The following is a 143846-nucleotide window of genomic DNA, read 5'->3' as shown; positions in this document are numbered from 1 at the left end:
TATACTTCAAGAAATATATTTACATCTGTGTTTTTTAACTGCTTATAAAGATAGGGTGTCCTGCATCATGCCAAAATATTAACAAACTATTTTTGGGAGTGTGTGAGGGTACAAAATAGAAAAAAAACTAAGGTGTTGCCTTCTCCCACCTATCTTTCATCTCGCAAGGTAAAATGGTTATTTTTCAATCTATGTCATTCACCTCCATGGCCCTCACATGCTCCTTACATTTGCACAGTAGTGAGACAAGGATGCCATGGGACCCGGTGCTAGCGATGCTGTTGAAGTAGTAAAATATAGCATTTATCATGCTTCAATGGGCCACTCAAGGCTCTGTTGAAACTTCACCTGCTGTGCTAATGGCAGTTACTCCTCAAATTCTGCATCCAGTAGTACAAATAAATCTTCTAATATATGTGCTATTGCTCCAGCAATATAACAAATCATTAAGTAAGGGAAACCCAACTAGCTACCTACCCGTATTCAGAGTAGGATATCATACTATTTCATTGTTAATAAAAAATGACTCTATATCATAGTGAACAAATAACATTCCAATCAGCGTAAATGTCATTGAAAGAAACTAGAATTGAACTGGCTAAGATCTTCATTTACATTGAGCAAATGCTACAAAACTGAACATTGAACATGAATATTTTCATCATTTCTCTATTCTATTGCAGTGCCCTTTTTTAATAGCATTGCTTAAACGGGACTATTTATTTTGTTCCTACAGTGGGTAGCTTTATGTAGAAACACTGTGATATGCTTACTTTGATGTTGTAGTCTGCCTTGCGCAGACCCAGAGAAGCCCTGTTTGCATAGGAGCATACAAAACAAGACAAATTATAGGAAAATATATTTTACAGACTGGCAAAATAAAATCTTATACAGTCACACAACAAAACAAAAGCAGTCAAAAGGTTTGGCTTAATAAACTTGCAATAGTTTGTGAGTTCCTTGTGATGTCATTCAAGGTTTTGATCGGGTCATCTCTAGTGCAGAGAGTTAAACACTTGGACCCTCATTACAACCCTGGCGGTCAAAGACCGCCAGGGCTGTTTCGTCGGATATACCGCCAACAGGCTGGCAGTGCAATCCATGGAATTACGACCGCGGCGGAAGCGCTGCGGTCGCACTGCCGGGACCGTCGGTTTACCGCCACGTTGGTCCAGCGGTTGTAATCCTCCAGCAGCGCTGCCCAGGAGATTATGAGTCCCCCTTCTGCCAGCCTGCTCATGGCGGTAGGAACCACCATGAAAAGGCTGGCGAAAGGGTAGTTGCGGGGCCCCCTGCCACGGCCCCATGGAGCTTTTCACTGTCTGCATAGCAGACAGTGAAAAGCACGACGGGTGCAACTGCACCTGTCGCACCCCCGCACCGCCGCAACACTGCTGGCTCCATTTGGAGCCGGCTCCCATGTTGCGGCTGACATCTCCGCTGGGCCGGCGGGTGGAAACTCGGTTTCTGCCCACCGGCCCAGCGGGGATGTTGAAATGGCCACCGCGGAAGTGCGGCCGCATTGACGCCGCGCGGCTGTTACAACATGGCGGGCAGCGGTTGCCGCATGCCAAAGTTGTAATGAGGGCCTTGTTCTTTTTGCAACAGTTTAATTTTTTCTTTGTATTAATTCGGCTCATTACATGGAATTGTCTTTGGCGCAACCATTTATTGATTTATGTATTTGTTTTATGAAGTATTTGATTGTGACAACTACTTCTGAGTACTCTTGGCAGAGTAGATGGCTGTTAGTGAGTTAAACCAGAACCAGTTCCTCTTTCGGAAGATTCCATGTCTGAAGGTATTGGTTGCTCGACAGTGTGCCTATGTTAGAGTGCTCATCTTATTGAAAAAAGATGCTTAAAATATGTCTCTTTCTAATTCCATTCACTACCACTCCTTTCTGGGCGTGTGCCACCATGCCGGTGTTGAAGCTATTTCTCTGCTTCTCAAGGACTATTGGAAATCTTCGGAAACTTGAAGTTCCCCCATCTCATCTGAGCCCTTTGAGGTTAGGTCTTTGAAGCAGAATTAGGAGAAAGCAGGTACTGAAAGTTAACAATTTAACAACATTCAAGGTTGTTCAATGGGAGTCAATAATGAGAGTTTGATCATATTTCAATTTCCAATAAAGCATGAAACACATTCCATACTATCTAATCTCTATTCTAAACTAATTTTCAGGATAGAAAACATTAGTAGAACTCATAAAGATCTTCTTCCTCGGATGTGAAAACATTTAGTGCCAGATTCACAAAGGTAAAGTTGGACCAAAAGTCTAACTTTATATCTGAAGTCCAAATTTACACCTGAAGTTTAAGTTTAGACCTGAGAACTAATTTTGGACAAAAAGTCTAACTTTACTACTTTTTGGTTTTCACAAAGGTCAGTTACTCCTAGGAATTTTAATACTAGTAACGCAAAGCCATGTTTAAATGAAATGCTTAACTGAAGCATACAAAACACTCTCATGTAGGTTAATTATATAATATTTTTAAATGAATAAAACACTCCAGCACTGTGCTCAGTAGATCACTGTCCTGTAGTGTGGTCACTCGCAGAAAACACCTTTTTCTCACACAGATGAACTCGGATACCAGTGATCTATTCAGCCTTCTCCTCCAAACATCAGAAGTTCATATTCAGATATGGACACTTGTGTGACAGGATTAAAGCCTAAGTAAAGTACAGGCCGTTAACCCTTGTATCTGAAAACTACAATTGCACTCTTTACATTTGCAGTGGGTGGATGTGGCAAGGGGGAAAAGCTGGGAGGCAAACCACAGAGCTAACTTCTCATCATACATGTGGCGTTCCTGGCAGTTTAAATTCCTTTTCTTCAACACAGTAGGGTAATATCTTTGCACAAAGGTCGGGACATCTAAGATAGTCTATCTAGATAAGGTACTCTAATGGGGCCTTTGGTTCTTTGTATTCTGGAGAGTGATCCTAGACTGCTTGGACAGCATTTTCTACAGTTCAAGGTTCAGTTCCCTAAGAGGCTTATTAAATGAGCTCAAATGGTACAGAAACCTACCTATTTTATGTCTGAGCTACAACAAGTGGGAACTAGAGGAACAGAAGGGACCTGCTCTGTATCTCACTCACATCCACAATATTCATCCATTCTCCTTCCCCCCTCTAATGCACCTTATTTTTGTACTGTTATGGCTTTTATACTCTTCATCCTCTTAACCTCATGTTGCCCTTTCACCTTTCCATAGCACTCTTATTTTCATTATCTACTATTTTTCTCACTCTGCACCCCTTCTTTGTCCCTTCTTGTTGTTGCTTTGATGTCTCCTTACTTTCCAACATTCCAAAAACAAAATTGTCACCATTATAAGGTCTATGAGACTGCCACAAACTATTCTAATGAGATTACTTCCCCGTATGAGTTAAGAGTGGCAGAGCAGTTTAAAAGGAACTTCACTTGTCTAGCAAGTGGATGTGTTGTGGGGGTTTTCACTGTTGCCAGTTCATATCTGTCTTTCCCTTCATAGCACCTTCATTGTTTTTTGCATTCCTCCAGATTTCCTTTGCTTCAGGATTCCTCTCAGATTCACTGTGCCACTAATGTGCCATTCCACTCCATTTGAATCTTCTGATAGAACTTACCATTGCCATTACAGTTCCTTTGAAACAATAATTGAGTCTCTACCTGGAGAATGCATACTCAGGCATGGACCTCCTGGGGCTTTGCCTTCCTTGCTCCCAGAAGAGTGAGTGGTATGAATAAATGTGTAGGATTGAGTAAGTCTGCTAAGATTTAGTGTCCTGACTTAGGTTTAATAATCAATATTTATGGAATAGTGCTACACAAATAAATAATTCAGTGTTACTCCCTTTCCTAACCCTATTCACCAGGTTTTCAGAAATTGATTTCTCTCGGTGTGCAGGTTTAAGAAGCTACTGAAAGTCAAAGAGACTCTCTGCTTGCATTCCTGACAAAGGTGGACATAACAGGCAGCGTTTTCTCCCTGTCTTCCTGTTCATCTTGTGTGTGGTGAGTGCCGATAACCTTCGCGAGACCAACACAGTGAGCTTAAATGTTGGCCAAAGCATTAACCTTCAAGTACAAAAGCAACCTCTTCAGGTATACCTTAGGAAGCTGAAACCTGCTTAAATTAGAACTGACTTCACTAGGTGCTGAAAAGGCATTTGGCACAGTACACTGGCCCTTCCTTGAGCTAATGTGAAGGAAGCTGGCGTTCGGCCCTCACAACAGGGATGGGTGGCATTGTTGTATTGGGCTGCCACTCCTGCATTGAGAGTGAACTGGGGACTATCACCTGAGTTTCTAATTGAAAACGGAATTTGACAGGGGTGCTCCGTGTTACCCTCTCCTGTTCATGCTTACAATAGTATTTCTGCCATGTATAATGCAAGACCACGCTGGGGTGAGGGGGTTCAGCCACAAGCGAGGAGGGCAAAACTTTGCTCTATGAGGACAACATCTTCCTCTATATCACCAAAACCTGGATGACAATCCCCACCATTTTCTGGATCATTCAGGAATACACTGAAAAGATTAACTACCAGTTAAACTAGGAGAAGTTTGGGCTTTATCAGCCTCACAGGCCAGTGGACCTGACTATGTTCCTATAGCAACTGGTAGTGGCACAGGAGGGTTACAAATACCTAGGAACATGTATGACACCCCATGAAGAGCCTTGTCTGAATAAGAACCTTGTGCTAAACTTCCAGGAGGATGGCAAGTGGTGGCGTGGACTACCGCTTACCTTCCTGGGCAAGCTGCCATCTTCAAAATGATCATGCCCTGCAAGCTGCTTAGTTAGTTACTTGGTGGCACACTTAATAAAAATTAACAACTTGATCTTCTACCCCAAGGATCACTCAACCTTTAGATTGGAAAGTGCAAGGCTTCAGACATGATTGCACTTGCACTATCTTTTGTGTGAAAGGGACCCAGAAGTTTCTGCTGACAACCCAGATGGCACTGGCAGCTTGTGGAAAACCAACTAAGTGTATCCGCATAACTCATAAAATTACTAAGGAAACACCCCTATGGATGGGGGCATGGCTGTGTGACATGAGCAAACTGCGAGGGGTTGGGGTATGGCACACCATTTGAATCTTTAAGGTGGGTAATCTGCTGTAGAATGGAGACAACATATCCTTCTCCTTCCTTCAGTGAGAATACCAAGTAAATCCTAATCAATTCTTGCAATATGCTCAGTTATGACACACTGGGTGGGTAGAGGGATTGGGAGAGTTGAAGATATCAGAGTACGCTCCCTTAGAAGGATGGTTGCTCTTGGATGAACTGGGTAAGGGGGCAATTTCACTCACATACAAGACACTAAACAAACACGCTGGACACACTGGGTAGGTTGAGAGAGAGATGGGGAAAGGGTCATAGGAGTGATGGAGGACAGAGATTGGGAGACAACGTTGAAGCACACAAGGGAAGTGGCAATAAAAGCTAGACTAAGGTAGATACAGTTGAACATCATGCACAAATTCTACTATGACTGGCACAGACTACTTGGCATGGTAACAGGGGCCTCCCCATTGTTGGTATGGTGCAATAGGGTATTGGGACCTTTCTACATATGCTGTGGAGTTGTCCGCTTGTGCAAACATAGTAGGGCACGATAATATGGAAACTCAGTGCCATTATGGAGGTCACCGCCCCACTGTACCTGCAACATGTTCTCCTGGGCATTGCCAACAATGTTGATGCCCCATGGGACAATTTCATATTCAGTGATCTGGGCTTGGTAGGAGACAAGAAAGATGTGGCCAGCTGTGGGGGACACTGGAATCCCCAACCTTACAAGAGGTGAGGTGGGGATGGACAAGGTCATGGCTGCAGAGAAAGTCACCTACAAAAGCACGGATTGCCCCTATAAAGTCTACAAAGAATGGGGCAGCTGGATAAAATACCATGCCCTGGGGGTCATTGGGGGAGGGGGTGGGAGCAGAATCTCCACTGATACTGGAAACTACCTAATGCCACGTGAAACTTTGGGGATGATGATGAACATACTTGTAAGTTTAAAAAGGTCTCATGGGATGCTTTATGCTCTGCATATCACTGTAATGACACTGCAGTTAGCTCCCTTCAAGTGTGTAATGTTACAAGTGAATGTTGGCACCACTGTTAAATATTTATTCCAAAAGAAAAATATATATTTAAAAATAGCAGAATTAATGATATAAAAAAATCATTCTTGGATTGATATAGTGATAACCCAATACTTTGGCCCTCATTACAACATTGGCGGTAAAAGCCGCTTACCGCCATGCAGAAGACCGCCAACACACCGCCGCGGCTGCGGAATTCCACCACAGCTATTATGACCCACATTTCGGAATCCGCCAAAATTCAGACACCCACACAAGTCCGCCACACCCAAGGTCAGTGATAAACTGGCAAAAACAAAACCTCCACCGTCACGCCAACAGAAATACGCCCACACTATCACGACACACGAATCCACGTGGCGGTCTTTCAAGCGCCGTATTCCATTGGCGGTACACACCGCCGTGCTCAAAATACACACACTCTTACAAAACACAGCCACATTGGACAATTCAAAATACACACACCTGATACACATACACACACCACTCCTACACACACAATACTATATAAAACACACACCCACATCACACACAAACCCCTACTACCAAAAATTGAGAACGAAGCACAGAGAGAGACACCACCAGCAAGTACAACAGCATCCACAGGCACATAACACCATCAACCACACAACTTCCATGCACCTCACACAACACACCACAACATATCACCACACTTATCACCACACACACCACCCCACACATCACCCACACCACCCCATGGCACGGCAAAGACACCCCAGGTTCTAGGAGGAGGAGCTCAGGGTCATGGTGGAGGAAATCGTCCGGGTAGAGCCACAGCTATTTGGATCACAGGTTCAGCACACCTCAATTGCAAGGAAGATGGAGCTATGGCGAAGAATAGTCGACAGGGTCAACGCAGTGGGACAACACCCAAGAAATCGGGAGGACATCAGGAAAAGGTGGAATGACCTACGGGGGAAGGTGTGTTCCGTGGTCTCAAGACACCACCTGGCGGTTCAGCAGACTGGCAACGGACCCCCACCTCCTCCCCCACAACTAACAACATGGGAGGAGCAGGTCTTTTGCCATTCTGCATCCTGAGGACCTCGCAGGACTTGGTGGAGGAATGGACTCTGGTAAATCAAATCTTAACTTTTACATCCCCCACCCTACCTGCACGCTATCACATACCCCCACCCTCGCCCTCACCCCTATCACTCCAACTCCTCACAAATGTACCAATATCACAAACCACCCATCCCAACACCAAGCCCTGCATGCAACAACAAAGCATGGACACCCATCACTAAAGCATGCCCACTGCACATACCCATACATCCCCCTAAACCATCATCACACAAGGTCCCACACAGGAATGCTAGCACTGGGGTACACGGTCACCCACCCATTGCACACCCTGACACACACAGATGCAATAATCATGCCTTTACACCCCTGCAGGACCACTATCCAACGTCACCAGACAGGAGGGTCCAGACATGTCCACTCCACCCACAGAAGAGGCCCACAGTGATGACAGTAGCTCTGTCCAACTGGATCTAGATGACCAGCCCGGACCATCGTGGACCTCTGGACAGTCGGTTCCCCTCACACAGGCACAGGCCACCACAGACCTTCCCCCGTCTGGAAACACCAGCACAGCACCCACCCAGCGGTCCCATACCTCCTTCCCCAGGACACGTCAATCAGCTGTGTGTCCACCACTACAGGGAACCCAGGATAACCCACCACCCCAACAACAACAGGGACCTGGGGGCAGTGGCAGTGGGCACACGGTCCAGGGGACGGAGGCACAGGAACACAGGGGAACTGGGAGGGCTGCTGTGCGACAGGGGGTGGACAGGCCAAGGGAACCCACTCTCCACGAGGCCCTCTCCTCCATAATAGGAGCATACCACCACTCCCAGGAGACGATGGCAACGGTACTGGCTAAGTTTCAGGAGACCCAGCGCATGCAGGAGGAACAGTATATGGGCTTCAGGGAGGAACTCAGAACCATCAGCTCCGCCCTGGGCACCATCGTAGGGGTGCTGAAGGAACTACTTAACACCAGGAGGGACACTGTGGCACTCCAAGGGGCTCCTGACACTAGCATGGACGATGAACTGCCCACCACCTCCGTCGGCGCTAGTGGACAGGACGCCCCGCCACAGGACCACCACACCAGCACCCCACCCCCTGCAGACAGAGAACCACCCCGCAAACGGTCCCTGAGATCCAGGAACAAGACAGAGCACGATGCCAAGACCCCCACCAAGAAATGAGACCACCCTGATTGTCATCCCACTGTCCCACTTTGTCACCCTGTCCATAATTAAACTGCCCCAGCTCCACTTCCAATGCCCATATGGGCAATGCACCTGTGAGACTAATAGACTGGACTCTGCCGTGGACACTCCTCCGCCATCACCCCTCACCATTTAACTTCCCCCTTCAATATTTTGCTTTAAATAAACACACCTAAAGCACAAAATGATCTGGAGTCTGTCTGTGATTTCGAAATAGTGTATTTGTAATTACAGTGACAAAATGTTCTTGAAATAGTAATGTCAACATACCTATGTCACACAGCTCTAGTCCATGAGGAATCTAAGCAGATGACACACGTTGGGACCCACATCTGTGAAACCGTGAGGGAAAGTGACAACTCAGTGACCATACACTGGGTGAAAACGACAGACAGTAGAGAGGTAGTAGTTGAAAAGTACATGTAGTAGCCAGGAATGTATTCTCACCTGTGTTTCACTGGAAATATTGCAGGATCACTGAGTCCCTGTTCTGCATGTCTTCTTCCTCTGCTTCATCCTCATCACTGTCCACAGGCTCCACAGCTGCCACAACACCGCCATCTGGACCATCCTCCTGCAGAAAAGGTATCTGTCGTCGCAAAGCCAAGTTGTGAAGCATACAGCAGGCCACGATGATCTGGCACACCTTCTTTTGTGAGTAGAATAGGGATCCACCTGTCAAATGCAGGCACCTGAACCTGGCCTTCAGGAGGCCGAAGGTCCGCTCGATCACCCTCCTAGTTCGCCCATGGGCCTCATTGTAGCGTTCCTCTGCCCTGGTCCTGGGATTCCTCACTGGGGCCAGTAGCCATTACAGGTTGGGGTAACCAGAGTCACCTGCAAATGGCGAGGGACAACTGTTAGACACACACTAACCTGTAGGGATAACCCCAGACAACCATTCCCACTGTCTTGCTTCCAGGGGCTCACCTAATAGCCACACACGGTGCCTCTGGAGTTGACCCATCACATAAGGGATGCTGCTATTCCGCAGGATGTAGGCGTCATGCACTGAGCCAGGGAACATGGCATTCACATGGGAGATGTACTGGTCTGCCAAACATACCATCTGTACATTCATGGAATGATAACTCTTCCGGTTTCTGTACACCTGTTCAATCCTGTGGGGGGGACCAAAGTCACATGGGTCCCATCAATGGCACCTAGGATGTTGGGGATATGTCCCAGGGCATAAAAGTCAACTTTCACTGTAGGCAAATCCTCCACCTGAGGGAAAACGATGTAGCTCCGCATGTGTTTCAGCAGGGCAGACAACACTCTGGACAATACGTTGGAAAACATAGGCTGGGACATCCCTGATGCCATGGCCACAGTTGTTTGAAAAGACCCACTTGCAAGGAAATGGAGCACTGATAGAACCTGTGTTAGACTTTTCATCCTTGGCGTGGTCTCCCTTAACTTTTTGCCTCTGTTCCCCAGGTTGTTGATGTGTGCTGGACTCTGATTTTACTGTTTTTTACCACTGCTAACCAGTGCTAAAGTGCAAGTGCTCCTTTACAAAATGTGTATGTGAATGGTTTATCCATGATTGGCATATTTGATTTATTAGTAAGTCCCTAGTACAGTGCACTAAAGGTGCCCAGGGCCTGTAAATCAAATGCTACTAGTGGGCCTGCAGCACTGGTTGTGCCACCCACATAAGTAGCTCTGTAATCATGTCTCAGACCTGCCACTGCAGTGTCTCTGTGTGCAGTTTTAACTGTAAATTCGACTTGGCAAGTGTACGCACTTGCCAGGCCTAAACCTTCCCTTTTCTTACATGTATGACACCCCTAAGGTAGGCCCTAGGTAGCCCCAAGGGCAGGGTGCAGTGTATGGTTAAGGTAGGACATATAATGATGTGTTTTATATGTCCTGACAGTGACATATTGCTAAATTCGTTTTTCACTGTTGCAAGGCCTGTCCCTCTCATAGGTTAACATGGGGGCTATCTTTAAATCTGATTAAAGTGTAGATTCCCTTTGGGAGCGGATGGACATGTGGAGTTTGGGGTCTCCAAGCTCACAATTTAAAAATACATCTTTTAGTAAAGTTGATTTTAAGATTGTGCGCTTGAAAATGCCACTTTTAGAAAGTGAGCATTTTCTTGCTTATACCATTTCTGTGACTCTGCCTGTTTGTGGATTCCCTGTCTGGGTCAGTTTGACAGTTGGACTGGTTGCACCTCACACTAGACAGTGACACAAAGGGAGCTGGGGTGTAGCCTGCATATCCTGATGAGCCATCTGTGCTGGGAGGGAGGGGAGGAGTGGTCACTCGCACCTGAAAGGGCTGTGCCTGCCCTCACACAATGCAGTCTCCAACCCCCTGGAGAGTGTCTGGGACCTGGCCTGGGCAAGGCAGGATTTCACATTCCAAAGAGACTTTACTTTGAAGTAGGCCTACTTCAAAGGAGAAACTGGGTATAAGAAGGGCACCCAAAACCATAGACTTTAGAAACACTTCTGGAACCAAGAGGAACCTCTGCCTGGAGAAGGGCTGAATAGCTGAGGAAGAAGAGCTGCTCTGCCTGTGACTGTGCTTTGTGGAGCTATCCTGCAGTTGCTGCTTCTGCCAGCGTAAGAGGGCAAAGACTGGAATTTGTGTGCCTTCCATCTTGAGAAGAAATCTCCAAGGGCTTGATCTAGAGCTTGCCTCCTGTTGTTTGAAGTCTCAGGGACAGCAAAGACTTCTCTCTGCCAGCACCTGGAGTCTCTGGAGAAACTCCTGCTCTGACAATTGGTGCCCTATCCAGTCCCTGGGCCCTTGAAAGGAAAGCTGGTGGAAATCCAAGGAAATCGACTTCGGACGACTCTGGACCGACGCCGCTGCTGAATCCGGGGACGCCGCCTGCACCCGACGCCGTGACCTTCGCTAGAACGCGGCGCTCTTCGCAGACCAGATGCCGCTGCAGCCCCACTGAAGTCCGTGACTCCTTGGAAGTCGCCGCACCACGTCGTGACCGACGCCGCTCGAAGTGCGTGGATTCAACGTTTCGCACAGACGCCGAGATCCCCGACTTCGCGCATCGGCTTGTTTTCACTCTTCACCAAAGGTACTGTACTTGTGGGTCTACGCGACTCCGTGTCCGGCGCCGCTGGTGTCGGCTTGTTGGGAACGACTCCGTCACGACGCCGTGTTAACACCTCATCGAAGCATTTTTGTTTCTAAGCGCTATTTTTGAGTTTAATCTTTAAAAATTCATAACTTGACTTGTGTATGTCGGATTTTTGTCGTTTTGGTCTTGTTCTGTTTAGATAAATATTTCCTATTTTTCCAAACTGGTGTTGTGTCATTTTGTAGTGTTTCCATTGAATTACTGTGTGTGTTTGTACAAATACTTTACACCTAGCACTCTGAAGTTAAGCCTACTGCTCTGCCAAGCTAACAAGGGGGTAAGCAGGGGTTAGCTGAGGGTGATTCTCTTTTACCCTGACTAGAGTGAGGGTCCTTGCTTGAACAGGGGGTAACCTGACTGTCAACAAAAGACCCCATTTCTAACAACCTTCACTTGAGGGGGATTCCTGTGGGATGGCGGATTGTTGACATCAGGTCTGGCTCCAACTGGGTACACAGTTCCTGGATTGTGGCACGGTCAAACCGGTAGGTGATTATCAAATGTCTTTCCTCCATTGTCGACAGGTCCACCATGTCCCAGCGGACGGTGCCTATGAAGGACAACAGCGACCACAGAGTCAAACAACTCAGAGGTACGTACCCACAGTTTACCCAGAACACTAATCATACACAATAGGTGGCCTGTATGTGTGTTGAGACTAGGCCTAGGTATGTGTGACGCAGTTGGAAATTAGGCCATGTGGGCCCCTGAAATGGCGGCTGCCTGACCTCTAAAGTGGGACAATGGGATGTGAGGTAACTGCGCTGGCGTTGTACTTCGTCGCGGTAGGCGGACGAAGACCGCGGCGCAATGCTGCATTGGTTAACATTGGACCCTATTGGTCCCAGGAGCCAATGACGATGTACGCCGCCGGTGATGGTACGCACCGCCGCGGACGTGACCGCCGCAGACATGACCGCCATTTTCTATCTGTTCAATCACTTGCTACCTGATCTTCGACAGGAGAGGACCTACACTGCAAGTGCTGCTGTGACCTCGGTCTGGAAGAGACAATGGCTCGGGTGTCTGGGGAAAGGGCCCCTGCCTTCACATCGGAGGAGTTGGAGAAGCTCGTTGATGGGGTCCTCCCCCAGTACACGCTACTCTACGGTCCTCCAGACAAACAGGTATGTACACAGGGAGCATGTCGTATGGGCTATGCCTGTATGGAGAGGGCTGGATGTAAGAAGGAAGGGGGCAGAGTTCTGCGTGCATGAAAGACGGTGGGTGCATGTGCCACATGGCAAGGGTAGGGATGGGGGCCAATCACTTTGACGGTGCAGTTGGTAATGACTTCTCTTCTTCCCCTGTACATTTCATGTAGGTCAGCGCCCACCAGAAGAAAGATATTTGGCGTGCCATCGCCAAGGACGTCCGGACCCTGGGGTCTACCACAGATGGAGCACCCACTGCCGGAAACGATGGGAGGACATTCGCCGCTGGAACAAGAAGATGGCGGAGGCTCAGCTGGGGATGGCCTCCCAACGTGGGTGGGGTGCCCGTTGAACCATGACCCCCCTGATGTGCAAGATCCTGGCGGTGGCCTACCCGGAGTTGGATGGGCGCTTGAGGGCATCACAGCAGACACAAGGGGGTGAGTACACTCTCATTCAGCTGACTTTGCACGCAGTGGAGTTGTCTGGGTGGGGGAGGAGGGCTGTGGGTTTCCCTAGGCCAGGGCGAGTTCCGTAGGCTAGGCCCATCCGTAAGGCATGGCCCTGTGGCCCCCCACCCCACCTCTGTAGAGTCCCAAGTACAGCTATTCATGCCCCTGTGTCATCTGTGTGTGCATATGTCGTCCATAGCCTTGTAGGCCATTTCCCAGGAATTGCACTGTGGAGCCCAAGAGTGCGGCGTAGTGCAGGGGGCTTCTGTGTCTGTCTTGTCCGCCAACGGTAGTGGTAATCCATGCACTCAACATGTCTTTATTCTGTTTCGCCCCCCCCCCCCCTTTTTGTTGTTTCCCTGTTCTTATGTGCATTAGCATCATCAGGCGGAGGAGCAGTGGCACCGGAGCACGAGGGAGCTGCATCCCACATGGTCATGGAGGGCCACACTACGGACTCTGAATTCACCAGTGGGACGGAGGGCGAGGGGAGCTTCACGGCGGGGACAGGAGCTGACACCAGCGAGACGGACTCGTCCTCTGATGGGAGCTCCCTTGTGGTGGGGGCAACATCTGTGCCCCCCACATCTACAGGTACAGCTGCCACCCCCCCTACCAGCACCGCCCTCCCAGCAGCCCCTCAGCCTTCGCCCCGTGCCCGCTCACCCAGGAGGGTGGGCATCACCTTCGCCCCAGGCACCTCAGGCCCTGCCCCAGTCACCCCTGCTGCCCTCAGTGAGGAGGCCATTGACCTCCTCAGGTCCCTCACTGTTGGGCAGTCTACCATTTTGAATGCCATCCAGGGTGTAGAAAGGCAGTTGCAACAAACTAATGCATTCCTGGAGGGCATTCATTCTGGTCAGGGGGCCCTTCACCGAGCCTTTCAAACTCTGGCCTCAGCACTGATGGCAGCCATTGTCCCTGTGTCTAGCCTCCCCCCTCCAACTTCCTCCACCCAGACCCAATCCCCTGTACCTCTGCCTATCCCAAGCACACCATCAGACCAGCCTGCACACACCTCAACACACAAGGGAAGCTCAGGCAAACATAAGCACCACACATCCCACAGGCACTCACGCAAGCATCACACACATGCAGACACACCAACATCCACTGCCTCCACTGTGTCCCCCTCCTCGTCATCTCCCTCCTCCCTCCTAGTCTTGTCTACACACACACTTGCATGCACTTCCTCTACAGCCACTACGTCCCTCACCAGCACACCCACCACCACACCCCGCTCACGTGCAGTCACCACCCCACTACCATTTACACATCCCCTGTGTCCTCTCCCAGTGTGTCTGTGACACCCCCTCCCAAGATACACAAACGCAGGCACACACCCACCCAACAGCCATCCACCCCACAACAGCCTCCAGCGCATGCACCTTCACCCAAAGTCACCAAACGTACACCTCCTACAACCACCACCTCTTCCTCCACTCCCAAACCCCCTCCAGCTACCCGTCCCAGTGTGTCCCAAAAACTTTTCCTATCCAGCCTTGACCTTTTTCCCACACCTCCCCCACCCCGTCCATCTCATAGGTCCCGAAATAGCACCTCAGCCACAACATCTCCGGGACCAGTGGTGCCTGTAGTCACAGGTATGTGGAGTGCACCGGCCATCAGGACAGCCAGTGTGGCACGGAGCCACAGCACAGCCAGTCCCCCCCCCTGTGAAGCATCAGCAGTTGGCCAGTGCCCGGCAGGAGAGGAGGAAGACTCCAGCCACCCAAGCCGCTCCCAGGGGTCCCGGTGAGAGTGTGGACTCAGCTGTGACACCTCCCAAGGTGGGGAAGGGCCACAAGAAACCCGGCATGTCTGGGAAGAGCAGCACGGCGGAGAAGACCGCCATCATCCCCGCTGCCCAGGAGCGCCCCGCCAGCCCCATCCCTGCTGCCCAGGAGAGCCCTACCAGCCCCATTCCAGCTGCCCAGGAGGGCCCCGCCAGCCCCATTCCAGCTGCCCAGGAGGGCCCCGCCAGCCCCAGCCCAGCTGCCCAGGAGGGCCCTGCCAGCCCCAGCCCAGCTGGGCCATGAAGGACCGCCAGTCCCAGCCCAGCTGGGCCATGAAGGACCGCCAGCCCCAGCCCAGCTGGGCCATGAAGGACCGCCAACTCAAGCACCGCTGAACAGGGCACCGCCAACTCAAGCACCGCTGAACAGGGCAAGCACCGCTGAACAGGACACCGCCAAATCAAGCACCACTGAACAGGGCACCGCCAAATCAAGCACCGCTGAACAGGGCACCGCCAAATCAAGCACCGCTGAACAGGGCACCGCCAAATCAAGCACAGCTGAACAGGGCAAGCACCGCTGAACAGGGCACCGCCAAATCAAGCACCGCTGAACAGGGCACCGCCAAATCAAGCACCGCTAGCCCATGAGCGGCAGGGGCACTGATGCAACTGGGACCGTCACGGGGTGAGTGATGCACTCTGGGCACCAGTCCCCCTCCAGAACCAGTGGAGACATGCATCCACTACCTCTGTCCTTCACAGGATGAAGCACTCTGGGCACCAGTCCCCCTCCAGAACCAGTGGAGACATGCATCCACTACCTCTGTCCTTCACAGGATGAAGCACTCTGGGCACCAGTCCCCCTCCAGAACAGGATGAAGCACTTTGGGCACCATTCCCCCTCCAGAACCAGTGGAAACATGCATCCACTACCTCTGTCCTTCACAGGATGAAGCACTATGGGCACCAGTCCCCCTCCAGAACCAGTGGAGACAGTTATCAACTTGAGAGACTGTGGCTTTACACTCCCAAGGATGGAACAGTGGGCAAACCACCCACTGTAGAGACTTGAGAGACTGTGGCTTTACACTCCCCAGGATGCAGCAGTGGGCAACCCACCCACTGTATGGACTTGAGAGACTGTGGCTTTGCACTCCCCAGGATGCAGCAGTGGGCAACCCACCCACTGTATGGACTTGAGAGACTGTGGCTTTGCACTCCCCAGGATGCAGCAGTGGGCAACCCACCCACTGTATGGACTTGAGAGACTGTGGCTTTGCACTCCCCAGGATGCAGCAGTGGGCAAACCACCCACTGTAGAGACTTGAGAGACTGTGGCTTTGCACTCCCTAGGATTGAACAGTGGGCATTGAGCCCCCTCGTGGATCTGGCGTCGTGCACTCATCCGGCTGAGGTGCCCCCCCTTCCCTTCCCCCTGAGGTGCCCGTTGTTTTTCTTTCTGATGCCCCTGCAGTGTTCTCTCTGTTTTGATCTAGTATCGAGTGTGGGCCTTGCCCATGCATTTTGGGCCCAGTGGTCCACGGACTATAAATGGTGCAATACCTGGACTACTATTCTTGGTGTATATTTTGTTAATAGTGTAAATATCTATATTTTTGCATACTGCATTTTTATATATTACAATGGTTACACTCATTTCCTTTTGTCTTTGCATTCTTCAAGGGGGGTTGGGGGTTGTAACTATAATGTATAGATATGTATTAGTGTGTGTGTTGTAGTGGGTGAGGGTGGGGGTGTTGCGTCTTGCGTGTCCCTGTTTTTTGCCTCCACCTCCCCTGTGTCGTAGGTGCAGTACTCACCGTGGTCTTCGCCGCCGGCGTTCGTGCTCCTGGTAGAGGAGCAGGAAGACTATCGCAGGTAGGATTTGGAGTTCCGGTTCCATGGTGTCCTCGTTCCTCGTGGAGTGTGATGAGGTGAGTGTTTTCCCTTCGAAATTCCTGTTTCCGCCGTGTTTTTATCCGCGGTAAATCCGCCCCGGAAAAGGTGGCGGATTGGCCTGTCATAATAGTGTGGGCGGTACATTGTCTCCCGCCTGTCTGTTGGCGGTGACCGCCGCGCTGTTTGTTTGTACCGCCGTGGCGGTCTGAGTGTTAAAGTGGCTGTCTTTGTTGGCAGTTTCCGCCACGGTCGTAATTGCTCATTTTTTCCGCCGGCCTCTTGGCGGTCTTACCGCCGCTTTAACACCGTCCGCCAGGGTTGTAATGACCACCTTTGTCATCATTGTTGGTTATGTCTCTATTCAGCTCCTTTCAGGCATTCGTCATGGTTGATCATGCTGGAAGAAAACAGCACATAGAAATTGTTTTTTTTTCAGAATGAATGCAAAAAGCAAATAATTTGACTTGCTGGTTGTTATAGTGCACATTGTGCTCTTCGTGTTGCTTAAAAAAACTGTGGAGAAAGCTGAATATTAAAGATCACAAAAGAGGAAGGAAGTGAGCGGTGAGGATGGAACAAAGAGATGAGGGCATTACTTAATTTGTGAAAGAAAGAGTGCAGATGCCTAATGCTCTGCTCAGAAGCAGGCAACCAGTGCAATTTAACATCAGTATGCTGACAACCAAGGTTGGTAGTCTTCCCTGTCTCTTCTCTTGCCCCTGCTTTCCCCCCTTTGTGATGGTTTTGTTGTCTTTTTCCTATGTCTTTGCTATCTGTGCGTTTTCCCTGTTTTCACTCAGTAAATATTTGATGCAGGAAATACGTGCTGGTCACCAAACACCAAGGACAAAACCAGTCCTGGGTTACTTGTGTTCCATTTCAGAGAGGATCTGGGTTGGCAGTTCAGGCTGGACTGTTCCATTGGAGCAGGGTCAAGACTGATAAGCATATAGCTGGATCCAATCTGTGGTGGCATGGTCTGCAAAATAATGATGGTTTGGGATACAGACCCAAGTGATTACCAGTAGCTTATATTAATCCAAGCATCCCACCCATCATGTTTTGCATACTTTACTATGTTGATCTAAGTGGAATGTGTATGCCCTGATGTGGGTCCTGTGCACACTGTTTTACTGAAACCAAGCAATACCTGGCTGATGAGCGCACTACAAGGACAAAACTAGTCCTGGGTTGCTTGTTTTCTGGTTCAGCGAGGACCTGCTTTGGCAGTTTGGGATGGACGGTTCGATTAGAGCAAGAGCAAGGCTGATTAGCATTTAGCTGGGCTCAAACTGAGTTGGCATTTTGTGCAAAACAACCATGGTTTGAGATGTGGGTCAAGTGATTACTAGAAGTTTAAATTAATTCAAGCATTCCATCCATCATTTCTTGTACAATTTAGTAGGTCACCAAACACCAGCAACCATCGGCTAAAATTAAGCACTGGAAGAGGGACAGTTGGAGAGAAAAGGTATGAGGAAAGAAGGTATATCGTATTATGTGATGTTAGTTAGGCATCTCCCAATATTATAGACCAACTCTGAATTAAGTTTCACACTTTTCAGGTTTTCCACTTTTAAGAACTGAATGGAGGGAGACACCCCATTCTCCTTGTAATTGTTGCAATGTACAATTAGGAAAGGTAGGGGTACAAGGCAATGTGCATTCAAGGTCTACCAGGAATGTACCTGAAATTGAAATGGAAGTTAATAATTGTTCCCCCCCCCAATGTCTGCCTGCCAAGAGATGATTCAGTTAGTACAGTGCACCATGTGAAGAATAGATAGAAGCCAAAATAAAAACACTTCCCCATTCCATATGAAGCTTCCTTAGAACAACAGCCATATTTCCTCCAGCATAGAATACATCTGACACTAGTGCAGGCTCATGGCGCTCCTGTTTTAGCTCTCAGGTTATAAGCACAAGCAGTAGCTTTTTAAATATGTCTGAAGCCTGCCATTGCAACCTTTGTGCACAGTTTTGAACTGCCATTTCGACCAGCAAAAGAAACATTTTTCTTGGCCCAAATGTTCCTTTTAATACATATAATCCACCCCGAGGGTAGGCTCTGAACAGCCCAGAGGGCAGGGGGCAGTGTATTTAAAACGTTGAATATTTACTACTGTTAAGATCTACAGGTCCTGAAAGTGAACACCTCTTAAATTCATTTTTCACTACTGCAAGGTCTACCTTTACCATAGGATAACAATGGGTTACCTTATTACTTTTAATAAGTGATAACTTTAAATTGGGAGCAGATAACAGGTTGAGGTTGGTGTCTATAGAATTGTAATTAAAAGCCCTCTCTAATGATAAAATGTGATTTTCAATCACAATTTTGAAAATGTCAGCTCCCACCAATCAAAAGAAAACAGCTACCTCCCGAGGGTGGGCACCTCTGGAGGTAGCAGGAGTGTCTCTGGGGGTGGAGGTCCCCAGGGCCATAAATGGCTCTAAGAGTGGGGCCATGCATCCCAACTCCATCTTTTAAATTTGGCCCCATGGAAATGGTTGCTGGGGCTAGCAACAGACCTCCCACATGATTTTACTTGAGCCCTGAGGAGGTGGTGGTTCTCAGGACACAGAGAGGGCTTCATGCCCCCCTATACATTGTATGGATCGCACTGGGGAGGAGGCAGTCCTGGTGGTGCGGGTGGCCACATGTCCCCCACTTACATACTACTTCATTGCCCTGGGAAGGGGGTGGTCCCAGGGCCCGGGTCCCCATTGGGTCCCCTACATTTTCTTATTTGAGCCCATTGGAGGTTGTTGTCTCCGTGGCATGAGGGGTGGGGCTGTGCAAGCCCTCCAGCATTCATCTAACAACTTTTGACCCGATGAGGTGGTGGTCCCTGGGGCACAGATGGGCTGAGAGGGCCCACACACATACACAATTTGCAGTGCCCCGGGGAGCTTCCCTGGGGCTGTGGAGGGCTTTGTGGGCCACCTGGATTTAATTACAATTAAGTATATTTGCCCCGTGGAGGTGGTGGTCCATGCGGCTGCAGGAGGACATGCAGGCAGCCTTCATTCAGTTAACAACATTTGCCCCAGGGAGGTGGTTGTCCCCAGACCTGCAGGTGGGCTGAGTGGGCCCACCCACATACATAATGTGCAGTGCCCCTGGGAGGTGGTGGTCCCAGGGACTTTGATAAGTCCTAGGAGGGGGGCCCCTGCACCCCCCTCCTATCTTTTAGCAATGCAACTCGGACCTGGTCCCCTTGAGGGCATAATGAAAAGCAAGAGTGAGAGACAGTGCTTGCTTTATTTTATTTTTGTTATTACAGATGCCCAGCAATTTTTGCTGTGATTGAAAAAAAACATTGCTTTTAAGTCTTGGGGTGGGTCCCTGGGGGTCCCCTGCACCAGTGCGAAGGGCTCAGGGTATCCCTAGCCTGGCACCTTTTTTTTTAACCTTTCTTTTTTAGACTCAGCTGAAGCTGAGCTTCAAAACAGGAGCTAGATCTTAGCGCACAGATTATGCTTTTTGTAATTTGGTGTAAATCTGTTTGGTAGTTTTGGAGATATCAAGGGTAAAAAAATATAGATATCTAGGGACACAGACACTCTGCAAATCCAACTGTCCCCATGCTGATATCTGATTCGCTGTCACCACTTCAACAAGGAAGTGTTGGTAGCCATCTTGCGACTTGGATTCAGTCAATCCCCACACAAAAAAAGTAAAAGAAAAAAAAAAGGCCTAGATTCACTCTGACAATTTAGCTCTGGTGCTGGTATCCCAAAGGGACTCCCCAGTGCCTAAAAAACGTTTTTATTGTTTGAATTTTCAGTAGGATCCGTGGATCCGTTAATATTTTTTTTTTAAACACAAGCGTGGGTTCCACGTGTATTTTATTGAAGCCCCCAAGTGGGACAGGTTGTGGGGGCATTTAAATTTTGAATGGGGAGGCTGACCGTCCTTCTTGCAGCTCCTGGGACTGCCACCTCCCCGGGGCACTATTGCGAATTAAATGCAGCGGTGCCGCATGCCCCCCTGTAGGCCCTAGTGACCGCCACCTCCCTGGGGCACATCTTTTAAATCCTATGAGGGAGACCATCCGCCCCCCCCTCAGCCCCAGGGACTGCCACCTCCCTGAGGCACATATTTTAAATAGAATGTAGGGGTGCGCCCGCCCCCTCCCACATCCCCAGGGATTACGACCTCCACGGTGAACAACTTCTATTGATATGTGGCAGGTCATGTGGCCCCTCCACAGCCCCAGGGATCACCAGCTCTCTGGAGTCAACTTAACATCGAAAGCGGTGGGACCACCTTGCCCCCACACAGTTCCCAGTGTCCATCACCTCCCCAGGGCACATCTTTTAAATCCTATGCGGGGGCCTCCTGCCCCCCTCGCAGCCCCGGGGACCATCACCTCCCTGAAGCACATCTTTTAAATCTAATGGGGGGCAACGAGCCCCCTCACAGCCCGAGGGACTGCTATCTCCATGGGGCATATCATTTAAAAGGAATGAAGGTGGGCCATCTGGCTCCCCACAGACCTGGGGACCACTACCTCCTTGTGGTACATCTTTTAAATCCTTTGCAGGGGGCCATCCAGCCCCCCTGCAGCTGCAGGGACTGCCACCTCTCCGGGGCTAAATTAAAAAAAGTTAGGGGGTTCATTGTGTGGGCTACTTATGTTGGAGGTGGGCCCCCCGCGAGGAACCAGAGATGGCCCTGGGAACCACCACCCCCCAGGGCTGGCTCCTGCTATGTCAAGGGGTACCCATCCCCTGGGACATATCTGTTTGCTCTGACTTAGAGAGAGTTAACATCTCCCGCCAAGTCAGAGCAAACACAGTCAAACAGCTCTCCCTTGCTGCGAGTGGAGGTTTCCTCTATTTTCTTGCCCAAGGAGATGCATGGAGGAAAACAGAGAAAACATTTCTCTCAAGGAGAGGGAGCTGCTGAGGCAATGCAGGTCCACAGGAGGTGGAGAGCAGGCTGACACCGCAGAGGCACCCAGGTCACATGGCCGGTCCCTGGGGATGGAGTTCCCAAAGAAATTAAATATTTGGCCGGACCCTGGGGGATGGGGTCCCCGGGACCAAGTTCGGCTTGGGAAGAGGGGTCCACGTGGCACACTGCCCCACAAAAAGTAATTAAGGCCCATATTTATACTTTTTTAGCGCCACATTTGTGCCGCGTTTTGACGCAAAAATGGCGCAAACTTACAAAATACAATTGTATTTAGCAAGTTTGTGCCATTTTTGCATCAAAAAATGACGCAAATGCAGTGCTAAAAAAGTATAAATATGGGCCTAAATGTTTAGTACAGGCCCCGGGAGATAGGGTTCCCAAGGCTGATCTTGTTTGGATTAACGGTTGGATTATAGGTAGGAAATAGAATTAAACAAAACGTAGAAATTCATTTAAAAGGCAGAAGGTTACAAGGACGCTACAGTTAGGCTTACATTTTACACGTACAAAACCATACAAATTCACCTTTTATAGCTAAAGTTATTTTAATTAACTATAACTCGCGCCCTCGTCATGCACTGATCATTACCTAAATATTACAGAAATCATGACATTTTTTAAAACATCATTGATAATATCAATGTAACATTTGTTGTAAATTTATTCATTAAAAAATGTGCATGCCTGGGGTGCGAGTTATAGTTACCTTAGAGTGCGAGTTATGTTACTTGAAATAACTCTAACTCTAGAAATTTAGCAGTTATGGTTAACTCAAGTAACTAAAACTCATGCCCTAAGGTAACCAGGTAATTAGAATTCATGCCCCTGCCATGCACAGTTTTCTCATCAATAATTTTATTGCAAATGTTGCAGTGATAATATCAATGATGCCATTGAAGGTGTCATCAATGTTATAATATGTGGAGTAATTAGCTGTGCATGGCAAAGGCACAAGGTGTAGTTACCTTGAGGTTGTGGAGCTGGGTTATTACAGCCCCTAGGGTCAAACCTCATCATGCACAGCTGAAGACCATGCAAGGTGTGGGGTTGGAAAGTTATAGCAGGTTGGTTGCAAGGCCCTGCAGCTAACCCCCACTGTGCACAGCCGAAGTCCGTGCAATTGCTTTGGTTGGCTTAAAGCATAGTAATTAAAATTACTTTACATTAAAAAACATAGAAATTCACAGAAAAAAATAAAGGTTACAGAGACGTTATAGTTAGGAAATAGAATTGAAAAAAACCCTAGAAATTCACTTAAAAAAAGAAAGGTTACAGGCATGTTATGGTTCTGTATTTTGTTATTTCAAGTAACTATAACTTGTGGACTAAGGTAACTTCTGCCCTTGCCATGCACTGCTAACTGAACCCAGATATTACAGCACAAATGCCAACTTTTATAACATCCAATAAAAAAATTCTTGAAACATTAGTAGTGAAATTATTGAAGAAATAACTGTGCATGGTGGGAGCAAGAGTTATAACTACCTTACTTGAAACAACTATAACTGCTGAATTTCTAAGGTTTTGTGCAAGTAAATTCAGTACCTAACTATAACGTCCCTGTAACCTTTGTTTTTTTAAGTATATATATATTTTTTTTTTCAAAACTAATAGGACAGTTGGTTCAGCTGCTGTCTTGAAAGTTTCAGATCCGTCAAGTGGGGGCTAAGACAGAGAGACACTCTCAAACCTTCTCACACACCCAGACAGACACTTTCACAGTAACTCAGCCCACCCAGACACACACTTTCACCTCACTCACACACCTAAACACACTCTCAAACCCACTCACCCACCCAGACACTCTCACCCACTCACATACCCAGACAGATACCCTCATCCCCACCCACACACCTAGACACATATTCTCACACACACTCACACACCCAGACATTATCAAACCTACTCACACACCCAGACATTCTTACACCCACTCAAACACCCAGGCACTCTCACCCCCACTCACACACTCAGACAGAAATGCAAACCTGTGAGAACAACCAGGCAAACACTCTCATAACCACTGTCTCCCCCAGACACAGACTCTAACACTCACTCATACACCCAGGCAGACACTCTCACAGTCACTCACACACCCAGGCTGACACTCTCATGGCCACTGTGAGATCCAGACACACGCACTCAATCCCACTCAGACACCCAGACAGAAACTTTCACACCCACTTACACACCTGGACAAACAATCTCACATCAACTTACACACTCGGACAGACACTTTCACACCCACTTAAACACCCAGACAGACACTGTCAACCTCATTCACACACCGAGACAGACACTCTCACAACCACTTTCTCACCCAGGCACAGACTCCAACATCGACTCACTCACCCAGGCAAACACTTGCACAGCCACTCTGATACCCATACAGACATTAACACACCCAGCCACTCTCACACCCACCCACAAAACCAGATACTCTCACACCCACTCACACACCCAGACAGATAGACACACATTCTGACACCCATACAGACACTTACACATCCAGACACTCTCACACCTACACACACACACCTAGACATTCTCATACCCATACACACACACAACCAGATAGACACTCTCACACCCACTGTGAGGCCCAGACACACACTCTCAGATCACTCAGACACCCAGACAGGCACATTCACACCTATCTACACACCTGGACAGACAGTCTCACATCAACTTGCACACTCAGACACTCTCACACCCTCTTTAGGACCCAGAAAGACCATGTCAATCCCAATCACACACCCAGATAGACACGCTCACACCCACTCAAACATCCAGACAGACCCTGTCACCCCACTCATACAACCAGACACTCTCACATCCACTCACACACCCAGGCATACACTCTCACACTCACTCACACATCCAGATAGACCCTCTCTCAACCACTCACACACACAGTTAGACACTTTCACACTCACTGTGAGACCCAGACACACAGTCTCAAACCCACTCAGACAACCAGACAGACACGTTCACACCCACTTACACACCTTGATAGACACTCTCACATCAACTTACACACTCAGACAGATACTCTCACACCCAGAAAATCACCCAGATAGACACTATCAACCCTATTCACACATCCAGACACTCTCACATCCACTCTCTCACCTAGACAAAGACTATAACACCCACTCACTCACCCAGGCAGACACACCCATTCACATCCCCAGACAGACATTCTGACACCCATTCACACACCAAGTCAAACACTCTCACACACACTCCAAGACAGAAACTCTCAAACCTGTTCACATACCAACAGACACTCTCACAGTGACTCGAACACCCAGACAGACCCTCTCACCCCACTCACACACCCAGGCAAACACTCAAACCTACTCACACACCCAAACAGACACTCTCACACACCCAGACAGACAATCTTACACTCGCTCACACACTCAGACAGATACTCTTAAACCCACTCATACACCTAGATAGACACTCACACATCTACTCTGACACCCATACAAACACTCTCACACCCACTTATACACCCGGACAGACACACTCAGTCCCACTCTCATACCCAGACACTCTCACCCCCACTCACACACCTAGACAGACAGTCACACACCTACTCACCCACCCAGACAGACATTTTCACACCTACTCACACACCTACACAGACACTCTCACACCCACTCACACACCCCAGACAGACACTCTCACAACTACCCACTCACTCAGACACAGATTCTATCACCCACCTGCACACCCAGAGAGTCTGATATACACTGATAGACCCAGATAGACACTCTCACATCCACTCTCAGACACTGTCACACCCAGTCACACACCCAGACAGACAGTATAACATCAAGTGATCCACCCAGACAGATACTTTTCAGTCACTCACATAAAAATGTTAGACAACCACTGGGAGATACTTTTGTGTTGCTGGTGTGTATTGAATGAAGGATTTTGCTTTGTGAATCCACGATCAATCAGCAAATACGATTGCGATTTGAAGAAATTTGAATTGCAAAATAAAATAAAATGTCTATAAAAAAAGGATTGGCTCTGAAGAGAGCCTTTGTGTTTGTGATGTGCAGATGAGAAATGCATAAGAAGCAGGATGCAGTCTTCCAAGTTCTGCAGGAACACCCTGTTGCCTTTCTCTGTGAGGTGAACTCAATCATTTCTATAAATGCCATCCATATCAAAGCATAAATTATTGTAGTATATAGAGTCCATGAATGCAGAAACAATTTTATTAACATGTTTCTTGGATTTGTCTGTTTATGAAGAGAATTGAGTTGACCACTTCGCTTCTGTCTTTGGTAAAATGTTAGAAAAACAAATGCAGTGTGTTGGAAAAGTGCCATTAATTTTCCAAATGAATTTTTCATTTTCCCCGGTCGTTGCCACCACAGTGCACAATCATGAGGCCTGGATGTTGGCAAACCATAATGCTTTCAACAAAAGGCAGCAATTGATTCCACTTTAACACTCTCTGGCCAACTCAAGTAATATCCACATTAGATAAATCCAGGCCCCTGGCAATGCCACTCTTTCTAGCACTCTCTCTGGCCCAAAACACCAAGGGTTTGATTTAAATTTCGGTAGGTGGGTTGCTCCATCACAACAGTGGTGGATCTCTAGTATGCTAAAATAAAATCACATTATTTCCTATGGGATTTAGATTTCAGCAGATGGGATACCCATTACTGTTGTGACGGAGTAACCCTTCTGCCAAAATCTAAATCAGGTTCAAAGCTATGAACCCTAATCCATACTCTTAACATTTTAGAGGGAATCTGGAGTACTACACAGGAAAAGGCTGTAGTCGAATTGGGCAGATATGAAATGAAATGCAGTTAAAATGCAATTAAAATGGAGGCTACTAGTTAAAATTTAGAAGAACGCAGGTGATTGATTGTCGTCAATATGCTGGTATCTAAAAGTAGGTAGTCATGTTGTGATTCTAGTAAGTAGATGTCTGGCTTTCTGAGAAATTACAAAAAAGTATTGATGTTTGGGATATGTTTATAATTCCAAACACTCAACCACACCTGCCACAGTTATTTTACTAGTTAGCATGCTGATCCCAGAAAGTGTTATGAACTTGTGACCCTACTTCTAGCAGATAATGTTTCAAAGTACATTGCCATAGTAAGAGAGCAACAGGAGCATGGGGGAAGGGAATAAAAATGATCTCAGAAAGTGTTGTGAACTTGTGACCTACTGCTAGCAGAGAATGTTTCAAAGTAGGTTACTATAGAAACAGAGCTACTGGACCATGGGGGGAAGGGAATAAAAAAGACTAGACTGTGAATTTGTGGTCACAGTTCTAGTATAATAAACATTCAATATGGAGTGCGTGGGAAAAATAAAGGGCCTGATTTAGATATTGGTGGTTGGACCACCAACCCGTGTCAGCGGTGGACCTGAGAAGACTGTCAAGTCAATGGTCTTCATCCGCAAGAAGTTTGGCGGCGGTGGGGCTCAATAGACTTTGTACAATGACAGGGACTATGGAAGAGAGGTAAGTCACACACACACACACACTGTCCCTTAGTTATAGGTGTACCCCCACACTACACTCTACACAACACACCACATTCACACACAACCCATTGCCATTCTAACACAACACAACCTGTATGTGCACAAAACACAAAGGGCCTGATTACAACTTTGGAGGACGGTGTTAATCCGTCCCAAATGTGACGGATATACCATCTACCGTATTACGAGTCCTTTATATCCTATGGAACTCGTAATACGGTAGGTGGTATATCCGTCTCATTTGGGACGGATTAACACCGTCCTCCAGAGTTGTAATCAGGCCCAAAGTGGCATACATCTATGCCACAACACACACTATTGACACCGCACCCAAATACATACACAGCTACACAAACACACTCACACACATGCACAACTTTACACATTTTGACAGTATCCACCATCACAGTCACCTAAATGTGCCACATGGCAAAACAACATACACAACAACATCAGTCTCACATGCAAGTGACATACATACAGACACAACCATATCACATACTTTAACTCCCTCCCCTTCACCCAGCCAATCGCATTGCATACACACATACACGCACTGACTCACACACACAACTCGCAGCACAACATGACAAGTGCAGGTCCCCTGGCAATGTGCACTCATAGACCCAGATGAGAGGTGTGAATGTATCATCATTGTGGTGCCAGCATTCCATTTGTGAATAAATACTGGCACCGTAATGACAGTTGTATGTGTTGTGTACCAGTGTATCCCCACCTGTGACTGACCCATTTGTGTCCCAAACATATGCCTGTCACAGTGATTTAAAAAATAACTGACAGATATATATCTGCAGTATTTCTGACCTCCTGTGCAGTACCCCTTCAGCGTACCCTGGCAATGCAGCATCCATACCTCCGAGTCCGGCGACAGTGGGGTCATGTTTTCGCCATGGGTTGGTTGCAGCAGTGACAGCAGGTGCTGTCCAGTCGTGTCCAGTCAGAGCGGGGTTGGAATGGGGGAAACAATTTTAGTTTTCACACATTGTTCTCCCCAATTCCCTCTCTCAGACATGGAGGTCAGACTGCCACTTTTTTCTTGGTGGTACAAATCTGCATGACAGAAAGAGGGTCTGGGTTCCTGCGGCACCCCTTTTATTTCTTCTGCCATTGATGTGGGTGGGATTTCTTGGCAGAGGCAGCTATTCCAGTGCGGGCTTTCACCTATGGTCCACCATCATCGAAATACAGTGGGTGAACCGTTACGGCGGAGGGTGGGTTTCCAGTCAAAAAGTCGATGGCAGGGCCCTTACCACCAAGATCTAAATTAGGCCCTTTGTCTTTTTTACCAAATGGATTATAAATGACATTGTTTATGAACAGATTATGAAAAGGATTTTCTGACTCCCGCATTGTAGGAGGCTGGCCTAGCTTATAGTGGGTACCTTGTGGTACTTACACTTTGTGCTAGGTCCAGTTATCCCTTAATAGTAGATTAGAGGTGTTCTAGCATCTTAGGCTGATAGAGGTAGCTATAGCAGAGCAGCTTAGGCTGAACTAGGAGACATGCAAAGCTCATACTATACCACTTATATCACTTAGCACTATATCATAAGAAAACACAATACTCAGAGTTACTAAAAATAAAGGTACTTTATTTTAGTGACGATGTGCCAAAAGTATCTCAGAGGATATACTCCCTTAGGAGGTAAGTAATGTACACAAAATATACACACACAAACCAAATCAGGTAAGTAAACAGTTAGAAAAGTAGTGCAAACACTGTAGAACACAATAGAATGCAATAGGGAAGAATAGGCCTAGGGGCAACACAAACCATATACTCCAAAAGTGGAATGCGAACCACGAATGGACCCCAGGCCTAGTGTACTGTGTAGAGGGTCGCTGGGAGTGTAAGAAAACACTAAGGGTGTCCAAGATACCCCACCCCAAGACCCTGAAAAGTAGGAGTAAAGTTACACCACTACCCCAGAAAGACAGTAAAGTCGAGATAGGGGATTCAGCAAGGACAACAACTGACTGCAAAGCACTGAAGACGGATTCCTGGACCTGAGGACCTGTAAAGGAAGGGGACCAAGTCCAAGAGTCACACAAGTGTCCAGTGGGGGCAGGAGCCCACTAATCCCCGGATGAAGGTGCAAAAGTGCTGCCTCCGGGTGGAAGAAGCCGAAGATTCTGCAACAACGGAAGGTGCCAGGAACTTCTCCTTTGGTCAGAAGATGTCCCACGGCGTGCTGGAGGATGCAGAGTTGTTTCCACGCAGAAAAACCGCAAACAAGGATTACTGTCTGGCGTGGGAAGGCAAGGACTTACCTCCACCAAATTTGGACAGAAGGGCCACTGGACTGTCGAAGACACTTGGACCCAGCTCCTGTGTTCCAGGGACCACGCTCGTCAGGGTGAGAGGGGACCCAGAGGACCGGTGATGCAGAAGTTTGGTGCCTGCGTTGGCAGTGGGATGATTTCGTTGACCCACAGGAGATTTCTTCTTGGCTTCCAGTGCAGGGTTAAGGCAGACAGCCCTCAGAGCATGCACCACCAGGAGACAGTCGAGAAAGCCAGCAGGATGAGGCGCTACAATGTTGCTGGTAGTCTTCTTGCTACTTTGTTGCGGTTATGCAGGCGTCCTGGAGCAGTCAGCGGTCGATCCTTGGGAGAAGTCGAAGAGGGAAGTGCAGAGGAACTCTGGTGAGCTCTTGCATTCGTTATCTGGTGAGATGCCCACAGGAGAGACGCTAAATAGCCCACATAGGAGGATTGGCTACAGAGAAAGGTAAGCACCTATCAGGAGGGGTCTCTGCCGTCACCTGCTGGCACTGGCTACTCAGAGCTGTCCATTGTGCCCTCACACCTCTGTATCCAAGATGGCAGAGGTCTGGGACACACTGGAGGAGCTCTGGGCACCTGGCCTGGGAGGTTCTGGTCAGGGGAGTGGTCACTCCCCTTTCCTTTGTCCAGTTTCGCGCAAGAGCAGGGCTGGGGGATTCCTGGACCGGTGTAGACTGGCTATGCAAGGAGGGCACCACCTGTGCCCTCCAAAGCATTTCCCGAGGCCAGGAGAGGCTACTCCTCCCAGGCCCTTCACACCTATTTCCAAAAGGAGAGGGTGTAACACCCTCTCTCAGAGGAAATCCTTTATTCTGCCTTCCTGGGACTGGGCTGCACAGGCCCCAGGGGGGCAGAAACCTGTCTGAGGGTTGGCAGCAGCGGTAGCTGTTGTGAAAACCCCGGAAAGCTAGTTTGGAAGTACCGGGGCTCTATGCTGGAGACCCGGGGATGCATGGAATTGTCCCCCCAATACCAGAATGATATTGGGGTGACAATTCCATGATCCTAGACATGCTACATGGCCATGTTCAGAGTTACCATTATGACACTACATATAGGTGTTGACCTATATGTAGTGCACACGTGTAATGGTGTCCCCACACTCACAAAGTCCGGGGAATTTGCCCTGAACAATGTGGGGGCACCTTGGCTAGTGGTTTACCTTCCCCATGTGAGGGTTAGACATATATGTGACTTATAAGTTACTTAGGTGCAGTGAAAAATGGCTGTGAAATAACGTGGACGTAATTTCACCCAAGCTGCAGTGGCAGTGCTGTGTAAGAATTGTCTGAGCTCCCTATGGGTGGCGAAAGAAATGCTACAGCCCATAGGGATCTCCTGGAACCCCAATACTCTGGGTACATAGGTACCATACACTAGGGAATTATAAGGGTGTTCCAGTGTGCCAATGAGAATTGGTAAAATTAGTCACTAGCCTGCAGTGACAATTTTAAAAGCAGAGAGAGCATAAACACTGAGGTTCTGATTAGCAGAGCCTTAGTGATGCAGTTAGGCACCACACAGGGAACACATACAGGGCATACTTTATGAGCACTGGGGTCCTGGCTAGCAGGATCCCAGTGACACAGGCAAAAACAAACATACATACAGTAAAAATGGGGGTAACATGCCAGGAAAGATGGTACTTTTCTACACGCATGGCTCTATGGATCTCCTTCAAAGTGACACGGGGTCACGCTGAGTGCTATGGATGACCACGAATCTGGCCAAAACCCCTACCAAATTGGGCTTTCTTTATAGAAGTGTTAGAAAGGGAAAAGTATAGTTCCTATTCATAAGTGGTATAACATAACTTAAGTATGAAAGGGAGGTTGTGTTGGTTTTATGATTGAGTAATTTTATGATTGAGTAACCTTGAAAGCAGAGTTGAAAAGGTTGATGTTAATGGTTGCCTTGTATAAGAGTGGTGTACCAGTCTTCTGCTTGAGTTTTCACATTTTCAGTGAGAAGAAATTCTAACTAAACTGAGTGTGAGAAAGTAGCCTCTTTCTAGCATGGTTACCCCCACGTTTGACCTGTTTGTGAGTGTATGTCAGTGTGTTTTTATTGTGTCACTGGGATCCTGCTAGCCAGGACCCCAGTGCTTATAGTGAAAACCCTATATGTCAGTGTGTTTTGCCTGTCTCACTGGGATCCTGCTAGCCAAGACCCCAGTGTTCATAGTTTGTGGCCTAATGTGTTTGTTGTCGGTAGTGCTTGACTGTGTCACTGAGGCTCTGCTAACCAGAACCTCAGTGCTTATGCTCTCTCTGCTTTTAAATGTGTCACTATAGGCTAGTGACTTCAATTACCAATTTCAATTGGCACACTGGACCCCCCTTATAAGTCCCTAGTATATGGTACCTAGGTACCCAGGGCATTCGGGTTCCAGGAGACCCTTATGGGCTGGAGCACTTCTTTTGCCACCCATAAGGCGCACAGACAAACCCTTTAACAGGCCTGCCATTGCAGCCTGCGTGAAATAGTGCACACACTATTTCACAGCCATTTTCACTGCACTTAAGTAACTAGCAAAGGTGCCCCCACATAGCTCAGGGCCAATTCCTGGGACTTTGTGAGTGTGGGGACGACATTACACGAATGCTCTACTTATAGGTCAATACCTATATGTAGCTTCACAATGGTAACTCCGAATATGGCCATGTAAGGTGTCTAAGATCACGGAATTGTCCCCCATTCCAAATATGGTATTGGGGAGCCAACTCCATGCATCCTGGGGGCTCCACCATGGACCCCCATTACGGCCAAACCAGCTCTCTGAGGCTTGCAATGCAGCTACAGCTGCTGCCACCTCACAGACAGGGTTCTGCCCACCTGGGGTCTAAGCAGCTCTGTCCCATTAAGGCAGAACAAAGCATTTCCTTTGGGAGGAGGGTATTACACCCTCTCCCTTTGGAAATAGGTGTAACAGGCTGGGGAGGGGTAGCCTCCCCCAGCCTCTGGAAATGCTTTGAAGGGCACAGATGGTGCCCTCCTTGCATAAGCCAGTCTACACAGGTTCAGGGACCCCCAGTCCCTGCTCTGGCGTGAAACTGGATAAAGGAAAGAGGAGTGACCACTCCCCTGTCCATCACCACCCCAGGGGCGGTGCCCAGAGCTCCTCCAGTGTGACCCAGACATCAGCCATCTTGTTTTCTGAGGTGTGGGGACACTCTGGAGGCCTCTGAGTGGCCAGTGCCAGCGGGTGATGTCAGAGACCCCTCCTGGTAGGTCTATTCCTGATAAGGTAGCAAATCCCCTCTCAGGGCTATTTAGGGTCTCTCCTGTGGGTTTCTCTTCAGATTCTGCTTGCAAATTTCCATCAGGAATCCTCTGCAACTACTACTTCATACTTCGACCGCTAGACTGCTCCAGGAACCACTGTAACATCAACATTGTATCCAGAAGGGCTACTTTTCCTCTGCAACTTCAGCTCCAGCCAGCAACTGCAACAGTTTCCATGGTGTGCATGCTCTGGGGACTCCCTGTCTTCACCCTGCACCAGAAGGACCAAAGAAATCTCCAGTGGAGTGACAGAGTCACTCCCCTACTCATGCAGGCACCTTCTAAGTCAAAGACCGGTTCTCTTGGACTCCTCTCCTGGCAACGAGCATGCTCCTTGGCACACAGGTGGTAGACCCTTTTGATAAAGACTGTCCTGAGGTCCTGCTGTCCCAATTTGGAGGAGGTAAGACCTTCTTCTTCAACTCCTGAGGCCTCCGTGCACTCTTTGCAAAATTCCTTTGTGCACATTCTAGCCCAGGTCCCCAGCACTCTATCCTGTGATGCTCAACTCACTGAGTTGTTCTCCGGGGGCTTGGGACCTTCCTTAGTAGTGCTGCACCAACTGCAATTTGCACCTCTTTTGTCCCCGTATCCTGGGACTCCTGGGGTGCTTTCTGGTGTTCTGAGAGCTCTCTAAAGTTCTGAGAGCCCCCTCGTCCTCCTCACACACAGTTGGGGCCCCCAGGTCCCTCCTGGATCCAGATAGCGCCATTTTGATGCAACAAGCAACTTTGCCGGAACCAAGGCTTGTTGGATGAATCCAGTGCCAAAACTCGCCTGCATCCAACTTCTCTTCGTCGGACATCCAGTGCATCATGCTGTAACCCGCTGACATCTTCCTTGGGTGCATTTCTGCAGTCTTCTTCCAACCAGGGACTCTTATTTTGCACCCTTTTCTGGGTTGGTAGGGGCTCCTGTCCTTCCTGGAACTTCTTACGACTTCTGGACTTGGTCTCTTTCCTTTGCAGGTCTTCAGATCCAGGAATCTACCATTTGTTGTTTTCAGACTTGGTTGGTTCTTGCAATACCTCTAATCATGACTTGTAGTGTGTCCTAAGGAAACTTGCAGTACTTTACTCTTGCTTTTCTGGGCTCTGGGGTGGGGTAATTTACTTACCTTTACTGTATTCTTACTCTTCTAGCAATTCTCTACACACTACACTTGTCTAGGGGGAATTCGTCATTCGCATTCCACTTTCTTAGTATATGGTTTTTGTTGCCCCCTAGACCTATTTTCTCCCTTTGCATTCTATAGGATTTCCTATTGTTTGCACTATCCTATGTCTAATTACTTACTTTATTTTGGTGTCTAGTGTACATATTGTTATAATACTTACCTCCAGAAGGAGTATTAACTCTAAGATATTTTTGGCCTTGTGTCACCCAAATACCCTACCTTTATTTTTGGTAACACTGAGTATTGTCTTTACTTGTGTATAAGTACTGTGAAACTATAAGTGGTATTGCAGGAGCTTTGAATGTCTCCTAGTTCAGCCTAAGCTGCTCTGCTATAGCTACCTCTATCGGCCTAAGCTGCTAGAACACTACTACATTTCACTAATAAGGGATAACTGGACCTGGTGTAAGTACCCACTACAAACCAGGCCAGCCTCCTACACTGAGACACAAAGATACCGACCAACAAAAACATTTAACAGGTATGTGAATTAAAGTAAAGCTTAAGTAAGAATAGGTTAGAAAAGCTATGAGTGTATCTAAGGTGGATGAAAGTGGGTAGCATGCTCTCAAACAGTAAAAGGGAATATACATTGAGAGTATGTGATATAAATAAGGACAAATGCAGTCATCAGTATAGGAGAAACAACATTTTGTAAAGATTAACAATAGCCAAGCATACATTAATATACACACTAGCACAGCTACTCCAATACTTAAGCATGCAATAACTCTCCCAGGCTAACCATCATTTATATGCTAATACACCAAAGTATACACTCATGCATATTCTGAGATTCCAAAACACGTACAATGAGACACCCTGCTAGACTATGATGCATTTGCTGACAGACTGAGGCACACATCAATCTATACATTAACACACCTAGGCCCACCGTAATGCATACACTGACACACACAGTGATGCATACTCTAACACACCCAGGTACAAAGTGGTGTATATACTGACACACCCAGGCACACATTGATGAACACACTAACACACCCAGGTACACACTGATTCATACACTATATATGCTGGTACACACTGATGCATACACTGACATACTCAGGTAGACACTAATGGATTTCCTCACAAACCCAGCTATATAATGCATGCACTGACACACCCAGGATACACTGGCAGACTCCAATAAAGGGAGTTGCACACACTGATGTATACACAGACACACTCACATAAACACAAATACAGCCATGGTCACAAAGGCATACTACGCTACAGCAACTAAGAAATCCACTAACATATCAATGCAAGTAGTGACAGAAAGAAGCAAACACTGATGCAGATGTTTATGCACACACTGATACAGCCATTGACACAACAAAAAGCACATGAAGACACATCCTGACACACCCAGCAAACACTAGTGCAGTCAGTGACACACCCATTTACAATATGTAATTATAATACTATTTTCTGCAGAAATATATATATTCTTAAAGTGATTTGCAGAAATCCACATGTATTTGAAAAATAAACATCACAGTGCCTGATGAGAGACAAAGAAGAAAGAAACAGGAGAAACAGTACTACCTAATTCAAACTGAGAGTAAAAAGACAGATAAGGTGGAGAATATGGACAATAAAAAGAGCAGCTGGTAAGAACTCTAAGGAGTTTCTGAAAAAAAAGTATGCCAAAAAATGAAAAATGAAATAAATTTGTCCTCAAAGTTTGAAATCAACCGATAAACTACAAGGAGTACATGGTATTAAAAGTAGGAAAGGTAATGAGAAAACAGGGACTTTGACTTGGAAACAGAAACAGTTGAAGGAGATAATAGTAAAAATGTTTTGAACTAGAATACTACTGATTTTTCTAAAGAAGATGAAGTGTAAGAGGAGAAGTGTTGTACTCAAGCAAAAGCAACTTATTGAGACTATAGTTGACAAAGCATTTGCTGTGGAGAGGAAACTGTTTATCTTATTATTCAACAAAATGAAAACACTATACAGAACAGTATTGTGTATGAAAACAAAAACTTTAACAAAAAGGCTTTTAACCCCTTCTGTGCCCAGGACGTAATGGTTACGTCCTGAGGCACAGTGCTGATGTGCCCAGGACGTAACCATTACGTCCTGTGCACAGAGCCCAGAGGTCACTGATTAGTCACCGGGTCTCCCCCATCGCGCTGGAAGAAGAGCTTCCAGCGCGATTGAAAGAGAAATGCTTTTGCATTTCTCTTTCAATCCCATGGGGGAGGCCCCAAGAGGCTTCAAAGGGAAGGAAATGTATTTTCCTTCCCTTTGAAGTCTCTCACAGGGTTTCAAAAGCCGGATTGCTTGCAATCCGGCTTTTGAAACCCCACTAGACACCAGGGATTTTTTTTTTTTCAATGAAACTGTCAAAAGGGAGTGACCCCTTGGGCAAGGGTCGCTCCCAGGGGGGGCATTTTTTTAGGAAGGCCTTTTCTGCCCCCCCTGGGGGCAGATCGGCCTAATAATATGCCGATCTGCCCCCAGGGGGGGCAGAAACCTCTAGGCACCAGGGATCATTTCTTTTATTTTTTATTTTTGTTATGTTTTTTTTTTTTTTAGGTGGGGAGCGACCCCTTAGGCAAGGGTCGCTCCCCTAGGGGGCAAATTATATTTAGGCCATTTCTGCCCCCCTTGGGGGCAGATTGGCCTATTTTGATGAGGCCAATCTGCCCCCAAGGGGGGCAGAAACCATTAGACACCAGGGAGTTTTTTTTTTTGCTTGAATTTCACGCAAGGGGAGCGACCCCTTAGGCAAGGGTCACTCCCTGGGGGGGGGATTATTTTAGGCCATTTCTGCCCCCCTGGGGGGTAGATCAGCCTATTTTGATTCGGCTGATCTGCCCCCAAGGGGGGCAGAAACCACTAGGCACCAGGGATTTTTTTGTTTTTTTTTGTTTTACAGATGGGGAGCGACCCCTTGGACAAGGGTCGCTCCTCTGGAGGGGCAAAATGTATTTAGGCCATTTCTGCCCGCTTTGGGGGCAGATCGGGCGATTTTAGGTACCAGGGATCTTTTTTTTGCGCCGTCACGCAAGGGGCGCGACCTTGTAGGCAAGGGTCGCTCCCCGGGGGGGGGGGGTAGGGGGGGGCAAAATTATTTTAGGCCATCTGCAGATCGGCCTATTGGTATTAAGCCGATCTACCCCCAGGGGGGGCAGAAACCTCTAGGCGCCAGGGCAAATTTTTTTATTTATTATTATTTTTTTTTTTAGAGATGGGGAGCGACCCAGGGGGAGGACTCCGTAGGCAAGGGTCGTTCCGAGGGGGGGCAAATTTATTTTAGGCCATTTCTGCCCCCACAGGGGGGGCAGAAACCTCTAGGCGCCAGGGCAATTATTTTTTTTTGTTTGTTTGTTTTTTTAGAGATGGGGAGCGACCCATCAGACAAGGGTCGCTCCCCTGGGGGGCAAACTGTATTCAGAGCATTTCTGCCCCCCTTGGGGGCAGATGGGTCGATTTTAGGTCAATCTGCCCCCAAGGGGGCAGAAACCACTAGGCACCGGGGATTTGTTTTTTGGCGCCAATGTCACGCAGGGGGAGCGACCCCGCAGGCAAGGGTCGCTCCTGGTGGGGGGGTGGGGGTTGGGGATGCAAATTTATTTTAGGCCATTTCTGCCCCCCCTGGGGGCAGATCGGCCTATTATGAGGCCGATCTGCCACCAGGGGGGGGGCAGAAACCTCTAGGCGCCAGGGCAAATTTTTTTTGTGTGTTTTTTTTTTTGTATGTTTGTTTTTTTAGAGATGGGGAGCAACCCACCAGGCAAGGGTCGCTCCCCTGGGGGCAAACTGTATTTAGACCATTTCTGCCCCCCTTGGGGGCAGATTGGTCGATTTTAGGTCAATCTGCCCCAAGGGGGCAGAAACCAATAGGCACCAGGGATTTGTTTTTTGGCGCCAATGTCATGCAGGGGGAGCGACCCCGTAGGCAAGGGTCGCTCCCGGGGGGGGTGGAGGTTCGGGGGGCAAATTTATTTTAGGCCATTTCTGCCCCCCTGGGGGAAGATCGGCCTATTATTAGGCCGATCTGCCCCCAGGGGGGGCAGAAACCTGTAGGCGCCAGGGCAAATTTTTTGTTTTTGTTTTTTTAGAGATGGGGAGCGACCCATCAGACAAGGGTCGCTCCCCTGGGGGGCAAACTGTATTTAGAGCATTTCTGCCCCTCTTGGGGGCAGATTGGTCGATTTTAGGTCAATCTGCCCCCAAGGGGGCAGAAACCACTAGGCACCGGGGATTTGTTTTTTGGCGCCAATGTCACGCAGGGGGAGCGACCCTGTAGACAAGGGTCGCTCCGAGGGGGGAGGGTGGGGGTTGGGGGGCAAATTTATTTTAGGCCATTTCTGCCCCCCCTGGGGGCAGAAACCTCTTGTTACCAGGGCAAATTTTTTTTTTGTGTTTTTTTTTTTGGTTTGTTTGTTTTTTTGAGATGGGGAGCGACCCATCAGACAAGGGTCGCTCCCCTGGGGGGCAAACTGTATTTAGAGCATTTCTGCCGCCCTTGGGGCAGATTGGTCGATTTTAGGTCAATCTGCCCCCAAGGGGGCAGAAACCACTAGGCACCGGGGATTTGTTTTTTGGCGCCAATGTCACGCAGGGGGAGCGACCCCGTAGGCAAGGGTCGCTCCGGGGGGGGGGAATTTATTTTAGGCCATTTCTGCCCCCAGGGGGGGCAGAAACCTGTAGGCGACAGGGCAATTTTTTTTTGTGTGTTTTTTTTGTTTTGTTTGTTTGATTTTTTAGAGATGGGGAGCGACCCATCAGACAAGGGTCGCTCCCTTGGGGGGCAAACTGTATTTAGACCATTTCTGCCCCCTTGGGGGAAGATTGGTCGATTTTAGGTCAATCTGCCCCCAAGGGGGCAGAAACCACTAGGCACCGGGGATTTGTTTTTTGGCGCCAATGTCACCCAGGGGGAGCGACCCCGTAGGCAAGGGTCGCTCCGAGGGGGGGGTGGGGGTTGGGGGGGCAAATTTATTTTAGGCCATTTCTGCCCCTACTAGGGGCAGATCGGCCTATTATTAGGCCGATCTGCCCCCAGGGGGGGCAGAAACCTCTTGTTGCCAGGGCAACATTTTTTTTGTGTTTTTTTTTTTTCTTTGTTTGTTTTTTTAGAGATGGGGAGCGACCCATCAGACAAGGGTCGCTCCCCTGGGGGGGCAAACTGTATTTAGAGCATTTCTGCCCCCTTGGGGGCAGATTGGTCGATTTTAGGTCAATCTGCCCCCAAGGGGGCAGAAACCACTAGGCACCGGGGATTTGTTTTTTGGCGCCAATGTCACGCAGGGGGAGCGCCCCCGTAGGCAAGGGTCGTTCCGAGGGGGGGGGATGGAGGTTGGGGGGGTACATTTATTTTAGGCCATTTCTGCCCCCCCCGGGGGCAGATCGGCCTATTATTAGGCCGATCTGCCCCCAGGGGGGGCAGAAACCTGTAGGCGCAAGGGCACATTTTTTTTTGTGTGTGTTTTTTTTTGTTTGTTTGTTTTTTTAGAGATGGGGAGCGACCCATCAGACAAGGGTCGCTCCCCTGGGGGGCAAACTGTATTTAGACCATTTCTGCCCCCCTTGGGGGCAGATTGGTCGATTTTAGGGCAATCTGCCCCCAAAGGGGCAGAAACCACTAGGCACCGGGGATTTGTTGTTTGCACCAATGTCACGCAGGGGGAGCTACCCCGTAGGCAAGGGTCGCTCCTGGTGGGGGGAGTGGGGGTTGGGGATGCAAATTTATTTTAGGCCTTTTCTGCCCCCCCTGGGGGCCGATCGGCCTATTATTAGGCCGATCTGCCACCAAGGGGGGGGGCAGAAACCTCTAGGCGCCAGGGCAAATTTTTTTTGTGTGTTTTTTCTTTTAGAGATGGGGAGTGACCCATCAGGCAAGGGTCGCTCCCCTGGGGGGCAAACTGTATTTAGACCATTTCTGCCGCCCTTGGGGGCAGATTGGTCGATTTTAGGTCAATCTGCCCCAAGGGGGCAGAAACCACTAGGCACCGGGGATTTGTTTTTTGGCACCAATGTCACGCAGGGGGAGCGACCCCGTAGGCAAGGGTCGCTCCTGGGAAGGGGGGGGTTTTCGGGGGGTCAAATTTATTTTAGGGCATTTCCCCCCCCCCCCCGGGCCGGCTGAGCTAGAGGTCAAAATCCACAGGTAGGCACTTTGCAAAACACACCTCTGTTTTCTGTGAAAAAATATGTTGTGTCCACGTTGTGTTTTGGGCCATTTCCTTTCGTGGGCGCTAGGCCTACCCACACAAGTGAGGTACCATTTTTATGGAGAGACTTAGGGGAACGCTGGGTGGAAGGAAATTTGTGGCTCCTCTCAGATTCCAGAACTTTCTGTCTCCGAAATGAGAGGAAAAAGTGTTTTTGGGCCAAATTTTGATGTTTGCAAAGGATTCTGGGTAACAGAACCTGGTCAGAGCCCCGCAAATCACCCCATCTTGGATTCCCCTAGGTCTCTAGTTTTTAAAAATGCGCTGGTTTGCTAGGTTTCCAAAGGTGCCGGCTGAGCTAGAGGCCAAAATCCACAGGTAGGCACTGTTTTCCATGAAAAAATTAGATGTGTCCACGTTGTGTTTTGGGCCGTTTTCTGTCGCGAGCGCTAGGCCTACCCACACAAGTGAGGTATCATTTTTATCGGGAGACGTGGGGGAACGCTGGGTGGAAGGAAATTTGTGGCTCCTCTCAGATTCCAGAACTTTCTGCCACAGAAATGTGAGGAACATGTGTTTTTTTAGCCAAATTCTGAGGTTTGCAAAGGATTCTGGGTAACAGAACCTGGTCCGAGCCACACAAGTCACCCCATCTTGGATTCCCCTAGGTCTCTAGTTTTCAGAAATGCACAGGTTTGGTAGGTTTCCCTAGGTGGCGGCTGAGCTACAGGCCAAAATCTACAGGTAGGCACTTTGTAAAAAACACCTCTGTTTTCCTTCAAAAATGTGGCTGTGTCCACGTTGCGCTTTGGGGCGTTTCCTGTCGCGGGCGCTAGGCCTACCCACACAAGTGAGGTATCATTTTTATCGGGAGGCATGGGGGAACGCTGGGTGGAAGGAAATTTGTGTCTCCTCTCAGATTCCAGAACTTTCTGCCACAGAAATGTAAGGAACATGTGTTTTTTTAGCCAAATTTTGAGGTTTGCAAAGGATTCTGGGTAACAGAACCTGGTCCGAGCCACACAAGTCACCCCATCTTGGATTCCCCTAGGTCTCTAGTTTTCAGAAATGCACAGGTTTGGTAGGTTTCCCTAGGTGGCGGCTGAGCTACAGGCCAAAATCTACAGGTAGGCACTTTCCAAAAAACACCTCTGTTTTCCTTCACAAATTTGGCTGTGTCCACGTTGCGCTTTGGGGCGTTTCCTGTCGCGGGCGCTAGGCCTACCCACACAAGTGAGGTATCATTTTTATCGGGAGACGTGGGGGAACGCTGGGTGGAAGGAAATTTGTGGCTCCTCTCAGATTCCAGAACTTTCTGCCACAGAAATGTGAGGAACATGTGTTTTTTTAGCCAAATTTTGAGGTTTGCAAAGGATTCTGAGTAACAGAACCTGGTCCGAGCCACACAAGTCACCCCATCTTGGATTCCCCTAGGTCTCTAGTTTTCAGAAATGCACAGGTTTGGTAGGTTTCCCTAGGTGGCGGCTGAGCTACAGGCCAAAATCTACAGGTAGGCACTTTGCAAAAAACACCTCTGTTTTCCTTCAAAAATTTGGCTGTGTCCACGTTGCGCTTTGGGGCGTTTCCTGTCGCGGGCGCTAGGCCTACCCACACAAGTGAGGTATCATTTTTATCGGGAGACGTGGGGGAACGCTGGGTGGAAGGAAATTTGTGGCTCCTCTCAGATTCCAGAACTTTCTGCCTCAGAAATGTAAGGAACATGTGTTTTTTTAGCCAAATTTTGAGGTTTGCAAAGGATTCTGGGTAACAGAACCTGGTCCGAGCCACACAAGTCACCCCATCTTGGATTCCCCTAGGTCTCTAGTTTTCAGAAATGCACAGGTTTGGTAGGTTTCCCTAGGTGGCGGCTGAGCTACAGGCCAAAATCTACAGGTAGGCACTTTGCAAAAAACACCTCTGTTTTCCTTCAAAAATTTGGCTGTGTCCACGTTGCGCTTTGGGGCGTTTCCTGTCGCGGGAGCTAGGCCTACCCACACAAGTGAGGTATCATTTTTATCGGGAGACGTGGGGGAACGCTGGGTGGAAGGAAATTTGTGGCTCCTCTCAGATTCCAGAACTTTCTGCCACAGAAATGTAAGGAACATGTGTTTTTTTAGCCAACCTTTGAGGTTTGCAAAGGATTCTGGGTAACAGAACCTGGTCCGAGCCACACAAGTCACCCCATCTTGGATTCCCCTAGGTCTCTAGTTTTCAGAAATGCACAGGTTTGGTAGGTTTCCCTAGGTGGCGGCTGAGCTACAGGCCAAAATCTACAGGTAGGCACTTTGCAAAAAACACCTCTGTTTTCCTTCACAAATTTGGCTGTGTCCACGTTGCGCTTTGGGGCGTTTCCTGTCGCGGGCGCAAGGCCTACCCACACAAGTGAGGTATAATTTTTATCGGGAGACGTGGGGGAACGCTGGGTGGAAGGAAATTTGTGGCTCCTCTCAGATTCCAGAACTTTCTGCCACAGAAATGTAAGGAACATGTGTTTTTTTAGCCAACCTTTGAGGTTTGCAAAGGATTCTGGGTAACAGAACCTGGTCCGAGCCACACAAGTCACCCCATCTTGGATTCCCCTAGGTCTCTAGTTTTCAGAAATGCACAGGTTTGGTAGGTTTCCCTAGGTGGCGGCTGAGCTACAGGCCAAAATCTACAGGTAGGCACTTTGCAAAAAACACCTCTGTTTTCCTTCACAAATTTGGCTGTGTCCACGTTGCGCTTTGGGGCGTTTCCTGTCGCGGGCGCAAGGCCTACCCACACAAGTGAGGTATAATTTTTATCGGGAGACGTGGGGGAACGCTGGGTGGAAGGAAATTTGTGGCTCCTCTCAGATTCCAGAACTTTCTGCCACAGAAATGTAAGGAACATGTGTTTTTTTAGCCAAATTTTGAGGTTTGCAAAGGATTCTGGGTAACAGAACCTGGTCCGAGCCACACAAGTCACCCCATCTTGGATTCCCCTAGGTCTCTAGTTTTCAGAAATGCACAGGTTTGGTAGGTTTCCCTAGGTGGCGGCTGAGCTACAGGCCAAAATCTACAGGTAGGCACTTTGCAAAAAACACCTCTGTTTTCCTTCAAAAATTTGGCTGTGTCCACGTTGCGCTTTGGGGCGTTTCCTGTCGCGGGCGCTAGGCCTACCCACACAAGTGAGGTATCATTTTTAACGGGAGACGTGGGGGAACGCTGGGTGTCAGGAAATGTGTGGCTCCTCTCAGATTCCAGAACTTTCTGCCACAGAAATGTGAGGAACATGTGTTTTTTTAGCCAAATTTTGAGGTTTGCAAAGGATTCTGGGTAACAGAACCTGGTCCGAGCCACACAAGTCACCCCATCTTGGATTCCCCTAGGTCTCTAGTTTTCAGAAATGCACAGGTTTGGTAGGTTTCCCTAGGTGGCGGCTGAGCTACAGGCCAAAATCTACAGGTAGGCACTTTGCAAAAAACACCTCTGTTTTCCTTCAAAAATTTGGCTGTGTCCACGTTGCGCTTTGGGGCGTTTCCTGTCGCGGGCGCTAGGCCTACCCACACAAGTGAGGTATCATTTTTATCGGGAGACGTGGGGGAACGCTGGGTGGAAGGAATTTTGTGGCTCCTCTCAGATTCCAGAACTTTCTGCCACAGAAATGTGAGGAACATGTGTTTTTTTAGCCACATTTGAAGGTTTGCAAAGGATTCTGGGTAACAGAACCTGGTCCGAGCCACACAAGTCACCCCATCTTGGATTCCCCTAGGTCTCTAGTTTTCAGAAATGCACAGGTTTGGTAGGTTTCCCTAGGTGGCGGCTGAGCTACAGGCCAAAATCTACAGGTAGGCACTTTGCAAAAACCACCTCTGTTTTCCTTCAAAAATTTGGCTGTGTCCACGTTGCGCTTTGGGGCGTTTCCTGTCGCGGGCGCTAGGCCTACCCACACAAGTGAGGTATCTTTTTTATCGGGAGATGTGGCGGAACGCTGGGTGGAAGGAAATTTGTGGCTCCTCTCAGATTCCAGAACTTTCTGCCACAGAAATGTGAGGAACATGTGGTTTTTTAGCCAAATTTTGAGGTTTGCAAAGGATTCTGGGTAACATAACCTGGTCCGAGCCACACAAGTCACCCCATCTTGGATTCCCCTAGGTCTCTAGTTTTCAGAAATGCACAGGTTTGGTAGGTTTCCCTAGGTGGCGTCTGAGCTACAGGCCAAAATCTACAGGTAGGCACTTTGCAAAAAACACCTCTGTTTTCCTTCAAAAATTTGGCTGTGTCCACGTTGCGCTTTGGGGCGTTTCCTGTCGCGGGCGCTAGGCCTACCCACACAAGTGAGGTATCATTTTTATCGGGAGACGTGGGGGAACGCTGGGTGGAAGGAAATTTGTGGCTCCTCTCAGATTCCAGAACTTTCAGCCACAGAAATGTGAGGAACCTGTGTTTTTTTAGCCAAATTTTGAGGTTTGCAAAGGATTCTGGGTAACAGAACCTGGTCCGAGCCACACAAGTCACCCCATCTTGGATTCCCCTAGGTCTCTAGTTTTCAGAAATGCACAGGTTTGGTAGGTTTCCCTAGGTGGCGGCTGAGCTACAGGCCAAAAACTACAGGTAGGCACTTTGCAAAAAACACCTCTGTTTTCCTTCAAAAATTTGGCTGTGTCCATGTTGCACTTTGGGGCGTTTCCTGTCGCGGGCGCTAGGCCTACCCACACAAGTGAGGTATCATTTTTATCGGGAGACGTGGGGGAACGCTGGGTGGAAGGAAATTTGTGGCTCCTCTCAGATTCCAGAACTTTCTGCCACAGAAATGTGAGGAACATGTGTTTTTTTATCCAAATTTTGAGGTTTGCAAAGGATTCTGGGTAACAGAACCTGGTCCGAGCCACACAAGTCACCCCATCTTGGATTCCCCTAGGTCTCTAGTTTTCAGAAATGCACAGGTTTGGTAGGTTTCCCTAGGTGGCGGCTGAGCTACAGGCCAAAATCTACAGGTAGGCACTTTGCAAAAAACACCTCTGTTTTCCTTCACAAATTTGGCTGTGTCCATGTTGCGCTTTGGGGCGTTTCCTGTCGCGGGCGCTAGGCCTACCCACACAAGTGAGGTAACATTTTTATCGGGAGACGTGGGGGAACGCTGGGTGGAAGGAAATTTGTGGCTCCTCTCAGATTCCAGAACTTTCTGCCACAGAAATGTGAGGAACATGTGTTTTTTTAGCCAAATTTTGAGGTTTGCAAAGGATTCTGGGTAACAGAACCTGGTCCGAGCCACACAAGTCACCCCATCTTGGATTCCCCTAGGTCTCTAGTTTTCAGAAATGCACAGGTTTGGTAGGTTTCCCTAGGTGGCGGCTGAGCTACAGGCCAAAATCTACAGGTAGGCACTTTGCAAAAAACACCTCTGTTTTCCTTCAAAAATTTGGCTGTGTCCACGTTGCACTTTGGGGCGTTTCCTGTTGCGGGCGCTAGGCCTACCCACACAAGTGAGGTATCATTTTTATCGGGAGACGTGGGGGAACGCTGGGTGGAAGGAAATTTGTGGCTCATCTCAGATTCCAGAACTTTCTGCCACAGAAATGTAAGGAACATGTGTTTTTTTAGCCAAATTTTGAGGTTTGCAAAGGATTCTGGGTAACAGAACCTGGTCCGAGCCACACAAGTCACCCCATCTTGGATTCCCCTAGGTCTCTAGTTTTCAGAAATGCACAGGTTTGGTAGGTTTCCCTAGGTGGCGGCTGAGCTACAGGCCAAAATCTACAGGTAGGCACTTTGCAAAAAACACCTCTGTTTTCCTTCAAAAATTTGGCTGTGTCCACGTTGCGCTTTGGGGCGTTTCCTGTCGCGGGAGCTAGGCCTACCCACACAAGTGAGGTATCATTTTTATCGGGAGACGTGGGGGAACGCTGGGTGGAAGGAAATTTGTGGCTCCTCTCAGATTCCAGAACTTTCTGCCACAGAAATGTAAGGAACATGTGTTTTTTTAGCCAACCTTTGAGGTTTGCAAAGGATTCTGGGTAACAGAACCTGGTCCGAGCCACACAAGTCACCCCATCTTGGATTCCCCTAGGTCTCTAGTTTTCAGAAATGCACAGGTTTGGTAGGTTTCCCTAGGTGGCGGCTGAGCTACAGGCCAAAATCTACAGGTAGGCACTTTGCAAAAAACACCTCTGTTTTCCTTCACAAATTTGGCTGTGTCCACGTTGCACTTTGGGGCGTTTCCTGTCGCGGGCGCTAGGCCTACCCACACAAGTGAGGTATCATTTTTATCGGGAGACGTGGGGGAATGCTGGGTGGAAGGAAATTTGTGGCTCCTCTCAGATTCCAGAACTTTCTGCCACAGAAATGTGAGGAACATGTGTTTTTTTAGCCAAATTTTGAGGTTTGCAAAGGATTCTGGGTAACAGAACCTGGTCCGAGCCACACAAGTCACCCCATCTTGGATTCCCCTAGGTCTCTAGTTTTCAGAAATGCACAGGTTTGGTAGGTTTCCCTAGGTGGCGGCTGAGCTACAGGCCAAAATCTACAGGTAGGCACTTTGCAAAAAACACCTCTGTTTTCCTTCACAAATTTGGCTGTGTCCACGTTGCACTTTGGGGCGTTTCCTGTCGCGGGCGCTAGGCCTACCCACACAAGTGAGGTATCATTTTTATCGGGAGACGTGGGGGAATGCTGGGTGGAAGGAAATTTGTGGCTCCTCTCAGATTCCAGAACTTTCTGCCACAGAAATGTGAGGAACATGTGTTTTTTTAGCCAAATTTTGAGGTTTGCAAAGGATTCTGGGTAACAGAACCTGGTCCGAGCCACACAAGTCACCCCATCTTGGATTCCCCTAGGTCTCTAGTTTTCAGAAATGCACAGGTTTGGTAGGTTTCCCTAGGTGGCGGCTGAGCTACAGGCCAAAATCTACAGGTAGGCACTTTGCAAAAAACACCTCTGTTTTCCTTCAAAAATTTGGCTGTGTCCACGTTGCGCTTTGGGGCGTTTCCTGTCGCGGGCGCAAGGCCTACCCACACAAGTGAGGTATCATTTTTATCGGGAGACGTGGGGGAACGCTGGGTGGAAGGAAATTTGTGGCTCCTCTCAGATTCCAGAACTTTCTGCCACAGAAATGTAAGGAACATGTGTTTTTTTAGCCAAATTTTGAGGTTTGCAAAGGATTCTGGGTAACAGAACCTGGTCCGAGCCACACAAGTCACCCCATCTTGGATTCCCCTAGGTCTCTAGTTTTCAGAAATGCACAGGTTTGGTAGGTTTCCCTAGGTGGCGGCTGAGCTACAGGCCAAAATCTACAGGTAGGCACTTTGCAAAAAACACCTCTGTTTTCCTTCAAAAATTTGGCTGTGTCCACGTTGCGCTTTGGGGCGTTTCCTGTCGCGGGCGCTAGGCCTACCCACACAAGTGAGGTATCATTTTTAACGGGAGACGTGGGGGAACGCTGGGTGTCAGGAAATGTGTGGCTCCTCTCAGATTCCAGAACTTTCTGCCACAGAAATGTGAGGAACATGTGTTTTTTTAGCCAAATTTTGAGGTTTGCAAAGGATTCTGGGTAACAGAACCTGGTCCGAGCCACACAAGTCACCCCATCTTGGATTCCCCTAGGTCTCTAGTTTTCAGAAATGCACAGGTTTGGTAGGTTTCCCTAGGTGGCGGCTGAGCTACAGGCCAAAATCTACAGGTAGGCACTTTGCAAAAAACACCTCTGTTTTCCTTCAAAAATTTGGCTGTGTCCACGTTGCGCTTTGGGGCGTTTCCTGTCGCGGGCGCTAGGCCTACCCACACAAGTGAGGTATCATTTTTATCGGGAGACGTGGGGGAACGCTGGGTGGAAGGAATTTTGTGGCTCCTCTCAGATTCCAGAACTTTCTGCCACAGAAATGTGAGGAACATGTGTTTTTTTAGCCACATTTGAAGGTTTGCAAAGGATTCTGGGTAACAGAACCTGGTCCGAGCCACACAAGTCACCCCATCTTGGATTCCCCTAGGTCTCTAGTTTTCAGAAATGCACAGGTTTGGTAGGTTTCCCTAGGTGGCGGCTGAGCTACAGGCCAAAATCTACAGGTAGGCACTTTGCAAAAACCACCTCTGTTTTCCTTCAAAAATTTGGCTGTGTCCACGTTGCGCTTTGGGGCGTTTCCTGTCGCGGGCGCTAGGCCTACCCACACAAGTGAGGTATCTTTTTTATCGGGAGATGTGGCGGAACGCTGGGTGGAAGGAAATTTGTGGCTCCTCTCAGATTCCAGAACTTTCTGCCACAGAAATGTGAGGAACATGTGGTTTTTTAGCCAAATTTTGAGGTTTGCAAAGGATTCTGGGTAACAGAACCTGGTCCGAGCCACACAAGTCACCCCATCTTGGATTCCCCTAGGTCTCTAGTTTTCAGAAATGCACAGGTTTGGTAGGTTTCCCTAGGTGGCGTCTGAGCTACAGGCCAAAATCTACAGGTAGGCACTTTGCAAAAAACACCTCTGTTTTCCTTCAAAAATTTGGCTGTGTCCACGTTGCGCTTTGGGGCGTTTCCTGTCGCGGGCGCTAGGCCTACCCACACAAGTGAGGTATCATTTTTATCGGGAGACGTGGGGGAACGCTGGGTGGAAGGAAATTTGTGGCTCCTCTCAGATTCCAGAACTTTCAGCCACAGAAATGTGAGGAACCTGTGTTTTTTTAGCCAAATTTTGAGGTTTGCAAAGGATTCTGGGTAACAGAACCTGGTCCGAGCCACACAAGTCACCCCATCTTGGATTCCCCTAGGTCTCTAGTTTTCAGAAATGCACAGGTTTGGTAGGTTTCCCTAGGTGGCGGCTGAGCTACAGGCCAAAAACTACAGGTAGGCACTTTGCAAAAAACACCTCTGTTTTCCTTCAAAAATTTGGCTGTGTCCATGTTGCACTTTGGGGCGTTTCCTGTCGCGGGCGCTAGGCCTACCCACACAAGTGAGGTATCATTTTTATCGGGAGACGTGGGGGAACGCTGGGTGGAAGGAAATTTGTGGCTCCTCTCAGATTCCAGAACTTTCTGCCACAGAAATGTGAGGAACATGTGGTTTTTTATCCAAATTTTGAGGTTTGCAAAGGATTCTGGGTAACAGAACCTGGTCCGAGCCACACAAGTCACCCCATCTTGGATTCCCCTAGGTCTCTAGTTTTCAGAAATGCACAGGTTTGGTAGGTTTCCCTAGGTGGCGGCTGAGCTACAGGCCAAAATCTACAGGTAGGCACTTTGCAAAAAACACCTCTGTTTTCCTTCACAAATTTGGCTGTGTCCATGTTGCGCTTTGGGGCGTTTCCTGTCGCGGGCGCTAGGCCTACCCACACAAGTGAGGTAACATTTTTATCGGGAGACGTGGGGGAACGCTGGGTGGAAGGAAATTTGTGGCTCCTCTCAGATTCCAGAACTTTCTGCCACAGAAATGTGAGGAACATGTGTTTTTTTAGCCAAATTTTGAGGTTTGCAAAGGATTCTGGGTAACAGAACCTGGTCCGAGCCACACAAGTCACCCCATCTTGGATTCCCCTAGGTCTCTAGTTTTCAGAAATGCACAGGTTTGGTAGGTTTCCCTAGGTGGCGGCTGAGCTACAGGCCAAAATCTACAGGTAGGCACTTTGCAAAAAACACCTCTGTTTTCCTTCAAAAATTTGGCTGTGTCCACGTTGCACTTTGGGGCGTTTCCTGTTGCGGGCGCTAGGCCTACCCACACAAGTGAGGTATCATTTTTATCGGGAGACGTGGGGGAACGCTGGGTGGAAGGAAATTTGTGGCTCATCTCAGATTCCAGAACTTTCTGCCACAGAAATGTAAGGAACATGTGTTTTTTTAGCCAAATTTTGAGGTTTGCAAAGGATTCTGGGTAACAGAACCTGGTCCGAGCCACACAAGTCACCCCATCTTGGATTCCCCTAGGTCTCTAGTTTTCAGAAATGCACAGGTTTGGTAGGTTTCCCTAGGTGGCGGCTGAGCTACAGGCCAAAATCTACAGGTAGGCACTTTGCAAAAAACACCTCTGTTTTCCTTCAAAAATTTGGCTGTGTCCACGTTGCGCTTTGGGGTGTTTCCTGTCGCGGGCGCGAGGCCTACCCACACAAGTGAGGTATCATTTTTATCGGGAGACGTGGGGGAACGCTGGGTGGAAGGAAATTTGTGGCTCCTCTCAGATTCCAGAACTTTCAGCCACAGAAATGTGAGGAACAAGTGTTTTTTTAGCCAAATTTTGAGGTTTGCAAAGGATTCTGGGTAACAGAACCTGGTCCGAGCCACACAAGTCACCCCATCTTGGATTCCCCTAGGTCTCTAGTTTTCAGAAATGCACAGGTTTGGTAGGTTTCCCTAGGTGGCGGCTGAGCTACAGGCCAAAATCTACAGGTAGGCACTTTGCAAAAAACACCTCTGTTTTCCTTCACAAATTTGGCTGTGTCCACGTTGCGCTTTGGGGCGTTTCCTGTCGCGGGCGCTAGGCCTACCCACACAAGTGAGGTATCATTTTTATCGGGAGACGTGGGGGAACGCTGGGTGGAAGGAAATTTGTGGCTCCTCTCAGATTCCAGAACTTTCTGCCACAGAAATGTGAGGAACATGTGTTTTTTTAGCCACATTTTGAGGTTTGCAAAGGATTCTGGGTAACAGAAACTGGTCCGAGCCACACAAGTCACCCCATCTTGGATTCCCCTAGGTCTCTAGTTTTCAGAAATGCCCAGGTTTGGTAGGTTTCCCTAGGTGGCGGCTGAGCTAGAGGCCAAAATCTACAGGTAGTCACTTTGCTAAAAACAGCTCTGTTTTCCTTCAAAAATTTGGCTGTGTCCACGTTGCGCTTTGGGGTGTCTCCTGTCGCGGGCGCTAGGCCTACCCACACAAGTGAGGTATCATTTTTATCGGGAGACGTGGGGGAACTCTGGGTGGAAGGAAATTTGTGGCTCCTCTCAGATTCCAGAACTTTCTGCCACAGAAATGTAAGGAACATGTGTTTTTTTAGCCAAAATTTGAGGTTTGCAAAGGATTCTGGGTAACAGAACCTGGTCCGAGCCACACAAGTCACCCCATCTTGGATTCCCCTAGGTCTCTAGTTTTCAGAAATGCACAGGTTTGGTAGGTTTCCCTAGGTTGCGGCTGAGCTACAGGCCAAAATCGACAGGTAGGCACTTTGCAAAAAACACCTCTATTTTCCTTCACAAATTTGGCTGTGTCCACGTTGCGCTTTGGGGCGTTTCCTGTCGCGGGCGCTAGGCCTACCCACACAAGTGAGGTAACATTTTTATCGGGAGACGTGGGGGAACGCTGGGTGGAAGGAAATTTGTGGCTCCTCTCAGATTCCAGAACTTTCTGCCACAGAAATGTGAGGAACATGTGTTTTTTTAGCCAAATTTTGAGGTTTGCAAAGGATTCTGGGTAACAGAACCTGGTCCGAGCCACACAAGTCACCCCATCTTGGATTCCCCTAGGTCTCTAGTTTTCAGAAATGCACAGGTTTGGTAGGTTTCCCTAGGTTGCGGCTGAGCTACAGGCCAAAATCTACAGGTAGGCACTTTGCAAAAAACACCTCTATTTTCCTTCACAAATTTGGCTGTGTCCACGTTGCGCTTTGGGGCGTTTCCTGTCGCGGGCGCTAGGCCTACCCACACAAGTGAGGTAACATTTTTATCGGGAGACGTGGGGGAACGCTGGGTGGAAGGAAATTTGTGGCTCCTCTCAGATTCCAGAACTTTCAGCCACAGAAATGTGAGGAACCTGTGTTTTTTTAGCCAAATTTTGAGGTTTGCAAAGGATTCTGGGTAACAGAACCTGGTCCGAGCCACACAAGTCACCCCATCTTGGATTCCCCTAGGTCTCTAGTTTTCAGAAATGCACAGGTTTGGTAGGTTTCCCTAGGTGGCGGCTGAGCTACAGGCCAAAAACTACAGGTAGGCACTTTGCAAAAAACACCTCTGTTTTCCTTCAAAAATTTGGCTGTGTCCATGTTGCACTTTGGGGCGTTTCCTGTCGCGGGCGCTAGGCCTACCCACACAAGTGAGGTATCATTTTTATCGGGAGACGTGGGGGAACGCTGGGTGGAAGGAAATTTGTGGCTCCTCTCAGATTCCAGAACTTTCTGCCTCAGAAATGTAAGGAACATGTGTTTTTTTAGCCAAATTTTGAGGTTTGCAAAGGATTCTGGGTAACAGAACCTGGTCCGAGCCACACAAGTCACCCCATCTTGGATTCCCCTAGGTCTCTAGTTTTCAGAAATGCACAGGTTTGGTAGGTTTCCCTAGGTGGCGGCTGAGCTACAGGCCAAAATCTACAGGTAGGCACTTTGCAAAAAACACCTCTGTTTTCCTTCAAAAATTTGGCTGTGTCCACGTTGCGCTTTGGGGCGTTTCCTGTCGCGGGAGCTAGGCCTACCCACACAAGTGAGGTATCATTTTTATCGGGAGACGTGGGGGAACGCTGGGTGGAAGGAAATTTGTGGCTCCTCTCAGATTCCAGAACTTTCTGCCACAGAAATGTAAGGAACATGTGTTTTTTTAGCCAACCTTTGAGGTTTGCAAAGGATTCTGGGTAACAGAACCTGGTCCGAGCCACACAAGTCACCCCATCTTGGATTCCCCTAGGTCTCTAGTTTTCAGAAATGCACAGGTTTGGTAGGTTTCCCTAGGTGGCGGCTGAGCTACAGGCCAAAATCTACAGGTAGGCACTTTGCAAAAAACACCTCTGTTTTCCTTCACAAATTTGGCTGTGTCCACGTTGCACTTTGGGGCGTTTCCTGTCGCGGGCGCTAGGCCTACCCACACAAGTGAGGTATCATTTTTATCGGGAGACGTGGGGGAATGCTGGGTGGAAGGAAATTTGTGGCTCCTCTCAGATTCCAGAACTTTCTGCCACAGAAATGTGAGGAACATGTGTTTTTTTAGCCAAATTTTGAGGTTTGCAAAGGATTCTGGGTAACAGAACCTGGTCCGAGCCACACAAGTCACCCCATCTTGGATTCCCCTAGGTCTCTAGTTTTCAGAAATGCACAGGTTTGGTAGGTTTCCCTAGGTGGCGGCTGAGCTACAGGCCAAAATCTACAGGTAGGCACTTTGCAAAAAACACCTCTGTTTTCCTTCAAAAATTTGGCTGTGTCCACGTTGCGCTTTGGGGCGTTTCCTGTCGCGGGCGCAAGGCCTACCCACACAAGTGAGGTATCATTTTTATCGGGAGACGTGGGGGAACGCTGGGTGGAAGGAAATTTGTGGCTCCTCTCAGATTCCAGAACTTTCTGCCACAGAAATGTAAGGAACATGTGTTTTTTTAGCCAAATTTTGAGGTTTGCAAAGGATTCTGGGTAACAGAACCTGGTCCGAGCCACACAAGTCACCCCATCTTGGATTCCCCTAGGTCTCTAGTTTTCAGAAATGCACAGGTTTGGTAGGTTTCCCTAGGTGGCGGCTGAGCTACAGGCCAAAATCTACAGGTAGGCACTTTGCAAAAAACACCTCTGTTTTCCTTCAAAAATTTGGCTGTGTCCACGTTGCGCTTTGGGGCGTTTCCTGTCGCGGGCGCTAGGCCTACCCACACAAGTGAGGTATCATTTTTAACGGGAGACGTGGGGGAACGCTGGGTGTCAGGAAATGTGTGGCTCCTCTCAGATTCCAGAACTTTCTGCCACAGAAATGTGAGGAACATGTGTTTTTTTAGCCAAATTTTGAGGTTTGCAAAGGATTCTGGGTAACAGAACCTGGTCCGAGCCACACAAGTCACCCCATCTTGGATTCCCCTAGGTCTCTAGTTTTCAGAAATGCACAGGTTTGGTAGGTTTCCCTAGGTGGCGGCTGAGCTACAGGCCAAAATCTACAGGTAGGCACTTTGCAAAAAACACCTCTGTTTTCCTTCAAAAATTTGGCTGTGTCCACGTTGCGCTTTGGGGCGTTTCCTGTCGCGGGCGCTAGGCCTACCCACACAAGTGAGGTATCATTTTTATCGGGAGACGTGGGGGAACGCTGGGTGGAAGGAATTTTGTGGCTCCTCTCAGATTCCAGAACTTTCTGCCACAGAAATGTGAGGAACATGTGTTTTTTTAGCCACATTTGAAGGTTTGCAAAGGATTCTGGGTAACAGAACCTGGTCCGAGCCACACAAGTCACCCCATCTTGGATTCCCCTAGGTCTCTAGTTTTCAGAAATGCACAGGTTTGGTAGGTTTCCCTAGGTGGCGGCTGAGCTACAGGCCAAAATCTACAGGTAGGCACTTTGCAAAAACCACCTCTGTTTTCCTTCAAAAATTTGGCTGTGTCCACGTTGCGCTTTGGGGCGTTTCCTGTCGCGGGCGCTAGGCCTACCCACACAAGTGAGGTATCTTTTTATCGGGAGATGTGGCGGAACGCTGGGTGGAAGGAAATTTGTGGCTCCTCTCAGATTCCAGAACTTTCTGCCACAGAAATGTGAGGAACATGTGGTTTTTTAGCCAAATTTTGAGGTTTGCAAAGGATTCTGGGTAACAGAACCTGGTCCGAGCCACACAAGTCACCCCATCTTGGATTCCCCTAGGTCTCTAGTTTTCAGAAATGCACAGGTTTGGTAGGTTTCCCTAGGTGGCGTCTGAGCTACAGGCCAAAATCTACAGGTAGGCACTTTGCAAAAAACACCTCTGTTTTCCTTCAAAAATTTGGCTGTGTCCACGTTGCGCTTTGGGGCGTTTCCTGTCGCGGGCGCTAGGCCTACCCACACAAGTGAGGTATCATTTTTATCGGGAGACGTGGGGGAACGCTGGGTGGAAGGAAATTTGTGGCTCCTCTCAGATTCCAGAACTTTCAGCCACAGAAATGTGAGGAACCTGTGTTTTTTTAGCCAAATTTTGAGGTTTGCAAAGGATTCTGGGTAACAGAACCTGGTCCGAGCCACACAAGTCACCCCATCTTGGATTCCCCTAGGTCTCTAGTTTTCAGAAATGCACAGGTTTGGTAGGTTTCCCTAGGTGGCGGCTGAGCTACAGGCCAAAAACTACAGGTAGGCACTTTGCAAAAAACACCTCTGTTTTCCTTCAAAAATTTGGCTGTGTCCATGTTGCACTTTGGGGCGTTTCCTGTCGCGGGCGCTAGGCCTACCCACACAAGTGAGGTATCATTTTTATCGGGAGACGTGGGGGAACGCTGGGTGGAAGGAAATTTGTGGCTCCTCTCAGATTCCAGAACTTTCTGCCACAGAAATGTGAGGAACATGTGTTTTTTTATCCAAATTTTGAGGTTTGCAAAGGATTCTGGGTAACAGAACCTGGTCCGAGCCACACAAGTCACCCCATCTTGGATTCCCCTAGGTCTCTAGTTTTCAGAAATGCACAGGTTTGGTAGGTTTCCCTAGGTGGCGGCTGAGCTACAGGCCAAAATCTACAGGTAGGCACTTTGCAAAAAACACCTCTGTTTTCCTTCACAAATTTGGCTGTGTCCATGTTGCGCTTTGGGGCGTTTCCTGTCGCGGGCGCTAGGCCTACCCACACAAGTGAGGTAACATTTTTATCGGGAGACGTGGGGGAACGCTGGGTGGAAGGAAATTTGTGGCTCCTCTCAGATTCCAGAACTTTCTGCCACAGAAATGTGAGGAACATGTGTTTTTTTATCCAAATTTTGAGGTTTGCAAAGGATTCTGGGTAACAGAACCTGGTCCGAGCCACACAAGTCACCCCATCTTGGATTCCCCTAGGTCTCTAGTTTTCAGAAATGCACAGGTTTGGTAGGTTTCCCTAGGTGGCGGCTGAGCTACAGGCCAAAATCTACAGGTAGGCACTTTGCAAAAAACACCTCTGTTTTCCTTCAAAAATTTGGCTGTGTCCACGTTGCACTTTGGGGCGTTTCCTGTTGCGGGCGCTAGGCCTACCCACACAAGTGAGGTATCATTTTTATCGGGAGACGTGGGGGAACGCTGGGTGGAAGGAAATTTGTGGCTCATCTCAGATTCCAGAACTTTCTGCCACAGAAATGTAAGGAACATGTGTTTTTTTAGCCAAATTTTGAGGTTTGCAAAGGATTCTGGGTAACAGAACCTGGTCCGAGCCACACAAGTCACCCCATCTTGGATTCCCCTAGGTCTCTAGTTTTCAGAAATGCACAGGTTTGGTAGGTTTCCCTAGGTGGCGGCTGAGCTACAGGCCAAAATCTACAGGTAGGCACTTTGCAAAAAACACCTCTGTTTTCCTTCAAAAATTTGGCTGTGTCCACGTTGCGCTTTGGGGTGTTTCCTGTCGCGGGCGCGAGGCCTACCCACACAAGTGAGGTATCATTTTTATCGGGAGACGTGGGGGAACGCTGGGTGGAAGGAAATTTGTGGCTCCTCTCAGATTCCAGAACTTTCAGCCACAGAAATGTGAGGAACATGTGTTTTTTTAGCCAAATTTTGAGGTTTGCAAAGGATTCTGGGTAACAGAACCTGGTCCGAGCCACACAAGTCACCCCATCTTGGATTCCCCTAGGTCTCTAGTTTTCAGAAATGCACAGGTTTGGTAGGTTTCCCTAGGTGGCGGCTGAGCTACAGGCCAAAATCTACAGGTAGGCACTTTGCAAAAAACACCTCTGTTTTCCTTCACAAATTTGGCTGTGTCCACGTTGCGCTTTGGGGCGTTTCCTGTCGCGGGCGCTAGGCCTACCCACACAAGTGAGGTATCATTTTTATCGGGAGACGTGGGGGAACGCTGGGTGGAAGGAAATTTGTGGCTCCTCTCAGATTCCAGAACTTTCTGCCACAGAAATGTGAGGAACATGTGTTTTTTTAGCCACATTTTGAGGTTTGCAAAGGATTCTGGGTAACAGAACCTGGTCCGAGCCACACAAGTCACCCCATCTTGGATTCCCCTAGGTCTCTAGTTTTCAGAAATGCCCAGGTTTGGTAGGTTTCCCTAGGTGGCGGCTGAGCTAGAGGCCAAAATCTACAGGTAGTCACTTTGCTAAAAACAGCTCTGTTTTCCTTCAAAAATTTGGCTGTGTCCACGTTGCGCTTTGGGGTGTCTCCTGTCGCGGGCGCTAGGCCTACCCACACAAGTGAGGTATCATTTTTATCGGGAGACGTGGGGGAACGCTGGGTGGAAGGAAATTTGTGGCTCCTCTCAGATTCCAGAACTTTCTGCCACAGAAATGTAAGGAACATGTGTTTTTTTAGCCAAAATTTGAGGTTTGCAAAGGATTCTGGGTAACAGAACCTGGTCCGAGCCACACAAGTCACCCCATCTTGGATTCCCCTAGGTCTCTAGTTTTCAGAAATGCACAGGTTTGGTAGGTTTCCCTAGGTTGCGGCTGAGCTACAGGCCAAAATCTACAGGTAGGCACTTTGCAAAAAACACCTCTATTTTCCTTCACAAATTTGGCTGTGTCCACGTTGCGCTTTGGGGCGTTTCCTGTCACGGGCGCTAGGCCTACCCACACAAGTGAGGTAACATTTTTATCGGGAGACTTGGGGGAACGCTGGGTGGAAGGAAATTTGTGGCTCCTCTCAGATTCCAGAACTTTCTGCCACAGAAATGTGAGGAACATGTGTTTTTTTAGCCAAATTTTGAGGTTTGCAAAGGATTCTGGGTAACAGAACCTGGTCCGAGCCACACAAGTCACCCCATCTTGGATTCCCCTAGGTCTCTAGTTTTCAGAAATGCACAGGTTTGGTAGGTTTCCCTAGGTGGCGGCTGAGCTACAGGCCAAAATCTACAGGTAGGCACTTTGCAAAAAACACCTCTGTTTTCCTTCAAAAATTTGGCTGTGTCCACGTTGCACTTTGGGGCGTTTCCTGTTGCGGGCGCTAGGCCTACCCACACAAGTGAGGTATCATTTTTATCGGGAGACGTGGGGGAACGCTGGGTGGAAGGAAATTTGTGGCTCATCTCAGATTCCAGAACTTTCTGCCACAGAAATGTAAGGAACATGTGTTTTTTTAGCCAAATTTTGAGGTTTGCAAAGGATTCTGGGTAACAGAACCTGGTCCGAGCCACACAAGTCACCCCATCTTGGATTCCCCTAGGTCTCTAGTTTTCAGAAATGCACAGGTTTGGTAGGTTTCCCTAGGTGGCGGCTGAGCTACAGGCCAAAATCTACAGGTAGGCACTTTGCAAAAAACACCTCTGTTTTCCTTCAAAAATTTGGCTGTGTCCACGTTGCGCTTTGGGGCGTTTCCTGTCGCGGGCGCAAGGCCTACCCACACAAGTGAGGTATCATTTTTATCGGGAGACGTGGGGGAACGCTGGGTGGAAGGAAATTTGTGGCTCCTCTCAGATTCCAGAACTTTCTGCCACAGAAATGTAAGGAACATGTGTTTTTTTAGCCAAATTTTGAGGTTTGCAAAGGATTCTGGGTAACAGAACCTGGTCCGAGCCACACAAGTCACCCCATCTTGGATTCCCCTAGGTCTCTAGTTTTCAGAAATGCACAGGTTTGGTAGGTTTCCCTAGGTGGCGGCTGAGCTACAGGCCAAAATCTACAGGTAGGCACTTTGCAAAAAACACCTCTGTTTTCCTTCAAAAATTTGGCTGTGTCCACGTTGCGCTTTGGGGCGTTTCCTGTCGCGGGCGCTAGGCCTACCCACACAAGTGAGGTATCATTTTTAACGGGAGACGTGGGGGAACGCTGGGTGTCAGGAAATGTGTGGCTCCTCTCAGATTCCAGAACTTTCTGCCACAGAAATGTGAGGAACATGTGTTTTTTTAGCCAAATTTTGAGGTTTGCAAAGGATTCTGGGTAACAGAACCTGGTCCGAGCCACACAAGTCACCCCATCTTGGATTCCCCTAGGTCTCTAGTTTTCAGAAATGCACAGGTTTGGTAGGTTTCCCTAGGTGGCGGCTGAGCTACAGGCCAAAATCTACAGGTAGGCACTTTGCAAAAAACACCTCTGTTTTCCTTCAAAAATTTGGCTGTGTCCACGTTGCGCTTTGGGGCGTTTCCTGTCGCGGGCGCTAGGCCTACCCACACAAGTGAGGTATCATTTTTATCGGGAGACGTGGGGGAACGCTGGGTGGAAGGAATTTTGTGGCTCCTCTCAGATTCCAGAACTTTCTGCCACAGAAATGTGAGGAACATGTGTTTTTTTAGCCACATTTGAAGGTTTGCAAAGGATTCTGGGTAACAGAACCTGGTCCGAGCCACACAAGTCACCCCATCTTGGATTCCCCTAGGTCTCTAGTTTTCAGAAATGCACAGGTTTGGTAGGTTTCCCTAGGTGGCGGCTGAGCTACAGGCCAAAATCTACAGGTAGGCACTTTGCAAAAACCACCTCTGTTTTCCTTCAAAAATTTGGCTGTGTCCACGTTGCGCTTTGGGGCGTTTCCTGTCGCGGGCGCTAGGCCTACCCACACAAGTGAGGTATCTTTTTTATCGGGAGATGTGGCGGAACGCTGGGTGGAAGGAAATTTGTGGCTCCTCTCAGATTCCAGAACTTTCTGCCACAGAAATGTGAGGAACATGTGGTTTTTTAGCCAAATTTTGAGGTTTGCAAACGATTCTGGGTAACAGAACCTGGTCCGAGCCACACAAGTCACCCCATCTTGGATTCCCCTAGGTCACTAGTTTTCAGAAATGCACAGGTTTGGTAGGTTTCCCTAGGTGGCGTCTGAGCTACAGGCCAAAATCTACAGGTAGGCACTTTGCAAAAAACACCTCTGTTTTCCTTCAAAAATTTGGCTGTGTCCACGTTGCGCTTTGGGGCGTTTCCTGTCGCGGGCGCTAGGCCTACCCACACAAGTGAGGTATCATTTTTATCGGGAGACGTGGGGGAACGCTGGGTGGAAGGAAATTTGTGGCTCCTCTCAGATTCCAGAACTTTCAGCCACAGAAATGTGAGGAACCTGTGTTTTTTTAGCCAAATTTTGAGGTTTGCAAAGGATTCTGGGTAACAGAACCTGGTCCGAGCCACACAAGTCACCCCATCTTGGATTCCCCTAGGTCTCTAGTTTTCAGAAATGCACAGGTTTGGTAGGTTTCCCTAGGTGGCGGCTGAGCTACAGGCCAAAAACTACAGGTAGGCACTTTGCAAAAAACACCTCTGTTTTCCTTCAAAAATTTGGCTGTGTCCATGTTGCACTTTGGGGCGTTTCCTGTCGCGGGCGCTAGGCCTACCCACACAAGTGAGGTATCATTTTTATCGGGAGACGTGGGGGAACGCTGGGTGGAAGGAAATTTGTGGCTCCTCTCAGATTCCAGAACTTTCTGCCACAGAAATGTGAGGAACATGTGTTTTTTTATCCAAATTTTGAGGTTTGCAAAGGATTCTGGGTAACAGAACCTGGTCCGAGCCACACAAGTCACCCCATCTTGGATTCCCCTAGGTCTCTAGTTTTCAGAAATGCACAGGTTTGGTAGGTTTCCCTAGGTGGCGGCTGAGCTACAGGCCAAAATCTACAGGTAGGCACTTTGCAAAAAACACCTCTGTTTTCCTTCACAAATTTGGCTGTGTCCATGTTGCGCTTTGGGGCGTTTCCTGTCGCGGGCGCTAGGCCTACCCACACAAGTGAGGTAACATTTTTATCGGGAGACGTGGGGGAACGCTGGGTGGAAGGAAATTTGTGGCTCCTCTCAGATTCCAGAACTTTCTGCCACAGAAATGTGAGGAACATGTGTTTTTTTAGCCAAATTTTGAGGTTTGCAAAGGATTCTGGGTAACAGAACCTGGTCCGAGCCACACAAGTCACCCCATCTTGGATTCCCCTAGGTCTCTAGTTTTCAGAAATGCACAGGTTTGGTAGGTTTCCCTAGGTGGCGGCTGAGCTACAGGCCAAAATCTACAGGTAGGCACTTTGCAAAAAACACCTCTGTTTTCCTTCAAAAATTTGGCTGTGTCCACGTTGCACTTTGGGGCGTTTCCTGTTGCGGGCGCTAGGCCTACCCACACAAGTGAGGTATCATTTTTATCGGGAGACGTGGGGGAACGCTGGGTGGAAGGAAATTTGTGGCTCATCTCAGATTCCAGAACTTTCTGCCACAGAAATGTAAGGAACATGTGTTTTTTTAGCCAAATTTTGAGGTTTGCAAAGGATTCTGGGTAACAGAACCTGGTCCGAGCCACACAAGTCACCCCATCTTGGATTCCCCTAGGTCTCTAGTTTTCAGAAATGCACAGGTTTGGTAGGTTTCCCTAGGTGGCGGCTGAGCTACAGGCCAAAATCTACAGGTAGGCACTTTGCAAAAAACACCTCTGTTTTCCTTCAAAAATTTGGCTGTGTCCACGTTGCGCTTTGGGGCGTTTCCTGTCGCGGGCGCAAGGCCTACCCACACAAGTGAGGTATCATTTTTATCGGGAGACGTGGGGGAACGCTGGGTGGAAGGAAATTTGTGGCTCCTCTCAGATTCCAGAACTTTCTGCCACAGAAATGTAAGGAACATGTGTTTTTTTAGCCAAATTTTGAGGTTTGCAAAGGATTCTGGGTAACAGAACCTGGTCCGAGCCACACAAGTCACCCCATCTTGGATTCCCCTAGGTCTCTAGTTTTCAGAAATGCACAGGTTTGGTAGGTTTCCCTAGGTGGCGGCTGAGCTACAGGCCAAAATCTACAGGTAGGCACTTTGCAAAAAACACCTCTGTTTTCCTTCAAAAATTTGGCTGTGTCCACGTTGCGCTTTGGGGCGTTTCCTGTCGCGGGCGCTAGGCCTACCCACACAAGTGAGGTATCATTTTTAACGGGAGACGTGGGGGAACGCTGGGTGTCAGGAAATGTGTGGCTCCTCTCAGATTCCAGAACTTTCTGCCACAGAAATGTGAGGAACATGTGTTTTTTTAGCCAAATTTTGAGGTTTGCAAAGGATTCTGGGTAACAGAACCTGGTCCGAGCCACACAAGTCACCCCATCTTGGATTCCCCTAGGTCTCTAGTTTTCAGAAATGCACAGGTTTGGTAGGTTTCCCTAGGTGGCGGCTGAGCTACAGGCCAAAATCTACAGGTAGGCACTTTGCAAAAAACACCTCTGTTTTCCTTCAAAAATTTGGCTGTGTCCACGTTGCGCTTTGGGGCGTTTCCTGTCGCGGGCGCTAGGCCTACCCACACAAGTGAGGTATCATTTTTATCGGGAGACGTGGGGGAACGCTGGGTGGAAGGAATTTTGTGGCTCCTCTCAGATTCCAGAACTTTCTGCCACAGAAATGTGAGGAACATGTGTTTTTTTAGCCACATTTGAAGGTTTGCAAAGGATTCTGGGTAACAGAACCTGGTCCGAGCCACACAAGTCACCCCATCTTGGATTCCCCTAGGTCTCTAGTTTTCAGAAATGCACAGGTTTGGTAGGTTTCCCTAGGTGGCGGCTGAGCTACAGGCCAAAATCTACAGGTAGGCACTTTGCAAAAACCACCTCTGTTTTCCTTCAAAAATTTGGCTGTGTCCACGTTGCGCTTTGGGGCGTTTCCTGTCGCGGGCGCTAGGCCTACCCACACAAGTGAGGTATCTTTTTTATCGGGAGATGTGGCGGAACGCTGGGTGGAAGGAAATTTGTGGCTCCTCTCAGATTCCAGAACTTTCTGCCACAGAAATGTGAGGAACATGTGGTTTTTTAGCCAAATTTTGAGGTTTGCAAACGATTCTGGGTAACAGAACCTGGTCCGAGCCACACAAGTCACCCCATCTTGGATTCCCCTAGGTCACTAGTTTTCAGAAATGCACAGGTTTGGTAGGTTTCCCTAGGTGGCGTCTGAGCTACAGGCCAAAATCTACAGGTAGGCACTTTGCAAAAAACACCTCTGTTTTCCTTCAAAAATTTGGCTGTGTCCACGTTGCGCTTTGGGGCGTTTCCTGTCGCGGGCGCTAGGCCTACCCACACAAGTGAGGTATCATTTTTATCGGGAGACGTGGGGGAACGCTGGGTGGAAGGAAATTTGTGGCTCCTCTCAGATTCCAGAACTTTCAGCCACAGAAATGTGAGGAACCTGTGTTTTTTTAGCCAAATTTTGAGGTTTGCAAAGGATTCTGGGTAACAGAACCTGGTCCGAGCCACACAAGTCACCCCATCTTGGATTCCCCTAGGTCTCTAGTTTTCAGAAATGCACAGGTTTGGTAGGTTTCCCTAGGTGGCGGCTGAGCTACAGGCCAAAAACTACAGGTAGGCACTTTGCAAAAAACACCTCTGTTTTCCTTCAAAAATTTGGCTGTGTCCATGTTGCACTTTGGGGCGTTTCCTGTCGCGGGCGCTAGGCCTACCCACACAAGTGAGGTATCATTTTTATCGGGAGACGTGGGGGAACGCTGGGTGGAAGGAAATTTGTGGCTCCTCTCAGATTCCAGAACTTTCTGCCACAGAAATGTGAGGAACATGTGTTTTTTTATCCAAATTTTGAGGTTTGCAAAGGATTCTGGGTAACAGAACCTGGTCCGAGCCACACAAGTCACCCCATCTTGGATTCCCCTAGGTCTCTAGTTTTCAGAAATGCACAGGTTTGGTAGGTTTCCCTAGGTGGCGGCTGAGCTACAGGCCAAAATCTACAGGTAGGCACTTTGCAAAAAACACCTCTGTTTTCCTTCACAAATTTGGCTGTGTCCATGTTGCGCTTTGGGGCGTTTCCTGTCGCGGGCGCTAGGCCTACCCACACAAGTGAGGTAACATTTTTATCGGGAGACGTGGGGGAACGCTGGGTGGAAGGAAATTTGTGGCTCCTCTCAGATTCCAGAACTTTCTGCCACAGAAATGTGAGGAACATGTGTTTTTTTAGCCAAATTTTGAGGTTTGCAAAGGATTCTGGGTAACAGAACCTGGTCCGAGCCACACAAGTCACCCCATCTTGGATTCCCCTAGGTCTCTAGTTTTCAGAAATGCACAGGTTTGGTAGGTTTCCCTAGGTGGCGGCTGAGCTACAGGCCAAAATCTACAGGTAGGCACTTTGCAAAAAACACCTCTGTTTTCCTTCAAAAATTTGGCTGTGTCCACGTTGCACTTTGGGGCGTTTCCTGTTGCGGGCGCTAGGCCTACCCACACAAGTGAGGTATCATTTTTATCGGGAGACGTGGGGGAACGCTGGGTGGAAGGAAATTTGTGGCTCATCTCAGATTCCAGAACTTTCTGCCACAGAAATGTAAGGAACATGTGTTTTTTTAGCCAAATTTTGAGGTTTGCAAAGGATTCTGGGTAACAGAACCTGGTCCGAGCCACACAAGTCACCCCATCTTGGATTCCCCTAGGTCTCTAGTTTTCAGAAATGCACAGGTTTGGTAGGTTTCCCTAGGTGGCGGCTGAGCTACAGGCCAAAATCTACAGGTAGGCACTTTGCAAAAAACACCTCTGTTTTCCTTCAAAAATTTGGCTGTGTCCACGTTGCGCTTTGGGGTGTTTCCTGTCGCGGGCGCGAGGCCTACCCACACAAGTGAGGTATCATTTTTATCGGGAGACGTGGGGGAACGCTGGGTGGAAGGAAATTTGTGGCTCCTCTCAGATTCCAGAACTTTCAGCCACAGAAATGTGAGGAACATGTGTTTTTTTAGCCAAATTTTGAGGTTTGCAAAGGATTCTGGGTAACAGAACCTGGTCCGAGCCACACAAGTCACCCCATCTTGGATTCCCCTAGGTCTCTAGTTTTCAGAAATGCACAGGTTTGGTAGGTTTCCCTAGGTGGCGGCTGAGCTACAGGCCAAAATCTACAGGTAGGCACTTTGCAAAAAACACCTCTGTTTTCCTTCACAAATTTGGCTGTGTCCACGTTGCGCTTTGGGGCGTTTCCTGTCGCGGGCGCTAGGCCTACCCACACAAGTGAGGTATCATTTTTATCGGGAGACGTGGGGGAACGCTGGGTGGAAGGAAATTTGTGGCTCCTCTCAGATTCCAGAACTTTCTGCCACAGAAATGTGAGGAACATGTGTTTTTTTAGCCACATTTTGAGGTTTGCAAAGGATTCTGGGTAACAGAACCTGGTCCGAGCCACACAAGTCACCCCATCTTGGATTCCCCTAGGTCTCTAGTTTTCAGAAATGTCCAGGTTTGGTAGGTTTCCCTAGGTGGCGGCTGAGCTAGAGGCCAAAATCTACAGGTAGTCACTTTGCTAAAAACAGCTCTGTTTTCCTTCAAAAATTTGGCTGTGTCCACGTTGCGCTTTGGGGTGTCTCCTGTCGCGGGCGCTAGGCCTACCCACACAAGTGAGGTATCATTTTTATCGGGAGACGTGGGGGAACGCTGGGTGGAAGGAAATTTGTGGCTCCTCTCAGATTCCAGAACTTTCTGTCACAGAAATGTAAGGAACATGTGTTTTTTTAGCCAAAATTTGAGGTTTGCAAAGGATTCTGGGTAACAGAACCTGGTCCGAGCCACACAAGTCACCCCATCTTGGATTCCCCTAGGTCTCTAGTTTTCAGAAATGCACAGGTTTGGTAGGTTTCCCTAGGTTGCGGCTGAGCTACAGGCCAAAATCTACAGGTAGGCACTTTGCAAAAAACACCTCTATTTTCCTTCACAAATTTGGCTGTGTCCACGTTGCGCTTTGGGGCGTTTCCTGTCGCGGGCGCTAGGCGTACCCACACAAGTGAGGTAACATTTTTATCGGGAGACGTGGGGGAACGCTGGGTGGAAGGAAATTTGTGGCTCCTCTCAGATTCCAGAACTTTCTGCCACAGAAATGTGAGGAACATGTGTTTTTTTAGCCAAATTTTGAGGTTTGCAAAGGATTCTGGGTAACAGAACCTGGTCCGAGCCACACAAGTCACCCCATCTTGGATTCCCCTAGGTCTCTAGTTTTCAGAAATGCACAGGTTTGGTAGGTTTCCCTAGGTGGCGGCTGAGCTACAGGCCAAAATCTACAGGTAGGCACTTTGCAAAAAACACCTCTGTTTTCCTTCAAAAATTTGGCTGTGTCCACGTTGCACTTTGGGGCGTTTCCTGTTGCGGGCGCTAGGCCTACCCACACAAGTGAGGTATCATTTTTATCGGGAGACGTGGGGGAACGCTGGGTGGAAGGAAATTTGTGGCTCATCTCAGATTCCAGAACTTTCTGCCACAGAAATGTAAGGAACATGTGTTTTTTTAGCCAAATTTTGAGGTTTGCAAAGGATTCTGGGTAACAGAACCTGGTCCGAGCCACACAAGTCACCCCATCTTGGATTCCCCTAGGTCTCTAGTTTTCAGAAATGCACAGGTTTGGTAGGTTTCCCTAGGTGGCGGCTGAGCTACAGGCCAAAATCTACAGGTAGGCACTTTGCAAAAAACACCTCTGTTTTCCTTCAAAAATTTGGCTGTGTCCACGTTGCGCTTTGGGGTGTTTCCTGTCGCGGGCGCGAGGCCTACCCACACAAGTGAGGTATCATTTTTATCGGGAGACGTGGGGGAACGCTGGGTGGAAGGAAATTTGTGGCTCCTCTCAGATTCCAGAACTTTCAGCCACAGAAATGTGAGGAACATGTGTTTTTTTAGCCAAATTTTGAGGTTTGCAAAGGATTCTGGGTAACAGAACCTGGTCCGAGCCACACAAGTCACCCCATCTTGGATTCCCCTAGGTCTCTAGTTTTCAGAAATGCACAGGTTTGGTAGGTTTCCCTAGGTGGCGGCTGAGCTACAGGCCAAAATCTACAGGTAGGCACTTTGCAAAAAACACCTCTGTTTTCCTTCACAAATTTGGCTGTGTCCACGTTGCGCTTTGGGGCGTTTCCTGTCGCGGGCGCTAGGCCTACCCACACAAGTGAGGTATCATTTTTATCGGGAGACGTGGGGGAACGCTGGGTGGAAGGAAATTTGTGGCTCCTCTCAGATTCCAGAACTTTCTGCCACAGAAATGTGAGGAACATGTGTTTTTTTAGCCACATTTTGAGGTTTGCAAAGGATTCTGGGTAACAGAACCTGGTCCGAGCCACACAAGTCACCCCATCTTGGATTCCCCTAGGTCTCTAGTTTTCAGAAATGCCCAGGTTTGGTAGGTTTCCCTAGGTGGCGGCTGAGCTAGAGGCCAAAATCTACAGGTAGTCACTTTGCTAAAAACAGCTCTGTTTTCCTTCAAAAATTTGGCTGTGTCCACGTTGCGCTTTGGGGTGTCTCCTGTCGCGGGCGCTAGGCCTACCCACACAAGTGAGGTATCATTTTTATCGGGAGACGTGGGGGAACGCTGGGTGGAAGGAAATTTGTGGCTCCTCTCAGATTCCAGAACTTTCTGCCACAGAAATGTAAGGAACATGTGTTTTTTTAGCCAAAATTTGAGGTTTGCAAAGGATTCTGGGTAACAGAACCTGGTCCGAGCCACACAAGTCACCCCATCTTGGATTCCCCTAGGTCTCTAGTTTTCAGAAATGCACAGGTTTGGTAGGTTTCCCTAGGTTGCGGCTGAGCTACAGGCCAAAATCTACAGGTAGGCACTTTGCAAAAAACACCTCTATTTTCCTTCACAAATTTGGCTGTGTCCACGTTGCGCTTTGGGGCGTTTCCTGTCGCGGGCGCTAGGCCTACCCACACAAGTGAGGTAACATTTTTATCGGGAGACGTGGGGGAACGCTGGGTGGAAGGAAATTTGTGGCTCCTCTCAGATTCCAGAACTTTCTGCCACAGAAATGTGAGGAACATGTGTTTTTTTAGCCAAATTTTGAGGTTTGCAAAGGATTCTGGGTAACAGAACCTGGTCCGAGCCACACAAGTCACCCCATCTTGGATTCCCCTAGGTCTCTAGTTTTCAGAAATGCACAGGTTTGGTAGGTTTCCCTAGGTGGCGGCTGAGCTACAGGCCAAAATCTACAGGTAGGCACTTTCCAAAAAACACCTCTGTTTTCCTTCACAAATTTGGCTGTGTCCACGTTGCGCTTTGGGGCGTTTCCTGTCGCGGGCGCTAGGCCTACCCACACAAGTGAGGTATCATTTTTATCGGGAGACGTGGGGGAACGCTGGGTGGAAGGAAATTTGTGGCTCCTCTCAGATTCCAGAACTTTCTGCCACAGAAATGTGAGGAACATGTGTTTTTTTAGCCAAATTTTGAGGTTTGCAAAGGATTCTGGGTAACAGAACCTGGTCCGAGCCACACAAGTCACCCCATCTTGGATTCCCCTAGGTCTCTAGTTTTCAGAAATGCACAGGTTTGGTAGGTTTCCCTAGGTGGCGGCTGAGCTACAGGCCAAAATCTACAGGTAGGCACTTTGCAAAAAACACCTCTGTTTTCCTTCAAAAATTTGGCTGTGTCCACGTTGCGCTTTGGGGCGTTTCCTGTCGCGGGCGCTAGGCCTACCCACACAAGTGAGGTATCATTTTTATCGGGAGACGTGGGGAAACGCTGGGTGGAAGGAAATTTGTGGCTCCTCTCAGATTCCAGAACTTTCTGCCACAGAAATGTGAGGAACATGTGTTTTTTTAGCCACATTTTGAGGTTTGCAAAGGATTCTGGGTAACAGAACCTGGTCCGAGCCACACAAGTCACCCCATCTTGGATTCCCCTAGGTCTCTAGTTTTCAGAAATGCACTGGTTTGGTAGGTTTCCCTAGGTGGCGGCTGAGCTACAGGCCAAAATCTACAGGTAGGCACTTTGCAAAAAACACCTCTGTTTTCCTTCAAAAATTTGGCTGTGTCCACGTTGCGCTTTGGGGCGTTTCCTGTCGTGGGCGCTAGGCCTACCCACACAAGTGAGGTATCATTTTTATCGGGAGACGTGGGGGAACGCTGGGTGGAAGGAAATTTGTGGCTCCTCTCAGATTCCAGAACTTTCTGCCACAGAAATATGAGGAACATGTGGTTTTTTAGCCAAATTTTGAGGTTTGCAAAGGATTCTGGGTAACAGAACCTGGTCCGAGCCACACAAGTCACCCCATCTTGGATTCCTCCTAGGTCTCTAGTTTTCAGAAATACACAGGTTTGGTAGGTTTCCCTAGGTGGCGGCTGAGCTACAGGCCAAAATCTACAGGTAGGCACTTTGCAAAAAACACCTCTGTTTTCCTTCAAAAATTTGGCTGTGTCCACGTTGCGCTTTGGGGCGTTTCCTGTTGCGGGCGCTAGGCCTACCCACACAAGTGAGGTATCTTTTTTATCGGGAGACGTGGGGGAACGCTGGGTGGAAGGAAATTTGTGGCTCCTCTCAGATTCCAGAACTTTCTGCCACAGAAATGTGAGGAACATGTGGTTTTTTAGCCAAATTTTGAGGTTTGCAAAGGATTCTGGGTAACAGAACCTGGTCCGAGCCACACAAGTCACCCCATCTTGGATTCCCCTAGGTCTCTAGTTTTCAGAAATGCACAGGTTTGGTATGTTTCCCTAGGTGGCGGCTGAGCTACAGGCCAAAATCTACAGGTAGGCACTTTGCAAAAAACACCTCTGTTTTCCTTCAAAAATTTGGCTGTGTCCACGTTGCGCTTTGGGGCGTTTCCTGTCGCGGGCGCTAGGCCTACCCACACAAGTGAGGTATCATTTTTATCGGGAGACGTGGGGGAACGCTGGGTGGAAGGAAATTTGTGGCTCCTCTCAGATTCCAGAACTTTCTGCCACAGAAATGTGAGGAACATGTGTTTTTTAGCCAAATTTTGAGGTTTGCAAAGGATTCTGGGTAACAGAACCTGGTCCGAGCCACACAAGTCACCCCATCTTGGATTCCCCTAGGTCTCTACTTTTCAGAAACGCACAGGTTTGGTAGGTTTCCCTAGGTGGCGGCTGAGCTACAGGCCAAAATCTACAGGTAGTCACTTTGCTAAAAACAGCTCTGTTTTCCTTCAAAAATGTGGCTGTGTCCACGTTGCGCTTTGGGGCGTTTCCTGTCGCAGGCGCTAGGCCTACCCACACAAGTGAGGTATCATTTTTATCGGGAGACGGGGGGATGCTGGGTGGAAGGAATTTTGTGGCTCCTCTCAGATTCCAGAACTTTCTGCAACAGAAATGTGAGGAACATGTGTTTTTTTAGCCACATTTTGAGGTTTGCAAAGGATTCTGGGTAACAGAACCTGGTCCGAGCCACACAAGTCACCCCATCTTGGATTCCCCTAGGTCTCTAGTTTTCAGAAATGCACTGGTTTGGTAGGTTTCCCTAGGTGGCGGCTGAGCTACAGGCCAAAATCTACAGGTAGGCACTTTGCAAAAAACACCTCTGTTTTCCTTCAAAAATTTGGCTGTGTCCACGTTGCGCTTTGGGGCGTTTCCTGTCGTGGGCGCTAGGCCTACCCACACAAGTGAGGTATCATTTTTATCGGGAGACGTGGGGGAACGCTGGGTGGAAGGAAATTTGTGGCTCCTCTCAGATTCCAGAACTTTCTGCCACAGAAATATGAGGAACATGTGGTTTTTTAGCCAAATTTTGAGGTTTGCAAAGGATTCTCGGTAACAGAACCTGGTCCGAGCCACACAAGTCACCCCATCTTGGATTCCCCTAGGTCTCTAGTTTTCAGAAATGCACAGGTTTGGTAGGTTTCCCTAGGTGGCGGCTGAGCTACAGGCCAAAATCTACAGGTAGGCACTTTGCAAAAAACACCTCTGTTTTCCTTCAAAAATTTGGCTGTGTCCACGTTGCGCTTTGGGGCGTTTCCTGTCGCGGGCGCTAGGCCTACCCACACAAGTGAGGTATCATTTTTATCGGGAGACGTGGGGGAACGCTGGGTGGAAGGAAACTTGTGGCTCCTCTCAGATTCCAGAACTTTCTGCCACAGAAATGTGAGGAACATGTGTTTTTTAGCCAAATTTTGAGGTTTGCAAAGGATTCTGGGTAACAGAACCTGGTCCGAGCCACACAAGTCACCCCATCTTGGATTCCCCTAGGTCTCTAGTTTTCAGAAACGCACAGGTTTGGTAGGTTTCCCTAGGTGGCGGCTGAGCTACAGGCCAAAATCTACAGGTAGGCACTTTGCAAAAAACACCTCTATTTTCCTTCAGAAATTTGGCTGTGTCCACGTTGCGCTTTGGGGCGTTTCCTGTCACGGGCGCTAGGCCTACCCACACAAGTGAGGTAACATTTTTATCGGGAGACGTGGGGGAACGCTGGGTGGAAGGAAATTTGTGGCTCCTCTCAGATTCCAGAACTTTCTGCCACAGAAATGTGAGGAACATGTGTTTTTTTAGCCAAATTTTGAGGTTTGCAAAGGATTCTGGGTAACAGAACCTGGTCCGAGCCACACAAGTCACCCCATGTTGGATTCCCCTAGGTCTCTAGTTTTCAGAAATGCACAGGTTTGGTAGGTTTCCCTAGGTGGCGGCTGAGCTACAGGCCAAAATCTACAGGTAGGCACTTTGCAAAAAACACCTCTGTTTTCCTTCAAAAATTTGGCTGTGTCCACGTTGCGCTTTGGGGCGTTTCCTGTCGTGGGCGCTAGGCCTACCCACACAAGTGAGGTATCATTTTTATCGGGAGACGTGGGGGAACGCTGGGTGGAAGGAATTTTGTGGCTCCTCTCAGATTCCAGAACTTTCTGCCACAGAAATGTGAGGAACATGTGTTTTTTTAGCCACATTTTGAGGTTTGCAAAGGATTCTGGGTAACAGAACCTGGTCCGAGCCACACAAGTCACCCCATCTTGGATTCCCCTAGGTCTCTAGTTTTCAGAAATGCACAGGTTTGGTAGGTTTCCCTAGGTGGCGGCTGAGCTACAGGCCAAAATCTACAGGTAGGCACTTTGCAAAACACACCTCTGTTTTCCTTCAAAAATTTGGCTGTGTCCACGTTGCGCTTTGGGGCGTTTCCTGTCGCGGGCGCTAGGCCTACCCACACAAGTGAGGTATCTTTTTTATCGGGAGACGTGGGGGAACGCTGGGTGGAAGGAAATTTGTGGCTCCTCTCAGATTCCAGAACTTTCTGCCACAGAAATATGAGGAACATATGTTTTTTTAGCGAAATTTTGAGGTTTGCAAAGGATTCTGGGTAACAGAACCTGGTCCGAGCCACACAAGTCACCCCATCTTGGATTCCCCTAGGTCTCTAGTTTTCAGAAATACACAGGTTTGGTAGGTTTCCCTAGGTGGCGGCTGAGCTACAGGCCAAAATCTACAGGTAGGCACTTTGCAAAAAACACCTCTGTTTTCCTTCAAAAATTTGGCTGTGTCCACGTTGCGCTTTGGGGCGTTTCCTGTCGCGGGCGCTAGGCCTACCCACACAAGTGAGGTATCATTTTTATCGGGAGGCGTGGGGGAACGCTGGGTAGAAGGAAATTTGTGGCTCCTCTCAGATTCCAGAACTTTCAGCCACAGAAATGTGAGGAACATGTGTTTTTTTAGCCAAATTTTGAGGTTTGCAAAGGATTCTGGGTAACAGAACCTGGTCCGAGCCACACAAGTCACCCCATCTTGGATTCCCCTAGGTCTCTAGTTTTCAGAAATGAACAGGTTTGGTAGGTTTCCCTAGGTGGCGGCTGAGCTACAGGCCTAAATCTACAGGTAGGCACTTTGCAAAAAACACCTCTGTTTTCCTTCACAAATTTGGCTGTGTCCATGTTGCACTTTGGGGCGTTTCCTGTCGCGGGCGCTAGGCCTACCCACACAAGTGAGGTATCATTTTTATCGGGAGACGTGGGGGAACGCTGGGTGGAAGGAAATTTGTGGCTCCTCTCAGATTCCAGAACTTTCTGCCACAGAAATGTGAGGAACATGTGTTTTTTAGCCAAATTTTGAGGTTTGCAAAGGATTCTGGGTAACAGAACCTGGTCCGAGCCACACAAGTCACCCCATCTTGGATTCCCCTAGGTCTCTAGTTTTCAGAAATGCACAGGTTTGGTAGGTTTCCCTAGGTGGCGGCTGAGCTACAGGCCAAAATCTACAGGTAGGCACTTTGCAAAAAACACCTCTGTTTTCCTTCACAAATTTGGCTGTGTCCACGTTGCGCTTTGGGGCGTTTCCTGTCGCGGGCGCTAGGCCTACCCACACAAGTGAGGTAACATTTTTATAGGGAGACGTGGAGGAACGCTGGGTGGAAGGAAATTTGTGGCTCCTCTCAGATTCCAGAACTTTCTGCCACAGAAATGTGAGGAACATGTGTTTTTTTTGCCAAATTTTGAGGTTTTCAAAGGATTCTGGGTAACAGAACCTGGTCCGAGCCACACAAGTCACCCCATCTTGGATTCCCCTAGGTCTCTAGTTTTCAGAAATGCACAGGTTTGGTAGGTTTCCCTAGGTGGCGGCTGAGCTACAGGCCAAAATCTACAGGTAGGCACTTTGCAAAAAACACCTCTGTTTTCCTTCAAAAATTTGGCTGTGTCCACGTTGCGCTTTGGGGCGTTTCCTGTCGCGGGCGCTAGGCCTACCCACGCAAGTGAGGTATCATTTTTATCGGGAGACGTGGGGGAACGCTGGGTGGAAGGAAATTTGTGGCTCCTCTCAGATTCCAGAACTTTCTGCCACAGAAATGTGAGGAACATGTGTTTTTTGAGCCACATTTTGAGGTTTGCAAAGGATTCTGGGTAACAGAACCTGGTCCGAGCCACACAAGTCACCCCATCTTGGATTCCCCTAGGTCTCTAGTTTTCAGAAATGCCCAGGTTTGGTAGGTTTCCCTAGGTGGCGGCTGAGCTAGAGGCCAAAATCTACAGGTAGTCACTTTGCTAAAAACAGCTCTGTTTTCCTTCAAAAATTTGGCTGTGTCCACGTTGCGCTTTGGGGCGTCTCCTGTCGCGGGCGCTAGGCCTACCCACACAAGTGAGGTATCATTTTTATCGGGAGACGTGGGGGAACGCTGGGTGGAAGGAAATTTGTGGCTCCTCTCAGATTCCAGAACTTTCTGCCACAGAAATGTGAGGAACATGTGTTTTTTTAGCCAAAATTTGAGGTTTGCAAAGGATTCTGGGTAACAGAACCTGGTCCGAGCCACACAAGTCACCCCATCTTGGATTCCCCTAGGTCTCTAGTTTTCAGAAATGCACAGGTTTGGTAGGTTTCCCTAGGTTGCGGCTGAGCTACAGGCCAAAATCTACAGGTAGGCACTTTGCAAAAAACACCTCTATTTTCCTTCACAAATTTGGCTGTGTCCACGTTGCGCTTTGGGGCGTTTCCTGTCGCGGGCGCTAGGCCTACCCACACAAGTGAGGTAACATTTTTATCGGGAGACGTGGGGGAACGCTGGGTGGAAGGAAATTTGTGGCTCCTCTCAGATTCCAGAACTTTCTGCCACAGAAATGTGAGGAACATGTGTTTTTTTAGCCAAATTTTGAGGTTTGCAAAGGATTCTGGGTAACAGAACCTGGTCCGAGCCACACAAGTCACCCCATCTTGGATTCCCCTAGGTCTCTAGTTTTCAGAAATGCACAGGTTTGGTAGGTTTCCCTAGGTGGCGGCTGAGCTACAGGCCAAAATCTACAGGTAGGCACTTTGCAAAAAACACCTCTGTTTTCCTTCAAAAATTTGGCTGTGTCCACGTTGCGCTTTGGGGCGTTTCCTGTCGCGGGCGCTAGGCCTACCCACACAAGTGAGGTATCATTTTTATCGGGAGACGTGGGGGAACGCTGGGTGGAACGAATTTTGTGGCTCCTCTCAGATTCCAGAACTTTCTGCCACAGAAATGTGAGGAACATGTGTTTTTTTAGCCAAATTTTGAGGTTTGCAAAGGATTCTGGGTAACAGAACCTGGTCCGAGCCACACAAGTCACCCCATCTTGGATTCCCCTAGGTCTCTAGTTTTCAGAAATGCACAGGTTTGGTAGGTTTCCCTAGGTGGCGGCTGAGCTACAGGCCAAAATCTACAGGTAGGCACTTTGCTAAAAACAGCTCTGTTTTCCTTCAAAAATTTGGCTGTGTCCACGTTGCGCTTTGGGGCGTCTCCTGTCGCGGGCGCTAGGCCTACCCACACAAGTGAGGTATCATTTTTATCGGGAGACGTGGGGGAACGCTGGGTGGAAGGAAATTTGTGGCTCCTCTCAGATTCCAGAACTTTCTGCCACAGAAATGTGAGGAACATGTGTTTTTTTAGCCAAAATTTGAGGTTTGCAAAGGATTCTGGGTAACAGAACCTGGTCCGAGCCACACAAGTCACCCCATCTTGGATTCCCCTAGGTCTCTAGTTTTCAGAAATGCACAGGTTTGGTAGGTTTCCCTAGGTTGCGGCTGAGCTACAGGCCAAAATCTACAGGTAGGCACTTTGCAAAAAACACCTCTATTTTCCTTCACAAATTTGGCTGTGTCCACGTTGCGCTTTGGGGCGTTTCCTGTCGCGGGCGCTAGGCCTACCCACACAAGTGAGGTAACATTTTTATCGGGAGACGTGGGGGAACGCTGGGTGGAAGGAAATTTGTGGCTCCTCTCAGATTCCAGAACTTTCTGCCACAGAAATGTGAGGAACATGTGTTTTTTTAGCCAAATTTTGAGGTTTGCAAAGGATTCTGGGTAACAGAACCTGGTCCGAGCCACACAAGTCACCCCATCTTGGATTCCCCTAGGTCTCTAGTTTTCAGAAATGCACAGGTTTGGTAGGTTTCCCTAGGTGGCGGCTGAGCTACAGGCCAAAATCTACAGGTAGGCACTTTGCAAAAAACACCTCTGTTTTCCTTCAAAAATTTGGCTGTGTCCACGTTGCGCTTTGGGGCGTTTCCTGTCGCGGGCGCTAGGCCTACCCACACAAGTGAGGTATCATTTTTATCGGGAGACGTGGGGGAACGCTGGGTGGAACGAATTTTGTGGCTCCTCTCAGATTCCAGAACTTTCTGCCACAGAAATGTGAGGAACATGTGTTTTTTTAGCCAAATTTTGAGGTTTGCAAAGGATTCTGGGTAACAGAACCTGGTCCGAGCCACACAAGTCACCCCATCTTGGATTCCCCTAGGTCTCTAGTTTTCAGAAATGCACAGGTTTGGTAGGTTTCCCTAGGTGGCGGCTGAGGTACCGGCCAAAATCTACAGGTAGGCACTTTGCAAAAAACACCTCTGTTTTCCTTCAAAAATTTGGCTGTGTCCACGTTGCGCTTTGGGGCGTTTCCTGTCGCGGGCGCTAGGCCTACCCACACAAGTGAGGTATCATTTTTATCGGGAGACGTGGGGAAACGCTGGGTGGAAGGAAATTTGTGGCTCCTCTCAGATTCCAGAACATTCTGCCACAGAAATGTGAGGAACATGTGTTTTTTTAGACACATTTTGAGGTTTGCAAAGGATTCTGGGTAACAGAACCTGGTCCGAGCCACACAAATCGCCCCATCTTGGATTCCCCTAGGTCTCTAGTTTTCAGAAATGCACAGGTTTGGTAGGTTTCCCTAGGTGGCGGCTGAGCTAGAGGCCAAAATCTACAGGTAGTCACTTTGCTAAAAACAGCTCTGTTTTCCTTCAAAAATGTGGCTGTGTCCACGTTGCGCTTTGGGGCGTTTCCTGTCGCAGGCGCTAGGCCTACCCACACAAGTGAGGTATCATTTTTATCGGGAGACGGGGGGGATGCTGGGTGGAAGGAATTTTGTGGCTCCTCTCAGATTCCAGAACTTTCTGCAACAGAAATGTGAGGAACATGTGTTTTTTTAGCCACATTTTGAGGTTTGCAAAGGATTCTGGGTAACAGAACCTGGTCCGAGCCACACAAGTCACCCCATCTTGGATTCCCCTAGGTCTCTAGTTTTCAGAAATGCACTGGTTTGGTAGGTTTCCCTAGGTGGCGGCTGAGCTACAGGCCAAAATCTACAGGTAGGCACTTTGCAAAAAACACCTCTGTTTTCCTTCAAAAATTTGGCTGTGTCCACGTTGCGCTTTGGGGCGTTTCCTGTCGTGGGCGCTAGGCCTACCCACACAAGTGAGGTATCATTTTTATCGGGAGACGTGGGGGAACGCTGGGTGGAAGGAAATTTGTGGCTCCTCTCAGATTCCAGAACTTTCTGCCACAGAAATATGAGGAACATGTGGTTTTTTAGCCAAATTTTGAGGTTTGCAAAGGATTCTGGGTAACAGAACCTGGTCCGAGCCACACAAGTCACCCCATCTTGGATTCCCCTAGGTCTCTAGTTTTCAGAAATGCACAGGTTTGGTAGGTTTCCCTAGGTGGCGGCTGAGCTACAGGCCAAAATCTACAGGTAGGCACTTTGCAAAAAACACCTCTGTTTTCCTTCAAAAATTTGGCTGTGTCCACGTTGCGCTTTGGGGCGTTTCCTGTTGCGGGCGCTAGGCCTACCCACACAAGTGAGGTATCTTTTTTATCGGGAGACGTGGGGGAACGCTGGGTGGAAGGAAATTTGTGGCTCCTCTCAGATTCCAGAACTTTCTGCCACAGAAATGTGAGGAACATGTGGTTTTTTAGCCAAATTTTGAGGTTTGCAAAGGATTCTGGGTAACAGAACCTGGTCCGAGCCACACAAGTCACCCCATCTTGGATTCCCCTAGGTCTCTAGTTTTCAGAAATGCACAGGTTTGGTAGGTTTCCCTAGGTGGCGGCTGAGCTACAGGCCAAAATCTACAGGTAGTCACTTTGCAAAAAACACCTCTGTTTTCCTTCAAAAATTTGGCTGTGTCCACGTTGCGCTTTGGGGCGTTTCCTGTCGCGGGCGCTAAGGCCTACCCACACAAGTGAGGTATCATTTTTATCGGGAGACGTGGGGGAACGCTGGGTGGAAGGAAATTTGTGGCTCCTCTCAGATTCCAGAACTTTCTGCCACAGAAATGTGAGGAACATGTGTTTTTTAGCCAAATTTTGAGGTTTGCAAAGGATTCTGGGTAACAGAACCTGGTCCGAGCCACACAAGTCACCCCATCTTGGATTCCCCTAGGTCTCTAGTTTTCAGAAATGCACAGGTTTGGTATGTTTCCCTATGTGGCGGCTGAGCTACAGGCCAAAATCTACAGGTAGGCACTTTGCAAAAAACACCTCTGTTTTCCTTCACAAATTTGGCTGTGTCCACGTTGCGCTTTGGGGCGTTTCCTGTCGCGGGCGCTAGGCCTACCCACACAAGTGAGGTATCATTTTTATCGGGAGACGTGGGGGAACGCTGGGTGGAAGGAAATTTGTGGCTCCTCTCAGATTCCAGAACTTTCTGCCACAGAAATGTGAGGAACATGTGTTTTTTTAGCCACATTTTGAGGTTTGCAAAGGATTCTGGGTAACAGAACCTGGTCCGAGCCACACAAGTCACCCCATCTTGGATTCCCCTAGGTCTCTAGTTTTCAGAAATGCCCAGGTTTGGTAGGTTTCCCTAGGTGGCGGCTGAGCTAGAGGCCAAAATCTACAGGTAGTCACTTTGCTAAAAACAGCTCTGTTTTCCTTCAAAAATTTGGCTGTGTCCACGTTGCGCTTTGGGGCGTCTCTTGTCGCGGGCGCTAGGCCTACCCACACAAGTGAGGTATCATTTTTATCGGGAGACGTGGGGGAATGCTGGGTGGAAGGAAATTTGTGGCTCCTCTCAGATTCCAGAACTTTCTGCCACAGAAATATAAGGAACATGTGTTTTTTTAGCCAAAATTTGAGGTTTGCAAAGGATTCTGGGTAACAGAACCTGGTCCGAGCCACACAAGTCACCCCATCTTGGATTCCCCTAGGTCTCTAGTTTTCAGAAATGCACAGGTTTGGTAGGTTTCCCTAGGTGGCGGCTGAGCTACAGGCCAAAATCTACAGGTAGGCACTTTGCAAAAAACACCTCTATTTTCCTTCACAAATTTGGCTGTGTCCACGTTGCGCTTTGGGGCGTTTCCTGTCGCGGGCGCTAGGCCTACCCACACAAGTGAGGTAACATTTTTATCGGGAGACGTGGGGGAACGCTGGGTGGAAGGAAATTTGTGGCTCCTCTCAGATTCCAGAACTTTCTGCCACAGAAATGTGAGTAACATGTGTTTTTTTAGCCAAATTTTGAGGTTTGCAAAGGATTCTGGGTAACAGAACCTGGTCCAGGCCACACAAGTCACCCCATCTTGGATTCCCCTAGGTCTCTAGTTTTCAGAAATGCACAGGTTTGGTAGGTTTCCCTAGGTGGCGGCTGAGCTACAGGCCAAAATCTACAGGTAGGCACTTTGCAAAAAACACCTCTGTTTTCCTTCAAAAATTTGGCTGTGTCCACGTTGCGCTTTGGGGCGTTTCCTGTCGCGGGCGCTAGGCCTACCCACACAAGTGAGGTATCATTTTTATCGGGAGACGTGGGGGAACGCTGGGTGGAAGGAAATTTGTGGCTCCTCTCAGATTCCAGAACTTTCTGCCACAGAAATGTGAGGAACATGTGTTTTTTTAGCCAAATTTTGAGGTTTGCAAAGGATTCTGGGTAACAGAACCTGGTCCGAGCCACACAAGTCACCCCATCTTGGATTCCCCTAGGTCTCTAGTTTTCAGAAATGCACAGGTTTGGTAGGTTTCCCTAGGTGGCGGCTGAGGTACCGGCCAAAATCTACAGGTAGGCTCTTTGCAAAAAACACCTCTGTTTTCCTTCAAAAATTTGGCTGTGTCCACGTTGCGCTTTGGGGCGTTTCCTGTCGCGGGCGCTAGGCCTACCCACACAAGTGAGGTATCATTTTTATCGGGAGACGTGGGGGAACGCTGGGTGGAAGGAAATTTGTGGCTCCTCTCAGATTCCAGAACTTTCTGCCACAGAAATGTGAGGAACATGTGGTTTTTTAGCCAAATTTTGAGGTTTGCAAAGGATTCTGGGTAACAGAACCTGGTCCGAGCCACACAAGTCACCCCATCTTGGATTCCCCTAGGTCTCTAGTTTTCAGAAATGCACAGGTTTGGTAGGTTTCCCTAGGTGGCGGCTGAGCTAGAGGCCAAAATCTACAGGTAGTCACTTTGCTAAAAACAGCTCTGTTTTCCTTCAAAAATTTGGCTGTGTCCACGTTGCGCTTTGAGGCGTTTCCTGTCGCGGGCGCTAGGCCTACCCACACAAGTGAGGTATCATTTTTATCGGGAGACGTGGGGGAACGCTGGGTGGAAGGAAATTTGTGGCTCCTCTCAGATTCCAGAACTTTCTGCCACAGAAATGTAAGGAACATGTGTTTTTTTAGCCAAAATTTGAGGTTTGCAAAGGATTCTGGGTAACAGAACCTGGTCCGAGCTACACAAGTCACCCCATCTTGGATTCCCCTAGGTCTCTAGTTTTCAGAAACGCACAGGTTTGGTAGGTTTCCCTAGGTGGCGGCTGAGCTACAGGCCAAAATCTACAGGTAGGCACTTTGCAAAAAACACCTCTATTTTCCTTCACAAATTTGGCTGTGTCCACGTTGCGCTTTGGGGCGTTTCCTGTCGCGGGCGCTAGGCCTACCCACACAAGTGAGGTAACATTTTTATCGGGAGACGTGGGGGAACGCTGGGTGGAAGGAAATTTGTGGCTCCTCTCAGATTCCAGAACTTTCTGCCACAGAAATGTGAGGAACATGTGTTTTTTTAGCCAAATTTTGAGGTTTGCAAAGGATTCTGGGTAACAGAACCTGGTCCGAGCCACACAAGTCACCCCATCTTGGATTCCCCTAGGTCTCTAGTTTTCAGAAATGCACAGGTTTGGTAGGTTTCCCTAGGTGGCGGCTGAGCTACAGGCCAAAATCTACAGGTAGGCACTTTGCTAAAAACAGCTCTGTTTTCCTTCAAAAATTTGGCTGTGTCCACGTTGCGCTTTGGGGCGTCTCCTGTCGCGGGCGCTAGGCCTACCCACACAAGTGAGGTATCATTTTTATCGGGAGACGTGGGGGAACGCTGGGTGGAAGGAAATTTGTGGCTCCTCTCAGATTCCAGAACTTTCTGCCACAGAAATGTGAGGAACATGTGTTTTTTTAGCCAAAATTTGAGGTTTGCAAAGGATTCTGGGTAACAGAACCTGGTCCGAGCCACACAAGTCACCCCATCTTGGATTCCCCTAGGTCTCTAGTTTTCAGAAATGCACAGGTTTGGTAGGTTTCCCTAGGTTGCGGCTGAGCTACAGGCCAAAATCTACAGGTAGGCACTTTGCAAAAAACACCTCTATTTTCCTTCACAAATTTGGCTGTGTCCACGTTGCGCTTTGGGGCGTTTCCTGTCGCGGGCGCTAGGCCTACCCACACAAGTGAGGTAACATTTTTATCGGGAGACGTGGGGGAACGCTGGGTGGAAGGAAATTTGTGGCTCCTCTCAGATTCCAGAACTTTCTGCCACAGAAATGTGAGGAACATGTGTTTTTTTAGCCAAATTTTGAGGTTTGCAAAGGATTCTGGGTAACAGAACCTGGTCCGAGCCACACAAGTCACCCCATCTTGGATTCCCCTAGGTCTCTAGTTTTCAGAAATGCACAGGTTTGGTAGGTTTCCCTAGGTGGCGGCTGAGCTACAGGCCAAAATCTACAGGTAGGCACTTTGCAAAAAACACCTCTGTTTTCCTTCAAAAATTTGGCTGTGTCCACGTTGCGCTTTGGGGCGTTTCCTGTCGCGGGCGCTAGGCCTACCCACACAAGTGAGGTATCATTTTTATCGGGAGACGTGGGGGAACGCTGGGTGGAACGAATTTTGTGGCTCCTCTCAGATTCCAGAACTTTCTGCCACAGAAATGTGAGGAACATGTGTTTTTTTAGCCAAATTTTGAGGTTTGCAAAGGATTCTGGGTAACAGAACCTGGTCCGAGCCACACAAGTCACCCCATCTTGGATTCCCCTAGGTCTCTAGTTTTCAGAAATGCACAGGTTTGGTAGGTTTCCCTAGGTGGCGGCTGAGGTACCGGCCAAAATCTACAGGTAGGCACTTTGCAAAAAACACCTCTGTTTTCCTTCAAAAATTTGGCTGTGTCCACGTTGCGCTTTGGGGCGTTTCCTGTCGCGGGCGCTAGGCCTACCCACACAAGTGAGGTATCATTTTTATCGGGAGACGTGGGGAAACGCTGGGTGGAAGGAAATTTGTGGCTCCTCTCAGATTCCAGAACATTCTGCCACAGAAATGTGAGGAACATGTGTTTTTTTAGACACATTTTGAGGTTTGCAAAGGATTCTGGGTAACAGAACCTGGTCCGAGCCACACAAATCGCCCCATCTTGGATTCCCCTAGGTCTCTAGTTTTCAGAAATGCACAGGTTTGGTAGGTTTCCCTAGGTGGCGGCTGAGCTAGAGGCCAAAATCTACAGGTAGTCACTTTGCTAAAAACAGCTCTGTTTTCCTTCAAAAATGTGGCTGTGTCCACGTTGCGCTTTGGGGCGTTTCCTGTCGCAGGCGCTAGGCCTACCCACACAAGTGAGGTATCATTTTTATCGGGAGACGGGGGGGATGCTGGGTGGAAGGAATTTTGTGGCTCCTCTCAGATTCCAGAACTTTCTGCAACAGAAATGTGAGGAACATGTGTTTTTTTAGCCACATTTTGAGGTTTGCAAAGGATTCTGGGTAACAGAACCTGGTCCGAGCCACACAAGTCACCCCATCTTGGATTCCCCTAGGTCTCTAGTTTTCAGAAATGCACTGGTTTGGTAGGTTTCCCTAGGTGGCGGCTGAGCTACAGGCCAAAATCTACAGGTAGGCACTTTGCAAAAAACACCTCTGTTTTCCTTCAAAAATTTGGCTGTGTCCACGTTGCGCTTTGGGGCGTTTCCTGTCGTGGGCGCTAGGCCTACCCACACAAGTGAGGTATCATTTTTATCGGGAGACGTGGGGGAACGCTGGGTGGAAGGAAATTTGTGGCTCCTCTCAGATTCCAGAACTTTCTGCCACAGAAATATGAGGAACATGTGGTTTTTTAGCCAAATTTTGAGGTTTGCAAAGGATTCTGGGTAACAGAACCTGGTCCGAGCCACACAAGTCACCCCATCTTGGATTCCCCTAGGTCTCTAGTTTTCAGAAATGCACAGGTTTGGTAGGTTTCCCTAGGTGGCGGCTGAGCTACAGGCCAAAATCTACAGGTAGGCACTTTGCAAAAAACACCTCTGTTTTCCTTCAAAAATTTGGCTGTGTCCACGTTGCGCTTTGGGGCGTTTCCTGTTGCGGGCGCTAGGCCTACCCACACAAGTGAGGTATCTTTTTTATCGGGAGACGTGGGGGAACGCTGGGTGGAAGGAAATTTGTGGCTCCTCTCAGATTCCAGAACTTTCTGCCACAGAAATGTGAGGAACATGTGGTTTTTTAGCCAAATTTTGAGGTTTGCAAAGGATTCTGGGTAACAGAACCTGGTCCGAGCCACACAAGTCACCCCATCTTGGATTCCCCTAGGTCTCTAGTTTTCAGAAATGCACAGGTTTGGTAGGTTTCCCTAGGTGGCGGCTGAGCTACAGGCCAAAATCTACAGGTAGTCACTTTGCAAAAAACACCTCTGTTTTCCTTCAAAAATTTGGCTGTGTCCACGTTGCGCTTTGGGGCGTTTCCTGTCGCGGGCGCTAAGGCCTACCCACACAAGTGAGGTATCATTTTTATCGGGAGACGTGGGGGAACGCTGGGTGGAAGGAAATTTGTGGCTCCTCTCAGATTCCAGAACTTTCTGCCACAGAAATGTGAGGAACATGTGTTTTTTAGCCAAATTTTGAGGTTTGCAAAGGATTCTGGGTAACAGAACCTGGTCCGAGCCACACAAGTCACCCCATCTTGGATTCCCCTAGGTCTCTAGTTTTCAGAAACGCACAGGTTTGGTAGGTTTCCCTAGGTGGCGGCTGAGCTACAGGCCAAAATCTACAGGTAGTCACTTTGCTAAAAACAGCTCTGTTTTCCTTCAAAAATGTGGCTGTGTCCACGTTGCGCTTTGGGGCGTTTCCTGTCGCAGGCGCTAGGCCTACCCACACAAGTGAGGTATCATTTTTATCGGGAGACGGGGGGATGCTGGGTGGAAGGAATTTTGTGGCTCCTCTCAGATTCCAGAACTTTCTGCAACAGAAATGTGAGGAACATGTGTTTTTTTAGCCACATTTTGAGGTTTGCAAAGGATTCTGGGTAACAGAACCTGGTCCGAGCCACACAAGTCACCCCATCTTGGATTCCCCTAGGTCTCTAGTTTTCAGAAATGCACTGGTTTGGTAGGTTTCCCTAGGTGGCGGCTGAGCTACAGGCCAAAATCTACAGGTAGGCACTTTGCAAAAAACACCTCTGTTTTCCTTCAAAAATTTGGCTGTGTCCACGTTGCGCTTTGGGGCGTTTCCTGTCGTGGGCGCTAGGCCTACCCACACAAGTGAGGTATCATTTTTATCGGGAGACGTGGGGGAACGCTGGGTGGAAGGAAATTTGTGGCTCCTCTCAGATTCCAGAACTTTCTGCCACAGAAATATGAGGAACATGTGGTTTTTTAGCCAAATTTTGAGGTTTGCAAAGGATTCTCGGTAACAGAACCTGGTCCGAGCCACACAAGTCACCCCATCTTGGATTCCCCTAGGTCCCTAGTTTTCAGAAATGCACAGGTTTGGTAGGTTTCCCTAGGTGGCGGCTGAGCTACAGGCCAAAATCTACAGGTAGGCACTTTGCAAAAAACACCTCTGTTTTCCTTCAAAAATTTGGCTGTGTCCACGTTGCGCTTTGGGGCGTTTCCTGTCGCGGGCGCTAGGCCTACCCACACAAGTGAGGTATCATTTTTATCGGGAGACGTGGGGGAACGCTGGGTGGAAGGAAATTTGTGGCTCCTCTCAGATTCCAGAACTTTCTGCCACAGAAATGTGAGGAACATGTGTTTTTCAGCCAAATTTTGAGGTTTGCAAAGGATTCTGGGTAACAGAACCTGGTCCGAGCCACACAAGTCACCCCATCTTGGATTCCCCTAGGTCTCTAGTTTTCAGAAACGCACAGGTTTGGTAGGTTTCCCTAGGTGGCGGCTGAGCTACCGGCCAAAACCTACAGGTAGGCACTTTGCAAAAAACACCTCTGTTTTCCTTCAAAAATTTGGCTGTGTCCACGTTGCGCTTTGGGGCGTTTCCTGTCGCGGGCGCTAGGCCTACCCACACAAGTGAGGTATCATTTTTATCGGGAGACGTGGGGGAACGCTGGGTGGAAGGAAATTTGTGGCTCCTCTCAGATTCCAGAACTTTCTGCCACAGAAATGTGAGGAACATGTGTTTTTTAGCCAAATTTTGAGGTTTGCAAAGGATTCTGGGTAACAGAACCTGGTCCGAGCCACACAAGTCACCCCATCTTGGATTCCCCTAGGTCTCTAGTTTTCAGAAACGCACAGGTTTGGTAGGTTTCCCTAGGTGGCGGCTGAGCTACAGGCCAAAATCTACAGGTAGGCACTTTGCAAAAAACACCTCTGTTTTCCTTCACAAATTTGGCTGTGTCCACGTTGCGCTTTGGGGCGTTTCCTGTCACGGGCGCTAGGCCTACCCACACAAGTGAGGTAACATTTTTATCGGGAGACGTGGGGGAACGCTGCGTGGAAGGAAATTTGTGGCTCCTCTCAGATTCCAGAACTTTCTGCCACAGAAATGTGAGGAACATGTGTTTTTTTAGCCAAATTTTGAGGTTTGCAAAGGATTCTGGGTAACAGAACCTGGTCCGAGCCACACAAGTCACCCCATCTTGGATTCCCCTAGGTCTCTAGTTTTCAGAAATGCACAGGTTTGGTAGGTTTCCCTAGGTGGCGGCTGAGCTACAGGCCAAAATCTACAGGTAGGCACTTTGCAAAAAACACCTCTGTTTCCTTCAAAAATTTGGCTGTGTCCACGTTGCGCTTTGGGGCGTTTCCTGTCGCGGGCGCTAGGCCTACCCACACAAGTGAGGTATCATTTTTATCGGGAGACGTGGGGGAACGCTGGGTGGAAGGAATTTTGTGGCTCCTCTCAGATTCCAGAACTTTCTGCCACAGAAATGTGAGGAACATGTGTTTTTTTAGCCACATTTTGAGGTTTGAAAAGGATTCTGGGTAACAGAACCTGGTCCGAGCCACACAAGTCACCCCATCTTGGATTCCCCTAGGTCTCTAGTTTTCAGAAATGCACAGGTTTGGTAGGTTTCCCTAGGTGGCGGCTGAGCTACAGGCCAAAATCTACAGGTAGGCACTTTGCAAAACACACCTCTGTTTTCCTTCAAAAATTTGGCTGTGTCCACGTTGCGCTTTGGGGCGTTTCCTGTCGCGGGCGCTAGGCCTACCCACACAAGTGAGGTATCTTTTTTATCGGGAGACGTGGGGGAACGCTGGGTGGAAGGAAATTTGTGGCTCCTCTCAGATTCCAGAACTTTCTGCCACAGAAATATGAGGAACATGTGTTTTTTTAGCGAAATTTTGAGGTTTGCAAAGGATTCTGGGTAACAGAACCTGGTCCGAGCCACACAAGTCACCCCATCTTGGATTCCCCTAGGTCTCTAGTTTTCAGAAATACACAGGTTTGGTAGGTTTCCCTAGGTGGCGGCTGAGCTACAGGCCAAAATCTACAGGTAGGCACTTTGCAAAAAACACCTCTGTTTTCCTTCAAAAATTTGGCTGTGTCCACGTTGCGCTTTGGGGCGTTTCCTGTCGCGGGCGCTAGGCCTACCCACACAAGTGAGGTATCATTTTTATCGGGAGACGTGGGGGAACGCTGGGTAGAAGGAAATTTGTGGCTCCTCTCAGATTCCAGAACTTTCAGCCACAGAAATGTGAGGAACATGTGTTTTTTTAGCCAAATTTTGAGGTTTGCAAAGGATTCTGGGTAACAGAACCTGGTCCGAGCCACACAAGTCACCCCATCTTGGATTCCCCTAGGTCTCTAGTTTTCAGAAATGAACAGGTTTGGTAGGTTTCCCTAGGTGGCGGCTGAGCTACAGGCCTAAATCTACAGGTAGGCACTTTGCAAAAAACACCTCTGTTTTCCTTCACAAATTTGGCTGTGTCCATGTTGCACTTTGGGGCGTTTCCTGTCGCGGGCGCTAGGCCTACCCACACAAGTGAGGTATCATTTTTATCGGGAGACGTGGGGGAATGCTGGGTGGAAGGAAATTTGTGGCTCCTCTCAGATTCCAGAACTTTCTGCCACAGAAATGTGAGGAACATGTGTTTTTTTAGCCAAATTTTGAGGTTTGCAAAGGATTCTGGGTAACAGAACCTGGTCCGAGCCACACAAGTCACCCCATCTTGGATTCCCCTAGGTCCCTAGTTTTCAGAAATGCACAGGTTTGGTAGGTTTCCCTAGGTGGCGGCTGAGCTACAGGCCAAAATCTACAGGTAGGCACTTTGCAAAAAACACCTCTGTTTTCCTTCAAAAATTTGGCTGTGTCCACGTTGCACTTTGGGGCGTTTCCTGTTGCGGGCGCTAGGCCTACCCACACAAGTGAGGTATCATTTTTATCGGGAGACGTGGGGGAACGCTGGGTGGAAGGAAATTTGTGGCTCATCTCAGATTCCAGAACTTTCTGCCACAGAAATGTAAGGAACATGTGTTTTTTTAGCCAAATGTTGAGGTTTGCAAAGGATTCTGGGTAACAGAACCTGGTCCGAGCCACACAAGTCACCCCATCTTGGATTCCCCTAGGTCTCTAGTTTTCCGAAATGCACAGGTTTGGTAGGTTTCCCTAGGTGGCGGCTGAGCTACAGGCCAAAATCTACAGGTAGGCACTTTGCAAAAAACACCTCTGTTTTCCTTCAAAAATTTGGCTGTGTCCACGTTGCGCTTTGGGGCGTTTCCTGTCGCGGGCGCTAGGCCTACCCACACAAGTGAGGTATTATTTTTATCGGGAGACGTGGGGGAACGCTGGGTGGAAGGAAATTTGTGGCTCCTCTCAGATTCCAGAACTTTCAGCCACAGAAATGTGAGGAACATGTGTTTTTTTAGCCAAATTTTGAGGTTTGCAAAGGATTCTGGGTAACAGAACCTGGTCCGAGCCACACAAGTCACCCCATCTTGGATTCCGCTAGGTCTCTAGTTTTCAGAAATGCACAGGTTTGGTAGGTTTCCCTATGTGGCGGCTGAGCTACAGGCCAAAATCTACAGGTAGGCACTTTGCAAAAAACACCTCTGTTTTCCTTCACAAATTTGGCTGTGTCCACGTTGCGCTTTGGGGCGTTTCCTGTCGCGGGCGCTAGGCCTACCCACACAAGTGAGGTATCATTTTTATCGGGAGACGTGGGGGAACGCTGGGTGGAAGGAAATTTGTGGCTCCTCTCAGATTCCAGAACTTTCTGCCACAGAAATGTGAGGAACATGTGTTTTTTTAGCCACATTTTGAGGTTTGCAAAGGATTCTGGGTAACAGAACCTGGTCCGAGCCACACAAGTCACCCCATCTTGGATTCCCCTAGGTCTCTAGTTTTCAGAAATGCCCAGGTTTGGTAGGTTTCCCTAGGTTGCGGCTGAGCTAGAGGCCAAAATCTACAGGTAGTCACTTTGCAAAAAACACCTCTATTTTCCTTCACAAATTTGGCTGTGTCCACGTTGCGCTTTGGGGCGTCTCCTGTCGCGGGCGCTAGGCCTACCCACACAAGTGAGGTATCATTTTTATCGGGAGACGTGGGGGAACGCTGGGTGGAAGGAAATTTGTGGCTCCTCTCAGATTCCAGAACTTTCTGCCACAGAAATATAAGGAACATGTGTTTTTTTAGCCAAAATTTGAGGTTTGCAAAGGATTCTGGGTAACAGAACCTGGTCCGAGCCACACAAGTCACCCCATCTTGGATTCCCCTAGGTCTCTAGTTTTCAGAAATGCACAGGTTTGGTAGGTTTCCCTAGGTGGCGACTGAGCTACAGGCCAAAATCTACAGGTAGGCACTTTGCAAAAAACACCTCTATTTTCCTTCACAAATTTGGCTGTGTCCACGTTGCGCTTTGGGGCGTTTCCTGTCGCGGGCGCTAGGCCTACCCACACAAGTGAGGTAACATTTTTATCGGGAGACGTGGGGGAACGCTGGGTGGAAGGAAATTTGTGGCTCCTCTCAGATTCCAGAACTTTCTGCCACAGAAATGTGAGGAACATGTGTTTTTTTAGCCAAATTTTGAGGTTTGCAAAGGATTCTGGGTAACAGAACCTGGTCCAAGCCACACAAGTCACCCCATCTTGGATTCCCCTAGGTCTCTAGTTTTCAGAAATGCACAGGTTTGGTAGGTTTCCCTAGGTGGCGGCTGAGCTACAGGCCAAAATCTACAGGTAGGCACTTTGCAAAAAACACCTCTGTTTTCCTTCAAAAATTTGGCTGTGTCCACGTTGCGCTTTGGGGCGTTTCCTGTCGCGGGCGCTAGGCCTACCCACACAAGTGAGGTATCATTTTTATCGGGAGACGTGGGGGAACGCTGGGTGGAAGGAAATTTGTGGCTCCTCTCAGATTGCAGAACTTTCTGCCACAGAAATGTGAGGAACATGTGTTTTTTTAGCCAAATTTTGAGGTTTGCAAAGGATTCTGGGTAACAGAACCTGGTCCGAGCCACACAAGTCACCCCATCTTGGATTCCCCTAGGTCCCTAGTTTTCAGAAATGCACAGGTTTGGTAGGTTTCCCTAGGTGGCGGCTGAGCTACAGGCCAAAATCTACAGGTAGGCACTTTGCAAAAAACACCTCTGTTTTCCTTCAAAAATTTGGCTGTGTCCACGTTGCACTTTGGGGCGTTTCCTGTTGCGGGCGCTAGGCCTACCCACACAAGTGAGGTATCATTTTTATCGGGAGACGTGGGGGAACGCTGGGTGGAAGGAAATTTGTGGCTCATCTCAGATTCCAGAACTTTCTGCCACAGAAATGTAAGGAACATGTGTTTTTTTAGCCAAATGTTGAGGTTTGCAAAGGATTCTGGGTAACAGAACCTGGTCCGAGCCACACAAGTCACCCCATCTTGGATTCCCCTAGGTCTCTAGTTTTCCGAAATGCACAGGTTTGGTAGGTTTCCCTAGGTGGCGGCTGAGCTACAGGCCAAAATCTACAGGTAGGCACTTTGCAAAAAACACCTCTGTTTTCCTTCAAAAATTTGGCTGTGTCCACGTTGCGCTTTGGGGCGTTTCCTGTCGCGGGCGCTAGGCCTACCCACACAAGTGAGGTATTATTTTTATCGGGAGACGTGGGGGAACGCTGGGTGGAAGGAAATTTGTGGCTCCTCTCAGATTCCAGAACTTTCAGCCACAGAAATGTGAGGAACATGTGTTTTTTTAGCCAAATTTTGAGGTTTGCAAAGGATTCTGGGTAACAGAACCTGGTCCGAGCCACACAAGTCACCCCATCTTGGATTCCCCTAGGTCTCTAGTTTTCAGAAATGCACAGGTTTGGTAGGTTTCCCTATGTGGCGGCTGAGCTACAGGCCAAAATCTACAGGTAGGCACTTTGCAAAAAACACCTCTGTTTTCCTTCACAAATTTGGCTGTGTCCACGTTGCGCTTTGGGGCGTTTCCTGTCGCGGGCGCTAGGCCTACCCACACAAGTGAGGTATCATTTTTATCGGGAGACGTGGGGGAACGCTGGGTGGAAGGAAATTTGTGGCTCCTCTCAGATTCCAGAACTTTCTGCCACAGAAATGTGAGGAACATGTGTTTTTTTAGCCACATTTTGAGGTTTGCAAAGGATTCTGGGTAACAGAACCTGGTCCGAGCCACACAAGTCACCCCATCTTGGATTCCCCTAGGTCTCTAGTTTTCAGAAATGCCCAGGTTTGGTAGGTTTCCCTAGGTGGCGGCTGAGCTAGAGGCCAAAATCTACAGGTAGTCACTTTGCAAAAAACACCTCTATTTTCCTTCACAAATTTGGCTGTGTCCACGTTGCGCTTTGGGGCGTCTCCTGTCGCGGGCGCTAGGCCTACCCACACAAGTGAGGTATCATTTTTATCGGGAGACGTGGGGGAACGCTGGGTGGAAGGAAATTTGTGGCTCCTCTCAGATTCCAGAACTTTCTGCCACAGAAATATAAGGAACATGTGTTTTTTTAGCCAAAATTTGAGGTTTGCAAAGGATTCTGGGTAACAGAACCTGGTCCGAGCCACACAAGTCACCCCATCTTGGATTCCCCTAGGTCTCTAGTTTTCAGAAATGCACAGGTTTGGTAGGTTTCCCTAGGTGGCGACTGAGCTACAGGCCAAAATCTACAGGTAGGCACTTTGCAAAAAACACCTCTATTTTCCTTCACAAATTTGGCTGTGTCCACGTTGCGCTTTGGGGCGTTTCCTGTCGCGGGCGCTAGGCCTACCCACACAAGTGAGGTAACATTTTTATCGGGAGACGTGGGGGAACGCTGGGTGGAAGGAAATTTGTGGCTCCTCTCAGATTCCAGAACTTTCTGCCACAGAAATGTGAGGAACATGTGTTTTTTTAGCCAAATTTTGAGGTTTGCAAAGGATTCTGGGTAACAGAACCTGGTCCAAGCCACACAAGTCACCCCATCTTGGATTCCCCTAGGTCTCTAGTTTTCAGAAATGCACAGGTTTGGTAGGTTTCCCTAGGTGGCGGCTGAGCTACAGGCCAAAATCTACAGGTAGGCACTTTGCAAAAAACACCTCTGTTTTCCTTCAAAAATTTGGCTGTGTCCACGTTGCGCTTTGGGGCGTTTCCTGTCGCGGGCGCTAGGCCTACCCACACAAGTGAGGTATCATTTTTATCGGGAGACGTGGGGGAACGCTGGGTGGAAGGAAATTTGTGGCTCCTCTCAGATTGCAGAACTTTCTGCCACAGAAATGTGAGGAACATGTGTTTTTTTAGCCAAATTTTGAGGTTTGCAAAGGATTCTGGGTAACAGAACCTGGTCCGAGCCACACAAGTCACCCCATCTTGGATTCCCCTAGGTCTCTAGTTTTCAGAAATGCACAGGTTTGGTAGGTTTCCCTAGGTGGCGGCTGAGGTACCGGCCAAAATCTACAGGTAGGCACTTTGCAAAAAACACCTCTGTTTTCCTTCAAAAATTTGGCTGTGTCCACGTTGCGCTTTGGGGCGTTTCCTGTCGCGGGCGCTAGGCCTACCCACACAAGTGAGGTATCATTTTTATCGGGAGACGTGGGGGAACGCTGGGTGGAAGGAAATTTGTGGCTCCTCTCAGATTCCAGAACTTTCTGCCACAGAAATGTGAGGAACATGTGTTTTTTTAGCCAAATTTTTAGGTTTGCAAAGGATTCTGGGTAACAGAACCTGGTCCGAGCCACACAAGTCACCCCATCTTGGATTCCCCTAGGTCTCTAGTTTTCAGAAATGCACAGGTTTGGTAGGTTTCCCTAGGTGGCGGCTGAGCTAGAGGCCAAAATCTACAGGTAGTCACTTTGCTAAAAACAGCTCTGTTTTCCTTCAAAAATTTGGCTGTGTCCACGTTGCGCTTTGGGGCGTTTCCTGTCGCGGGCGCTAGGCCTACCCACACAAGTGAGGTATCATTTTTATCGGGAGACGTGGGGGAACGCTGGGTGGAAGGAAATTTGTGGCTCCTCTCAGATTCCAGAACTTTCAGCCACAGAAATGTGAGGAACATGTGTTTTTTTAGCCAAATTTTGAGGTTTGCAAAGGATTCTGGGTAACAGAACCTGGTCCGAGCCACACAAGTCACCCCATCTTGGATTCCCCTAGGTCTCTAGTTTTCAGAAATGAACAGGTTTGGTAGGTTTCCCTAGGTGGCGGCTGAGCTACAGGCCTAAATCTACAGGTAGGCACTTTGCAAAAAACACCTCTGTTTTCCTTCACAAATTTGGCTGTGTCCATGTTGCACTTTGGGGCGTTTCCTGTCGCGGGCGCTAGGCCTACCCACACAAGTGAGGTATCATTTTTATCGGGAGACGTGGGGGAATGCTGGGTGGAAGGAAATTTGTGGCTCCTCTCAGATTCCAGAACTTTCTGCCACAGAAATGTGAGGAACATGTGTTTTTTTAGCCAAATTTTGAGGTTTGCAAAGGATTCTGGGTAACAGAACCTGGTCCGAGCCACACAAGTCACCCCATCTTGGATTCCCCTAGGTCCCTAGTTTTCAGAAATGCACAGGTTTGGTAGGTTTCCCTAGGTGGCGGCTGAGCTACAGGCCAAAATCTACAGGTAGGCACTTTGCAAAAAACACCTCTGTTTTCCTTCACAAATTTGGCTGTGTCCACGCTGCGCTTTGGGGCGTTTCCTGTCGCGGGCGCTAGGCCTACCCACACAAGTGAGGTAACATTTTTATCGGGAGACGTGGGGGAACGCTGGGTGGAAGGAAATTTGTGGCTCCTCTCAGATTCCAGAACTTTCTGCCACAGAAATGTGAGGAACATGTGTTTTTTTAGCCACATTTTGAGGTTTGCAAAGGATTCTGGGTAACAGAACCTGGTCCGAGCCACACAAGTCACCCCATCTTGGATTCCCCTAGGTCTCTAGTTTTCAGAAATGCACAGGTTTGGTAGGTTTCCCTAGGTGGCGGCTGAGCTACAGGCCAAAATCTACAGGTAGGCACTTTGCAAAAAACACCTCTGTTTTCCTTCAAAAATTTGGCTGTGTCCACGTTGCACTTTGGGGCGTTTCCTGTTGCGGGCGCTAGGCCTACCCACACAAGTGAGGTATCATTTTTATCGGGAGACGTGGGGGAACGCTGGGTGGAAGGAAATTTGTGGCTCATCTCAGATTCCAGAACTTTCTGCCACAGAAATGTAAGGAACATGTGTTTTTTTAGCCAAATGTTGAGGTTTGCAAAGGATTCTGGGTAACAGAACCTGGTCCGAGCCACACAAGTCACCCCATCTTGGATTCCCCTAGGTCTCTAGTTTTCCGAAATGCACAGGTTTGGTAGGTTTCCCTAGGTGGCGGCTGAGCTACAGGCCAAAATCTACAGGTAGGCACTTTGCAAAAAACACCTCTGTTTTCCTTCAAAAATTTGGCTGTGTCCACGTTGCGCTTTGGGGCGTTTCCTGTCGCGGGCGCTAGGCCTACCCACACAAGTGAGGTATTATTTTTATCGGGAGACGTGGGGGAACGCTGGGTGGAAGGAAATTTGTGGCTCCTCTCAGATTCCAGAACTTTCAGCCACAGAAATGTGAGGAACATGTGTTTTTTTAGCCAAATTTTGAGGTTTGCAAAGGATTCTGGGTAACAGAACCTGGTCCGAGCCACACAAGTCACCCCATCTTGGATTCCCCTAGGTCTCTAGTTTTCAGAAATGCACAGGTTTGGTAGGTTTCCCTATGTGGCGGCTGAGCTACAGGCCAAAATCTACAGGTAGGCACTTTGCAAAAAACACCTCTGTTTTCCTTCACAAATTTGGCTGTGTCCACGTTGCGCTTTGGGGCGTTTCCTGTCGCGGGCGCTAGGCCTACCCACACAAGTGAGGTATCATTTTTATCGGGAGACGTGGGGGAACGCTGGGTGGAAGGAAATTTGTGGCTCCTCTCAGATTCCAGAACTTTCTGCCACAGAAATGTGAGGAACATGTGTTTTTTTAGCCACATTTTGAGGTTTGCAAAGGATTCTGGGTAACAGAACCTGGTCCGAGCCACACAAGTCACCCCATCTTGGATTCCCCTAGGTCTCTAGTTTTCAGAAATGCACAGGTTTGGTAGGTTTCCCTAGGTGGCGACTGAGCTACAGGCCAAAATCTACAGGTAGGCACTTTGCAAAAAACACCTCTATTTTCCTTCACAAATTTGGCTGTGTCCACGTTGCGCTTTGGGGCGTTTCCTGTCGCGGGCGCTAGGCCTACCCACACAAGTGAGGTAACATTTTTATCGGGAGACGTGGGGGAACGCTGGGTGGAAGGAAATTTGTGGCTCCTCTCAGATTCCAGAACTTTCTGCCACAGAAATGTGAGGAACATGTGTTTTTTTAGCCAAATTTTGAGGTTTGCAAAGGATTCTGGGTAACAGAACCTGGTCCAAGCCACACAAGTCACCCCATCTTGGATTCCCCTAGGTCTCTAGTTTTCAGAAACGCACAGGTTTGGTAGGTTTCCCTAGGTGGCGGCTGAGCTACAGGCCAAAACCTACAGGTAGGCACTTTGCAAAAAACACCTCTGTTTTCCTTCAAAAATTTGGCTGTGTCCACGTTGCGCTTTGGGGCGTTTCCTGTCGCGGGCGCTAGGCCTACCCACACAAGTGAGGTATCATTTTTATCGGGAGACGTGGGGGAACGCTGGGTGGAAGGAAATTTGTGGCTCCTCTCAGATTCCAGAACTTTCTGCCACAGAAATGTGAGGAACATGTGTTTTTTAGCCAAATTTTGAGGTTTGCAAAGGATTCTGGGTAACAGAACCTGGTCCGAGCCACACAAGTCACCCCATCTTGGATTCCCCTAGGTCTCTAGTTTTCAGAAACGCACAGGTTTGCTAGGTTTCCCTAGGTGGCGGCTGAGCTACAGGCCAAAATCTACAGGTAGGCACTTTGCAAAAAACACCTCTATTTTCCTTCACAAATTTGGCTGTGTCCACGTTGCGCTTTGGGGCGTTTCCTGTCACGGGCGCTAGGCCTACCCACACAAGTCAGGTAACATTTTTATCGGGAGACGTGGGGGAACGCTGCGTGGAAGGAAATTTGTGGCTCCTCTCAGATTCCAGAACTTTCTGCCACAGAAATGTGAGGAACATGTGTTTTTTTAGCCAAATTTTGAGGTTTGCAAAGGATTCTGGGTAACAGAACCTGGTCCGAGCCACACAAGTCACCCCATCTTGGATTCCCCTAGGTCTCTAGTTTTCAGAAATGCACAGGTTTGGTAGGTTTCCCTAGGTGGCGGCTGAGCTACAGGCCAAAATCTACAGGTAGGCACTTTGCAAAAAACACCTCTGTTTTCCTTAAAAAATTTGGCTGTGTCCACGTTGCGCTTTGGGGCGTTTCCTGTCGCGGGCGCTAGGCCTACCCACACAAGTGAGGTATCATTTTTATCGGGAGACGTGGGGGAACGCTGGGTGGAAGGAATTTTGTGGCTCCTCTCAGATTCCAGAACTTTCTGCCACAGAAATGTGAGGAACATGTGTTTTTTTAGCCACATTTTGAGGTTTGAAAAGGATTCTGGGTAACAGAACCTGTTCCGAGCCACACAAGTCACCCCATCTTGGATTCCCCTAGGTCTCTAGTTTTCAGAAATGCACAGGTTTGGTAGGTTTCCCTAGGTGGCGGCTGAGCTACAGGCCAAAATCTACAGGTAGGCACTTTGCAAAACACACCTCTGTTTTCCTTCAAAAATTTGGCTGTGTCCACGTTGCGCTTTGGGGCGTTTCCTGTCGCGGGCGCTAGGCCTACCCACACAAGTGAGGTATCTTTTTTATCGGGAGACGTGGGGGAACGCTGGGTGGAAGGAAATTTGTGGCTCCTCTCAGATTCCAGAACTTTCTGCCACAGAAATATGAGGAACATGTGTTTTTTTAGCGAAATTTTGAGGTTTGCAAAGGATTCTGGGTAACAGAACCTGGTCCGAGCCACACAAGTCACCCCATCTTGGATTCCCCTAGGTCTCTAGTTTTCAGAAATACACAGGTTTGGTAGGTTTCCCTAGGTGGCGGCTGAGCTACAGGCCAAAATCTACAGGTAAGCACTTTGCAAAAAACACCTCTGTTTTCCTTCAAAAATTTGGCTGTGTCCACGTTGCGCTTTGGGGCGTTTCCTGTCGCGGGCGCTAGGCCTACCCACACAAGTGAGGTATCATTTTTATCGGGAGACGTGGGGGAACGCTGGGTAGAAGGAAATTTGTGGCTCCTCTCAGATTCCAGAACTTTCAGCCACAGAAATGTGAGGAACATGTGTTTTTTTAGCCAAATTTTGAGGTTTGCAAAGGATTCTGGGTAACAGAACCTGGTCCGAGCCACACAAGTCACCCCATCTTGGATTCCCCTAGGTCTCTAGTTTTCAGAAATGAACAGGTTTGGTAGGTTTCCCTAGGTGGCGGCTGAGCTACAGGCCTAAATCTACAGGTAGGCACTTTGCAAAAAACACCTCTGTTTTCCTTCACAAATTTGGCTGTGTCCATGTTGCACTTTGGGGCGTTTCCTGTCGCGGGCGCTAGGCCTACCCACACAAGTGAGGTATCATTTTTATCGGGAGACGTGGGGGAATGCTGGGTGGAAGGAAATTTGTGGCTCCTCTCAGATTCCAGAACTTTCTGCCACAGAAATGTGAGGAACATGTGTTTTTTTAGCCAAATTTTGAGGTTTGCAAAGGATTCTGGGTAACAGAACCTGGTCCGAGCCACACAAGTCACCCCATCTTGGATTCCCCTAGGTCCCTAGTTTTCAGAAATGCACAGGTTTGGTAGGTTTCCCTAGGTGGCGGCTGAGCTACAGGCCAAAATCTACAGGTAGACACTTTGCAAAAAACACCTCTGTTTTCCTTCACAAATTTGGCTGTGTCCACGTTGCGCTTTGGGGCGTTTCCTGTCGCGGGCGCTAGGCCTACCCACACAAGTGAGGTAACATTTTTATCGGGAGACGTGGGGGAACGCTGGGTGGAAGGAAATTTGTGGCTCCTCTCAGATTCCAGAACTTTCTGCCACAGAAATGTGAGGAACATGTGTTTTTTTAGCCAAATTTTGAGGTTTGCAAAGGATTCTGGGTAACAGAACCTGGTCCGAGCCACACAAGTCACCCCATCTTGGATTCCCCTAGGTCTCTAGTTTTCAGAAATGCACAGGTTTGGTAGGTTTCCCTAGGTGGCGGCTGAGCTACAGGCCAAAATCTACAGGTAGGCACTTTGCAAAAAACACCTCTGTTTTCCTTCAAAAATTTGGCTGTGTCCACGTTGCACTTTGGGGCGTTTCCTGTTGCGGGCGCTAGGCCTACCCACACAAGTGAGGTATCATTTTTATCGGGAGACGTGGGGGAACGCTGGGTGGAAGGAAATTTGTGGCTCATCTCAGATTCCAGAACTTTCTGCCACAGAAATGTAAGGAACATGTGTTTTTTTAGCCAAATGTTGAGGTTTGCAAAGGATTCTGGGTAACAGAACCTGGTCCGAGCCACACAAGTCACCCCATCTTGGATTCCCCTAGGTCTCTAGTTTTCCGAAATGCACAGGTTTGGTAGGTTTCCCTAGGTGGCGGCTGAGCTACAGGCCAAAATCTACAGGTAGGCACTTTGCAAAAAACACCTCTGTTTTCCTTCAAAAATTTGGCTGTGTCCACGTTGCGCTTTGGGGCGTTTCCTGTCGCGGGCGCTAGGCCTACCCACACAAGTGAGGTATTATTTTTATCGGGAGACGTGGGGGAACGCTGGGTGGAAGGAAATTTGTGGCTCCTCTCAGATTCCAGAACTTTCAGCCACAGAAATGTGAGGAACATGTGTTTTTTTAGCCAAATTTTGAGGTTTGCAAAGGATTCTGGGTAACAGAACCTGGTCCGAGCCACACAAGTCACCCCATCTTGGATTCCCCTAGGTCTCTAGTTTTCAGAAATGCACAGGTTTGGTAGGTTTCCCTATGTGGCGGCTGAGCTACAGGCCAAAATCTACAGGTAGGCACTTTGCAAAAAACACCTCTGTTTTCCTTCACAAATTTGGCTGTGTCCACGTTGCGCTTTGGGGCGTTTCCTGTCGCGGGCGCTGGGCCTACCCACACAAGTGAGGTATCATTTTTATCGGGAGACGTGGGGGAACGCTGGGTGGAAGGAAATTTGTGGCTCCTCTCAGATTCCAGAACTTTCTGCCACAGAAATGTGAGGAACATGTGTTTTTTTAGCCACATTTTGAGGTTTGCAAAGGATTCTGGGTAACAGAACCTGGTCCGAGCCACACAAGTCACCCCATCTTGGATTCCCCTAGGTCTCTAGTTTTCAGAAATGCCCAGGTTTGGTAGGTTTCCCTAGGTGGCGGCTGAGCTAGAGGCCAAAATCTACAGGTAGTCACTTTGCAAAAAACACCTCTATTTTCCTTCACAAATTTGGCTGTGTCCACGTTGCGCTTTGGGGCGTCTCCTGTCGCGGGCGCTAGGCCTACCCACACAAGTGAGGTATCATTTTTATCGGGAGACGTGGGGGAACGCTGGGTGGAAGGAAATTTGTGGCTCCTCTCAGATTCCAGAACTTTCTGCCACAGAAATATAAGGAACATGTGTTTTTTTAGCCAAAATTTGAGGTTTGCAAAGGATTCTGGGTAACAGAACCTGGTCCGAGCCACACAAGTCACCCCATCTTGGATTCCCCTAGGTCTCTAGTTTTCAGAAATGCACAGGTTTGGTAGGTTTCCCTAGGTGGCGACTGAGCTACAGGCCAAAATCTACAGGTAGGCACTTTGCAAAAAACACCTCTATTTTCCTTCACAAATTTGGCTGTGTCCACGTTGCGCTTTGGGGCGTTTCCTGTCGCGGGCGCTAGGCCTACCCACACAAGTGAGGTAACATTTTTATCGGGAGACGTGGGGGAACGCTGGGTGGAAGGAAATTTGTGGCTCCTCTCAGATTCCAGAACTTTCTGCCACAGAAATGTGAGGAACATGTGTTTTTTTAGCCAAATTTTGAGGTTTGCAAAGGATTCTGGGTAACAGAACCTGGTCCAAGCCACACAAGTCACCCCATCTTGGATTCCCCTAGGTCTCTAGTTTTCAGAAATGCACAGGTTTGGTATGTTTCCCTAGGTGGCGGCTGAGCTACAGGCCAAAATCTACAGGTAGGCACTTTGCAAAAAACACCTCTGTTTTCCTTCAAAAAGTTGGCTGTGTCCACGTTGCGCTTTGGGGCGTTTCCTGTCGCGGGCGCTAGGCCTACCCACACAAGTGAGGTATCATTTTTATCGGGAGACGTGGGGGAACGCTGGGTGGAAGGAAATTTGTGGCTCCTCTCAGATTGCAGAACTTTCTGCCACAGAAATGTGAGGAACATGTGTTTTTTTAGCCAAATTTTGAGGTTTGCAAATGATTCTGGGTAACAGAACCTGGTCCGAGCCACACAAGTCACCCCATCTTGGATTCCCCTAGGTCTCTAGTTTTCAGAAATGCACAGGTTTGGTAGGTTTCCCTAGGTGGCGGCTGAGGTACCGGCCAAAATCTACAGGTAGGCACTTTGCAAAAAACACCTCTGTTTTCCTTCAAAAATTTGGCTGTGTCCACGTTGCGCTTTGGGGCGTTTCCTGTCGCGGGCGCTAGGCCTACCCACACAAGTGAGGTATCATTTTTATCGGGAGACGTGGGGGAACGCTGGGTGGAAGGAAATTTGTGGCTCCTCTCAGATTCCAGAACTTTCTGCCACAGAAATGTGAGGAACATGTGTTTTTTTAGCCAAATTTTTAGGTTTGCAAAGGATTCTGCGTAACAGAACCTGGTCCGAGCCACACAAGTCACCCCATCTTGGATTCCCCTAGGTCTCTAGTTTTCAGAAATGCACAGGTTTGGTAGGTTTCCCTAGGTGGCGGCTGAGCTAGAGGCCAAAATCTACAGGTAGTCACTTTGCTAAAAACAGCTCTGTTTTCCTTCAAAAATTTGGCTGTGTCCACGTTGCGCTTTGGGGCGTTTCCTGTCGCGGGCGCTAGGCCTACCCACACAAGTGAGGTATCATTTTTATCGGGAGACGTGGGGGAACGCTGGGTGGAAGGAAATTTGTGGCTCCTCTCAGATTCCAGAACTTTCTGCCACAGAAATGTAAGGAACATGTGTTTTTTTAGCCAAAATTTGAGGTTTGCAAAGGATTCTGGGTAACAGGACCTGGTCCGAGCCACACAAGTCACCCCATCTTGGATTCCCCTAGGTCTCTAGTTTTCAGAAATGCACAGGTTTGGTAGGTTTCCCTAGGTGGCGGCTGAGCTACAGGCCAAAATCTACAGGTAGGCACTTTGCAAAAAACACCTCTGTTTTCCTTCACAAATTTGGCTGTGTCCACGTTGCGCTTTGGCGCGTTTCCTGTCGCGGGCGCTGGGCCTACCCACACAAGTGAGGTATCATTTTTATCGGGAGACGTGGGGAAACGCTGGGTGGAAGGAAATTTGTGGCTCCTCTCAGATTCCAGAACTTTCTGCCACAGAAATGTGAGGAACATGTGTTTTTTTAGGTTTGCAAAGGATTCTGGGTAACAGAACCTGGTCCGAGCCACACAAGTCACCCCATCTTGGATTCCCCTAGGTCTCTAGTTTTCAGAAATGCACAGGTTTGGTAGGTTTCCCTAGGTGGCGGCTGAGCTACAGGCCAAAATCTACAGGTAGGCACTTTGCAAAAAACACCTCTGTTTTCCTTCAAAAATTTGGCTGTGTCCACGTTGCGCTTTGGGGCGTTTCCTGTCGCGGGCGCTAGGCCTACCCACACAAGTGAGGTATCATTTTTATCGGGAGACGTGGGGGAACGCTGGGTGGAAGGAAATTTGTGGCTCCTCTCAGATTCCAGAACTTTCTGCCACAGAAATGTGAGGAACATGTGTTTTTTAGCCAAATTTTGAGGTTTGCAAAGGATTCTGGGTAACAGAACCTGGTCCGAGCCACACAAGTCACCCCATCTTGGATTCCCCTAGGTCTCTAGTTTTCAGAAACGCACAGGTTTGGTATGTTTCCCTATGTGGCGGCTGAGCTACAGGCCAAAATCTACAGGTAGGCACTTTGCAAAAAACACCTCTATTTTCCTTCACAAATTTGGCTGTGTCCACGTTGCGCTTTGGGGCGTTTCCTGTCGCGGGCGCTAGGCCTACCCACACAAGTGAGGTAACATTTTTATCGGGAGACGTGGGGGAACGCTGGGTGGAAGGAAATTTGTGGCTCCTCTCAGATTCCAGAACTTTCTGCCACAGAAATGTGAGGAACATGTGTTTTTTTAGCCAAATTTTGAGGTTTGCAAAGGATTCTGGGTAACAGAACCTGGTCCGAGCCACACAAGTCACCCCATCTTGGATTCCCCTAGGTCTCTAGTTTTCAGAAATGCACAGGTTTGGTATGTTTCCCTATGTGGCGGCTGAGCTACAGGCCAAAATCTACAGGTAGGCACTTTGCAAAAAACACCTCTGTTTTCCTTCACAAATTTGGCTGTGTCCACGTTGCGCTTTGGGGCGTTTCCTGTCGCGGGCGCTAGGCCTACCCACACAAGTGAGGTATCATTTTTATCGGGAGACGTGGGGGAACGCTGGGTGGAAGGAAATTTGTGGCTCCTCTCAGATTCCAGAACTTTCTGCCACAGAAATGTGAGGAACATGTGTTTTTTTAGCCACATTTTGAGGTTTGCAAAGGATTCTGGGTAACAGGACCTGGTCCGAGCCACACAAGTCACCCCATCTTGGATTCCCCTAGGTCTCTAGTTTTCAGAAATGCCCAGGTTTGGTAGGTTTCCCTAGGTGGCGGCTGAGCTAGAGGCCAAAATCTACAGGTAGTCACTTTGCTAAAAACAGCTCTGTTTTCCTTCAAAAATTTGGCTGTGTCCACGTTGCGCTTTGGGGCGTCTCCTGTCGCGGGCGCTAGGCCTACCCACACAAGTGAGGTATCATTTTTATCGGGAGACGTGGGGGAACGCTGGGTGGAAGGAAATTTGTGGCTCCTCTCAGATTCCAGAACTTTCTGCCACAGAAATGTAAGGAACATGTGTTTTTTTAGCCAAAATTTGAGGTTTGCAAAGGATTCTGGGTAACAGGACCTGGTCCGAGCCACACAAGTCACCCCATCTTGGATTCCCCTAGGTCTCTAGTTTTCAGAAATGCACAGGTTTGGTAGGTTTCCCTAGGTGGCGGCTGAGCTACAGGCCAAAATCTACAGGTAGGCACTTTGCAAAAAACACCTCTGTTTTCCTTCAAAAATTTGGCTGTGTCCACGTTGCGCTTTGGGGCGTTTCCTGTCGCGGGCGCTAGGCCTACCCACACAAGTGAGGTATCATTTTTATCGGGAGACGTGGGGGAACGCTGGGTGGAAGGAAATTTGTGGCTCCTCTCAGATTGCAGAACTTTCTGCCACAGAAATGTGAGGAACATGTGTTTTTTTTGCCAAATTTTGAGGTTTGCAAAGGATTCTGGGTAACAGAACCTGGTCCGAGCCACACAAGTCACCCCATCTTGGATTCCCCTAGGTCTCTAGTTTTCAGAAATGCACAGGTTTGGTAGGTTTCCCTAGGTGGCGGCTGAGGTACCGGCCAAAATCTACAGGTAGGCACTTTGCAAAAAACACCTCTGTTTTCCTTCAAAAATTTGGCTGTGTCCACGTTGCGCTTTGGGGCGTTTCCTGTCGCGGGCGCTAGGCCTACCCACACAAGTGAGGTATCATTTTTATCGGGAGACGTGGGGGAACGCTGGGTGGAAGGAAATTTGTGGCTCCTCTCAGATTCCAGAACTTTCTGCCACAGAAATGTGAGGAACATGTGTTTTTTTAGCCAAATTTTTAGGTTTGCAAAGGATTCTGCGTAACAGAACCTGGTCCGAGCCACACAAGTCACCCCATCTTGGATTCCCCTAGGTCTCTAGTTTTCAGAAATGCACAGGTTTGGTAGGTTTCCCTAGGTGGCGGCTGAGCTAGAGGCCAAAATCTACAGGTAGTCACTTTGCTAAAAACAGCTCTGTTTTCCTTCAAAAATTTGGCTGTGTCCACGTTGCGCTTTGGGGCGTTTCCTGTCGCGGGCGCTAGGCCTACCCACACAAGTGAGGTATCATTTTTATCGGGAGACGTGGGGGAACGCTGGGTGGAAGGAAATTTGTGGCTCCTCTCAGATTCCAGAACTTTCTGCCACAGAAATGTAAGGAACATGTGTTTTTTTAGCCAAAATTTGAGGTTTGCAAAGGATTCTGGGTAACAGGACCTGGTCCGAGCCACACAAGTCACCCCATCTTGGATTCCCCTAGGTCTCTAGTTTTCAGAAATGCACAGGTTTGGTAGGTTTCCCTAGGTGGCGGCTGAGCTACAGGCCAAAATCTACAGGTAGGCACTTTGCAAAAAACACCTCTGTTTTCCTTCACAAATTTGGCTGTGTCCACGTTGCGCTTTGGGGCGTTTCCTGTCGCGGGCGCTGGGCCTACCCACACAAGTGAGGTATCATTTTTATCGGGAGACGTGGGGAAACGCTGGGTGGAAGGAAATTTGTGGCTCCTCTCAGATTCCAGAACTTTCTGCCACAGAAATGTGAGGAACATGTGTTTTTTTAGGTTTGCAAAGGATTCTGGGTAACAGAACCTGGTCCGAGCCACACAAGTCACCCCATCTTGGATTCCCCTAGGTCTCTAGTTTTCAGAAATGCACAGGTTTTGTAGGTTTCCCTAGGTGGCGGCTGAGCTACAGGCCAAAATCTACAGGTAGGCACTTTGCAAAAAACACCTCTGTTTTCCTTCAAAAATTTGGCTGTGTCCACGATGCGCTTTGGGGCGTTTCCTGTCGCGGGCGCTAGGCCTACCCACACAAGTGAGGTATCATTTTTATCGGGAGACGTGGGGGAACGCTGGGTGGAAGGAAATTTGTGGCTCCTCTCAGATTCCAGAACTTTCTGCCACAGAAATGTGAGGAACATGTGTTTTTTAGCCAAATTTTGAGGTTTGCAAAGGATTCTGGGTAACAGAACCTGGTCCGAGCTACACAAGTCACCCCATCTTGGATTCCCCTAGGTCTCTAGTTTTCAGAAACGCACAGGTTTGGTAGGTTTCCCTAGGTGGCGGCTGAGCTACAGGCCAAAATCTACAGGTAGGCACTTTGCAAAAAACACCTCTATTTTCCTTCACAAATTTGGCTGTGTCCACGTTGCGCTTTGGGGCGTTTCCTGTCGCGGGCGCTAGGCCTACCCACACAAGTGAGGTAACATTTTTATCGGGAGACGTGGGGGAACGCTGGGTGGAAGGAAATTTGTGGCTCCTCTCAGATTCCAGAACTTTCTGCCACAGAAATGTGAGGAACATGTGTTTTTTAGCCAAATTTTGAGGTTTGCAAAGGATTCTGGGTAACAGAACCTGGTCCGAGCCACACAAGTCACCCCATCTTGGATTCCCCTAGGTCTCTAGTTTTCAGAAATGCACAGGTTTGGTATGTTTCCCTATGTGGCGGCTGAGCTACAGGCCAAAATCTACAGGTAGGCACTTTGCAAAAAACACCTCTGTTTTCCTTCACAAATTTGGCTGTGTCCACGTTGCGCTTTGGGGCGTTTCCTGTCGCGGGCGCTAGGCCTACCCACACAAGTGAGGTATCATTTTTATCGGGAGACGTGGGGGAACGCTGGGTGGAAGGAAATTTGTGGCTCCTCTCAGATTCCAGAACTTTCTGCCACAGAAATGTGAGGAACATGTGTTTTTTTAGCCACATTTTGAGGTTTGCAAAGGATTCTGGGTAACAGAACCTGGTCCGAGCCACACAAGTCACCCCATCTTGGATTCCCCTAGGTCTCTAGTTTTCAGAAATGCCCAGGTTTGGTAGGTTTCCCTAGGTGGCGGCTGAGCTAGAGGCCAAAATCTACAGGTAGTCACTTTGCTAAAAACAGCTCTGTTTTCCTTCAAAAATTTGGCTGTGTCCACGTTGCGCTTTGGGGCGTCTCTTGTCGCGGGCGCTAGGCCTACCCACACAAGTGAGGTATCATTTTTATCGGGAGACGTGGGGGAATGCTGGGTGGAAGGAAATTTGTGGCTCCTCTCAGATTCCAGAACTTTCTGCCACAGAAATATAAGGAACATGTGTTTTTTTAGCCAAAATTTGAGGTTTGCAAAGGATTCTGGGTAACAGAACCTGGTCCGAGCCACACAAGTCACCCCATCTTGGATTCCCCTAGGTCTCTAGTTTTCAGAAATGCACAGGTTTGGTAGGTTTCCCTAGGTGGCGGCTGAGCTACAGGCCAAAATCTACAGGTAGGCACTTTGCAAAAAACACCTCTATTTTCCTTCACAAATTTGGCTGTGTCCACGTTGCGCTTTGGGGCGTTTCCTGTCGCGGGCGCTAGGCCTACCCACACAAGTGAGGTAACATTTTTATCGGGAGACGTGGGGGAACGCTGGGTGGAAGGAAATTTGTGGCTCCTCTCAGATTCCAGAACTTTCTGCCACAGAAATGTGAGTAACATGTGTTTTTTTAGCCAAATTTTGAGGTTTGCAAAGGATTCTGGGTAACAGAACCTGGTCCAGGCCACACAAGTCACCCCATCTTGGATTCCCCTAGGTCTCTAGTTTTCAGAAATGCACAGGTTTGGTAGGTTTCCCTAGGTGGCGGCTGAGCTACAGGCCAAAATCTACAGGTAGGCACTTTGCAAAAAACACCTCTGTTTTCCTTCAAAAATTTGGCTGTGTCCACGTTGCGCTTTGGGGCGTTTCCTGTCGCGGGCGCTAGGCCTACCCACACAAGTGAGGTATCATTTTTATCGGGAGACGTGGGGGAACGCTGGGTGGAAGGAAATTTGTGGCTCCTCTCAGATTCCAGAACTTTCTGCCACAGAAATGTGAGGAACATGTGTTTTTTTAGCCAAATTTTGAGGTTTGCAAAGGATTCTGGGTAACAGAACCTGGTCCGAGCCACACAAGTCACCCCATCTTGGATTCCCCTAGGTCTCTAGTTTTCAGAAATGCACAGGTTTGGTAGGTTTCCCTAGGTGGCGGCTGAGGTACCGGCCAAAATCTACAGGTAGGCTCTTTGCAAAAAACACCTCTGTTTTCCTTCAAAAATTTGGCTGTGTCCACGTTGCGCTTTGGGGCGTTTCCTGTCGCGGGCGCTAGGCCTACCCACACAAGTGAGGTATCATTTTTATCGGGAGACGTGGGGGAACGCTGGGTGGAAGGAAATTTGTGGCTCCTCTCAGATTCCAGAACTTTCTGCCACAGAAATGTGAGGAACATGTGGTTTTTTAGCCAAATTTTGAGGTTTGCAAAGGATTCTGGGTAACAGAACCTGGTCCGAGCCACACAAGTCACCCCATCTTGGATTCCCCTAGGTCTCTAGTTTTCAGAAATGCACAGGTTTGGTAGGTTTCCCTAGGTGGCGGCTGAGCTAGAGGCCAAAATCTACAGGTAGTCACTTTGCTAAAAACAGCTCTGTTTTCCTTCAAAAATTTGGCTGTGTCCACGTTGCGCTTTGAGGCGTTTCCTGTCGCGGGCGCTAGGCCTACCCACACAAGTGAGGTATCATTTTTATCGGGAGACGTGGGGGAACGCTGGGTGGAAGGAAATTTGTGGCTCCTCTCAGATTCCAGAACTTTCTGCCACAGAAATGTAAGGAACATGTGTTTTTTTAGCCAAAATTTGAGGTTTGCAAAGGATTCTGGGTAACAGAACCTGGTCCGAGCTACACAAGTCACCCCATCTTGGATTCCCCTAGGTCTCTAGTTTTCAGAAACGCACAGGTTTGGTAGGTTTCCCTAGGTGGCGGCTGAGCTACAGGCCAAAATCTACAGGTAGGCACTTTGCAAAAAACACCTCTATTTTCCTTCACAAATTTGGCTGTGTCCACGTTGCGCTTTGGGGCGTTTCCTGTCGCGGGCGCTAGGCCTACCCACACAAGTGAGGTAACATTTTTATCGGGAGACGTGGGGGAACGCTGGGTGGAAGGAAATTTGTGGCTCCTCTCAGATTCCAGAACTTTCTGCCACAGAAATGTGAGGAACATGTGTTTTTTTAGCCAAATTTTGAGGTTTGCAAAGGATTCTGGGTAACAGAACCTGGTCCGAGCCACACAAGTCACCCCATCTTGGATTCCCCTAGGTCTCTAGTTTTCAGAAATGCACAGGTTTGGTAGGTTTCCCTAGGTGGCGGCTGAGCTACAGGCCAAAATCTACAGGTAGGCACTTTGCAAAACACACCTCTGTTTTCCTTCAAAAATTTGGCTGTGTCCACGTTGCGCTTTGGGGCGTTTCCTGTCGCGGGCGCTAGGCCTACCCACACAAGTGAGGTATCTTTTTTATCGGGAGACGTGGGGGAACGCTGGGTGGAAGGAAATTTGTGGCTCCTCTCAGATTCCAGAACTTTCTGCCACAGAAATATGAGGAACATGTGTTTTTTTAGCGAAATTTTGAGGTTTGCAAAGGATTCTGGGTAACAGAACCTGGTCCGAGCCACACAAGTCACCCCATCTTGGATTCCCCTAGGTCTCTAGTTTTCAGAGATACACAGGTTTGGTAGGTTTCCCTACGTGGCGGCTGAGCTACAGGCCAAAATCTACAGGTAGGCACTTTGCAAAAAACACCTCTGTTTTCCTTCAAAAATTTGGCCGTGTCCACGTTGCGCTTTGGGGCGTTTCCTGTCGCGGGCGCTAGGCATACCCACACAAGTGAGGTATCATTTTTATCGGGAGACGTGGGGGAACGCTGGGTAGAAGGAAATTTGTGGCTCCTCTCAGATTCCAGAACTTTCAGCCACAGAAATGTGAGGAACATGTGTTTTTTTAGCCAAATTTTGAGGTTTGCAAAGGATTCTGGGTAACAGCACCTGGTCCGAGCCACACAAGTCACCCCATCTTGGATTCCCCTAGGTCTCTAGTTTTCAGAAATGCACAGGTTTGGTAGGTTTCCCTAGGTGGCGGCTGAGCTACAGGCCAAAATCTACAGGTAGGCACTTTGCAAAAAACACCTCTGTTTTCCTTAAAAAATTTGGCTGTGTCCACGTTGCGCTTTGGGGCGTTTCCTGTCGCGGGCGCTAGGCCTACCCACACAAGTGAGGTATCATTTTTATCGGGAGACGTGGGGGAACGCTGGGTGGAAGGAAATTTGTGGCTCCTCTCAGATTCCAGAACTTTCTGCCACAGAAATTTGAGGAACATGTGTTTTTTTAGCCAAATTTTGAGGTTTGCAAAGGATTCTGGGTAACAGAACCTGGTCCGAGCCACACAAGTCACCCCATCTTGGATTACCCTAGGTCTCTAGTTTTCAGAAATGCACAGGTTTGGTAGGTTTCCCTAGGTGGCGGCTGAGCTACAGGCCAAAATCTACAGGTAGGCACTTTGCAAAAAACACCTCTGTTTTCCTTCAAAAATTTGGCTGTGTCCACGTTGCGCTTTGGGGCGTTTCCTGTCGCGGGCGCTAGGCCTACCCACACAAGTGAGGTATCATTTTTATCGGGAGACGTGCGGGAACGCTGGGTGGAAGGAAATTTGTGGCTCCTCTCAGATTCCAGAACTTTCTGCCACAGAAATGTGAGGAACATGTGTTTTTTTAGCCAAATTTTGAGTTTTGCAAAGGATTCTGGGTAACAGAACCTGGTCCGAGCCACACAAGTCACCCCATCTTGGATTCCCCTAGGTCTCTAGTTTTCAGAAATGCACAGGTTTGGTAGGTTTCCCTAGGTGGCGGCTGAGCTACAGGCCAAAATCTACAGGTAGGCACTTTTCAAAAAACACCTCTGTTTTCCTTCAAAAATTTGGCTGTGTCCACGTTGCGCTTTGGGGCGTTTCCTGTCGCGGGCGCTAGGCCTACCCACACAAGTGAGGTAACATTTTTATCGGGAGACGTGGGGGAACGCTGGGTGGAAGGAAATTTGTGGCTCCTCTCAGATTCCAGAACTTTCTGCCACAGAAATATGAGGAACATGTGTTTTTTTAGCCAAATTTTGAGGTTTGCAAAGGATTCTGGGTAACAGAACCTGGTCCGAGCCACACAAGTCACCCCATCTTGGATTCCCCTAGGTCTCTAGTTTTCAGAAATGCACAGGTTTGGTAGGTTTCCCTAGGTGGCGGCTGAGCTACAGGCAAAAATCTACAGGTAGGCACTTTGCAAAAAACACCTCTGTTTTCCTTAAAAAATTTGGCTGTGTCCACGTTGCGCTTTGGGGCGTTTCCTGTCGCGGGCGCTAGGCCTACCCACACAAGTGAGGTATCATTTTTATCGGGAGACGTGGGGGAACGCTGGGTGGAAGGAAATTTGTGGCTCCTCTCAGATTCCAGAACTTTCTGCCACAGAAATTTGAGGAACATGTGTTTTTTTAGCCACATTTTTAGGTTTGCAAAGGATTCTGGGTAACAGAACCTGGTCCGAGCCACACAAGTCACCCCATCTTGGATTACCCTAGGTCTCTAGTTTTCAGAAATGCACAGGTTTGGTAGGTTTCCCTAGGTGGCGGCTGAGCTACAGGCCAAAATCTACAGGTAGGCACTTTGCAAAAAACACCTCTGTTTTCCTTCAAAAATTTGGCTGTGTCCACGTTGCGCTTTGGGGCGTTTCCTGTCGCGGGTGCTAGGCCTACCCACACAAGTGAGGTATCATTTTTATCGGGAGACGTGCGGGAACGCTGGGTGGAAGGAAATTTGTGGCTCCTCTCAGATTCCAGAACTTTCTGCCACAGAAATGTGAGGAACATGTGTTTTTTTAGCCAAATTTTGAGGTTTGCAAAGGATTCTGGGTAACAGAACCTGGTCCGAGCCACACAAGTCACCCCATCTTGGATTCCCCTAGGTCTCTAGTTTTCAGAAATGCACAGGTTTGGTAGGTTTCCCTAGGTGGCGGCTGAGCTACAGGCAAAAATCTACAGGTAGGCACTTTGCAAAAAACACCTCTGTTTTCCTTAAAAAATTTGGCTGTGTCCACGTTGCGCTTTGGGGCGTTTCCTGTCGCGGGCGCTAGGCCTACCCACACAAGTGAGGTATCATTTTTATCGGGAGACGTGGGGGAACGCTGGGTGGAAGGAAATTTGTGGCTCCTCTCAGATTCCAGAACTTTCTGCCACAGAAATATGAGGAACATGTGGTTTTTTTGCCAAATTTTGAGGTTTGCAAAGGATTCTGGGTAACAGAACCTGGTCCGAGCCACACAAGTCACCCCATCTTGGATTCCCCTCGGTCTCTAGTTTTCAGAAATGCACAGGTTTGGTAGGTTTCCCTAGGTGGCGGCTGAGCTACAGGCCAAAATCTACAGGTAGGCACTTTGCAAAAAACACCTCTGTTTTCCTTCAAAAATTTGGCTGTGTCCATGTTGCGCTTTGGGGCGTTTCCTGTTGCGGGCGCTAGGCCTACCCACACAAGTGAGGTATCTTTTTTATCAGGAGACGTGGGGGAACGCTGGGTGGAAGGAAATTTGTGGCTCCTCTCAGATTCCAGAACTTTCTGCCACAGAAATGTGAGGAACATGTGGTTTTTTAGCCAAATTTTGAGGTTTGCAAAGGATTCTGGGTAACAGAACCTGGTCCGAGTCACACAAGTCACCCCATCTTGGATTCCCCTAGGTCTCTAGTTTTCAGAAACGCACAGGTTTGGTAGGTTTCCCTAGGTGGCGGCTGAGCTACAGGCCAAAATCTACAGGTAGGCACTTTGCAAAAAACACCTCTATTTTCCTTCACAAATTTGGCTGTGTCCACGTTGCGCTTTGGGGCGTTTCCTGTCGCGGGCGCTAGGCCTACCCACACAAGTGAGGTAACATTTTTATCGGGAGACGTGGGGGAACGCTGGGTGGAAGGAAATTTGTGGCTCCTCTCAGATTCCAGAACTTTCTGCCACAGAAATGTGAGGAACATGTGTTTTTTTAGCCAAATTTTGAGGTTTGCAAAGGATTCTGGGTAACAGAACCTGGTCTGAGCCACACAAGTCACCCCATCTTGGATTCCCCTAGGTCTCTAGTTTTCAGAAATGCACAGGTTTGGTAGGTTTCCCTAGGTGGCGGCTGAGCTACAGGCCAAAATCTACAGGTAGGCACTTTGCAAAAAACACCTCTGTTTTCCTTCAAAAATTTGGCTGTGTCCACGTTGCGCTTTGGGGCGTTTCCTGTCGCGGGCGCTAGGCCTACCCACACAAGTGAGGTATCATTTTTATCGGGAGACGTGGGGGAACGCTGGGTGGAAGGAATTTTGTGGCTCCTCTCAGATTCCAGAACTTTCTGCCACAGAAATGTGAGGAACATGTGTTTTTTTAGCCAAATTTTGAGTTTTGCAAAGGATTCTGGGTAACAGAACCTGGTCCGAGCCACACAAGTCACCCCATCTTGGATTCCCCTAGGTCTCTAGTTTTCAGAAATGCACAGGTTTGGTAGGTTTCCCTAGGTGGCGGCTGAGCTACAGGCCAAAATCTACAGGTAGGCACTTTTCAAATAACACCTCTGTTTTCCTTCAAAAATTTGGCTGTGTCCACGTTGCGCTTTGGGGCGTTTCCTGTCGCGGGCGCTAGGCCTACCCACACAAGTGAGGTAACATTTTTATCGGGAGACGTGGGGGAACGCTGGGTGGAAGGAAATTTGTGGCTCCTCTCAGATTCCAGAACTTTCTGCCACAGAAATATGAGGAACATGTGTTTTTTTAGCCAAATTTTGAGGTTTGCAAAGGATTCTGGGTAACAGAACCTGGTCCGAGCCACACAAGTCACCCCATCTTGGATTCCCCTAGGTCTCTAGTTTTCAGAAATGCACAGGTTTGGTAGGTTTCCCTAGGTGGCGGCTGAGCTACAGGCAAAAATCTACAGGTAGGCACTTTGCAAAAAACACCTCTGTTTTCCTTAAAAAATTTGGCTGTGTCCACGTTGCGCTTTGGGGCGTTTCCTGTCGCGGGCGCTAGGCCTACCCACACAAGTGAGGTATCATTTTTATCGGGAGACGTGGGGGAACGCTGGGTGGAAGGAAATTTGTGGCTCCTCTCAGATTCCATAACTTTCTGCCTCAGAAATGTAAGGAACATGTGTTTTTTTAGCCAAATTTTGAGGTTTGCAAAGGATTCTGGGTAACAGAACCTGGTCCGAGCCACACAAGTCACCCCATCTTGGATTCCCCTAGGTCTCTAGTTTTCAGAAATGCACAGGTTTGGTAGGTTTCCCTAGGTGGCGGCTGAGCTACAGGCCAAAATCTACAGGTAGGCACTTTGCAAAAAACACCTCTGTTTTCCTTCAAAAATTTGGCTGTGTCCACGTTGCGCTTTGGGGCGTTTCCTGTCGCGGGCGCTAGGCCTACCCACACAAGTGAGGTATCATTTTTATCGGGAGACGTGGGGGAATGCTGGGTGGAAGGAAATTTGTGGCTCCTCTCAGATTCCAGAACTTTCTGCCACAGAAATGTGAGGAACATGTGTTTTTTTAGCCAAATTTTGAGGTTTGCAAAGGATTCTGGGTAACAGAACCTGGTCCGAGCCACACAAGTCACCCCATCTTGGATTCCCCTAGGTCTCTAGTTTTCAGAAATGCACAGGTTTGGTAGGTTTCCCTAGGTGGCGGCTGAGCTACAGGCCAAAATCTACAGGTAGGCACTTTGCAAAAAACACCTCTGTTTTCCTTCAAAAATTTGGCTGTGTCCACGTTGCGCTTTGGGGCGTTTCCTGTCGCGGGCGCTAGGCCTACCCACACAAGTGAGGTATCATTTTTATCGGGAGACGTGGGGGAACGCTGGGTGTCAGGAAATGTGTGGCTCCTCTCAGATTCCAGAACTTTCTGCCACAGAAATGTAAGGAACATGTGTTTTTTTAGCCAAATTTTGAGGTTTGCAAAGGATTCTGGGTAACAGAACCTGGTCCGAGCCACACAAGTCACCCCATCTTGGATTCCCCTAGGTCTCTAGTTTTCAGAAATGCACAGGTTTGGTAGGTTTCCCTAGGTGGCGGCTGAGCTACAGGCCAAAATCTACAGGTAGGCACTTTGCAAAAAACACCTCTGTTTTCCTTCAAAAATTTGGCTGTGTCCACGTTGCGCTTTGGGGCGTTTCCTGTCGCGGGCGCTAGGCCTACCCACACAAGTGAGGTATCATTTTTATCGGGAGACGTGGGGGAACGCTGGGTGGAAGGAATTTTGTGGCTCCTCTCAGATTCCAGAACTTTCTGCCACAGAAATGTGAGGAACATGTGTTTTTTTAGCCACATTTGAAGGTGTGCAAAGGATTCTGGGTAACAGAACCTGGTCCGAGCCACACAAGTCACCCCATCTTGGATTCCCCTAGGTCTCTAGTTTTCAGAAATGCACAGGTTTGGTAGGTTTCCCTAGGTGGCGGCTGAGCTACAGGCCAAAATCTACAGGTAGGCACTTTGCAAAAACCACCTCTGTTTTCCTTCAAAAATTTGGCTGTGTCCACGTTGCGCTTTGGGGCGTTTCCTGTCGCGGGCGCTAGGCCTACCCACACAAGTGAGGTATCTTTTTTATCGGGAGATGTGGCGGAACGCTGGGTGGAAGGAAATTTGTGGCTCCTCTCAGATTCCAGAACTTTCTGCCACAGAAATGTGAGGAACATGTGGTTTTTTAGCCAAATTTTGAGGTTTGCAAAGGATTCTGGGTAACAGAACCTGGTCCGAGCCACACAAGTCACCCCATCTTGGATTCCCCTAGGTCTCTAGTTTTCAGAAATGCACAGGTTTGGTAGGTTTCCCTAGGTGGCGGCTGAGCTACAGGCCAAAATCTACAGGTAGGCACTTTGCAAAAAACACCTCTGTTTTCCTTCAAAAATTTGGCTGTGTCCACGTTGCGCTTTGGGGCGTTTCCTGTCGCGGGCGCTAGGCCTACCCACACAAGTGAGGTATCATTTTTATCGGGAGACGTGGGGGAACGCTGGGTGGAAGGAAATTTGTGGCTCCTCTCAGATTCCAGAACTTTCAGCCACAGAAATGTGAGGAACCTGTGTTTTTTTAGCCAAATTTTGAGGTTTGCAAAGGATTCTGGGTAACAGAACCTGGTCCGAGCCACACAAGTCACCCCATCTTGGATTCCCCTAGGTCTCTAGTTTTTAGAAATGCACAGGTTTGGTAGGTTTCCCTAGGTGGCGGCTGAGCTACAGGCCAAAAACTACAGGTAGGCACTTTGCAAAAACCACCTCTGTTTTCCTTCAAAAATTTGGCTGTGTCCACGTTGCGCTTTGGGGCGTTTCCTGTCGCGGGCGCTAGGCCTACCCACACAAGTGAGGTATCATTTTTATCGGGAGACGTGGGGGAACGCTGGGTGGAAGGAAATTTGTGGCTCCTCTCAGATTCCAGAACTTTCAGCCACAGAAATGTGAGGAACCTGTGTTTTTTTAGCCAAATTTTGAGGTTTGCAAAGGATTCTGGGTAACAGAACCTGGTCCGAGCCACACAAGTCACCTCATCTTGGATTCCCCTAGGTCTCTAGTTTTTAGAAATGCACAGGTTTGGTAGGTTTCCCTAGGTGGCGGCTGAGCTACAGGCCAAAAACTACAGGTAGGCACTTTGCAAAAACCACCTCTGTTTTCCTTCAAAAATTTGGCTGTGTCCACGTTGCGCTTTGGGGCGTTTCCTGTCGCGGGCGCTAGGCCTACCCACACAAGTGAGGTATCTTTTTTATCGGGAGATGTGGCGGAACGCTGGGTGGAAGGAAATTTGTGGCTCCTCTCAGAATCCAGAACTTTCTGCCACAGAAATGTGAGGAACATGTGGTTTTTTAGCCAAATTTTGAGGTTTGCAAAGGATTCTGGGTAACAGAACCTGGTCCGAGCCACACAAGTCACCCCATCTTGGATTACCCTAGGTCTCTAGTTTTCAGAAATGCACAGGTTTGGTAGGTTTCCCTAGGTGGCGGCTGAGCTACATGCCAAAATCTACAGGTAGGCACTTTGCAAAAAACACCTCTGTTTTCCTTAAAATATTTGGCTGTGTCCACGTTGCGCTTTGGGGCGTTTCCTGTCGCGGGCGCTAGGCCTACCCACACAAGTGAGGTATCATTTTTATCGGGAGACGTGGGGGAACGCTGGGTGGAAGGAAATTTGTGGCTCCTCTCAGATTCCAGAACTTTCTGCCACAGAAATTTGAGGAACATGTGTTTTTTTAGCCAAATTTTGAGGTTTGCAAAGGATTCTGGGTAACAGAACCTGGTCCGAGCCACACAAGTCACCCCATCTTGGATTACCCTAGGTCTCTAGTTTTCAGAAATGCACAGGTTTGGTAGGTTTCCCTAGGTGGCGGCTGAGCTACAGGCCAAAATCTACAGGTAGGCACTTTGCAAAAAACACCTCTGTTTTCCTTCAAAAATTTGGCTGTGTCCACGTTGCGCTTTGGGGCGTTTCCTGTCGCGGGCGCTAGGCCTACCCACACAAGTGAGGTATCATTTTTATCGGGAGACGTGCGGGAACGCTGGGTGGAAGGAAATTTGTGGCTCCTCTCAGATTCCAGAACTTTCTGCCACAGAAATGTGAGGAACATGTGTTTTTTTAGCCAAATTTTGAGTTTTGCAAAGGATTCTGGGTAACAGAACCTGGTCCGAGCCACACAAGTCACCCCATCTTGGATTCCCCTAGGTCTCTAGTTTTCAGAAATGCACAGGTTTGGTAGGTTTCCCTAGGTGGCGGCTGAGCTACAGGCCAAAATCTACAGGTAGGCACTTTTCAAAAAACACCTCTGTTTTCCTTCAAAAATTTGGCTGTGTCCACGTTGCGCTTTGGGGCGTTTCCTGTCGCGGGCGCTAGGCCTACCCACACAAGTGAGGTAAAATTTTTATCGGGAGACGTGGGGGAACGCTGGGTGGAAGGAAATTTGTGGCTCCTCTCAGATTCCAGAACTTTCTGCCACAGAAATATGAGGAACATGTGTTTTTTTAGCCAAATTTTGAGGTTTGCAAAGGATTCTGGGTAACAGAACCTGGTCCGAGCCACACAAGTCACCCCATCTTGGATTCCCCTAGGTCTCTAGTTTTCAGAAATGCACAGGTTTGGTAGGTTTCCCTAGGTGGCGGCTGAGCTACAGGCAAAAATCTACAGGTAGGCACTTTGCAAAAAACACCTCTGTTTTCCTTAAAAAATTTGGCTGTGTCCACGTTGCGCTTTGGGGCGTTTCCTGTCGCGGGCGCTAGGCCTACCCACACAAGTGAGGTATCATTTTTATCGGGAGACGTGGGGGAACGCTGGGTGGAAGGAAATTTGTGGCTCCTCTCAGATTCCAGAACTTTCTGCCACAGAAATTTGAGGAACATGTGTTTTTTTAGCCAAATTTTGAGGTTTGCAAAGGATTCTGGGTAACAGAACCTGGTCCGAGCCACACAAGTCACCCCATCTTGGATTACCCTAGGTCTCTAGTTTTCAGAAATGCACAGGTTTGGTAGGTTTCCCTAGGTGGCGGCTGAGCTACAGGCCAAAATCTACAGGTAGGCACTTTGCAAAAAACACCTCTGTTTTCCTTCAAAAATTTGGCTGTGTCCACGTTGCGCTTTGGGGCGTTTCCTGTCGCGGGTGCTAGGCCTACCCACACAAGTGAGGTATCATTTTTATCGGGAGACGTGCGGGAACGCTGGGTGGAAGGAAATTTGTGGCTCCTCTCAGATTCCAGAACTTTCTGCCACAGAAATGTGAGGAACATGTGTTTTTTTAGCCAAATTTTGAGTTTTGCAAAGGATTCTGGGTAACAGAACCTGGTCCGAGCCACACAAGTCACCCCATCTTGGATTCCCCTAGGTCTCTAGTTTTCAGAAATGCACAGGTTTTGTAGGTTTCCCTAGGTGGCGGCTGAGCTACAGGCCAAAATCTACAGGTAGGCACTTTTCAAAAAACACCTCTGTTTTCCTTCAAAAATTTGGCTGTGTCCACGTTGCGCTTTGGGGCGTTTCCTGTCGCGGGCGCTAGGCCTACCCACACAAGTGAGGTAACATTTTTATCGGGAGACGTGGGGGAACGCTGGGTGGAAGGAAATTTGTGGCTCCTCTCAGATTCCAGAACTTTCTGCCACAGAAATATGAGGAACATGTGTTTTTTTAGCCAAATTTTGAGGTTTGCAAAGGATTCTGGGTAACAGAACCTGGTCCGAGCCACACAAGTCACCCCATCTTGGATTCCCCTAGGTCTCTAGTTTTCAGAAATGCACAGGTTTGGTAGGTTTCCCTAGGTGGCGGCTGAGCTACAGGCAAAAATCTACAGGTAGGCACTTTGCAAAAAACACCTCTGTTTTCCTTAAAAAATTTGGCTGTGTCCACGTTGCGCTTTGGGGCGTTTCCTGTCGCGGGCGCTAGGCCTACCCACACAAGTGAGGTATCATTTTTATCGGGAGACGTGGGGGAACGCTGGGTGGAAGGAAATTTGTGGCTCCTCTCAGATTCCATAACTTTCTGCCTCAGAAATGTAAGGAACATGTGTTTTTTTAGCCAAATTTTGAGGTTTGCAAAGGATTCTGGGTAACAGAACCTGGTCCGAGCCACACAAGTCACCCCATCTTGGATTCCCCTAGGTCTCTAGTTTTCAGAAATGCACAGGTTTGGTAGGTTTCCCTAGGTGGCGGCTGAGCTACAGGCCAAAATCTACAGGTAGGCACTTTGCAAAAAACACCTCTGTTTTCCTTCAAAAATTTGGCTGTGTCCACGTTGCGCTTTGGGGCGTTTCCTGTCGCGGGCGCTAGGCCTACCCACACAAGTGAGGTATCATTTTTATCGGGAGACGTGGGGGAACGCTGGGTGGAAGGAAATTTGTGGCTCCTCTTAGATTCCAGAACTTTCTGCCACAGAAATGTAAGGAACATGTGTTTTTTTAGCCAAATTTTGAGGTTTGCAAAGGATTCTGGGTAACAGAACCTGGTCCGAGCCACACAAGTCACCCCATCTTGGATTCCCCTAGGTCTCTACTTTTCAGAAATGCACAGGTTTGGTAGGTTTCCCTAGGTGGCGGCTGAGCTACAGGCCAAAATCTACAGGTAGGCACTTTGCAAAAAATACCTCTGTTTTCCTTCACAAAATTTGGCTGTGTCCATGTTGCGCTTTGGGGCGTTTCCTGTCGCGGGCGCTAGGCCTACCCACACAAGTGAGGTATCATTTTTATCGGGAGACGTGGGGGAATGCTGGGTGGAAGGAAATTTGTGGCTCCTCTCAGATTCCAGAACTTTCTGCCACAGAAATGTGAGGAACATGTGTTTTTTTAGCCAAATTTTGAGGTTTGCAAAGGATTCTGGGTAACAGAACCTGGTCCGAGCCACACAAGTCACCCCATCTTGGATTCCCCTAGGTCTCTAGTTTTCAGAAATGCACAGGTTTGGTAGGTTTCCCTAGGTGGCGGCTGAGCTACAGGCCAAAATCTACAGGTAGGCACTTTGCAAAAAACACCTCTGTTTTCCTTCAAAAATTTGGCTGTGTCCACGTTGCGCTTTGGGGCGTTTCCTGTCGCGGGCGCTAGGCCTACCCACACAAGTGAGGTATCATTTTTATCGGGAGACGTGGGGGAACGCTGGGTGTCAGGAAATGTGTGGCTCCTCTCAGATTCCAGAACTTTCTGCCACAGAAATGTAAGGAACATGTGTTTTTTTAGCCAAATTTTGAGGTTTGCAAAGGATTCTGGGTAACAGAACCTGGTCCGAGCCACACAAGTCACCCCATCTTGGATTCCCCTAGGTCTCTAGTTTTCAGAAATGCACAGGTTTGGTAGGTTTCCCTAGGTGGCGGCTGAGCTACAGGCCAAAATCTACAGGTAGGCACTTTGCAAAAAACACCTCTGTTTTCCTTCAAAAATTTGGCTGTGTCCACGTTGCGCTTTGGGGCGTTTCCTGTCGCGGGCGCTAGGCCTACCCACACAAGTGAGGTATCATTTTTATCGGGAGACGTGGGGGAACGCTGGGTGGAAGGAATTTTGTGGCTCCTCTCAGATTCCAGAACTTTCTGCCACAGAAATGTGAGGAACATGTGTTTTTTTAGCCACATTTGAAGGTGTGCAAAGGATTCTGGGTAACAGAACCTGGTCCGAGCCACACAAGTCACCCCCTCTTGGATTCCCCTAGGTCTCTAGTTTTCAGAAATGCACAGGTTTGGTAGGTTTCCCTAGGTGGCGGCTGAGCTACAGGCCAAAATCTACAGGTAGGCACTTTGCAAAAACCACCTCTGTTTTCCTTCAAAAATTTGGCTGTGTCCACGTTGCGCTTTGGGGCGTTTCCTGTCGCGGGCGCTAGGCCTACCCACACAAGTGAGGTATCTTTTTTATCGGGAGATGTGGCGGAACGCTGGGTGGAAGGAAATTTGTGGCTCCTCTCAGATTCCAGAACTTTCTGCCACAGAAATGTGAGGAACATGTGGTTTTTTAGCCAAATTTTGAGGTTTGCAAAGGATTCTGGGTAACAGAACCTGGTCCGAGCCACACAAGTCACCCCATCTTGGATTCCCCTAGGTCTCTAGTTTTCAGAAATGCACAGGTTTGGTAGGTTTCCCTAGGTGGCGGCTGAGCTACAGGCAAAAATCTACAGGTAGGCACTTTGCAAAAAACACCTCTGTTTTCCTTCAAAAATTTGGCTGTGTCCACGTTGCGCTTTGGGGCGTTTCCTGTCGCGGGCGCTAGGCCTACCCACACAAGTGAGGTATCATTTTTATCGGGAGACGTGGGGGAACGCTGGGTGGAAGGAAATTTGTGGCTCCTCTCAGATTCCAGAACTTTCAGCCACAGAAATGTGAGGAACCTGTGTTTTTTTAGCCAAATTTTGAGGTTTGCAAAGGATTCTGGGTAACAGAACCTGGTCCGAGCCACACAAGTCACCCCATCTTGGATTCCCCTAGGTCTCTAGTTTTCAGAAATGCACAGGTTTGGTAGGTTTCCCTAGGTGGCGGCTGAGCTACAGGCCAAAATCTACAGGTAGGCACTTTGCAAAAAACACCTCTGTTTTCCTTCAAAAATTTGGCTGTGTCCACGTTGCGCTTTGGGGCGTTTCCTGTCGCGGGCGCTAGGCCTACCCACACAAGTGAGGTATCATTTTTATCGGGAGACGTGGGGGAACGCTGGGTGGAAGGAAATTTGTGGCTCCTCTTAGATTCCAGAACTTTCTGCCACAGAAATGTAAGGAACATGTGTTTTTTTAGCCAAATTTTGAGGTTTGCAAAGGATTCTGGGTAACAGAACCTGGTCCGAGCCACACAAGTCACCCCATCTTGGATTCCCCTAGGTCTCTACTTTTCAGAAATGCACAGGTTTGGTAGGTTTCCCTAGGTGGCGGCTGAGCTACAGGCCAAAATCTACAGGTAGGCACTTTGCAAAAAATACCTCTGTTTTCCTTCACAAAATTTGGCTGTGTCCATGTTGCGCTTTGGGGCGTTTCCTGTCGCGGGCGCTAGGCCTACCCACACAAGTGAGGTATCATTTTTATCGGGAGACGTGGGGGAATGCTGGGTGGAAGGAAATTTGTGGCTCCTCTCAGATTCCAGAACTTTCTGCCACAGAAATGTGAGGAACATGTGTTTTTTTAGCCAAATTTTGAGGTTTGCAAAGGATTCTGGGTAACAGAACCTGGTCCGAGCCACACAAGTCACCCCATCTTGGATTCCCCTAGGTCTCTAGTTTTCAGAAATGCACAGGTTTGGTAGGTTTCCCTAGGTGGCGGCTGAGCTACAGGCCAAAATCTACAGGTAGGCACTTTGCAAAAAACACCTCTGTTTTCCTTCAAAAATTTGGCTGTGTCCACGTTGCGCTTTGGGGCGTTTCCTGTCGCGGGCGCTAGGCCTACCCACACAAGTGAGGTATCATTTTTATCGGGAGACGTGGGGGAACGCTGGGTGTCAGGAAATGTGTGGCTCCTCTCAGATTCCAGAACTTTCTGCCACAGAAATGTAAGGAACATGTGTTTTTTTAGCCAAATTTTGAGGTTTGCAAAGGATTCTGGGTAACAGAACCTGGTCCGAGCCACACAAGTCACCCCATCTTGGATTCCCCTAGGTCTCTAGTTTTCAGAAATGCACAGGTTTGGTAGGTTTCCCTAGGTGGCGGCTGAGCTACAGGCCAAAATCTACAGGTAGGCACTTTGCAAAAAACACCTCTGTTTTCCTTCAAAAATTTGGCTGTGTCCACGTTGCGCTTTGGGGCGTTTCCTGTCGCGGGCGCTAGGCCTACCCACACAAGTGAGGTATCATTTTTATCGGGAGACGTGGGGGAACGCTGGGTGGAAGGAATTTTGTGGCTCCTCTCAGATTCCAGAACTTTCTGCCACAGAAATGTGAGGAACATGTGTTTTTTTAGCCACATTTGAAGGTGTGCAAAGGATTCTGGGTAACAGAACCTGGTCCGAGCCACACAAGTCACCCCCTCTTGGATTCCCCTAGGTCTCTAGTTTTCAGAAATGCACAGGTTTGGTAGGTTTCCCTAGGTGGCGGCTGAGCTACAGGCCAAAATCTACAGGTAGGCACTTTGCAAAAACCACCTCTGTTTTCCTTCAAAAATTTGGCTGTGTCCACGTTGCGCTTTGGGGCGTTTCCTGTCGCGGGCGCTAGGCCTACCCACACAAGTGAGGTATCTTTTTTATCGGGAGATGTGGCGGAACGCTGGGTGGAAGGAAATTTGTGGCTCCTCTCAGATTCCAGAACTTTCTGCCACAGAAATGTGAGGAACATGTGGTTTTTTAGCCAAATTTTGAGGTTTGCAAAGGATTCTGGGTAACAGAACCTGGTCCGAGCCACACAAGTCACCCCATCTTGGATTCCCCTAGGTCTCTAGTTTTCAGAAATGCACAGGTTTGGTAGGTTTCCCTAGGTGGCGGCTGAGCTACAGGCCAAAATCTACAGGTAGGCACTTTGCAAAAAACACCTCTGTTTTCCTTCAAAAATTTGGCTGTGTCCACGTTGCGCTTTGGGGCGTTTCCTGTCGCGGGCGCTAGGCCTACCCACACAAGTGAGGTATCATTTTTATCGGGAGACGTGGGGGAACGCTGGGTGGAAGGAAATTTGTGGCTCCTCTCAGATTCCAGAACTTTCAGCCACAGAAATGTGAGGAACCTGTGTTTTTTTAGCCAAATTTTGAGGTTTGCAAAGGATTCTGGGTAACAGAACCTGGTCCGAGCCACACAAGTCACCCCATCTTGGATTCCCCTAGGTCTCTAGTTTTTAGAAATGCACAGGTTTGGTAGGTTTCCCTAGGTGGCGGCTGAGCTACAGGCCAAAAACTACAGGTAGGCACTTTGCAAAAACCACCTCTGTTTTCCTTCAAAAATTTGGCTGTGTCCACGTTGCGCTTTGGGGCGTTTCCTGTCGCGGGCGCTAGGCCTACCCACACAAGTGAGGTATCATTTTTATCGGGAGACGTGGGGGAACGCTGGGTGGAAGGAAATTTGTGGCTCCTCTCAGATTCCAGAACTTTCAGCCACAGAAATGTGAGGAACCTGTGTTTTTTTAGCCAAATTTTGAGGTTTGCAAAGGATTCTGGGTAACAGAACCTGGTCCGAGCCACACAAGTCACCCCATCTTGGATTCCCCTAGGTCTCTAGTTTTTAGAAATGCACAGGTTTGGTAGGTTTCCCTAGGTGGCGGCTGAGCTACAGGCCAAAAACTACAGGTAGGCACTTTGCAAAAACCACCTCTGTTTTCCTTCAAAAATTTGGCTGTGTCCACGTTGCGCTTTGGGGCGTTTCCTGTCGCGGGCGCTAGGCCTACCCACACAAGTGAGGTATCTTTTTTATCGGGAGATGTGGCGGAACGCTGGGTGGAAGGAAATTTGTGGCTCCTCTCAGAATCCAGAACTTTCTGCCACAGAAATGTGAGGAACATGTGGTTTTTTAGCCAAATTTTGAGGTTTGCAAAGGATTCTGGGTAACAGAACCTGGTCCGAGCCACACAAGTCACCCCATCTTGGATTACCCTAGGTCTCTAGTTTTCAGAAATGCACAGGTTTGGTAGGTTTCCCTAGGTGGCGGCTGAGCTACATGCCAAAATCTACAGGTAGGCACTTTGCAAAAAATACCTCTGTTTTCCTTCACAAATTTGGCTGTGTCCATGTTGCACTTTGGGGCGTTTCCTGTCGCGGGCGCTAGGCCTACCCACACAAGTGAGGTATCATTTTTATCGGGAGACGTGGGGGAATGCTGGGTGGAAGGAAATTTGTGGCTCCTCTCAGATTCCAGAACTTTCTGCCACAGAAATGTGAGGAACATGTGTTTTTTTAGCCAAATTTTGAGGTTTGCAAAGGATTCTGGGTAACAGAACCTGGTCCGAGCCACACAAGTCACCCCATCTTGGATTCCCCTAGGTCTCTAGTTTTCAGAAATGCACAGGTTTGGTAGGTTTCCCTAGGTGGCGGCTGAGCTACAGGCCAAAATCTACAGGTAGGCACTTTGCAAAAAACACCTCTGTTTTCCTTCAAAAATTTGGCTGTGTCCACGTTGCGCTTTGGGGCGTTTCCTGTCGCGGGCGCTAGGCCTACCCACACAAGTGAGGTATCATTTTTATCGGGAGACGTGGGGGAACGCTGGGTGTCAGGAAATGTGTGGCTCCTCTCAGATTCCAGAACTTTCTGCCACAGAAATGTAAGGAACATGTGTTTTTTTAGCCAAATTTTGAGGTTTGCAAAGGATTCTGGGTAACAGAACCTGGTCCGAGCCACACAAGTCACCCCATCTTGGATTCCCCTAGGTCTCTAGTTTTCAGAAATGCACAGGTTTGGTAGGTTTCCCTAGGTGGCGGCTGAGCTACAGGCCAAAATCTACAGGTAGGCACTTTGCAAAAAACACCTCTGTTTTCCTTCAAAAATTTGGCTGTGTCCACGTTGCGCTTTGGGGCGTTTCCTGTCGCGGGCGCTAGGCCTACCCACACAAGTGAGGTATCATTTTTATCGGGAGACGTGGGGGAACGCTGGGTGGAAGGAATTTTGTGGCTCCTCTCAGATTCCAGAACTTTCTGCCACAGAAATGTGAGGAACATGTGTTTTTTTAGCCACATTTGAAGGTGTGCAAAGGATTCTGGGTAACAGAACCTGGTCCGAGCCACACAAGTCACCCCATCTTGGATTCCCCTAGGTCTCTAGTTTTCAGAAATGCACAGGTTTGGTAGGTTTCCCTAGGTGGCGGCTGAGCTACAGGCCAAAATCTACAGGTAGGCACTTTGCAAAAAACACCTCTGTTTTCCTTCAAAAATTTGGCTGTGTCCACGTTGCGCTTTGGGGCGTTTCCTGTCGCGGGCGCTAGGCCTACCCACACAAGTGAGGTATCTTTTTTATCGGGAGATGTGGCGGAACGCTGGGTGGAAGGAAATTTGTGGCTCCTCTCAGATTCCAGAACTTTCTGCCACAGAAATGTGAGGAACATGTGGTTTTTTAGGCAAATTTTGAGGTTTGCAAAGGATTCTGGGTAACAGAACCTGGTCCGAGCCACACAAGTCACCCCATCTTGGATTCCCCTAGGTCTCTAGTTTTCAGAAATGCACAGGTTTGGTAGGTTTCCCTAGGTGGCGGCTGAGCTACAGGCCAAAATCTACAGGTAGGCACTTTGCAAAAAACACCTCTGTTTTCCTTCAAAAATTTGGCTGTGTCCACGTTGCGCTTTGGGGCGTTTCCTGTCGCGGGCGCTAGGCCTACCCACACAAGTGAGGTATCATTTTTATCGGGAGACGTGGGGGAACGCTGGGTGGAAGGAAATTTGTGGCTCCTCTCAGATTCCAGAACTTTCAGCCACAGAAATGTGAGGAACCTGTGTTTTTTTAGGCAAATTTTGAGGTTTGCAAAGGATTCTGGGTAACAGAACCTGGTCCGTGCCACACAAGTCACCCCATCTTGGATTCCCCTAGGTCTCTAGTTTTTAGAAATGCACAGGTTTGGTAGGTTTCCCTAGGTGGCGGCTGAGCTACAGGCCAAAAACTACAGGTAGGCACTTTGCAAAAACCACCTCTGTTTTCCTTCAAAAATTTGGCTGTGTCCACGTTGCGCTTTGGGGCGTTTCCTGTCGCGGGCGCTAGGCCTACCCACACAAGTGAGGTATCTTTTTTATCGGGAGATGTGGCGGAACACTGGGTGGAAGGAAATTTGTGGCTCCTCTCAGATTCCAGAACTTTCTGCCACAGAAATGTGAGGAACATGTGGTTTTTTAGCCAAATTTTGAGGTTTGCAAAGGATTCTGGGTAACAGAACCTGGTCCGAGCCACACAAGTCACCCCATCTTGGATTACCCTAGGTCTCTAGTTTTCAGAAATGCACAGGTTTGGTAGGTTTCCCTAGGTGGCGGCTGAGCTACAGGCCAAAATCTACAGGTAGGCACTTTGCAAAAAACACCTCTGTTTTCCTTCAAAAATTTGGCTGTGTCTACGTTGCGCTTTGGGGCGTTTCCTGTCGCGGGCGCTAGGCCTACCCACACAAGTGAGGTATCATTTTTATCGGGAGATGTGCGGGAACGCTGGGTGGAAGGAAATTTGTGGCTCCTCTCAGATTCCAGAACTTTCTGCCACAGAAATGTGAGGAACATGTGTTTTTTTAGCCAAATTTTGAGGTTTGCAAAGGATTCTGGGTAACAGAACCTGGTCCGAACCAAACAAGTCACCCCATCTTGGATTCCCCTAGGTCTCTAGTTTTCAGAAATGCACAGGTTTGGTAGGTTTCCCTAGGTGGCGGCTGAGCTACAGGCCAAAATCTACAGGTAGGCACTTTGCAAAAAACACCTCTGTTTTCCTTCAAAAATTTGGCTGTGTCCACGTTGCGCTTTGGGGCGTTTCCTGTCGCGGGCGCTAGGCCTACCCACACAAGTGAGGTATCTTTTTTATCGGAAGACGTGGGGGAACGCTGGGTGGAAGGAAATTTGTGGCTCCTCTCAGATTCCAGAACTTTCTGCCACAGAAATGTGAGGAACATGTGTTTTTTTAGCCAAATTTTGAGGTTTGCAAAGGATTCTGGGTAACAGAACCTGGTCCGAGCCACACAAGTCACCCCATCTTGGATTCCCCTAGGTCTCTAGTTTTCAGAAATGCACAGGTTTGGTAGGTTTCCCTAGGTGGCGGCTGAGCTACAGGCCAAAATCTACAGGTAGGCACTTTGCAAAAAACACCTCTGTTTTCCTTCAAAAATTTGGCTGTGTCCACGTTGCGCTTTGGGGCGTTTCCTGTCGCGGGCGCTATGCCTACCCACACAAGTGAGGTATCATTTTTATCGGGAGACGTGGGGGAACGCTGGGTGGAAGGAAATTTGTGGCTCCTCTCAGATTCCAGAACTTTCAGCCACAGAAATGTGAGGAAGATGTGTTTTTTTAGCCATATTTTGAGGTTTGCAAAGGATTCTGGGTAACAGAACCCGGTCCGAGCCACACAAGTCACCCCATCTTGGATTCCCCTAGGTCTCTAGTTTTCAGAAATGCACAGGTTTGGTAGGTTTGCCTAGGTGGCGGCTGAGCTACAGGCCAAAATCTACAGGTAGGCACTTTGCAAAAAACACCTCTGTTTTCCTTCACAAATTTGGCTGTGTCCACGTTGCGCTTTGGGGCGTTTCCTGTCGCGGGCGCTAGGCCTACCCACACAAGTGAGGTAACATTTTTATCGGGAGACGTGGGGGAACGCTGGGTGGAAGGAAATTTGTGGCTCCTCTCAGATTCCAGAACTTTCTGCCACAGAAATGTGAGGAACATGTGTTTTTTAGCCAAATTTTGAGGTTTGCAAAGGATTCTGGGTAACAGAACCTGGTCCGAGCCACACAAGTCACCCTATCTTGGATTCCCCTAGGTCTCTAGTTTTCAGAAATGCACAGGTTTGGTATGTTTCCCTATGTGGCGGCTGAGCTACAGGCCAAAATCTACAGGTAGGCACTTTGCAAAAAACACCTCTGTTTTCCTTCACAAATTTGGCTGTGTCCACGTTGCGCTTTGGGGCGTTTCCTGTCGCGGGCGCTAGGCCTACCCACACAAGTGAGGTATCATTTTTATCGGGAGACGTGGGGGAACGCTGGGTGGAAGGAAATTTGTGGCTCCTCTCAGATTCCAGAACTTTCTGCCACAGAAATGTGAGGAACATGTGTTTTTTTAGCCACATTTTGAGGTTTGCAAAGGATTCTGGGTAACAGAACCTGGTCCGAGCCACACAAGTCACCCCATCTTGGATTCCCCTAGGTCTCTAGTTTTCAGAAATGCCCAGGTTTGGTAGGTTTCCCTAGGTGGCGGCTGAGCTAGAGGCCAAAATCTACAGGTAGTCACTTTGCTAAAAACAGCTCTGTTTTCCTTCAAAAATTTGGCTGTGTCCACGTTGCGCTTTGGGGCGTCTCCTGTCGCGGGCGCTAGGCCTACCCACACAAGTGAGGTATCATTTTTATCGGGAGACGTGGGGGAATGCTGGGTGGAAGGAAATTTGTGGCTCCTCTCAGATTCCAGAACTTTCTGCCACAGAAATATAAGGAACATGTGTTTTTTTAGCCAAAATTTGAGGTTTGCAAAGGATTCTGGGTAACAGAACCTGGTCCGAGCCACACAAGTCACCCCATCTTGGATTCCCCTAGGTCTCTAGTTTTCAGAAATGCACAGGTTTGGTAGGTTTCCCTAGGTGGCGGCTGAGCTACAGGCCAAAATCTACAGGTAGGCACTTTGCAAAAAACACCTCTATTTTCCTTCACAAATTTGGCTGTGTCCACGTTGCGCTTTGGGGCGTTTCCTGTCGCGGGGGCTAGGACTACCCACACAAGTGAGGTAACATTTTTATCTGGAGACGTGGGGGAACGCTGGGTGGAAGGAAATTTGTGGCTCCTCTCAGATTCCAGAACTTTCTGCCACAGAAATGTGAGGAACATGTGTTTTTTTAGCCAAATTTTGAGGTTTGCAAAGGATTCTGGGTAACAGAACCTGGTCCAAGCCACACAAGTCACCCCATCTTGGATTCCCCTAGGTCTCTAGTTTTCAGAAATGCACAGGTTTGGTAGGTTTCCCTAGGTGGCGGCTGAGCTACAGGCCAAAATCTACAGGTAGGCACTTTGCAAAAAACACCTCTGTTTTCCTTCAAAAATTTGGCTGTGTCCACGTTGCGCTTTGGGGCGTTTCCTGTCGCGGGCGCTAGGCCTACCCTCACAAGTGAGGTATCATTTTTATCGGGAGACGTGGGGGAACGCTGGGTGGAAGGAAATTTGTGGCTCCTCTCAGATTCCAGAACTTTCTGCCACAGAAATGTGAGGAACATGTGTTTTTTTAGCCAAATTTTGAGGTTTGCAAAGGATTCTGGGTAACAGAACCTGGTCCGAGCCACACAAGTCACCCCATCTTGGATTCCCCTAGGTCTCTAGTTTTCAGAAATGCACAGGTTTGGTAGGTTTCCCTAGGTGGCGGCTGAGGTACCGGCCAAAATCTACAGGTAGGCACTTTGCAAAAAACACCTCTGTTTTCCTTCAAAAATGTGGCTGTGTCCACGTTGCGCTTTGGGGCGTTTCCTGTCGCGGGCGCTAGGCCTACCCACACAAGTGAGGTATCATTTTTATCGGGAGACGTGGGGGAACGCTGGGTGGAAGGAAATTTGTGGCTCCTCTCAGATTCCAGAACTTTCTGCCACAGAAATGTGAGGAACATGTGGTTTTTTAGCCAAATTTTGAGGTTTGCAAAGGATTCTGGGTAACAGAACCTGGTCCGAGCCACACAAGTCACCCCATCTTGGATTCCCCTAGGTCCCTAGTTTTCAGAAATGCACAGGTTTGGTAGGTTTCCCTAGGTGGCGGCTGAGCTAGAGGCCAAAATCTACAGGTAGTCACTTTGCTAAAAAAAGCTCTGTTTTCCTTCAAAAATTTGGCTGTGTCCACGTTGCGCTTTGGGGCGTTTCCTGTCGCGGGCGCTAGGCCTACCCACACAAGTGAGGCATCATTTTTATCGGGAGACGTGGGGGAACGCTGGGTGGAAGGAAATTTGTGGCTCCTCTCAGATTCCAGAACTTTCTGCCACAGAAATGTAAGGAACATGTGTTTTTTTAGCCAAAATTTGAGGTTTGCAAAGGATTCTGGGTAACAGAACCTGGTCCGAGCTACACAAGTCACCCCATCTTGGATTCCCCTAGGTCTCTAGTTTTCAGAAACGCACAGGTTTGGTAGGTTTCCCTAGGTGGCGGCTGAGCTACAGGCCAAAATCTACAGGTAGGCACTTTGCAAAAAACACCTCTATTTTCCTTCACAAATTTGGCTGTGTCCACGTTGCGCTTTGGGGCGTTTCCTGTCGCGGGCGCTAGGCCTACCCACACAAGTGAGGTAACATTTTTATCGGGAGACGTGGGGGAACGCTGGGTGGAAGGAAATTTGTGGCTCCTCTCAGATTCCAGAACTTTCTGCCACAGAAATGTGAGGAACATGTGTTTTTTTAGCCAAATTTTGAGGTTTGCAAAGGATTCTGGGTAACAGAACCTGGTCCGAGCCACACAAGTCACCCCATCTTGGATTCCCCTAGGTCTCTAGTTTTCAGAAATGCACAGGTTTGGTAGGTTTCCCTAGGTGGCGGCTGAGCTACAGGACAAAATCTACAGGTAGGCACTTTGCAAAACACACCTCTGTTTTCCTTCAAAAATTTGGCTGTGTCCACGTTGCGCTTTGGGGCGTTTCCTGTCGCGGGCGCTAGGCCTACCCACACAAGTGAGGTATCTTTTTTATCGGGAGACGTGGGGGAACGCTGGGTGGAAGGAAATTTGTGGCTCCTCTCAGATTCCAGAACTTTCTGCCACAGAAATATGAGGAACATGTGTTTTTTTAGCGAAATTTTGAGGTTTGCAAAGGATTCTGGGTAACAGAACCTGGTCCGAGCCACACAAGTCACCCCATCTTGGATTCCCCTAGGTCTCTAGTTTTCAGAAATACACAGGTTTGGTAGGTTTCCCTACGTGGCGGCTGAGCTACAGGCCAAAATCTACAGGTAGGCACTTTGCAAAAAACACCTCTGTTTTCCTTCAAAAATTTGGCCGTGTCCACGTTGCGCTTTGGGGCGTTTCCTGTCGCGGGCGCTAGGCCTACCCACACAAGTGAGGTATCATTTTTATCGGGAGAAGTGGGGGAACGCTGGGTAGAAGGAAATTTGTGGCTCCTCTCAGATTCCAGAACTTTCAGCCACAGAAATGTGAGGAACATGTGTTTTTTTAGCCAAATTTTGAGGTTTGCAAAGGATTCTGGGTAACAGCACCTGGTCCGAGCCACACAAGTCACCCCATCTTGGATTCCCCTAGGTCTCTAGTTTTAAGAAATGCACAGGTTTGGTAGGTTTCCCTAGGTGGCGGCTGAGCTACAGGCCAAAATCTACAGGTAGGCACTTTGCAAAAAACACCTCTGTTTTCCTTCAAAAATTTGGCTGTGTCCACGTTGCGCTTTGGGGCGTTTCCTGTCGCGGGCGCTAGGCCTACCCACACAAGTGAGGTATCATTTTTATCGGGAGACGTGGGGGAACGCTGGGTGGAAGGAAATTTGTGGCTCCTCTCAGATTCCAGAACTTTCTGCCACAGAAATGTGAGGAACATGTGTTTTTTTAGCCAAATTTTGAGGTTTGCAAAGGATTCTGGGTAACAGAACCTGGTCCGAGCCACACAAGTCACCCCATCTTGGATTACCCTAGGTCTCTAGTTTTCAGAAATGCACAGGTTTGGTAGGTTTCCCTAGGTGGCGGCTGAGCTACAGGCCAAAATCTACAGGTAGGCACTTTGCAAAAAACACCTCTGTTTTCCTTCAAAAATTTGGCTGTGTCCACGTTGCGCTTTGGGGCGTTTCCTGTCGCGGGCGCTAGGCCTACCCACACAAGTGAGGTATCATTTTTATCGGGAGACGTGCGGGAACGCTGGGTGGAAGGAAATTTGTGGCTCCTCTCAGATTCCAGAACTTTCTGCCACAGAAATGTGAGGAACATGTGTTTTTTTAGCCAAATTTTGAGTTTTGCAAAGGATTCTGGGTAACAGAACCTGGTCCGAGCCACACAAGTCACCCCATCTTGGATTCCCCTAGGTCTCTAGTTTTCAGAAATGCACAGGTTTGGTAGGTTTCCCTAGGTGGCGGCTGAGCTACAGGCCAAAATCTACAGGTAGGCACTTTTCAAAAAACACCTCTGTTTTCCTTCAAAAATTTGGCTGTGTCCACGTTGCGCTTTGGGGCGTTTCCTGTCGCGGGCGCTAGGCCTACCCACACAAGTGAGGTAACATTTTTATCGGGAGACGTGGGGGAACGCTGGGTGGAAGGAAATTTGTGGCTCCTCTCAGATTCCAGAACTTTCTGCCACAGAAATATGAGGAACATGTGTTTTTTTAGCCAAATTTTGAGGTTTGCAAAGGATTCTGGGTAACAGAACCTGGTCCGAGCCACACAAGTCACCCCATCTTGGATTCCCCTAGGTCTCTAGTTTTCAGAAATGCACAGGTTTGGTAGGTTTCCCTAGGGGGCGGCTGAGCTACAGGCCAAAATCTACAGGTAGGCACTTTGCAAAAAACACCTCTGTTTTCCTTCAAAAATTTGGCTGTGTCCACGTTGCGCTTTGGGGCGTTTCCTGTCGCGGGCGCTAGGCCTACCCACACAAGTGAGGTATCATTTTTATCGGGAGACGTGGGGGAACGCTGGGTGGAAGGAAATTTGTGGCTCCTCTCAGATTCCAGAACTTTCTGCCTCAGAAATGTAAGGAACATGTGTTTTTTTAGCCAAATTTTGAGGTTTGCAAAGGATTCTGGGTAACAGAACCTGGTCCGAGCCACACAAGTCACCCCATCTTGGATTCCCCTAGGTCTCTAGTTTTCAGAAATGCACAGGTTTGGTAGGTTTCCCTAGGTGGCGGCTGAGCTACAGGCCAAAATCTACAGGTAGGCACTTTGCAAAAAACACCTCTGTTTTCCTTCAAAAATTTGGCTGTGTCCACGTTGCGCTTTGGGGCGTTTCCTGTCGCGGGCGCTAGGCCTACCCATACAAGTGAGGTATCATTTTTATCGGGAGACGTGGGGGAACGCTGGGTGGAAGGAAATTTGTGGCTCCTCTTAGATTCCAGAACTTTCTGCCACAGAAATGTAAGGAACATGTGTTTTTTTAGCCAAATTTTGAGGTTTGCAAAGGATTCTGGGTAACAGAACCTGGTCCGAGCCACACAAGTCACCCCATCTTGGATTCCCCTAGGTCTCTACTTTTCAGAAATGCACAGGTTTGGTAGGTTTCCCTAGGTGGCGGCTGAGCTACAGGCCAAAATCTACAGGTAGGCACTTTGCAAAAAATACCTCTGTTTTCCTTCACAAAATTTGGCTGTGTCCATGTTGCGCTTTGGGGCGTTTCCTGTCGCGGGCGCTAGGCCTACCCACACAAGTGAGGTATCATTTTTATCGGGAGACGTGGGGGAATGCTGGGTGGAAGGAAATTTGTGGCTCCTCTCAGATTCCAGAACTTTCTGCCACAGAAATGTGAGGAACATGTGTTTTTTTAGCCAAATTTTGAGGTTTGCAAAGGATTCTGGGTAACAGAACCTGGTCCGAGCCACACAAGTCACCCCATCTTGGATTCCCCTAGGTCTCTAGTTTTCAGAAATGCACAGGTTTGGTAGGTTTCCCTAGGTGGCGGCTGAGCTACAGGCCAAAATCTACAGGTAGGCACTTTGCAAAAAACACCTCTGTTTTCCTTCAAAAATTTGGCTGTGTCCACGTTGCGCTTTGGGGCGTTTCCTGTCGCGGGCGCTAGGCCTACCCACACAAGTGAGGTATCATTTTTATCGGGAGACGTGGGGGAACGCTGGGTGTCAGGAAATGTGTGGCTCCTCTCAGATTCCAGAACTTTCTGCCACAGAAATGTAAGGAACATGTGTTTTTTTAGCCAAATTTTGAGGTTTGCAAAGGATTCTGGGTAACAGAACCTGGTCCGAGCCACACAAGTCACCCCATCTTGGATTCCCCTAGGTCTCTAGTTTTCAGAAATGCACAGGTTTGGTAGGTTTCCCTAGGTGGCGGCTGAGCTACAGGCCAAAATCTACAGGTAGGCACTTTGCAAAAAACACCTCTGTTTTCCTTCAAAAATTTGGCTGTGTCCACGTTGCGCTTTGGGGCGTTTCCTGTCGCGGGCGCTAGGCCTACCCACACAAGTGAGGTATCATTTTTATCGGGAGACGTGGGGGAACGCTGGGTGGAAGGAATTTTGTGGCTCCTCTCAGATTCCAGAACTTTCTGCCACAGAAATGTGAGGAACATGTGTTTTTTTAGCCACATTTGAAGGTGTGCAAAGGATTCTGGGTAACAGAACCTGGTCCGAGCCACACAAGTCACCCCATCTTGGATTCCCCTAGGTCTCTAGTTTTCAGAAATGCACAGGTTTGGTAGGTTTCCCTAGGTGGCGGCTGAGCTACAGGCCAAAATCTACAGGTAGGCACTTTGCAAAAACCACCTCTGTTTTCCTTCAAAAATTTGGCTGTGTCCACGTTGCGCTTTGGGGCGTTTCCTGTCGCGGGCGCTAGGCCTACCCACACAAGTGAGGTATCTTTTTTATCGGGAGATGTGGCGGAACGCTGGGTGGAAGGAAATTTGTGGCTCCTCTCAGATTCCAGAACTTTCTGCCACAGAAATGTGAGGAACATGTGGTTTTTTAGCCAAATTTTGAGGTTTGCAAAGGATTCTGGGTAACAGAACCTGGTCCGAGCCACACAAGTCACCCCATCTTGGATTCCCCTAGGTCTCTAGTTTTCAGAAATGCACAGGTTTGGTAGGTTTCCCTAGGTGGCGGCTGAGCTACAGGCCAAAATCTACAGGTAGGCACTTTGCAAAAAACACCTCTGTTTTCCTTCAAAAATTTGGCTGTGTCCACGTTGCGCTTTGGGGCGTTTCCTGTCGCGGGCGCTAGGCCTACCCACACAAGTGAGGTATCATTTTTATCGGGAGACGTGGGGGAACGCTGGGTGGAAGGAAATTTGTGGCTCCTCTCAGATTCCAGAACTTTCAGCCACAGAAATGTGAGGAACCTGTGTTTTTTTAGCCAAATTTTGAGGTTTGCAAAGGATTCTGGGTAACAGAACCTCGTCCGAGCCACACAAGTCACCCCATCTTGGATTCCCCTAGGTCTCTAGTTTTTAGAAATGCACAGGTTTGGTAGGTTTCCCTAGGTGGCGGCTGAGCTACAGGCCAAAAACTACAGGTAGGCACTTTGCAAAAACCACCTCTGTTTTCCTTCAAAAATTTGGCTGTGTCCACGTTGCGCTTTGGGGCGTTTCCTGTCGCGGGCGCTAGGCCTACCCACACAAGTGAGGTATCTTTTTTATCGGGAGATGTGGCGGAACGCTGGGTGGAAGGAAATTTGTGGCTCCTCTCAGATTCCAGAACTTTCTGCCACAGAAATGTGAGGAACATGTGGTTTTTTAGCCAAATTTTGAGGTTTGCAAAGGATTCTGGGTAACAGAACCTGGTCCGAGCCACACAAGTCACCCCATCTTGGATTACCCTAGGTCTCTAGTTTTCAGAAATGCACAGGTTTGGTAGGTTTCCCTAGGTGGCGGCTGAGCTACAGGCCAAAATCTACAGGTAGGCACTTTGCAAAAAATACCTCTGTTTTCCTTCACAAATTTGGCTGTGTCCATGTTGCACTTTGGGGCGTTTCCTGTCGCGGGCGCTAGGCCTACCCACACAAGTGAGGTATCATTTTTATCGGGAGACGTGGGGGAATGCTGGGTGGAAGGAAATTTGTGGCTCCTCTCAGATTCCAGAACTTTCTGCCACAGAAATGTGAGGAACATGTGTTTTTTTAGCCAAATTTTGAGGTTTGCAAAGGATTCTGGGTAACAGAACCTGGTCCGAGCCACACAAGTCACCCCATCTTGGATTCCCCTAGGTCTCTAGTTTTCAGAAATGCACAGGTTTGGTAGGTTTCCCTAGGTGGCGGCTGAGCTACAGGCCAAAATCTACAGGTAGGCACTTTGCAAAAAACACCTCTGTTTTCCTTCAAAAATTTGGCTGTGTCCACGTTGCGCTTTGGGGCGTTTCCTGTTGCGGGCGCTAGGCCTACCCACACAAGTGAGGTATCATTTTTATCGGGAGACGTGGGGGAACGCTGGGTGTCAGGAAATGTGTGGCTCCTCTCAGATTCCAGAACTTTCTGCCACAGAAATGTAAGGAACATGTGTTTTTTTAGCCAAATTTTGAGGTTTGCAAAGGATTCTGGGTAACAGAACCTGGTCCGAGCCACACAAGTCACCCCATCTTGGATTCCCCTAGGTCTCTAGTTTTCAGAAATGCACAGGTTTGGTAGGTTTCCCTAGGTGGCGGCTGAGCTACAGGCCAAAATCTACAGGTAGGCACTTTGCAAAAAACACCTCTGTTTTCCTTCAAAAATTTGGCTGTGTCCACGTTGCGCTTTGGGGCGTTTCCTGTCGCGGGCGCTAGGCCTACCCACACAAGTGAGGTATCATTTTTATCGGGAGACGTGGGGGAACGCTGGGTGGAAGGAATTTTGTGGCTCCTCTCAGATTCCAGAACTTTCTGCCACAGAAATGTGAGGAACATGTGTTTTTTTAGCCACATTTGAAGGTGTGCAAAGGATTCTGGGTAACAGAACCTGGTCCGAGCCACACAAGTCACCCCATCTTGGATTCCCCTAGGTCTCTAGTTTTCAGAAATGCACAGGTTTGGTAGGTTTCCCTAGGTGGCGGCTGAGCTACAGGCCAAAATCTACAGGTAGGCACTTTGCAAAAAACACCTCTGTTTTCCTTCAAAAATTTGGCTGTGTCCACGTTGCGCTTTGGGGCGTTTCCTGTCGCGGGCGCTAGGCCTACCCACACAAGTGAGGTATCTTTTTTATCGGGAGATGTGGCGGAACGCTGGGTGGAAGGAAATTTGTGGCTCCTCTCAGATTCCAGAACTTTCTGCCACAGAAATGTGAGGAACATGTGGTTTTTTAGCCAAATTTTGAGGTTTGCAAAGGATTCTGGGTAACAGAACCTGGTCCGAGCCACACAAGTCACCCCATCTTGGATTCCCCTAGGTCTCTAGTTTTCAGAAATGCACAGGTTTGGTAGGTTTCCCTAGGTGGCGGCTGAGCTACAGGCCAAAATCTACAGGTAGGCACTTTGCAAAAAACACCTCTGTTTTCCTTCAAAAATTTGGCTGTGTCCACGTTGCGCTTTGGGGCGTTTCCTGTCGCGGGCGCTAGGCCTACCCACACAAGTGAGGTATCATTTTTATCGGGAGACGTGGGGGAACGCTGGGTGGAAGGAAATTTGTGGCTCCTCTCAGATTCCAGAACTTTCAGCCACAGAAATGTGAGGAACCTGTGTTTTTTTAGCCAAATTTTGAGGTTTGCAAAGGATTCTGGGTAACAGAACCTGGTCCGAGCCACACAAGTCACCCCATCTTGGATTCCCCTAGGTCTCTAGTTTTTAGAAATGCACAGGTTTGGTAGGTTTCCCTAGGTGGCGGCTGAGCTACAGGCCAAAAACTACAGGTAGGCACTTTGCAAAAACCACCTCTGTTTTCCTTCAAAAATTTGGCTGTGTCCACGTTGCGCTTTGGGGCGTTTCCTGTCGCGGGCGCTAGGCCTACCCACACAAGTGAGGTATCTTTTTTATCGGGAGATGTGGCGGAACGCTGGGTGGAAGGAAATTTGTGGCTCCTCTCAGATTCCAGAACTTTCTGCCACAGAAATGTGAGGAACATGTGGTTTTTTAGCCAAATTTTGAGGTTTGCAAAGGATTCTGGGTAACAGAACCTGGTCCGAGCCACACAAGTCACCCCATCTTGGATTACCCTAGGTCTCTAGTTTTCAGAAATGCACAGGTTTGGTAGGTTTCCCTAGGTGGCGGCTGAGCTACAGGCCAAAATCTACAGGTAGGCACTTTGCAAAAAACACCTCTGTTTTCCTTCAAAAATTTGGCTGTGTCTACGTTGCGCTTTGGGGCGTTTCCTGTCGCGGGCGCTAGGCCTACCCACACAAGTGAGGTATCATTTTTATCGGGAGATGTGCGGGAACGCTGGGTGGAAGGAAATTTGTGGCTCCTCTCAGATTCCAGAACTTTCAGCCACAGAAATGTGAGGAACATGTGTTTTTTTAGCCACATTTTGAGGTTTGCAAAGGATTCTGGGTAACAGAACCTGGTCCGAGCCACACAAGTCACCCCATCTTGGATTCCCCTAGGTCTCTAGTTTTCAGAAATGCACAGGTTTGGTAGGTTTCCCTAGGTGGCGGCTGAGCTACAGGCCAAAATCTACAGGTAGGCACTTTGCAAAAAACACCTCTGTTTTCCTTCACAAATTTGGCTGTGTCCACGTTGCGCTTTGGGGCGTTTCCGGTCGCGGGCGCTAGGCCTACCCACACAAGTGAGGTATCTTTTTTATCGGAAGACGTGGGGGAACGCTGGGTGGAAGGAAATTTGTGGCTCCTCTCAGATTCCAGAACTTTCTGCCACAGAAATGTGAGGAACATGTGTTTTTTTAGCCAAATTTTGAGGTTTGCAAAGGATTCTGGGTAACAGAACCTGGTCCGAGCCACACAAGTCACCCCATCTTGGATTCCCCTAGGTCTCTAGTTTTCAGAAATGCACAGGTTTGGTAGGTTTCCCTAGGTGGCGGCTGAGCTACAGGCCAAAATCTACAGGTAGGCACTTTGCAAAAAACACCTCTGTTTTCCTTCAAAAATTTGGCTGTGTCCACGTTGCGCTTTGGGGCGTTTCCTGTCGCGGGCGCTAGGCCTACCCACACAAGTGAGGTATCATTTTTATCGGGAGACGTGGGGGAACGCTGGGTGGAAGGAAATTTGTGGCTCCTCTCAGATTCCAGAACTTTCAGCCACAGAAATGTGAGGAACATGTGTTTTTTTAGCCATATTTTGAGGTTTGCAAAGGATTCTGGGTAACAGAACCCGGTCCGAGCCACACAAGTCACCCCATCTTGGATTCCCCTAGGTCTCTAGTTTTCAGAAATGCACAGGTTTGGTAGGTTTGCCTAGGTGGCGGCTGAGCTACAGGCCAAAATCTACAGGTAGGCACTTTGCAAAAAACACCTCTGTTTTCCTTCACAAATTTGGCTGTGTCCACGTTGCGCTTTGGGGCGTTTCCTGTCGCGGGCGCTAGGCCTACCCACACAAGTGAGGTATCTTTTTTATCGGGAGATGTGGCGGAACGCTGGGTGGAAGGAAATTTGTGGCTCCTCTCAGATTCCAGAACTTTCTGCCACAGAAATGTGAGGAACATGTGGTTTTTTAGCCAAATTTTGAGGTTTGCAAAGGATTCTGGGTAACAGAACCTGGTCCGAGCCACACAAGTCACCCCATCTTGGATTACCCTAGGTCTCTAGTTTTCAGAAATGCACAGGTTTGGTAGGTTTCCCTAGGTGGCGGCTGAGCTACAGGCCAAAATCTACAGGTAGGCACTTTGCAAAAAATACCTCTGTTTTCCTTCACAAATTTGGCTGTGTCCATGTTGCACTTTGGGGCGTTTCCTGTCGCGGGCGCTAGGCCTACCCACACAAGTGAGGTATCATTTTTATCGGGAGACGTGGGGGAATGCTGGGTGGAAGGAAATTTGTGGCTCCTCTCAGATTCCAGAACTTTCTGCCACAGAAATGTGAGGAACATGTGTTTTTTTAGCCAAATTTTGAGGTTTGCAAAGGATTCTGGGTAACAGAACCTGGTCCGAGCCACACAAGTCACCCCATCTTGGATTCCCCTAGGTCTCTAGTTTTCAGAAATGCACAGGTTTGGTAGGTTTCCCTAGGTGGCGGCTGAGCTACAGGCCAAAATCTACAGGTAGGCACTTTGCAAAAAACACCTCTGTTTTCCTTCAAAAATTTGGCTGTGTCCACGTTGCGCTTTGGGGCGTTTCCTGTTGCGGGCGCTAGGCCTACCCACACAAGTGAGGTATCATTTTTATCGGGAGACGTGGGGGAACGCTGGGTGTCAGGAAATGTGTGGCTCCTCTCAGATTCCAGAACTTTCTGCCACAGAAATGTAAGGAACATGTGTTTTTTTAGCCAAATTTTGAGGTTTGCAAAGGATTCTGGGTAACAGAACCTGGTCCGAGCCACACAAGTCACCCCATCTTGGATTCCCCTAGGTCTCTAGTTTTCAGAAATGCACAGGTTTGGTAGGTTTCCCTAGGTGGCGGCTGAGCTACAGGCCAAAATCTACAGGTAGGCACTTTGCAAAAAACACCTCTGTTTTCCTTCAAAAATTTGGCTGTGTCCACGTTGCGCTTTGGGGCGTTTCCTGTCGCGGGCGCTAGGCCTACCCACACAAGTGAGGTATCATTTTTATCGGGAGACGTGGGGGAACGCTGGGTGGAAGGAATTTTGTGGCTCCTCTCAGATTCCAGAACTTTCTGCCACAGAAATGTGAGGAACATGTGTTTTTTTAGCCACATTTGAAGGTGTGCAAAGGATTCTGGGTAACAGAACCTGGTCCGAGCCACACAAGTCACCCCATCTTGGATTCCCCTAGGTCTCTAGTTTTCAGAAATGCACAGGTTTGGTAGGTTTCCCTAGGTGGCGGCTGAGCTACAGGCCAAAATCTACAGGTAGGCACTTTGCAAAAAACACCTCTGTTTTCCTTCAAAAATTTGGCTGTGTCCACGTTGCGCTTTGGGGCGTTTCCTGTCGCGGGCGCTAGGCCTACCCACACAAGTGAGGTATCTTTTTTATCGGGAGATGTGGCGGAACGCTGGGTGGAAGGAAATTTGTGGCTCCTCTCAGATTCCAGAACTTTCTGCCACAGAAATGTGAGGAACATGTGGTTTTTTAGCCAAATTTTGAGGTTTGCAAAGGATTCTGGGTAACAGAACCTGGTCCGAGCCACACAAGTCACCCCATCTTGGATTCCCCTAGGTCTCTAGTTTTCAGAAATGCACAGGTTTGGTAGGTTTCCCTAGGTGGCGGCTGAGCTACAGGCCAAAATCTACAGGTAGGCACTTTGCAAAAAACACCTCTGTTTTCCTTCAAAAATTTGGCTGTGTCCACGTTGCGCTTTGGGGCGTTTCCTGTCGCGGGCGCTAGGCCTACCCACACAAGTGAGGTATCATTTTTATCGGGAGACGTGGGGGAACGCTGGGTGGAAGGAAATTTGTGGCTCCTCTCAGATTCCAGAACTTTCAGCCACAGAAATGTGAGGAACCTGTGTTTTTTTAGCCAAATTTTGAGGTTTGCAAAGGATTCTGGGTAACAGAACCTGGTCCGAGCCACACAAGTCACCCCATCTTGGATTCCCCTAGGTCTCTAGTTTTTAGAAATGCACAGGTTTGGTAGGTTTCCCTAGGTGGCGGCTGAGCTACAGGCCAAAAACTACAGGTAGGCACTTTGCAAAAACCACCTCTGTTTTCCTTCAAAAATTTGGCTGTGTCCACGTTGCGCTTTGGGGCGTTTCCTGTCGCGGGCGCTAGGCCTACCCACACAAGTGAGGTATCTTTTTTATCGGGAGATGTGGCGGAACGCTGGGTGGAAGGAAATTTGTGGCTCCTCTCAGATTCCAGAACTTTCTGCCACAGAAATGTGAGGAACATGTGGTTTTTTAGCCAAATTTTGAGGTTTGCAAAGGATTCTGGGTAACAGAACCTGGTCCGAGCCACACAAGTCACCCCATCTTGGATTACCCTAGGTCTCTAGTTTTCAGAAATGCACAGGTTTGGTAGGTTTCCCTAGGTGGCGGCTGAGCTACAGGCCAAAATCTACAGGTAGGCACTTTGCAAAAAACACCTCTGTTTTCCTTCAAAAATTTGGCTGTGTCTACGTTGCGCTTTGGGGCGTTTCCTGTCGCGGGCGCTAGGCCTACCCACACAAGTGAGGTATCATTTTTATCGGGAGATGTGCGGGAACGCTGGGTGGAAGGAAATTTGTGGCTCCTCTCAGATTCCAGAACTTTCAGCCACAGAAATGTGAGGAACATGTGTTTTTTTAGCCACATTTTGAGGTTTGCAAAGGATTCTGGGTAACAGAACCTGGTCCGAGCCACACAAGTCACCCCATCTTGGATTCCCCTAGGTCTCTAGTTTTCAGAAATGCACAGGTTTGGTAGGTTTCCCTAGGTGGCGGCTGAGCTACAGGCCAAAATCTACAGGTAGGCACTTTGCAAAAAACACCTCTGTTTTCCTTCACAAATTTGGCTGTGTCCACGTTGCGCTTTGGGGCGTTTCCGGTCGCGGGCGCTAGGCCTACCCACACAAGTGAGGTATCTTTTTTATCGGAAGACGTGGGGGAACGCTGGGTGGAAGGAAATTTGTGGCTCCTCTCAGATTCCAGAACTTTCTGCCACAGAAATGTGAGGAACATGTGTTTTTTTAGCCAAATTTTGAGGTTTGCAAAGGATTCTGGGTAACAGAACCTGGTCCGAGCCACACAAGTCACCCCATCTTGGATTCCCCTAGGTCTCTAGTTTTCAGAAATGCACAGGTTTGGTAGGTTTCCCTAGGTGGCGGCTGAGCTACAGGCCAAAATCTACAGGTAGGCACTTTGCAAAAAACACCTCTGTTTTCCTTCAAAAATTTGGCTGTGTCCACGTTGCGCTTTGGGGCGTTTCCTGTCGCGGGCGCTAGGCCTACCCACACAAGTGAGGTATCATTTTTATCGGGAGACGTGGGGGAACGCTGGGTGGAAGGAAATTTGTGGCTCCTCTCAGATTCCAGAACTTTCAGCCACAGAAATGTGAGGAACATGTGTTTTTTTAGCCATATTTTGAGGTTTGCAAAGGATTCTGGGTAACAGAACCCGGTCCGAGCCACACAAGTCACCCCATCTTGGATTCCCCTAGGTCTCTAGTTTTCAGAAATGCACAGGTTTGGTAGGTTTGCCTAGGTGGCGGCTGAGCTACAGGCCAAAATCTACAGGTAGGCACTTTGCAAAAAACACCTCTGTTTTCCTTCACAAATTTGGCTGTGTCCACGTTGCGCTTTGGGGCGTTTCCTGTCGCGGGCGCTAGGCCTACCCACACAAGTGAGGTATCATTTTTATCGGGAGACGTGGGGGAACGCTGGGTGGAAGGAAATTTGTGGCTCCTCTCAGATTGCAGAACTTTCAGCCACAGAAATGTGAGGAACATGTGTTTTTTTAGCCACATTTTGAGGTTTGCAAAGGATTCTGGGTAACAGAACCTGGTCCGAGCCACACAAGTCACCCCATCTTGGATTCCCCTAGGTCTCTAGTTTTCAGAAATGCACAGGTTTGGTAGGTTTCCCTAGGTGGCGGCTGAGCTACAGGCCAAAATCTACAGGTAGGCACTTTGCAAAAAACACCTCTGTTTTCCTTCACAAATTTGGCTGTGTCCACGTTGCGCTTTGGGGCGTTTCCTGTCGCGGGCGCTAGGCCTACCCACACAAGTGAGGTAACATTTTTATCGGGAGACGTGGGGGAACGCTGGGTGGAAGGAAATTTGTGGCTCCTCTCAGATTCCAGAACTTTCTGCCACAGAAATGTGAGGAACATGTGTTTTTTTAGCCAAATTTTGAGGTTTGCAAAGGATTCTGGGTAACAGAACCTGGTCCGAGCCACACAAGTCACCCCATCTTGGATTCCCCTAGGTCTCTAGTTTTCAGAAATGCACAGGTTTGGTAGGTTTCCCTAGGTGGCGGCTGAGCTACAGTCCAAAATCTACAGGTAGGCACTTTGCAAAAAACACCTCTGTTTTCCTTCAAAAATTTGGCTGTGTCCACGTTGCACTTTGGGGCGTTTCCTGTTGCGGGCGCTAGGCCTACCCACACAAGTGAGGTATCATTTTTATCGGGAGTCGTGGGGGAACGCTGGGTGGAAGGAAATTTGTGGCTCATCTCAGATTCCAGAACTTTCTGCCACAGAAATGTAAGGAACATGTGTTTTTTTAGCCAAATTTTGAGGTTTGCAAAGGATTCTGGGTAACAGAACCTGGTCCGAGCCACACAAGTCACCCCATCTTGGATTCCCCTAGGTCTCTAGTTTTCAGAAATGCACAGGTTTGGTAGGTTTCCCTAGGTGGCGGCTGAGCTACAGGCCAAAATCTACAGGTAGGCACTTTGCAAAAAACACCTCTGTTTTCCTTCAAAAATTTGGCTGTGTCCACGTTGCGCTTGGGGGCGTTTCCTGTCGCGGGCGCTAGGCCTACCCACACAAGTGAGGTATCATTTTTATCGGGAGACGTGGGGGAACGCTGGGTGAAAGGAAATTTGTGGCTCCTCTCAGATTCCAGAACTTTCAGCCACAGAAATGTGAGGAACATGTGTTTTTTTAGCCAAATTTTGAGGTTTGCAAAGGATTCTGGGTAACAGAACCTGGTCCGAGCCACACAAGTCACCCCATCTTGGATTCCCCTAGGTCTCTAGTTTTCAGAAATGCACAGGTTTGGTAGGTTTCCCTAGGTGGCGGCTGAGCTACAGGCCAAAATCTACAGGTAGGCACTTTGCAAAAAACACCTCTGTTTTCCTTCAAAAATTTGGCTGTGTCCACGTTGCGCTTTGGGGCGTTTCCTGTCGCGGGCGCTAGGCCTACCCACACAAGTGAGGTATCATTTTTATCGGGAGACGTGGGGGAACGCTGGGTGGAACGAATTTTGTGGCTCCTCTCAGATTCCAGAACTTTCTGCCACAGAAATATGAGGAACATGTGTTTTTTTAGCCAAATTTTGAGGTTTGCAAAGGATTCTGGGTAACAGAACCTGGTCCGAGCCACACAAGTCACCCCATCTTGGATTCCCCTAGGTCTCTAGTTTTCAGAAATGCACAGGTTTGGTAGGTTTCCCTAGGTGGCGGCTGAGGTACCGGCCAAAATCTACAGGTAGGCACTTTGCAAAAAACACCTCTGTTTTCCTTCAAAAATTTGGCTGTGTCCACGTTGCGCTTTGGGGCGTTTCCTGTCGCGAACGCTAGGCCTACCCACACAAGTGAGGTATCATTTTTATCGGGAGACGTGGGGGAACGCTGGGTGGAAGGAAATTTGTGGCTCCTCTCAGATTCCAGAACTTTCTGCCACAGAAATGTGAGGAACATGTGTTTTTATAGCCAAATTTTTAGGTTTGCAAAGGATTCTGGGTAACAGAACCTGGTCCGAGCCACACAAGTCACCCCATCTTGGATTCCCCTAGGTCTCTAGTTTTCAGAAATGCACAGGTTTGGTAGGTTTCCCTAGGTGGCGGCTGAGCTAGAGGCCAAAATCTACAGGTA

The sequence above is a fragment of the Pleurodeles waltl genome, chromosome 11 (assembly GCF_031143425.1).
Source record: "Pleurodeles waltl isolate 20211129_DDA chromosome 11, aPleWal1.hap1.20221129, whole genome shotgun sequence".
NCBI lineage: Eukaryota > Metazoa > Chordata > Amphibia > Caudata > Salamandridae > Pleurodeles > Pleurodeles waltl.
The sequence above is the reverse complement of the archived record's forward strand: the minus strand, read 5'-3'. Positions refer to the sequence as shown.